Here is a 144179-nt window from a genome sequence, read left to right as displayed (position 1 = left end):
CTGCAGGCTACATAGACTTTTGTCACAAACGCTGGCTACGTTGTGATGAATGCATTATCTGCCTTGTCGATGCTCTATGTTGCAAACGGATCTCTTCCAGTGGCGTGTTTTCCATCTGGAAAAAGATGTCACCTTTGGAGGATGCAGATAACACAGTGGAGTGTAGCACTTCAGCGTGGTGGTAACTGATTCCATCAACCACAGTAGCTTTCTGGGAGGCTGTGTAAGGGCTGTGTCTATAACGGTGCCCAAGGAAAGCAGGGAACATATTTTATGCATAAATATACAATTCAATGCACAACACATACTATTTCTCCCCAACTAACTAACTAACTCTCTAGCCTTCTTTAACCCGAAGGTTTATGGCTGCAGCAACACAAGCCTTCAATCTGTCTCTATCCTGATCAAGATCAATCCAATCTCTTTCATGCTAACCGATATCCTTTAGGTCTATCTCAACATTATCCCTCCTTCTTCGTCTAAGCTCTCCCACAGGTCTCTTACCATCAGGTTTCCCAACAAGAATCCTGTAAACTCTTCTTTCCTCTCCCATTCGTGCCACTTGGCCTGCCCACCTAAGTCTTCTTGATTTAGTTATTTTAATAATACCTGTACATGAACTCCAATTATGCAATTCTAAATTATGTCTCCTCATCCCTTTTAGACCCATATGTTTTCCTAAGGATTTTATTCCTTTCACTGTTAATTTATGTTCCTCTTTTAATGTAAGGGACCGAGTTTGACATCCATATAATACTACAGGCAAAATTACTGTTTTGTATATTTTATGTTTTAGATTGTTAAATATTACTCCCTCTGTCCCATAATTATAGTCCGGTATGCCAAAATGGTAACTTTTTATTTATGTTCTTTTGGATACTTGATCGGCCAATTTGTACTGATCCTTGAGTAATAATGTTGTATGACTCATTCCCGTGTTTCATTTTCTTCTTCTGTATACACCAATGTCACAGTTTGCATATTGGACAATTATTATGGGACACGAAACAAAAGTGTACCGGACAATAATTATGGGACAGAGGGAGTATACGAGAAGATAAACACTTATGAAAAGAAATTTAACATACATGCATTTCCTGAATTAAGTCTGCTTGTTATTCCCCTCTTTACTATCATTTTCATTTGTTAGTATTACTCTGAAAGTTCCTACAGAGTAGAAAAGCCCAGGACAAATTCCAGAGGGCGCTACCCTATTCCTTCTGCAGCTAGAGTTGTTCGAAGCGTCTCACCTTTTGGATGAGGAGTTCTAGGCTTGCGTGTATTACACTTTTGTCCCTTATAAAAAGCAACTTGGGGTTAAAGCAATTTTCATGATGAAGTCATTGACTGTGTCCCACAGATCGAGAGAAGTTGTTACAGTGAAACAGTTTTTAAAATATTCCTACGTCGCTTCTGGGTAAGGAGATTAAGGTTTTGTTACATGTTTGTCACATATAGATAAAGCAACTGGAGGTTACTTAAAACGATTTTCATGATCAAGTCATCGACTGTGTCCCGTAAATCGAGAGAAGTTGTGTTACAGTGAAACAGTTTTTAAAATATTGCTACATCACTTCCTACCCTTAAACGCATAGTGTTACTATATGGTAACGCTCAACATTTGGACACTTTCGTGCTAGAAGCTTGTCTACATTGAGTGTCTAGGCAAAGCTTGTGCCAGGAGTCGCTCCAGACAGGGATGGAGGCGTCGATATCCATGCCACCGGCCATTTGGCTGAGTGCCAGAGGCGTCTGTAAAAGATGCAGAGTGATGATGGAAGGTAGCAACCTGTAACACACGAATCATTACATTTCTATTTTTTTTTCTGTTGGTTTTGCTTCACTGCTTCCTTCCTTTCGATGAATGGTAGAGTAGAATTACTTTCGGAACATCTCCAGCGAACTGCGCGAATCTGTCTAGCGAGCCTAGTGGGCGTGTAGAACGTGAGCAACGGGCTTAGCGATAGGTTCTGGGTTAAGATGACGTCAGCGGCTCGCTTGGTTAATTGGCTGCTTCGAGAGTTGTGACTCGTTCCGATGCTTCAAATGCATAAGAGCCAAACATGTTCCGGAAATAATCTTCCTCTACCAGATATCTTCCCTTATTCACTGAGACACACAAATTACTCGATATGGCTAACCTTGGGCACGGAAGGCGAAGTCTGGTTGAACCGTTACCCTCTTAATCGTCATTATTTTTAGCATTTCCTGTTTCCGCCAACAGAAGATGTCTGAGCGCTAATAAATTTTAGTGGTGATCTATCTTGATTGGAAGGAAAAAATTAAGACCCCCCTTTGTTTCGAAATTTTATCCTTTGTTTACATCACTATGTTCTAATAAACAACCTCTATTTCAGATAACAATAGCCACAATTACAGCGCTTGTGCGTATGTGTGAGTGTGTTTCTGTACACACACTCACACACACTTCTTACTTTGCCTCTAATTATGCGCCATCATTATAAATTTACCGAGTACAGTACAATAAGGTAAATGCCCCCTTTAAGGACAAAGCTTATGGCAACAAGACAATGGCAGTTCTCATGGAGGCCCGTACCAGCGTACAGCCTCAACGGTGCATCCTACGTTGAAAATTCAAGCACATTATATTGAAAACCTCATATTTCCAACAACTTTCTCCATTTTCCATTTTTCGCCATCTGCACTAATAACGCAGTTTGTCCTATGGTGTCAGACTTTTGAAACACCCTGTATATATACAGATTATCAAAAATTGAACTATTATTATTTCATGGGATTAGTCTGAAAGTATTTGAGATGGTACCGTTGAGTTCTGGCACCTCCAAAACATAAGGTTTGATCCCAAACATGATCAAATAGCTGAAAGGGTTATTTTTAGACTTTTCCCGACCATATTGGCCGCCATATCTAATATTATTTGATAAAGTCGGTCTTTTTAATTTCTTATTATCATAATACTGTTGTAAACTGCAAATTAGGTGAAAATTAGATGTCATGAGTGATAAATAACTACGATGAACTAACAGGTTTGAGGCCTAGAATCTTCGTCATGACGGCCATTTTGAAGACGCCATTACAGACAAACGAGGGCTTAAAAACTTGGGATCTGGGGTGTTTTAGGTTCAGGCATTAATGTAGTATCCGCTCCCAAAAGGGCACGTTCTGCGCCGGAAGTGAAATATTCTTCATTTTTTCCTGCATTCCTGCACTATGGGCGATATGTGAGTATAGAGTAATCACTATGTACTAAATAGTTACCTGAGTACGTTTAGCTGAGAGAATGTTAGATTCATGTACAATGGATCTATGATATTTGTATTTTTTAGAAAAATAATCAAGTTTTGAAAAAAATTTAAAGGTTAATTCAAAATATTCCAAAATTTCAAAAATTAATCAATTTGTATGGGTGAACGCATAGGGTTACCATAATTCGAAAAGGGAGAATGAAAATGTTCTAAAAATGATTTAAAATAGCTTATTAGTACATAACTGATATTAGACTAAAAATTAAAAAAAATGACAAAATAATTCATACGTTTAAGGGTTAACTTGAATATTGCTATAGATCTTTTCTACTGTTACGACGGTCGGTCCTGACTTACGTTACGCCTAACTTACGGCGATGACCAACCAGACGACAGCGATGGCGCCAAGAGTTACAGCGCAACGGTAGGAAGTACTACGTGCACATCGTTATACTGGTTGCGTTTCTTATCTTACTGGATTGGTCGCTTCCCCGCTCCCCACTTTCCTTGCCAGCATGAGGATTGGCAGCCGTAACAGTAAAATATACCTTTAGTTGTATTACTACTAGTTGTGCAAAATCCCAAAAGTCCCCGCGGTGCTCCCCCGCCCCCACCCCGCCCCTCCAAACATCAGATTCTCAGACTTTCAGTTACTAGCCTAGATATCCATAGCCATTCGTCACTATCTTTCTTAGCTTTGATCTTCATTAGATGAACTACAAAAAAGTTTAAGTTTCATTTTTCACTATTGATTTGCTTTAATTTTACTTAGCTTTTCTGCCACTTTTGGGTAATTTGGAAGATGGGAATGAGTGATGATATGATCAAATTGATGAATGGACACTCACAAATATTCATGCCCAGGCCGAGATTCGAACCCGGGAATTTTTCACAAATATCTGTGGTTTTGTCGTAACTTACTATTTTTTTTAAAAAATATGTAATTTTCCTTGTTCTTGTTTCTTAAGTTTTTACATTGTGTCTTTTGAATAAATTAAGCTACAGGAAATTGTTTGGAGTAAAAGTTGTAGCCTAATTTAGAAGCTTTAAAATGATATAACTTTCATGTAATTTTAGTGAAAGATATAGCATAAAATATGTCTCCAAATGGAGGATAGAACCAAAAAGTGTGTTTTCATCATAGTCTGGCGGCCAAGTCTAAAAAAAATCACTTCTTGATAAAAGCAAGAGAAGTGGTAGGATTACTAGTTACACCATTTTAGATATTTTCAATCGAGAAGTCAATTGCTGAGTACTGACAGCCGCCATCTTGACAAGAGTGAACTCTGTAGACTTCAGATACAGCAGTATAAAAACAACGAAAGGAAACTTTCTAGATTAGCACTAGATGTCACTGGTATCAGTAAACTTCAAGATGACATCTCCCAGCTGTGCAGGTACCTTTAAAAAATATATTGTTCATAAGGTTTATATGCATTAAAGTTTCCTGCAAAGCCTCTTATTTACATTGTGTAGCTAGCTCCTTGTGGCAAATACCTGGATAAGTATATCTAGATTATATCATCCAGTCGATGTGATTTAATGTATTGGGTTGTTGCATAAGTTCGTAGTTTTTTCAATGTGGGGATAGTATTTTTTATTTATACTTATTTGATCTGAACAAAAGAGAGAAGTTAATCAGTAATGTATTTTCCTTCATTGTCCATTGTTGCTTACCAACGCTGGGGCAGTTTTTCGATTCCACGCCTGAAGAAATCAGCTGATTTATGGTTAAAGACTTCGCCAAGCCAAGTTTGAAGAGCATTTTCGTTACGAGAGGAGTTATATTGAAGACCGGTGGATTGAGAACTGAAAAAGTGGAGGGTTAAAGATAGGGGAAGTAAGGAGGGCGTGGAATAACTTCCCAACCAAAATCCTGGATAGCAGCTTTTGTCATGTTAGTGGAATGTGGTCGTGCAGTATCATGTTGCAACAGAACTTCCTGGCGTACTCGCTGATTTGTGGTGTTTTCACTATAGCCTGTGCAGTATCCTAAACCTTACCCACGCAAATGTCGTACGATGGTTGAATGGTCACAGCTCATCACATTTGCTATTTCTTGGGTCGATTGGAGTGGATCATCGTGGATTAAAGCGTTTAAACCATCTTCATTAATATCCGATGGTCTTCCTGTACGGGGAGAATCACTGAAGTCAAAATTGCCCTCTTTGAAATGGAAAAGCCTTTTTCTTGCCGTGCTTTTCCCGATGGCATTCTCCCCGTACACAGCACAAACGTTTCGAGCAGCCTCCGCTGCCTCTGCTCCTCTGTTAAACTCATACAGAAGAATATGTCGGAAGTGTTCGTTTTATCCTACTTGACCCTTATTGTTCTTCCCACAAATAACAATCTTCCTTCAAATCTGCAAAATTCAATGCGTATATTCACAAGCACAAAGAAAACCTTTTCGCAGATGACTCAAATTTTCAGAGAAACTTCCAACTGGTGTTAAGTTCAAGTAGGTTCTGCGGTCATCCTGTGGAGCAGTAAATATAGGTTCACTTTGCTGCTTGTACTGCTTCACTACCTTAGTGATTATAGCGTTCGACATACGTATTGCATTGTTGTTGTCGTTATGCCTTTTCACGGTGTTAAGGGGAAAAACGAGTGTTACGGTGTGGGGTAAGATGACGAGTGAAAGACAACGCATTATCGGGGTTCATCTTACCACCTTCTTAAGCGAAGAAATGACGACAACGAAAAAGCTAAACAATAAAAGTTCCTAATGATTAAAATCGAATAGAAAGTCATAAGAAAAAGGTAATGGCGTGTCTAGTACGTAAAGTAGAATAAATTGAAAACATTATATAAATGCCTCGTTATCTTACCCAGCAGGTGGGGTAAGTTGACGAAAACGTAACCTTTGCTTACATTTATTGTAGTCCGGACACTTTATGAGTTTTCACATCGAAACTTGGTCATCTTTATGACAAGATACCATATTATGTGACTGCCAAAAATTATGCGTTTTGGTGAAATAAGAGTGCTTAAAATCAAGCTTTTCCTTAACGTCGCCAACTTACCCCTCATTCCCGTACATATCTAGCTACATATCCTTTTGATAATACGAGATATTTTATCATTTCGTACTTTTATGACAATCAGTTTTTGTCACCTACTTTTTTTTATCCTAGGTTTTCGTTATTTTATATTTTTTTTCTGTAACTTCGTATCCTCGTGAAGCTTCGGTAGAAAAACACCACGTTTCTAAACCTTTTGTGTTTCTCTGCTTTTGTTGACTTTGCCCCCTTTCGGTCGTACGAGCTCGGAACCAACGATGTGCTGTGATAAATCTTTCACTGTGTTTGAGCGACTTTTGTGCATTTGGCGACGGAAAGTCAACTTGGGAGGCCAATTACTGGAGGAACATGTTACGTACCGGATGAGGGTAGAACTATTCTTTTCACCCCACTCTAACGCAACACGTGTGCCCCAAGAAGCTGGACCAGGCAAAAAATGGACGCTTGACCACCAACGTCGTAACTTCAGATCCCCGCGCCTAAAAGTCAGTCCGTTGTATTCGAAGTTTCAAGCTGTCTTTATATAGTGGCAAAACGAACAAACAACTACAGTCTACCGCCAGTTTTCGAACCGACAACACCTCCGCGACAGTCGGAGTAAAGATTCGGGACTTTGTCTTTTTTCTACCGCGCCGTGTGTTTTAACCTGCGTGAGTGAGTGACAGTGACTAGTTGTACGAATACGCCGTGTTAATTTGTGACCTGTGCACTGGATTCGAGTTATTCGTTTTGTGACGAGGAACATTAATACCACAATGGCGGGCTAATCACGAGAGAAGGAGGGCCTGGGGTCTTCCTAGCCTGCATGAAGCCGACAACGCAGCAGATCATCGCTCAGCGTCGCGACGCCACACCACTAAAACGCCGCCACAAGCGCTACAAAAGCCACAAATGACGCCCACAGCCCGATTAGAAGCCACGAAATGATACCGCCGAAAGCCGCCAGTCGAAACAGCATTCCTAGAGTACTTCGACGCCGACACCGACGCCCGACGAGAATTCTACGGAGAGAGAGAGAGAGAAATTGGAAGATGAAGCGACACCAGCCCACACTTAGATCTACCGTCTAGAAGAGAAGATTGAGATAATGAAGCGACACCTACTGCGTCTTGAGACGACGCCGACGTCCCGCGTGAGATTAGCAGCGAGAATCCACGAGTACCCCCGGTAAAGGAACTTCGCCCGTTTATTTCGCCGTCCCCCCAGAAAGAGAGAGAGAGACGATGCGAAGCAATTAATCGCTCCATTACGAGGCCGACAAGATGATCGCCGTGATGTAGAAGCGTAAAATGAAGGTGTGTCCAAGAAGATTGCGAAGTGCCGCTACAAAGAAGTAGCGTGGGGAAGTGTTAGTGTCGCAAAGAGGACCGCGGGTTAACGTCCCGCCGCCGTTTAGAGGACTACGGTAAACGTCGCTGAAACGTCTAGAACGCCGAGATGGTATAGTATACTACTGTTCATTTTCTATATGTGTGAGTGATCATCTACCCAAGCCTCCCAAGATCGGTCGTCGGACGAAAAGATACCTGTATTTAAAATTAAAAGTCGCGAAGGTATTGATTATAATTATTTCTTGCCAACATAATCTAAATTTCAAAACAATTGCTAATTAGGAAGATCGATTCACAGCATACTGTTGTTTTTTCCACGCTCTGCGCCGAACTGTTGAGTAATATTTTTGTTTATGTCACCTTATATGCTTTACTCGGTAATATTTGATTAAAACTGCATAAATCATGTATCTATTGCAGAAATCATCCCTCAAGTTTGCTAAGTGAGGAAGTAAATTAACTGCGTGCTATTTTAAATATATATTCATACACAAGTGTCTTCATTTTTATTCTGTAAACATGTGTGCCTTGCAGTTGATATCTAAGCCTAATGTTATTGAAGTTCCAAGGCGCATTAGTGATAATTCTATAACAATTATTTAAATGTTTAAATAAATTGCAAGAATAAAAAGTTTACGTGTCATGCCCGTTGGCAGAATGTAATGAGCACGCGCAGATGAAAGTTTAGTATCTTAAATTCTAAGCACATTAACGTCTTCGGACGCAGTTTAATATTCCTATGAAGAACTAAATATTGCATGGTGTCTAAAAATGGCCAATGTACTTATCTTAATGTAATTATTCCCCTGCGGTATGAGAGAGTGTGTGAATGCTTGAATGATAGTGAGGGGTTGTGTAATCTGTCTATTTTTGTGTGTTACATAATATACATTTTTGTTATCTATGTTTGACTATGATTTGTGTTTAAACATATAGTATACTTATCCTCATAACTGGTGGTATTTATATTTTAGTTCAACGTTAAGTCAGCAAAGCATTTCTGCTGGCTAACATCAATTATTATTATTATTGATTATTATTATTATTATTATTCAACGTCACTTTATGCACGAGTCGGCTATTCGTCGGGGGTAAAAACCGATCCGGTCACACGTACCCTGGAATCAAAACCGTTAGCTGGGCCCGACACCTAGGAAGGGGACTTCGGTCTCCGGACTAAGTGTCAACCTTAGGTCATGTACTAAAGGTCCCGGTGAGAATTTGGCATCCCGATCAGGGACCGGTCTATCTTTTACCCTCGTCGAGGGAAGTACATTTTCATTTTTTTTAAATTGATAGATAGCGTGAGGATTTTTTCATTGCTTTGGAAAAACTTTTATTGGGTATTTTGTGTTTACGTGTATTCTTGTGGCGTTTTTATTATTTTTGTGACATTTAGTATTTTGAGTTTGGGTTATTCATTCTTGACGCGAATTTGATTAACGTAAAGGGCAATTAAGTAGGCGAATATCGGCAAGGGCGAATTTTCTAGGAATTATTTCATGCAAATTTAGTGGCGACTTTCTTTTGTGTGTGTGTGCGTAGGCTTCTTTGTAGGTAGCAGAAAGGGGACCCGTCGTGCCCTCCTCTCTGCATTTTTGATAGGTTATTGTTGGTATTGTTTTTCTGTAGTGCGTTATATATTTTGAAGTGCAGATTTATCTTCTGACGACCTCAGGTCATAGTGAGTGTTTTAAATATCTAATGAAATTGAGAAGTGAGAAAATTATTTATCGAAAGATGAGCGAAGCACGGAATTGTGTAGTTTGCGGGATTGAAATCCCATTAGGTGAAATGGACCCGTCGAACGAAGCGCAGCCGCGCTGTAGTACTTGTGTTATTTCGTCAGGAACTCCAGGACACGGGGGCTTAGTTGTAAATACTGAATCCACGCCACCTTCTGAAGATCCGAATCAGCTGACCGTTTCCCCCCCGGAAGATGTCGCTCCGATGGAAAAAACAGATGATGCATTGAAGAATGGCGCCGGCACCAACGACAGGATGTTCGAGATGATAAGACAGCTGATCCGGGCGGAGCATGCAGACACACAAAAGCGAATCGAACAGCTTGAGACCCGATTCCAGGAAGTGGTGCGTGTTTCGGTGGAACAAATGACTGAACGTTTTTCCACGCGCTTGCAAGACAGTGAGCAGAAACTCACCGCGGAAATCGCTCGCTTGGATTCCCGTGTTGATGACCAGGACCAGCAGTTGGCAACACTGTCGCGACGGACAGACCACACGGAAGAGGAACTGACACTTATGAGAAGATCTTCGGCCCAGCTTGAGGCGAGCTGTCACCAAAACTCTGAAGGTTTGAGAGAGCGCGTGACAAGAACAATAGGCGAGATTGATGACCATTCGCAAAGGATACAGGCCTTGGAAAAAAGAATGGACAGTTTGGACCTTTCTCACCCTCAGCGACGAGAAACGCCCACGGCTACGAGGACAAACCCAGGTACTTCGGCCACCAGCAATAATGAGCAGCCTTCACCCGAATTGACAAGTGTCAATGAGCCAGCAGTAAATGAGAGTTTCCCCGGTTTACCCACTCGACCAGCGACCACCAGCTGCGGTCATTATTCGGCACCCACAATTGCGAGGCGAGCTATTTTCCCTCTTGAATACAAGAACCATTTCAAAAGATTCAACGGGGCTGATCGAGTTTTACCGTCTGCATTTTTAGAACGGTTCGAAACTACCTCAGAGGAGCTGTCCTTGAGGAATAATGAAAAGATCCTGGTTTTGCGAGGTTTAATGGAAGATCGGGCCAAAAATTGGTTTGAAACGAATGAAGGGCATTTCACATCTTATGAAGCTTTCCGGGAGATGTTCCTAGGACACTTTCAGCGGCCGATCCAAGTAGAACGGATGCTAATGGAACTACGCAACGAAAGGTACAGCCGAAACGCGGGAGTTACGTACGCCCAATATTTCTGGAAAAAATATAATGAATTCAAGGCACTGCAGCCTCAAATGACGACTCCAGAAATAATCGCGGCGCTGATATATCATTTTCCTCAAAATGTCCGGCGTCACCTTAATGGCAGTTGTGTCTTCGACCCCGACTCGATGTCGCTGACGCTGGAGAACTTGTACCAGTGCTCAGAAGAAGAAGAACGCGACAGGTCAGAGCGCTGGAGTAAGCGTCCCAGAAGAGAAGATGATCGTCACGGCCGGGACCGACGACAGCGAGTTCAGATGGTTCGGCGAGGACAGCACCACGATCCACGCGCCAATGATCAGAACTTTCATCCCTTACCACCTTCGCCACAGAGAGAACAGCGGCAGTACCAGAGAGGCAGACGTGGAGGAGGAAATATGCGTCGACCGCCGCACGGCACAGTGCAGGGTAACCGCGACGATACTTTCCAAAGAGGTCACTTACGCGATGGTTATTACCGACCCCACAGTCGATCAAGGAGCCCGCAGTCAGACCGAGGGACAGTAGAGCGAAATCAGGTGCAAACAAGAGGTGACTCTCCAACACCTGGCGTCTCCGGACTTCAGCGTTCGGGAGACCGCTCTTAGAGATTTGAAGTTTATGTTAATGGACTAGTTATATTTTATATTTTACTCTTGTGTCATTATTGATTTTTATATGCGTATATTCCAATGTATTATCTTTTTACGTCCTTTAAGGATTGTTTTATTGTGTATTTACTCATAAAAGCATTTTTCAAGTATAGATTCGATTCACATACAGGGTGTTTCGAAAAAAGTATTCATATACAGAGTGTTTTAAAAAAATATGTAACCTTCAAAAATCTCCCCAGCCGAGAGCGATTTTCAAGCCTACAATTTTTTTTGAAGTTAGGGGGGGCGAGATATGACAATCAGTTTTTGTCACCTACTTTTTTTTATCCTAGGTTTTCGTTATTTTATATTTTTTTTCTGTAACTTCGTATCCTCGTGAAGCTTCGGTAGAAAAACACCACGTTTCTAAACCTTTTGTGTTTCTCTGCTTTTGTTGACTTTGCCCCCTTTCGGTCGTACGAGCTCGGAACCAACGATGTGCTGTGATAAATCTTTCACTGTGTTTGAGCGACTTTTGTGCATTTGGCGACGGAAAGTCAACTTGGGAGGCCAATTACTGGAGGAACATGTTACGTACCGGATGAGGGTAGAACTATTCTTTTCACCCCACTCTAACGCAACACGTGTGCCCCAAGAAGCTGGACCAGGCAAAAAATGGACGCTTGACCACCAACGTCGTAACTTCAGATCCCCGCGCCTAAAAGTCAGTCCGTTGTATTCGAAGTTTCAAGCTGTCTTTATATAGTGGCAAAACGAACAAACAACTACAGTCTACCGCCAGTTTTCGAACCGACAACACCTCCGCGACAGTCGGAGTAAAGATTCGGGACTTTGTCTTTTTTCTACCGCGCCGTGTGTTTTAACCTGCGTGAGTGAGTGACAGTGACTAGTTGTACGAATACGCCGTGTTAATTTGTGACCTGTGCACTGGATTCGAGTTATTCGTTTTGTGACGAGGAACATTAATACCACAATGGCGGGCTAATCACGAGAGAAGGAGGGCCTGGGGTCTTCCTAGCCTGCATGAAGCCGACAACGCAGCAGATCATCGCTCAGCGTCGCGACGCCACACCACTAAAACGCCGCCACAAGCGCTACAAAAGCCACAAATGACGCCCACAGCCCGATTAGAAGCCACGAAATGATACCGCCGAAAGCCGCCAGTCGAAACAGCATTCCTAGAGTACTTCGACGCCGACACCGACGCCCGACGAGAATTCTACGGAGAGAGAGAGAGAGAAATTGGAAGATGAAGCGACACCAGCCCACACTTAGATCTACCGTCTAGAAGAGAAGATTGAGATAATGAAGCGACACCTACTGCGTCTTGAGACGACGCCGACGTCCCGCGTGAGATTAGCAGCGAGAATCCACGAGTACCCCCGGTAAAGGAACTTCGCCCGTTTATTTCGCCGTCCCCCCAGAAAGAGAGAGAGAGACGATGCGAAGCAATTAATCGCTCCATTACGAGGCCGACAAGATGATCGCCGTGATGTAGAAGCGTAAAATGAAGGTGTGTCCAAGAAGATTGCGAAGTGCCGCTACAAAGAAGTAGCGTGGGGAAGTGTTAGTGTCGCAAAGAGGACCGCGGGTTAACGTCCCGCCGCCGTTTAGAGGACTACGGTAAACGTCGCTGAAACGTCTAGAACGCCGAGATGGTATAGTATACTACTGTTCATTTTCTATATGTGTGAGTGATCATCTACCCAAGCCTCCCAAGATCGGTCGTCGGACGAAAAGATACCTGTATTTAAAATTAAAAGTCGCGAAGGTATTGATTATAATTATTTCTTGCCAACATAATCTAAATTTCAAAACAATTGCTAATTAGGAAGATCGATTCACAGCATACTGTTGTTTTTTCCACGCTCTGCGCCGAACTGTTGAGTAATATTTTTGTTTATGTCACCTTATATGCTTTACTCGGTAATATTTGATTAAAACTGCATAAATCATGTATCTATTGCAGAAATCATCCCTCAAGTTTGCTAAGTGAGGAAGTAAATTAACTGCGTGCTATTTTAAATATATATTCATACACAAGTGTCTTCATTTTTATTCTGTAAACATGTGTGCCTTGCAGTTGATATCTAAGCCTAATGTTATTGAAGTTCCAAGGCGCATTAGTGATAATTCTATAACAATTATTTAAATGTTTAAATAAATTGCAAGAATAAAAAGTTTACGTGTCATGCCCGTTGGCAGAATGTAATGAGCACGCGCAGATGAAAGTTTAGTATCTTAAATTCTAAGCACATTAACGTCTTCGGACGCAGTTTAATATTCCTATGAAGAACTAAATATTGCATGGTGTCTAAAAATGGCCAATGTACTTATCTTAATGTAATTATTCCCCTGCGGTATGAGAGAGTGTGTGAATGCTTGAATGATAGTGAGGGGTTGTGTAATCTGTCTATTTTTGTGTGTTACATAATATACATTTTTGTTATCTATGTTTGACTATGATTTGTGTTTAAACATATAGTATACTTATCCTCATAACTGGTGGTATTTATATTTTAGTTCAACGTTAAGTCAGCAAAGCATTTCTGCTGGCTAACATCAATTATTATTATTATTGATTATTATTATTATTATTATTCAACGTCACTTTATGCACGAGTCGGCTATTCGTCGGGGGTAAAAACCGATCCGGTCACACGTACCCTGGAATCAAAACCGTTAGCTGGGCCCGACACCTAGGAAGGGGACTTCGGTCTCCGGACTAAGTGTCAACCTTAGGTCATGTACTAAAGGTCCCGGTGAGACTTTCATATTACATAAAAATCCATATGACTCTAGTCATATGAATCTGAGCCTAAAAACAATATTATTCTACACATCATGTATAATGTAGATAAAATAATCTGTAATAATCCAAAATGTGAGATGACTTAACTAAGACGCTGTAGAGGTAAGACAAAACTATACTGGGCATTAGTTTGTGATGTTAGAGGTGAACCTTGTATACTCTTTCCTACAATTGCAAACACTTTCTCACTGAGGAAAAAAATGCAATGATAGGAAGTATTATAGTATTTTGTTGCAAAAGAACTGCTTTTGCCACACGACTGCCATCTGTCTTTTGCATTCAATTTAGCTTTTCCACAGTTGATGACAAAAAGAGAAGAGAGAAATTTTGTTGTAAATAGGATTCTTGCCAGTTCGTTGGGAACAAATATAGTCAAAAATACCACTTTCCTTTCATGAAAGCCTTGAAAACTAATTTTAATATAGTTTACATTGTCTACGAAGTCTACAACTACAACCCAATCTAATCTACCCGTCGATTACATGTAGACAACGCATGTAGACGTAAACTTATAGTGTACGGTACGGCATATTACTAATTGACATCTAGTAATACATACGTACGGTCTTCCGAATAATAGAATGTATACTCTGTCCCAGCTATCTCTGGAGTATCCGTCCGCATGGCGGAGTGATTACCACATCGCAATTCGACGCCAAGGGTCCTGGGTTCGAATCCCGGCCTTGGCATGGATGTTTGTGAGTGTCCATTCATCAATTTTACCATGTCATCACTCACATCAGCATCTTCGCCAAAAGTGGCACAAAAGGCGAAGTAATGTGAAGCAAATCAATCTCTGGTGAAATCGAGCGAAAACAAGTATGCGGAAGTACTATCGCGAGACGGCTCCACCCATAAGCTCTGACTTTGGGGGGGGGCACTTTCTGCCCCCCCTCAATTTCACGTAGACGGACAGATTTTATACATACAAGGGCTGATTTTTTAGTAGTGGCAACTATTTATTTTCTACACACATAGCATACATACATGGTTTTAAGTTTTACAGGCATTCGATGTAATCCCCGATGTTGCCTACAATGTGTTGCCAGCGATGTGGAAGCTGTTGGCACTGCCTAATCTGTTGATAGTGTGAAGAGAGCGATCTACTGCTAGAATAATGTCTCGAACTGTTCGGAAGCGAATTCCACGAAGTAGTTCCTTTATGTTAGGGATTAGGTAGAAGTCGCGGTGGTAGAGCACTTCCCATCCACAGCGATTTAACAAATCAGCCACAGCTCCTGCTGTATGCGCCCGAGCATTGGCATGCAGAATGATGGGTGGGTTACGCATAAAGTGTAGCCGTTTTCTTCTCAGAGCTGTTCGCAGGTTGTTTAGCACTGTTTGGGACACTGTCGTGCTGTGCGACCTATTTTTAACCAGCTCCGCTGCTCCCGCTTCGTAAACATCGTGACTGCACTCCGCGACCGCCCGCTCACAACTGCTCTGTTCTTGATGTCACTGCGCATGCGCATGGAGTGGGAAGGGTGAGTTCATTTGCTCTGAGGGAGGGTATGTTGTAACTAACCTTTGGTATAAACGACATTGCCTGGCTCCGATGTACGGCGTCACTATAGCATAGTTGCCAGTACTAAAAAATCAGCCTTTGTATTTATACATGTTTATGCCAACCTTGCCCCCCTAAAATTTATCTTATGTTGGCGCCTCTGGCCTCCACCAATGAACACATGAGAGAAGCTGGATTGCGTGGAGGTAGGGGAACCGATTGCAGTACCAGCCTTCGCAGCAGCGTGTATAACGTCGCTCTACCCACTCGACCCCCCCTTTTTTGCCGCTGTGCACGACCTTGGCCCAGAGATAGTTGGTTGGGACAGAGCATAGAGACATGAATATCAGCAGCCATCCCGAGGGAAGAAATATATGAATTATGTAGACAGTTACAATGATTACTTCTACTTAGAATACTGCATGTAAATAAAATATCACAGGTTGGAAAAATATACAACTTAAGAATGTGTGTATCAAATGCTGCATTCAACATCTAAGCGAAATTTTCTCCAGTCGGAGTCTGAGATGACGTGGAGATAGCAGTACAATCACTCATCCTCATGGCGCGGTTACCTAGAGAAGTAGAAAAGCAGGAAGCATATAGGTAGCAGATAGAAGACACACATTCACACACATTATTGGATAATAGAACTTACAAATTTGTTACTGAAATCAATTTTTTTTAAAAAAAAAAATCAGTTTCTAACTCTACAGAATTATTATAGTATTTATTTTATTTCATGTATCCTTACAATTTCTTCATTTCCACTTATAAGAAAATATTTTTCTTCACTCCTCCTGCATGGTTTAAAATTATATTTTCAAAGGCTGAATATTTTAATATTTCATGGCAGAGCAGAATCATTCTGCAAATTTGCTACATAATATACTGGCTCCCCGATGGCGCTTTGGTAATGAAGGGGTCTCTGATTCGATACCTGGTGGAGGCACATAGTGGTTCGGATCCCACTATAAACTGTAGGTCCTGTCCCGAGTAGCTTTACTGTGCATAAAGTGGACCTAAAACACTAAATCAATTAATCAAGCTACATGATATACAATTAATTAATTACCACCTTTATATTGTAAGTTTTGTTTTACTAATTTGGTTATTCTTTTTTATTTCAGGTGAATATAAAGATCGATCTTTGCAAAATTTAGTGGTGTAACATAGAAAGGTGGAGTGCACAACAGCGAGCAGCAATAGTGGAATTTTATTTCGCTAGCAATTACTCGGTGATCACTGTCCTTCGAGAAAATCAATTCTGCGATATGTTGCATTCCATAGAAACACAGGCAGTGTAACTGATGCTAAATGTACTGGTAGGCGGAGATCTGTGCGCAATGAAGAAACAATTGAAAGGGTGAGAGTTGCAATCACAAACAGCCCAAAGAAATCTGCAAGAAGGTTGTCACAAGAAGTTGGTGTCAATAGAGAATCAGTGCGCAAAATCCAGAGAAACGATTTGCACTCGTTTCCGTACAAACTTCAGGTATCCCATCAGTTGAAACCGACTGATTTTCAAAAACGTTTAGCGCTTTGCAACACAATGATTGGACTTAACACTAATCCGAATTTTGGAGAGAGGCTCATAATGACCGATGAAGCTCATTTTCACTTATCCGGTTATGTGAATAAGCAGAATGTGAGAATATGGACTGGAGAAACCCCTAATGAAATCCATGAACGCCTACACATAGTGTAAAATTTACTGTATGGTGTGCATTATCGAGATCATGGATCATAGGCCCATATTTTTTTGAAAACGCAAATGGTGTTAGTGTAACTGTTAACGGTGACCGTTACAGACAAATGTTAAGAGCAATTTTTCCCCCCGAGTTGCAGCGTCGAAACCCCAATTTTGAGGACATGTTTTTTCAACAAGACGGACTAGTCGTGAAACAATGCAATTATTGCAGCAGAAATTTCCCAATCATGTGATTTCGAGGTTTGGTGACTTTCAATGACCTCCTAGTTCCCCAGACTTAACTGCTCAAGATTTTTTTTATGGGGGTATTTAAAGTCTAAAGTCTATGCCACGAAACCAAACAACTTGCTGGACTTGAAAAGAGCCATAAGAAATGAAATTGACTTGATATCAAGTGAAACACTTTCAAAAGTTATGGATCATGTGTTTGTTCGTATTCAGGAATGCATACGATTCAATGGAGGGTACCTCAAGTCTGTTATTTTCAAAAAATAAGCAGTGTTTGTTATTTTCCTGTAATTTCATATATCATACTACTTACTCCTTTACTTTTGTAGCTGCAAGTTTAACACACATAAAATTATACTTAAAATAAATGTGGTCATTAATTAATTGTCACCCTCTATTATACTATTTAAAGACCTATAAATCGTTAAAATCAATTCCATTTTTCGTTAAGATATTTTATTAAATTAATTTGATCTTTACTAATAAATAATAACTTACTTGCTCTGTGTTGAAAATCCACTCGAACTTACTTTGGCAAATCAACTATCAGCAAGACAGTTCGAGAAATTGCCACAAGAGTGCAGAAAATTGCGCCTGCCTTAAGAGCCCGCATCACCGCTGGTGACGATACCTAAAAAATAGGTTCTTGCGTCGACCTTCTGTTCTCGAACAGTCAAGTGTGTGGCATTTAAATTTTACTGAGTTAAAGATCAAATATGAAATTAGTTATGTCGTTAAGCCTTTTTTAAAATACATTATTTATTACGTAGTTTTCCTTATCTCAATTTCATAAAATTCACTTGCTCGCCATATATATGTAATAACTTAAATCAACATTTTAAAGAACAAGAAAGCTTCTACTGTTTTTCTACAGCAAAGAAATGAAACTGATCTTACATAATTTTCTTTAGAATGTCTGTAGTTTGTCGACGTACAGAGCAATGTATGTAAATTTTAACTTCGACTTTTCTAAGCTGGTCGCGCTAGCCGTTTCCCCCTCTGTACCCTCTGTACCGATCGCGCCCCTCATGAACCCCTCTCCTCGCCCGTTCCTTTTTTCTTTCACAATCGGCCAGTCTTCCTCAAGTGGCAAGAAAACCGCATGCTGAGAGCTAGGAAAAGAGAAAAGAAGGCAGGGAAAGGTTTTGGGGGAGAATCAATGGTTTGGGCGATGCTTGTAAACAGTTCTTCACTACGCGATATCCTCATACTAAATCACGATGGGGTTGTAGTGCAATGACAACAGTGAAGGACGGGGGATTTCCCCAGTATATTGTTCACAAATGGGAAGGGCTGATTGCACAGACTGAAGTACACCTTTACAAAAGGTTTGCCCGCGAAAGAAAAATTGTGCCAAATTATAACTTTTTTTTTTGTGAGAACACGAAAGTCCATTACCAAGGGATTTTTTTTTAGGGTGAAGGTGACTTTACCCAAAGTTTGTAGGTAAATATTGTGTAAATTCTATCTGGTGGTGGATTATCATCCAGTCATGCAAATGAATGACTTTTTAGCTGTCGATCATAAATAAGTTCAATGAACGTTCATTGTAAGTTTGAGATATTCCTGAGGGTCAATGGTAAAAAATACTTGATGATCTGTTATGGAAATAGTGCTATTTTTAAAAATTTTGAACGTCCGTTCAATTTAATTTCGAATTTGACTCCTTGCATGATTTGTAAGTAAGGGGATAAAATATATTTACTTAATACTTTACTGCGTTATTTTATCACCAATTACATATATATATTACAGTCAGAAATCACAACATAAGATAGTTCTGTGTCATCATATACAAAAATACTTTTAGGCATAGGTCTTATGTAAAATAAAATACATTAATTTGTTGTTTTTTCTTTTCCAAAGACATTATTTAGTGGATCTTCGGATCTCCGGGTGGGGACTACTTTGGGAGGTCCCTGGACTAAGGATAAGATCTACGTTAGGAATAAGGATATTAAATTAGGCACCTGGAATGTTCTGAGCCTTTACCGGCCTGGGGCATTTCAGTGTACAGTTAATGAGATAGTGAAGTATAAATTAGATGTAGTAGCTGTCCAGGAAGTTAGGTGGCCAGGAGAAGGGAATTGTAAAACTAAAAATTATACTTTTTTCTATGGTGGTACTGAAAATCATAATTTTGGAACAGGCTTTTTCATAAATAATAGAATTATCTCGGCTCTTAAAACAATAGAATTTATTAATGATAGGATATCATATGCAGTTTTACAGGGTAGGTGGTGTAAAATTATTTTAATAAACATACATGCACCAACGGAAGATAAAGATGATAATACTAAAGATGATTTTTATACAGAGTTAGAACAGGTCTTTGATAAATTTTCTCAGTATGATATGAAAATTCTGTTAGGTGACTGTAATGCACAGATTGGCAAAGAAGAGACATTTAAACCCACGATTGGTAAAGAAAGTCTTCATGAATTAAGTAATGATAATGGTATAAGATTGATTACTTTTGCAACCTCAAAGAATTTAATTGTGAAAAGTACCACTTTTAAACATAAAGATATCCATAAATATACCTGGTCTTCTCCAGATGGTAAAACTCATAATCAGATAGACCATATTCTCATTGATAAGAGAAGGCATACTAGTATAATTGACGTTCGTACACATAGAGGTGCTGACTGTGCCAGTGACCATTATTTAGTAATTGCTAAATTAAGAGAAAGACTCTCAGTGATAAATCATAAGCAACAAAATCTAAAAGTTCTAAAATTTGATACAGGAAAGTTTGCTGATGAAAGAATTAAGAAAGATTACCAAATTAAACTGTCAAATAGATTTGATGTTTTGCAGGATTTAAATGATGATGAAAATATAAATGAAACAGACGTAAATAAGAATTGGGAGCACATACGTAATGCAATAGAATCAGCAGCTAAAGAAAGTATAGGATACCATAAACCGAGAAAAAGTAAGCCATGGTTTGATAATGAATGTCATAATCTAATAGAAATAAGAAATCAGGCTAGACTTAGGTGGTTAAATAACTCGGATGATACAAATCTAAGCAATTATAATACAATAAAGCGAGAAGTTAACCGCACGTTTAGAAGTAAAAAAAGAGATTACTTGAAAAGCAAAATTAACGAAATTGAAACAAACAGCAAAAATAAAAATATCAGAGATTTATATAAAGGTGTAAATGAATTTAGAAAGGGGTGGCAACCTAAAGTAAACTTGATAAAAGATAAAGACGGTGATTTTCTAGCTGACCCAAGCGATATTCTAAATAGATGGAAGAACTACTTTAATGACCTTTTAAATGTCCATGTAGGAGATAAATCAGAAGTGAATGAAGTACACACAGCAGAACCTTTAGTTCCAGAACCTAACTTGACTGAAGTTAAAGATGCTATTAAAAGGCTTAAGAATAACAAAGCACCTGGCATTGATTTAATACCAGCTGAGTTAATTAAATATGGTGGAAATTCATTAATATGTCAAATTCATAAATTAATTTGTTTAATATGGAATAAAGAAGAAATCCCTCAACAGTGGAAAGAATCCATAATTGTTCCTGTGTTTAAAAAAGGTGATAAAATGAACTGCAATAATTACCGTGGAATTTCTCTACTCTCAACAACATACAAAATATTGTCTAACATTATTTTAACAAGACTAACCCCATATGCTAATGAAATTATAGGTGATTATCAATGTGGATTTAAACGTAACAGATCAACTACAGATCAAATTTTTCACATCAGACAGACACTTGAAAAAAAGTGGGAATATAATCAAAATGTCCATCAGCTATTCATTGATTTCAAAAAAGCATATGATTCGGTCAAAAGAGATAAATTATATAATATATTAGTAGAGTTTGGAATACCTAAGAAGCTTGTTAGTATGATAAAAATATGCACCGGTGAAACAGAAAGTAAAATTCGTGTGGGTAATAATATGTCTGACAAATTTATAATTCATGATGGGTTAAAACAAGGAGATGCATTATCTCCATTGCTCTTTAATTTTGCCTTAGAATATGCTGTTCGGAAGGTAAAAGAAACTAAAGAAGGACTAAAATTAAATGGTGTGACTCAGTTGTTAGCATATGCAGATGATGTAGACTTACTGGGGGATGATATAAATACGATTAAGAATAATGCTAAAATATTTTTCAAAACTGCTGAAGAGATAGGTTTGGAAGTTAACAAAGAGAAAACTAAATATATGCTTACAGGCCGAAACCAAGTGTTAGGTAATAATCAAAATCTAATTATTGATAACAACTCGTTTGAACCAGTTTCCAAATTCAAATACTTAGGAGTAATATTAACAAATGAAAATTATATTAAAGAGGAAATAAAAAGTAGGCTTAATACAGGAAATGCATGTTACTTCTCTCTTCATAAACTTTTGTCTTCTCGTTTAATATCTAAGAAACTAAAAGTTAAAATATACAAAACAGTAATTTTGCCTGTAGTATTATACGGGTGTGAAACTTGGTCCCTTACATTAAAAGAGGAACATAAATTGAGAGTATTTGAAAATAAGATTCTTAGGAAAATATTTGGACCTAAAAGAGATGAGGAGACAGGTGAGTGGAGAAGGTTACATAATTTAGAACTACATAATTTGTATTCATGTCCAGATATTATTAGAATAATTAAATCAAGAAGACTTAGGTGGGCAGGCCATGTGGCACGAATGGGAGAGGAAAGAGGAGTTTACAGGATTCTTGTTGGGAAACCAGATGGTAAGAGACCTGTAGGAAGGCCAAGACGAAGATGGAGGGACAACGTTGAGATGGACCTAAAGGAAATCGGTAGGGATGGAAAAGAGTATATAGATCTTGCTCAAGATAGGGACAGATGGAAGGCCTGTGTTGCTGCAGCCATGAACCTTCGGGTTTAAGAAGGCTAGAGAGTTAGTTAGTTAGTTTATTATTTAGTGGAATAATATGACAGACTTACTATTGATAATGACCATACAAAACACACCATAAAAATTTCATTCACTTTCAACTTTCTGGGGCCGGCCACCGTGGGGGAGTGGTTAGCATATCGCGCTACGACGCCAGGGGTCCCGGGTTCGAATTTCGGCTTGGCCGCGGATGTTTGTGAGTGTCCATTCATCAATTTCATCATATCATCACTCATCCCCATCTTCGCAAATTGGCCAAAAGTGGCACAAAAAGCGAAGTAAAATAAAGCAAATCAATCAACTTTCTGGATATACGACAAATGACACTATTTCTGTCTCAGATCCTCCGATTATGGGGAGCAAGCAGGGTTTCGGAGCTAGGTCGCGGTGGTACTAAAGGAGCCCTCCGGAGCGGAGTGATTCAGTTCTTTTTCACATGCATGCTCGGATCCGGAGAGATAGTTTGCAACTATGAATAATAGGAGTGAACAGTTAACAGAATCAAGCATATCTGGAAACTAGTAAGCTACGTGAAAACTGACATACGTGTATTTCAGGATAACTATGATAGATATGAACAAGAAACTGTATTAGTCTTATCTGCGGATGTTTGAAAAGTCCTGTAGTAAATTCACAAATTCGTCGTTCCGGTTCAATATGAGTAATATGCATTGGCTGTAAATAGTTTTAATTGTATCAAAAATGCTAAAAGTACACATTTTACTAACTACACGACTTTCCCAATGATTCCAAATGACTAACTTGGAGTGATATTCATGTGCATTAGCACTGGCCTCTGTGATGGAGTAGTTAGCACATCCGGGAGTTCGAATCCCGGCATGGATGCTCTTTGTGATTGTCCGTTCATCAGTTTCATCATATAATTCATCCTCAGGCGGAGCACAAAGCACGACGCCTTAATTTGCAAGACACGTTTTTATTACGTTAAGAAAAGAAAGAACATCAAAATCATCTCACCTAGGATAATCCACCAACTGCAGGAAACACAAAAGAATGTCTTCCGCCTGTTCTGCACATGTGTCGCAACAGGCTGAATAGCTATGCACTACTACAAAACATCGTCATTATTTCCCTAGTTTACAGCACCATACAGGAGAGATATCCTGCTACTCGATGTTATAAACTATTCCATATATGTTGGTCATAGGCGTGCGCACGGGAGGCGGGGGGGAATTGCCCCCTAATCACGGACGTTCGCAGATTTTTCCACAAAGGGACAAGAAAGGTATTTTTTTCATGGGGCATATTACCCCGATACTAGTGCTGTCCCCTCTAAAACACCACTTGAATTTGAAATTATCGCATTCCTGCGTCCCCATTACATAATAATTAATGTAAATTACTATGACTCAAATCTAATTATACTTGTGAAATATATACTTTTAGGTTGACCTTAGTTTTCGAGGTGTGATCATCCTTGCCCCCCTTCCAGACGTTCCATGCCCCTATATTATTATACTTTCACCTAGAAATTTAGTGGAGAGCAATATTGTCGCTGTTATTAAACAATATTATACTCTAAAAGGAAATGGCGCAACCACAATAGGACAGGGGGGCATTGCCTTATGCCTTTTTCCAACCTTGGACGGAAATCATTGAAGTAAAAGAAAGCAAGACTAGCAGAATCTCCTAGTAGCAGGACAAAAGGATACTCAAGACGGAATTAGTTTTCACGTCCATCTTGCATTATTTCTTCCAGACGGTCAGGATCACTTGCAGGGGGTTACAGAGGGAAAATTGTCCCCTCGACTTTAAATTTTATACAAATAAAAATACATTTCGTAAAATTTTCTTTCTCGCTTCGCTCGGGGTATCTGCTTTTCTTGCAGTCTTGTCAACTTCCAAGCCGTAGCTAGGAAGTAGCGGGAGTTGGCCCTGGGCGCCGAACAATCTGATTGAGAAAAATTGTAAAAGAGAATGCCATACCGTCCCATGAAATTTTTTGCGCCCTATTAAATCAATACTCTTTTCAACTTTCAAAAATTTGGATCGAAAAATTTTCTTGCTCGCTTCGCTCGCAGTTTCTTTTCTCCAATACATTGTAAATTACCAGAAAGAAAGTAAGAACGAATAAGTAATTCAGACAGTTGCTGCTATAACAGTTTGGTTTGGAGGAAAACGAGCGCTCACATTTCAGAGGCAGTCTATATACTTTTTGCTGTTGGTTTGTTAAGGGGCGGATGAATAGATTACGTAATGTATTTAAATAATATGTTAATACCTAGGTATATATATATATATATAATATACACTCTCGCGCGCGCGAACACACACACATATATATATCACATCAATGCAAAAAACTAAAACAGTGAGATAAAATGAGGTTTTTCTTTGCCGATCTGACTTAATTTTTTCAAGGTTTTTGCCCCCCCCCCTTATCAGAGGGTCTGCGCACGCCTTTGATGTTGGTACCTTCTTCTAATAATAAAAAGGTAAAAAGTAAAAGGTAAAGTGTTCCCCTGTGCATAGCACCGCGCCATGAAGGCGTATAGACGGTGTGGGGGTAACGCCCCACACTTTCTTGATCCGGTCGTGAGTGGGGTTGATGTGATCAGCCTTTACCCCCCAGGGTTTCCCCCAGGTACCCATGTTATTCGACGCTGGGTGGGCGCCGGGCCGCTTCCACCGTTAGAAAAGTTCCCGGATTTGAACCGGCCGGGGATCGAACCCGGGACCTTTAGTATGGTAGTCAGACGCGTTACCGACTGAGCCACCGCGGCCACCTCTAATAATAAAAACAAGTTAAAATAACAGTAATATGAAATTAATAATATTAAAATATTAATTAATATTGTTATCACATGAATGGGAAAAGATGGCATAAGAATAGGAATATAACAGCACGTATTCATTATCTGGCTCATGAATAGTTCAGATCGCTTCAATTTGTATAAAAACAACTGACCTGGCAAGGTGATTGTGAAACAGATAAGGAATTGAATATTGTTTGAATAACGAAAAAGGATGTTAGATCCATTTGACGAAATGAAAAGCTCTTAATTTAATATTTAATCATATTACTTAAGTAGTGGTGTGCATAAATCGTATTTGATACAGTCATCCAAAGTTGTTTGACCCCAATGTAATCCTTCCCTTAGAATATGTTTGACGGAAATACACGTCTCTCGATTATACGACAGATGCTAAACAAAACAAGCATATTTACATTATTTAATTTTAGTACTTCGTAAGTCTCTCGTAGAAGATTCGGACTCCCTGGACACCCCGCCTCCCCTAAATAGTCCTTGGCTCTCAGTTGTATTGCGATGTTCGTCAATGTGTGTTTTTCTCGTCTATGGTTTTTCTTCTTTCAGACACTCGGAAAAAGTTTTGTCTTGTAACAGGAAACCTGTTATGGTCAGACTCTTGGGCGGGGGGGGGGGGGAGAGTAGCGGACAGGGAACCTTGTGGTCTGCTTCTTTCGACAGAGCAACCCCTCCCTCCAGCAAAGGTCTCCCATGCAATGGATTTGCCTTCGAAGGGGGAAATGGAATCAATATTGGTGAGACTAGGAAGAATAAATGACATCTGTCCGCTGCTTTTTTCGAGCGACGCTGATACGGGCTCTTAAGAGCGACCGTTCTTGAAGAACAATGTAAGTCAGTAGAGGAAAAACTGACTAAAACAATTGAATGAACAAAAGAAACACAAAATATAGTACAAACACAACAATATCAGTTAAGGGTTAAAAGTAAGTAAGCAGATTCTGTTATCTCAATTAAGAGTTTAATATCTCTTGCATTTCTTATTTAAACGAATTTATTGGAATTTATGTATATGTATCTGTTGGAAATGGATAAATATATTATTTAGAGTTGTGAGTTCCAAAGTAGCTATTATCCCATAATGAGTTATGCGTTCAGAACACTTTCTTTCGAGTTTAGCGATTCAACCGCATAATGGACTTAATCTCTCCAATGTAAACCATCATTTTTTTCAGAGACAGAAATCAATTAGTCAAGTCTAGTCTTAGTCACGTGTATATTTCCAGTCTACATGACGTCATAAATGAGTTCCTCTAGTCTAGTCTTCCTAAACCCAAAGGTACCAGCCCCCGTGACGGAGAGGTTGACACATTGGGCTACGACACAAGGGGTACCGGGTTGGAATCCCGACCTGGGCATGAATGTTTATGAGTGTCCACTCATGAATTTCATCATATCATCACTCATTTCCATCTTCGCAAATTAGCCAAAAGTGGCACAAAAAGTGAAGTAAAATAAAGGAAATAAATCGATCAAAATCCGAAGGTTTATGGCTGCAGCAACACAATCATTCCATCTGTCCCTATCTTGGGCAAGAACAATCCAATCTTTCCAGATTTCCTTAAGGTCCATCTCAACGTTGATCCTCCTCTTCGTCTTGGCCTTCCTACAGGTCTCTTACCATTAGGTTTCGCAACAAGGATCCTGTAAACTCCTCTTTCTTCTCCCATTCTTGCCACTTCGCCTGCCCACATAAGTCATCTTGATTTGCTTATTCTAATAATATCTGGACATGAATACAAATTGTGCAGTTCTAAATTATTCTCCACTCACCTGTCTCCCCATTCCTTTAAGGCTCAAATGTTAGGATTAGATTTTCAATACTCTTTCCAAGTTTCACATCCATATAATTCTACAAGCACAATTACTCTATTGTGTAATTTAACTTTTAGTTTCTCAGATATTACACGAGAACAGGTCCATACCCAGGATTATTTTGAGGGAGGGGCCAGATCCGAAAATGTGTGTTTGTATACCATATATAATATGTGTATGTGTGTGTATGTGTGTGTGTGTGTGTGTGTGTGTGTGTGGGTACGCAGATATATTCTTCTTAGGACCGGCGTATCTTTAAACACCTTTCTTAATGGGACCAAAAAAAATGTTGGGACTTTTTGCCGGTCCCAATAAGGAAAAGGCATTTCGAGACTCCTGAGACCCCTTGCGACCTGTACGCGAAGTATTTCGAAGGTACCAAAAAGTTCATATTTGTTGGATTAGTGTTTATGTCGCTGTGTTACACTCTGCCACCTGCTGGTGAAACCTGGTACCTTCAAGGCTGTGTAAAACTGTGGTGTTTAATCGCATCCCTTGGTACCGTGAAGTGTGGGTGTGTAAAATCTTGGATCTATTTCGCATGTATTGGTACCGAACATCCCAGGGGGTTGAGAGGCGAGGAAAGGTACGTGCAAATGCCGACGGGGTTCCCCTCTCGCCTGGCCGTCTTGTTGCTTCCGAGCTGTCAATGTTGCCAACTTAAAACTTTGGAACCAAATCTGTTCTTCTATTATACTTTATTCCTATACTCGAACAATACTCTACAAATGTGACTTTTGTATGTCCCATAACAAATTATCAGTTGGTTTTAATATAACACTAGTAAATGCACTATAAATGCATTTCTAAAGCACATTTTCTTCCATTGCCAAGAAACAAATAGCAGAGCTTTCAGACTTTATTGGTAACATCTCGTTACTTGTTTCGGTCATGCTGAAGAAAAATTAATTGATAACGAAATAATACTATTTTTTTAAAAAAAAAAATAAGAATGGAGATTTCTGTTCAAAAGTGACAATCGACGGGGCAATAGGGGTGGGGGGGTTATATCGTAATGACAAGTGACACAAGTACCTTGGTGTATATGCAAGTCTTCTCATATCCGCCAACAACAGACCAAGACGACATGATGCATAACATTCATGGAACTTTCAGACCGAAGTGGAAGGCGACAAGTGACACGTATCGCTTTGAGACAATTGCAACACTAATGAATTCAACATTTCGAAACAAAGCAATGTGACAAGTTGCACGTCTCGCTTATTGCTTCCGTGTTGCACAGAATGGGCAGTTTTCTAAATATCGTGAATTATGTCGCATCGGTCTGGTGTTCGGGCTTTCGCATTTTAATGATTTCTGATAGACTAAAGTGGTCCGTGTGTCTTGTAACTTGTCACTTCGATGTGAACCTTAATTGTCACTTGCCGCCGTTTTGTGATACTTGTTCCCTGTAGCTTCGGTTTGAAGTCTCTCCGTAAGAAACCATTCAACGCATGGGCACGACCCCAGACGTGAGAAATACGGCAACGCTCATTGCGAGAAACACGTAAACGAACATGATGTTTGTCGTGTCGCATTGGTTCGAAAACGACGCACGGGTCCCGGGTTCGAATCCTGGCCTGGGCATAGATGTTTGTGAGTGTTTATTCATCAATTTCATCATGTCATCAGTCATCCCCATCTTCGCAAATTAGTCAAAAGTGGCATAAAAAGCGAAGTAAAATATAGCAAAATAGCATTGGTTCGAATGTTTCATTTATATTTTATCGAATATTTCATATATATAAACGCTCATATTTAGAATAACAGTGTGTACAAACTAAGGGGTTCATACCGAAGTAACAAGCAACACGCACCTCTTAAGAATATAAGCAAGCATTCAGTGCAGCTGCACTACCAGAAGACGCCACCAGATTAGAACGACGCGTTGCATCGCGACATGTGCACCTTGTCATGTCACTTCGAAACGTCACATATACTTTTGAGTGTTTGTTTCCAAGTTATATGCTTCCCTTCTCACTTTGGTCTGGAAGCTCCCTAAACTCGTACAGGATTCGAACACAGAATCCACAGTGTAGAGACGGAGACAAGTGTTCATACGTCTAAAAGCTAAGTGCTTGGTCTGAGTCCTTAACTTCAATGTAGTTCTTTTTCTAAGGACCGTGTTTGGCAACACTGTTGTTTTATGCGATCCACCTCTGCGGCCACTGCGCCGTGCATGAGTTTTTTTGCTACGTTGCCACACTTTTTGGCGTCTTCACTTCCCGCCCTCTCTGCTTAAAGTGCGACTTGAAAAGTTGATAAGCTCCTCACCTGACAACGTCGCGGGGGAACACAAGTACGCTCCCCTCTTGCAGAAAAGGATCAACGCGACTTGCTAAGCTGCCCGTTATCACGTCCATCTATCTCTCCATTGCGTATCAGCTTCACAAAGCAGGAAACCCATCATTTCGTATGTTGAAGTTGATACAATTCCATTTAAGTTACATTCTGTGTCCTGCTCTTCTTGTCGTGTTGTTTATGTGCGTGTATTCAAGAGAAAATATAAATAGATAACATACAAATTCTTACGCAGGGATATTCGAATTATTATATGCGTATCATCCTTAATGCACATTCTTACTTACATAAAACAACAGAGAGGACACTGAAATAAGGGCATCTTTGCTAATGTTCTACAACAAACAACTTTGGGGAAAGGGGAAAACCTCGAGTAGAAAACGTTGATTTTATTCCTTTATGATAAATAATGCCTGGAAACTACACATGTACTTACCATCTACGATCATAAAGAAAATATTAATTCCATTAATTTTAAAATGACAAGGTAAAAAAAAAACTATATAAATACTCTTCCCGTTTCTAAACGTGAATAATATGTAGATGTTTATTTGATTGAGATTAAAATAAATTATGTAATAAAATAAAGGGCCAACAAAAAATTCAGTTTTAGTAAAAGGAAGCGTGTTCATTTCCTTAGTGTGGCTTTATTGAGACAATATTTACGAAGTTACACAAACAAATGTACTTAGGGGAACAGCGAAGCCCTAGGCAGAGGTTATGCCATTAAAATGTGTGTGGGCGAGTGGTACAAAAGGTAAAGTTCTTTCTTGTGCATCTTACGGTGCTACCTTTCAAGCAGAAGATATGGCTCCACACATTCTCGATCACGGCCGTACTGCGGGTGATATTGTCAACAGCACGCTCCGTTGAAGGGATAGTAAAAAATGAAAGCTATGTAGTTAAACTTCCCCTTAAAACGGTATATGCGGTGGAGCCATATAGTGGTTCGGAACCCACTTTAAACTGTGGGTCCAGTCCCGATTAGCGTAACTGTGCATAACGTGGAATTAAAACACCAAATCAATCGATCAATCAATCAATGCGTATATGTTCTCATTCAGTAAATTCGACTCTATTCTAGCTGCCGGCCCTCATGGCGGAGTGGTTCGCACATCGCGCTACGTCACCAGGGGTACCGGGTTGGAATCCCGGCCTGAGCGTGGATGCTTGTGAGTGCCCATTCATCAATTTCATCATATCATCACTCATCCCCATTTTCGCAAATTAGCCAAAAGTGGCACAAAAAGCGAAGTAAAATAAAGCAAATCAATCGGTCAATCTATTGCAGCTGACCTTCATGGTGGAAAGGTTAGCACAGCGCATTACGACGCTACTTGGGTGTTCCTTTGTGGGCGTTCTTCATCAATTTCATCGTATCATTACTCATCCCATCGTTTCGTCTAGACAAAAGGGAAAGAAAAGCGACGCTAAATAATAATATTCAAATCAAATCAACTGTATTGTATTATTTTTTTTTTACCTTCCGGTCTGCATGAAGGAGTAGCTACGAAGCCAGAAGCCCTAATTTAGAATCCTGAGTAAGGCATAGATATACCATTGTGTTCGTTCTTTCATTTATTTCTGCATTCCACCATTAATGCTCATTAACGATTAACCGAAGAAAAGCAATTCAGATTAACGTTAAAGGCTATACGTTGCATTTTTCTGTCGATTCATTAATGTTTACCATTTCACTATCCTAGGGTATAATTTTAGTTAAGCAACGTAAGGAATATTTACATTCGAGGCAATCCAAGGCATGGGAAGGGATAATATATTCAAAATACCGTCTTTCGAAGCGTCACATATATTTTATGCAGTTGTGTTTGTACGTTGAGCATTTTATTGTTAGTTGATTTAGTTTATTTAACGTCGCATTTCTACCATTTCTGGCTAATTGCGAGGATGCAAATGAATGTTAGAAATGGATGAAGGGACAAACATATAACGCAAACCCCACAGAGGATTATACTGATTGTGAATCCAAGCGCTAGAACCTCCTCCTTCTGCACAATGCAGTCGAGGTTGTACTACGTGGAAGAGAGGTTGACATGTGGATGTATTGAACATTTTATTGTATTATAATTGTCAGATATACAATGTTACAAAGTAACACACTGTATCTAGGAAACTGTAATATATCAAGAGACAGCCACTCGGGATCACAGGATCATAAAATATTCTGACAGCACTAAACTTAACTCTCCTAAGCAACTAGCATGTTTAATTTTTACAATTAGAATTTTAAACAGTGGCGACGATTAGGGGGAGCGAGGGAGGCTGTTGTCCCCTTATTTATGCCACTTTTGCCCTCACACTATGCTAAATCTTATGCACCAAAGTAAACTGTCTTTGCCCCCCCCCCCCCCCCAGTTTTGGAACCCAATCGCCGCCACTGATTCTAATGACAATTCTACGTTGTTAGGTTAGGAGAGGAGATTTAGGGCTCTTAGCAACCAATTTTCGCTTCGTGTGCACGTCGCACTGCACCACGTTCTCCGCTCTCTTGTCACTGCTGTGTGCCGTATTCTATGACATTCTGATATTGTCCTCGGATTTCTTACAACTTTTCTTTCAATCCACGATTTTTATTGCATACAACAATGTGTACAATATTCACGATGACAACATGCCTACTGCTGCATTTGCAAACTGGAAGTAACAAAATGCAACTAATTTTTACTGCTGTAATCTAATTTTGTATTGGTATAATTGTTACTTTCCCTTGCTCGTCCCTACTCTTCGCGGCCTCTTGTCCGGACTTCGAGGCGCCAAGCATTCCTCTCATGCTTGTTTCCCTCTGAACTTCAAATGCTATGGAAGAATAAAGCTTTGAATTCAAAGCATTTAGAAGGAAAACGTTTAAGTAAATTTTGTATGTTATTCTAACGATATTAATATAAATAAATAAACTACATAAACATGTGTAGAATAAGTGAATTATTTTAGATCAACAAGTTACTTTTCCTGGATATTCAGGTAAAGAACTAAAGAGTTGTTGCAAGTCACTACCGTCAACATATTATTCGCCACTCAGTGTTCAGTTTTCTAGCCTATGGCTACACCGAACAACCGATTGGGAATTTTAGGTTTAAAATGAAAGCCTTAACCTCCAAAAGTATCATATTAATATGAATGATTAATCTTAGAAAATTAATAAAACTCTTCAACAAAGTTTTAAACTATATAATTGTAATTCTAAAACCCTACCGATTAAATTCTATTCTTACACCAATATCCATACTTTGAAACATATTTTTATAGAAAGAAATCACGGCTTTTCAACAACACTTTTAATGTCAGTTAAAATATAATGATATTTTTAATCACTTATTGACGCATAGTCGTAACGTAATTTCCTGAGAAATATGGTGTGAAAAGATTAATTCCCCCACTTCTAAAGGTTCGACACTGTGGAAGAGTGCGTTGAATGACCGTACACTCCGAGTTCGAGTCCCGTCAGCCTGGACGAGACTGTTTTGTGAGTGTCTCTTCATCCATTTAACATAATCATGATCCATCGTCGTGAATAGTCAAAAGTGGAAGAAAAGCGACGTAAAATAAATATGAAATACTGGCCTGGAAGACGACAAAGCTTCGTATTGTCCATAAACTCCACAAATGAATCTCGCTGTCCATCACCCCTCCCCCCACTTCCCTTTTAAACAGGGGATCATTTGGTGGGGTTATAACTGTACAAATATAAGACATAAAATAGAACAAAGTTGGTTTCAGCGGTGACCAGTTGCACAGCAGCAGCTCCCTCAATGCAGGGAAGGGGGAGGCTAGGGACCTGGAAATGTTTTCTATGCCTTCAAATATTGCATAATATACATACAGATACATATTTTTTTACGCTAACAAACCGGTCTAAATTGTCCGTTTTAACCCTACATTGAGTGAAGTAAATTTCCTCGGTCGGTTCACAATGAGAGCTTTCCTTCATATTGAGTATATATGTTCTAAAATTATACTTTCGCCAGAAGCAAAAGTTTAATGGTGTGTAAAGGGTGTGTCGAATTGTATTGTTCTCTTTGGCGTAGAATTCTAAACCTACGGCTCTATGAATGCACAAATTTTAAACAATATTCACTGTACAACTTCCCTAACTGAATGTAATGTATTCGCTATATGTTATACGTCTAATAATAATAATAATAATAATAAATGCATGTTAACTGAATCAAGTCTTTCTCGGTATTAAGTGCCTTCGATCCCCAATAAATCTTAAATATCGATCTTTATGTGTGAGACGAGAACAAAAAATGCAGCTTTTTGTGTTTTTCAAACTATGCTCACTTCGACATTCTGTAATTAAAAAACTTGTGGTCCAATCGTGACGAAATTTAAATACATAGCTCTACTGGTTAATTTTTAATTGGAGTTCAAACTCGAGTCTCCATAATGTTTAACCCGACTGTAGACAATCATTCGCTCTCAGGCCATATGACCTGAAAGCAGAGAAAACAGGAATGGTATAGTCTCCCTTCTTTCCGTACTTTCAAGCGGCAACCCTTGAATCAGCCAAGAACGGCGTCACCAACCCCCTCCCCTCCCTTTACGTCCCCTCGCACAGAAAGGCTATTCGAGACTGAACCTACAGTCTAAAGTGGAATCCGTACCACTGTACACGTGTCCCCACCGGTATCAAACCCACGACCCCTTGACGCTATCGTTTTCGAATACCACAGCAAAACGTCCTTTTCCTATATAAATTACAGTCAACGGGAAACATTATAGCAGGCAAAATATCCATAGTTTTTCCATTATTTACTTTCCCAGGCAGGGCTTTTTTTAAGAAGCTGTATTATTATTATTTTTATATATTATTTGAAGTAGGGTTACACTTAAGCCTACAGTATTTTTACACGGGAAATCACATTGAGGAACACAGAATTAATTAACATAATGATTAGCAATTTGTCTATTTTCACATTTGCCTTCGATTGTGCGCAGAACACAGGAATTCTGCATTTATCGCAAGTTACACAGGAAGAGCGAGAGAAACCTTGGAAGTGCTTCTACAGATAACATCTAAAGTGGTTTCCCCTCATCCCTTGTCTGCGAGGGCGAGGGACTTAGTGGGCATGGTTGCCACTGCCTCAGAAACAATGCAAGTCGTGTGGGAAGAGAGAGAACTAAGAACGCCCCCTCCCGTGTTCTCTCTGCATTGCTTCACGAAACGTATAACAGAAATATTCTCAATTTAAACTGTGTAAACCAACTTTATGCTTTAATGTTGAAAAAATAACGTTATTTAAAATCAGCGAAGTTAAGCATAAAAGATGAATATCTGGCAACCTTAGATACCGATAGAAGAGAAACAAGATCGCCTGCTTGACAGTAAGGTTGTCCTGTCTCCTGGTTGCAACGTTGCAAATGCAATCTGCAGAAAATGCAAGCTCTTCGAAAAAAAGTTTAGAAAACACCTTTTTTTATAATCAATCGGTCTACAAACCAAAGGCAATAGCAATTGAATAGAATGGTCATATTTCCATACAACAACTTTACTTTTTACTCTACATTTTTTTTGTCTGAGAGCGTACCGGTGGTGGTGGGGTGGGGGGATCTGTATACTCCCCTAATACATGAGCAATATTCAAAGAACTTAAATGCAGTATTCATTCATTCATTCATTCATTCAGTATAGGTTATATACGGGTGACTTACAAAGTACGAAATTACCTTGCATATAATTTTGTTGTGGATTTGTCAAATTTTACATTGTTATAACAATTTTCTTCTGCGATAAACAAGTGCTTAGCTTTCCTTAAGCTGACATTGAATATAAGTCAACTAAGGGGAAAACCGAAATCCTCAGCATTGTACCAACATGTGACACTGGCGACACCACACAAAATTAGATAAACTTCATAATACAACGACCTCGTACTCTAAACCAAACCAATGCAATGCTCAGGTTATAATACCAATAATATGGCTACCGTTCCAAGTATTTTTTTTTGTGAAAGTATTGTGGATTGTGTGGATTAGTACGAGGTGAAGGTAACTAATTTGTACCGTCTGGTTAACCACGACGCGGATATGAGAGGACGTGCAGAACGGTAGAAACGGGATGTTTCCTGCAAGTTATCTAAGGTTCTGGTCACATGATCGTCTGCAATAAGTGAGAAATAATTCCAAAGGGCGGAATCACAGCCTGATTTCCTGAAATTGCTGTTCTCTGCTTGCTTTCCTATACTCAATAACATGCAACTCACTATCACTACAATTCACGAATGTTGAAGAAAAGAAGATTTAAATAAGATAAGGCATTTTGCCACCCCAAACTCGTACACCACAAGGTCCTGGCTGAGAAGTTAACTTTAGGTCCAGCGCTGAGTAACTGAACGTAAAACTAAAATTATAGTCAAAATAAATTCATTAAATGAAGGGCTCGGGTGTAAAACATGGTAAGTGACATCTTACCATGTACATCTTACACGTACCATCTTACAAAAATGATCAAAATGTCACAAACAGTTCAATCTGTTCTTTATACTTGATATTTTGTGATTTTCTTGCCACCTGAAGTGAAATGAAGGAAGGTTTTTTCACCGTAACACTGGATTGCTCAATATCCCTCGAAACGATCTCCTCTCAGCGGATGATAGTGCATGAGAACAATTGGGAGTGGAGAGGTCCAAGGGCAAGGTGCAACGGGGGTATCTCCCCAACAATCTCTCTTTCAAACGATCGTTAACAGATCTGCAGCAATAGCAACGTATTCACAATTAAAGTGAAACAAGAAAGTACAATAAATATAAGAATGAAATGTAATTGATTTATATTAATAGAAAAACTAAACACAATGTTTCACATCCGTGGCGAAGTGGTTAGCATAGCGTACTACGACACCTTAGGTTCCGGGTTTGAATCCCGGCCTGGGCATGGGTATTTGTGAGTGTACCTTCATCGGTTTCATTGTATATCATACATTTCAATCTTCGCGATTAGCCAAAAGTGGCAGAAAAGCGAAGAAAAATAAACCAATTCAATCAATCAATCTTTCAGCTGTTCCATAATAAAACAATTTCAACAATTTTGAAACTAATTGACATCTTTAACCACTTAGTAAGGAAATCAGTTTGCTACTTGATGCAAATGTGATATTTATAAATGTAAAAAGATAATTGTTTAAATTTATTTAATAATGTTATTTTTAAATATTTAGTGATTTAGTAATTAGTAATGTTGTATTTAAAATACGTATACATATTAGTGCGCACGTACGTGTAGATTAAGATCTTTGTAAACCTCAACCAGTGATTTCACACCATGTACACGAAGCAAAAAGAAGAACAGTCAGTATTGATTGATTCATTTGGTTTTTTAAGTCCACTTTATGCACAGTAAGGCTAATCAGAACTGGACCTACAGTTTAAGGTGGGATCCGAACCACTATGTGTCTCCACCGGGCATCGAACCCGGTACCCCTTTATTACAAGGCGACGACGAAGAGTCAATATGATGATGTTACACCCATATTCTGCCTACCGTTTCAAAGATAAGGGCCTCCGTAATTGTTTCATGCCCAACGCTGTCGCTTTGTAATCAAAGGATTCCGAGATCGAACTTTCATGCCTGCTTGCGGTAGATTGATCAGAGGCTCGAATCCCACTTTAAACTGTAGGTCCTTCCCGATTAGCCTGCCATGCAAAACGTGGACTCAAAACAAAGTTAAACCACAGATGAATGTGGTTTGACCAAAGTTTTGCTATGACACGTAAGCTATATTAAACGATGAAACAACATTGACCCCCCACCCTTCACTCATCCGTTTTGATTTGTAGTTCGCATGTATTGACTCCAGTTATATCCTTCTTAAGTGGATGATAGACAGATATTACCAACGATGGCAAAAACGAAGTACGTAGTGACTAGCAGCTAATGCAAACGCAATTTTCCGTCCGCAGCTTTTCCGACCGGGGTATGAGACTTCCTGGCGCCATTCTTTACTCCGCTGACGCTTCCAGCAAGGCAGGTCAAGAAGCAAGTTGCACAGAATTAGTTATTGCTTGTGGCGTTCTGAAAGCCCACTGTGGAAAATAAAGGAACCCACCAAAGAGTGTTTTCTTTTTACTTTGTACAGTCAACGGCAAAGAAATGGTAGGCAAATTGTCCTTTGCTATTTTCATTACTTTTTATTCTACATCCTGTGTTGTTTTAAGGAATGACACTATGTTGGTTCGATGCAGGCGTTGTTCTCTGATTATTGACGTCATTATTTCAATTCAGTATCATCACATTGTGTAATACAGACCGAATGAAAATGGTGGTGGACAATTCGTCTATTGTTTCTTTCGCTGCTGAGTGTACAGCAGAACTGTTAAATACATTAAAAAATGATCAGAAAGTACTTTAACTTTAGATCAATTCGTCTTTTCTTTTGAAAAATTCAGCCTGAGGCTATCCAACTACTCTTCTTTAGCCAACATATTTAAAGACGCGAAAAGCATGAAGGTTGTACAAAATTATGTAACGAGATTGTTATTTTGAAGCAAGTATATAAAATATTTTGAGACTCTTTTTAATCAACGCAAAGCAATGTCCATTTTCTGCAACGACCAGTTTATTCGTCCAACAAACTTATGTAAGTTATTTAGATAACTAACCACTTCTACTCGTTCCTTTGGGCCGGCCCCAGAAGGCAGAGTGGTTAGCACATAGCGCTACGACGCCAGAGGTCCCGGGTTCGAATCCTGGCCTGGGCATGGAAGTTTGTGAGTGTGCATTCATCAATTTCATCATGTTATCACTCATCCTCATCTTCGCAAATTAGCCAAGAGTGGCACAAGAAGCGAAGTAAAGTAAAGCAATATAATCAATCAATCGTTCCTTTGGGGCAGGTAGGAGATTCAGTTCAGACGCGATAGAGTAATGTGCAACGGCTTCACCCCTAAATAAAACCGAGACGCAGTGCGATAATATTTTCTTCCGCCCTTCTTTTCCTTAGATGTTCGACTATGCATTATGGCAATTGCCAGTGAGTCACTGATAAATTATAAACATAAATGTGAAGGATAATGGCAGGTTGACGTGTGAATATACAAAATTATTGCTTAGGAGTATCAAAATGTAAAATCGTCGCGATTAAGAAAACAGGAAGAAAAGCCACGTAAAATATACAGTGCGTTCAATTTAAAATTGAACCCACCGGAAAAGCATCATGAGAGTAAGTATTAATTTCCTTGCCTCTTCGTTCCACACCAAGCTACTTGACTATTCAGCCGTCGTGTTACCATTACAAACAAAAAACATGCATTGCGTTAGGTATTCGTAAATGGGCGGACTGCGGTAGAATTTTAAATTGAACGAGCTGTAAATAACAGAGTATAAATAGTTGTTTATTAACTTTGGATATTCCTTTTATGTTGCTTACGAATTTAGAAACGGTACCTGAATACTTTCTTCCGAAAGAAGCACTGCACAGGCACACAGCCTCCACATGTGTGCATATGTATAAATGTGTGATTAGAAAATAAATATGAATGATAAGAAACGTGATACTTTTTAAAGATGGTGGAGTTATTGATTTACCGTTACTTGAAAATACCAGAATCTCAGGTATTGGCAACACCGAAATATCGATATATCGAAACGGTACCTTCGCTATTTTCCGGTACTTTCTGCATCTTCGATGTAACCGGTATTTCGAGATATTGAATCCCGGTATCTAAAACTCACCCTATACTCCTAATATTCTGAGACTGACACTTGCAAGGTATAAGTTTACTCTCCAGCACTTGAAATGAGAAGGGAAAGGAGGGGGGGGATTTCTCGCACCCATAAGCAAAGATGAAGACATGGGACTGGATCGCAATTCTGCCATTCATTGCAACAACTAGGGTGATGTTTTAGCCCCTTTTAGCCCTAAATGAGTATCACCTCACCTCACGTCACGAAGTCTACGGTGTGTCACTTCGCGAGGTTTTCTTTCTCCTGATAGGAGAGGTAGCTCCTTTTTTAGTTTTACCGTGCGACGGGGAAAACGAGCCAACATCTGGGCAAAGCATGTCAAGCTGTTGATCACGTGGCCTCGGGTTAGAATCTTGACCGTCCCCCAAACTTTACGTTGCAGAGAAACGAATGGCAAACGCGGTAGCAAGAGAACCAACAAAACGCACGCATTCATGCAATAAAAAGATTTTCATCTAAAACGTTGTTAAATGTTATACTTGACTGATCGAAATCAAATTATTTCAAGGATGGGGTCGACTTCTCACATGATCACTCTTTTGGTTTGCCTCTAATTGTGGTCATCCATTCTTAACTTACTTATTTCATTATTCCATTGATTTTGAAGTGGAGATGAGTGGAGTGTCAGGAAATTTCGTTAGAGAACTCAATTGCGGGGACAAGAAGTGCCAAAACTTGAGGGAGGAAACTACCCCCATGCCCCCATAATCACCGCCACTGTGTATAATCCTATTCTGTTTAATATTATTAATAATAATATGTTAATGTAATTTCCCTTGTTCACCAAGAAGTGATTCTACGACTGATGGCTACTGTCGCACGATATTAAGGGAGTAACCTCGGCTAGAATCTACGATGGTGTTGTTTTTTATATAATCCGCTTTGTGAGCTAATTACTTCATTTCCTTGTGGTTAACTTGCTGGTGTATTTAGTGCACCGTAAAGCAGGCAAAATTAAAAAAGATATCCTGTAATGGTTGCATAATCGGGGTATATTTAGTGCTGCTGAAACTAATGATTGATTTGGTTTATTTTTATTCGCTTTTCTGCCTCCTACGGTTAATTGCGAAGTTGAGGATGAGTGATGATATAGCCTAATGAAATTGATGAAGAGACTTGCACAAACACCCATGCCCTGGCCAGGACTCGAACCAGGGACCCTTGGCGTCGAAGCGCGCTGTGCTAGCCACTCCGCCACGGAGGCCGGTTGCTGAAACCATCGATAGACGGGATCCGTTATCTGTACTCGAAAATATGGCCTCTAAATATCGATATACTGAGAACCGACATTTTCGGTATCTTCGGTAACCAATATAAAGTACTCTCTTTAATGGTGACATTCATTTACCTATATCTTGTAAGGTTGAGTAGTAGAGGCACTAACGTTAGGACCTACGAGAATATTTTTGCGCGTCTGTATTTATTTTCTCTCATCTACCAACCACTTCGACTCATTGTTATCTTTGCGATAGAGACGGCCGAAAGACGCCCGCTCTAAATTGCAATTGATTTTGTAATGTTCAAAATGTTATAAAAATAAATTTAACTATATCCATGTCTATATGTCCCGTTTTTTTTATTTTAGAAATCTCGCAACCCTACTTACAGCGAAAGGGGGAAACTACGTTCAAAACGTAAATACGCTCATGTAAAACGCTAGTAACGACAGAGAAGTAGGGGAGAAAGGTTGTCAGCACTCATTTCACATGCATATACTACATGAGAAGCAGCAAATTGAACTTTCCTAAAGGATAAATGGAAAATCTGCTGCTACCAGGATTCTCTGGGTTCTACTCTAACTCCGCGCTATTAATTCGAGGAGACGATTTTCTTCACATATTGACTCGCATGCTAGTCTTTCATGAAAATCCGCGCTTTTAGTAGGTCATTCCCAGGCAGTGACATGAATAGATATTGATATTTTTTAACCTTAAAATTCAAGAAACTATTTTCTAATGAATCATTTCTTCCTTTGTTGTTTATATTAGTGCAGTTATATAATAATTATAATAATTGCAAAATTATAATCATTAATTAAAAGGGAACCAATTATTGCACCAGTGTTACACACATATTTTATCATTTTCTAAACCTCAAAGTAATATGTTAATATTGAATCTATGCTTTTTCTTGTTCACATCAAATCACCTCCAAATTAGCGGCGATTGAAGGTTGAGTGAGGCCCTACACATCGTTTTATATATTCTGATAGATAGTCTGGTCATTGTTAAGAGACTAAACAAAATGCATGACTACATTTAGAATATAATCGTTATATTTGCACCTTTAATCACTGCCACAGGCACTGTAGGAGCAATGCGTATAAAGTGTGTTTACAACATGCTCCGAAACGTTTGCCGGAATCATTTCAATGGGTGTGATTTCGCGCTAACAATTGTGGGGGAAGTTGTTGGCTGAATATCATCCAATGTACAGCGAGCTTGAACCATATGGGGAGTACTGTATTCTCAAACAATTGCCCCTATGCACACGCCACTGTTGCTTGTGTATATAAGTGTTCACTCACTTACAAGCGAAACCGAAACTCGAGCTCTCGGCGACACAAATCCAGACGCTTTGGCGCCTGAAATAGACGTTCGTTGGATCCTGCATTTCTACAGTCGTGGCCTTTGTCCCACTGCTTTGGTTGCGATGAAGTATTTTGACAGGTTTCCGTCGTTCGCTGCAGGATACATGCAAGGCTTAACAGAAGAATGTTAATGATATGCATATGATATATAATGGTGATTAATTATTATTCCGAAATTAATACATGATTTATCTTCTGCAGAGCGTAAGAATTTTTTCTTCCGATAAAATTAACAACAACGAAATAATAATAAAAATATTTAACCAGAAATCAACATTTTGATATATTACCAAAGCAATTACCGACTTTTTTTTTAATACTGTCCGATACTGTACGTAAATGCAGTCAGTACTCCTTCCCCCAAAATGATATGTTACTGTCTCTTTATATATCTCTGGCTCTAATGAATTATTTATTGCCACGTAATACAGATGAAACTGACATAGGAATTCGAACCCAGAATTTATTGTGCTAAGATAATGAGTCAACCGACATTTAACAATCGTTACATCCTTTAACTTTTCCAGGCAGTCATAGCCGAGATATATAAAACAACGTTTCGATTATAATTCTGTTGGTTAAAGTTGGATAATTTTTCGTAAGTAACGAAAACGCTTTGCTAGTTTCCGAATAGCACCTTTCAGTAAAAAGAAATTATAGATTGATCGAGTTCGTGTTTTAAGTCCACTTTACATACAGTATGGACCGGACTAGATCTACAGTTTAAACTGGAAACCTAACCATGTTATGCCTCAACTGGTTATTCGATCCCAGGAGCCTTTGATTACAAGGCGGCGACGTTACCACTACGCCAACAAGAAGTCCCAGTAACCAATATATATATATATATATATATATATATATATAAACACAGTAATAGGATGAGAAAGAGTGCCACAAGGGCGGATAAACTCTAATAATGGAGAGAGAGTGTATATAGCCTATATAAGTAAACAGAAGAGTAACAGTGTACAATTTACTTTCTTTTGGTCTATAAAACAACCGATATTAACACACCTTCAAAAAACAGCTTGTACATATGAAGCAAATTAAAATTGATATGTGAGGGCATAGTAGTGCGCACGGGGGTTGCCAGTGGTGCATGAACACCTCCAAATGCGTCCTCAAAAAATGAAGAATGTAAAAACAACCATTACAATAATGAAAATAATGTATCCCCTACTGTCTTGAAATTTGAATTTTAATGGTCGGACCTTTCTAAAGGATGAAGAGTGAAACGACTTGCAGCCAAATATATCCTCTTCCCTATATTTAAGCTGCTCTTCCCTATCCTCTTCTATACTCTGTTTCGTAAATAAGGAAAGTGTCGTGAGGCTAATGCTCTTTTCATTTTCGTCAGTTAATTTTTGAACACCCTGTGCACTTTCACTTTTCCATCCTTGATATTTTCCTTTCTGACACTGCGCAGCATATCGTGCAAGAAAATATCTTCTAAATGCAACTCAAATTTCGCAAATTCTTCTTCGCTCATTCTCGCTCAAGATTTATGGTACCACTTTTTACAAAACTACATTCTATTGCCCCAGCATTCAAGTGTTTTATTCCAGCCTATTTCGGCTGCTTCGTCCTGAGACGGCGAGATCGACGTTCGAACCATGTTTGTACCACTGACCTACTTGTCGCTAGCTCGCTAATCCCTTAATCCCGTACAGCTGCAACGAAAAAGTCTGCTCACCCGATCAAACAGTACAGTTCTTTGTCACTTTCTTACGTAGGGCACAAATATTTTACACACAAATAATCCTATCTCAACTTATTATTAATACGATTTCTTAAGTTGAATGTATTATCTCAACAAATAACCAGAGGCACCAAGTAAGGTTATACAAAATAGAATCTAAGTTGAAGTTTTATTGTGGACTGACGTCAAAAGCAAAAAAATAAATAAAACCGACCGTGGATTTTTATATTTAAATTTATATGTATAAATACACATACAGGGTGGCTCAATAAGTCACTTAACACCCCCGGTATAAGGCCACTGCGACATGGAACGTGAAAATGGCGATGACCAAACGTTGCCTGGCCAAGGGGGAACCACATTGACGTCTCACGCATGGTCGGCAGCCATATTTATGTCCGCCATCTTGAATTCAACTCCAGAAATTAAAATTGGAAGAGGGTCATGCGACATATCAAAATAGGCTAGAATTTCACCAGGAAAACAACTGTGACATTTGTTTTCACCTAACTTTAATTGTTGCAGAGTTAACAATACCACAAAGTTATGGCTCAATAAGTCACTTAACACCCCCAGTACAAGGCCACTGCGGCATGGAACGTGAAAATGGCAATGACCAATCGTTGACTGGCCAAAAAGGAACCACATTGACGTCACCCGCATGGTCGGCAACCATCCTGATGTCCGCCATCTTGAATTGAACTTCAGAAATTTAAATGGGAAGGAGGTCGTGCGACATATCAAAATTGGCTAGAATTTTACCAGTAGTTTTCATTTATTTCCCTTTAGTGCGTGTGCGGTATTTGTGTGGTATGGTGAAATGCATTTTGCAAGTCGCGTTTTTTTTTTAAAAGAAACTAAATTTACAGAATAATTTTTAATCAGATGTCTATATCTTAAAGATTACAAGTGCTATTAATACAGATCATGCAATTAGTGGAAGTGAAGTTTCATGATAAGAAAACTCTTAATAATAATAATGATAATGATAATGTCGATACTGCCCAAAACAAGGAATAGTCAACGAGACCAAATGTTATCAATCCCGCTCTGCCTGGACAACAAACGGGGCTTTGGCTTCTAGACTCACGGTCAGTCTGTCTGTTCCTCACTGCCCATGCGTATTTGTCATTGCCCTTGCATTAATTTCATCCTAATCTTCGCGATTGGCCAAATGAGACAGAAGGAAGAAATAAAATAAATCAAATCAATCAGAAGAAAAGCAGCAAATGGATGTGCCTTTCCCAAATTGAGGATTCATATGGCAAGTCTCGCATATAATATGAAGGTTAGGATGAATAATGAAACAGTTTGTTGGAACACACACAATTTCATGTCCAGGTTCTATCCAGGATGCGAAACTAGGACACCAAGTTTTTTTGCACGTTACGCTAACCATTCAGCCACAGAGCCGAACTAAGGGTCCCGGGTTCGAACCCCGGTCGGGCTTGGTTGTTTGTGAATGTTCATTCATCAATTTCATCATTTCATCACTCATCCCCATCTTCGTAAATTAGCCAAGAGGCAACAAAACGCGAAGTAAAATAAACTAAATCAAATCAAGATAAAAATAAAAAACAGAGCCGAACTGAAATACTTTGTATTTGGCGAGTGATTCCCGACACGTAAACGATACAACTGGGAAGATAAAAAGAGACTGTTGCATTGGCGCCTTCAAGTCTGGGCAGAGCATTCAACCATATCAGTATCAATCACTCAACTTGATTTTGTGGTTTCAGGGTGAATCGTAAGCAAGCCCATACTTCCGGTCATTCTGTCTGTTTCTGTCCTCCAACTTAGAGATATGCGTGTGTAACATAGTGTTAATGCGCAGGGACATGTGAAAAATGCTAACGTTGGGATAACCGTTAAAATAATAGAAATGATAATTGCATTATGGTGGATTAAGGGTGTTGTTTGTTAACTGACTGTCACAATTACAAGTATGGAAATTTAAATCTTTGTAGTTAAGTAAAACTCTTGGTAAAATATCTTCATACCAATGGCTAATAATGTATTTAAACGCGTCGTTTCTCAACGTATGGAGCGCGACCCACTGCAGGGTCCCGAGAAGGCGTTTGGTGTGTCGCGTAGTCGGGCTCGAAAATTTATTTTTTGTGTCTCAAACACTTATTACATTTTAATTACTAAGATACATTGTTTAACAATTTAAATTCAACTCTTGTTGTACGAAGTCTAAGCTCTTCATGTCTATTACTTGCGCTCTACCATCGCTTTTTGCCGGCATCTCTCAATTTCATCATGCGTGTTTAGTTAGACTAGAGTAAATTAGTCTTTTAAATTACATATTTACTGTTCTTGAAGGAAGTATACGTAATTTCATTACGGAAATGTAAAAGAGGGCTTCTTAAATTACTCGATGTTAGCAAAAGTATGATTTTAAACTGGGTGCACACCCCTTCAAGTAATTTTGCCGGCGTCCCGTGAAGTGTAATATCCTTCAAGGTGGGTCCCGAACTGAAAAAGGTTGAGAACCATTTATTAAAGGTAATATACCTAGATATTAGTATTTTCAGTTTGAGACATCACAGAGTGCGAAGGGGCGGTTTTTGAAGGACTGCTGAATTCGCCGCATTATTCCTGCAAGGGAAAGGGTGGGGATATCGTATTGTATCCATGTACATAAGAAGCACGGACTTGAAGTTTCCTATGGGATATATTAAATATTACGTGCAACCCCCTCTCCTCTACCGCCAATAAATCTTTGACACGCTGCTACCACGCGTCTGTACTCTAACTTTGCGCTTTTAGTCAGAGGAGACGCGTTTCTTCACACACTCACCTAATAATTCATGAAAATCCACGTTCTTAGAATGTCATTCCCAATCAGTGACATTGCGAATAGAAATGCGGGAATATAGCTCGCGTACTTTGAAACGGTGTTCATTGAAAATAACCCATAAAGCTTTCACGTTGAACGGTGCTGAAACTTGGTTCACGTCAAAATTTACGTCTTGTCGAATTGTATTACTCGCCCCATCTGTCGCCACATCGATGGCGACGCAATCGATCACGGTTAAGCTCTGGCAATTAGTAATATTTTATTATTACTGCAAGAACTGTGCGTTACTGCTAGGCCTACTAAGTGAATTTCCCTTCCATACACGTTACATTAAATCATTTTATGAACAAAAGAAATTAGAAACATTGGTAGGGAACATCCCTAGAGAACAGTGTAATTTATTTTCATTTTTCATTAAAATATTTATTTACAGTTAAAAATTTGATAACAAGATATTGTAGGAATGGCAGCATTCCCCTCTCCTCGTGATCCAGTCTCGATCAACCTATCTGTGAACAAAGTGAACTATATAGAAGAATGTTGTTCCCTAGTCATAGAGGATCACCGACCTCTACTCCGATGGAGGTACAAGGGCGGATACTTTATTAATGTTACTCGGCCATCCAATTTATAATAATATTTTGAGACGTTTCGGGCGAGAGTATCTCATTTCCCAGTTAATCCGCCCATGACTAAATTTAAACTGCATGGGCTATTTTACGCTTAATGGGGAGAGTTTCTTCTATTTTTGTGTCCCATTTTGGATATTTTACGTTGCTTTTCACCGTAGAAAGATGAAGTAATGGCATTAAAATCGCACAAACACAATGAATCGTCTATGCCTAACCAGCGTTGAACCCGCTTACCTCTGGCTCTGGAGGCTGTTAATCTCACCACTTAACCGTGGTTGGTTGGAACTTTAGTGAATGTACGTATGCCAATAAAATTGTTTATAATGATAGGTTTGATTAGATATATTTCATTCGCTTACTTTCAGTTAATCGCAAAGATTATTTGGATCGAGTGTCTTGAGCACGTACTGCAGGGTCCATGGTAAATATGAAGTTAAGGAAACCGTCCCGTAATATTTCCATTGTACCAGAAAATACAACAGGAAAAATAGGGAGACAGAAGGGTGTGTATTTTAGGGACAAAATATCATTGGATATACCCATAAAAACCATACGAAGATAAAATATATGGGTTTGAAATATCGTTTATTGATTGTAGTTCTCTTGAACTTGCTTTCTGTGAGGCGAGAGGTTGTATACAACTTATCCCCTTTGTTGTCGCAAAGTACGTTATTTTATATTCTACCGTTGCCCTCGGTCTCCTTAGCGATTTTCTTTCAATCCTCAAATGTTGTAATGCATATGGCATAGTTATAAACATAGTGATGGACAACTTGCCTGCTGCTTCAGCTGCTGCTTAAAATAAGAGAATGCAAGTAAAATTATGCTATTGCCAGTTTAGTTTGCGGAAGCAAACGTTATCTTTTTCCTTCCTTCATTCCTACCTTTCGCCGACCCTTCTACAGACTTCGAAGCGACATGCACTGACACAGCTTGCAGAAGCATTCTTCCCAAACTTGTTTCTGTCCGACTCAAGTGCTAGGGGGAATAAAGCATTGGATCGTATCGTTTCTCAACCTATGGGGCGCGACCCACAGCTGGGTCCCGAGAGGGTGTTTGGTGGGTCGCGAAGTCGAGCTTGAGAATTTACTTACTGTCTTACAAAACTATTACATTTAAAATACTAGTATATATTTGTTTCAATATTTTAAATTCAACCCGTGTTGTCCGTAGTCTAAGCTTTACATTTCTGTTATGCGCACCCTACCATTGCTTTTCACCGGCATCTCTCAATTTCAGCTTTTAAAATTATATATGTATGGCACTTTTCTAGAATAAAGTATGTGAAATTTGTTTAAGCAAGCGTAAAAGAGGGCTTCGTAAATTACTCGATGTTAGCAAAAACACGTACTATTATAAACTGGGTGCACACCCCTTCAAGTAATTCTGCCGGCACCCATACTTGTGGGTCCCGTGAAGAGTAATATTCTTCAGGGGGGTCCCGTACTGAAAAAGGTTGAGAACTACCTGATTAGAGGCCCTTGAAAAGTTTGATTCGATTCACTGATTGATTGAGTTTATTTTACTTCGCTTTTCTGCTACTTCTGGCTAATCGCGAAGAAAAGAATGAGTGATGAAATTGAAGAAGAGACTCTCTCAAAGAACCCCAATTCCCAGGTCGGGAATCGAACTAAGAACTCGTGGCGTGCTACCCACTTCGTTACGCAGGGCGGTGCCCTAAAGGAAAACTTGGAATTGGAAGTAAATTCCGCACAGAAATGCGTACAGAGTAAGTGAATGGTGGGCGGCGTTTTCTGAATACTGATGGAAATAATTAAAGAGTTGATTTAAGTCCCGAGAATGAAGAGAATTCGTTCAAACCTAATCGGGTTTGAACGGAATCCAAGCAAATATGAGCCTCCACCGGACATGAATTCGTGACCCTTGATAAAAAGGTGACAGCATTACCAGTGCACCATCAATATAAACGGCTTGAAAACACATTGCCCCTTTGCTCGTTTCAAGATGAGTCAGTTAGAGTCAGCGTCAGGGTGCAGGTGAAGTCCCTGGAGGTCTTGCAGTGCAAATTTAGAGAAAACCGAATGACATATAGTACAGACAGATGCCTTTTATCATTCTTCTGAAAATTTATACAAATGCTGTTTATACGGCCTTACTAAAAAAACCTTGCGAAAAACACTTCGTTATGTGTTGCCGAACAAAGTTCATACATTGCTGAAGACATTATTATAGTTCACAATCAAAATTATTTGGTTATACCATACAGTGTTGTAACGAGGCTAGAAAAAGCCATTTTACCTATCGTATATTAATTTTAAAATGTGACTTTTTGTCGGAGTTTTCTTTTTTAAGTTTGTCCATTTACTTATGCCAAATCACAGGAATGTAAAAGCTTTAATAACATAAATTGGGGGAGAAATTATCTCACACAAACTAATTTGGAAGCATTAGGTGACTGTAACATCTAGAAACAATAGATTTCGTGAATATAACTTGCCTGATAATTGCAGGACAAACCACATCGTTGGAAATTGATATTGCTGAAATTAATGTCGAATTATAGGGAACGATTGATTGATTTATTTGCTTTATTTTAATTCGCTTCTTGTGCCACTTTTTGCTAATTTGCGAAGATGGGGATGAGTGATGATATCATGAAATTGTAGAATGGACACTCACAAACATCCAGACCAAGGCCGGGATTGAACCCGGGGCCCCTGGTGTCGTAGCGCGATGTGCTAATCACTCCACCACGGGGGCCGACTTAACAAGAACGAAACAAGTTTCAAAATATTAAATTTCGTACGTAAATAAATCACCGAATGCATAGTCCGCGTATGCAAGGGCCGAGTGACGGAGCAACCAAAACATTAAAAATTGCTTCATGTTTGTCAACCCGGCGTTGGTCTACTTGTTAGCGTTGCTCTAACATTGAAATTTATGTGCTTATATATCTGTTGTAAAATTCGAAAGTGTTTTGTTTTGTCACGGGCCGGAGGGGGGTCATAACATGGTGGAGCAGTGGTGGCGATTAGGGGGGCGAGGGGGGTACTTGCCCCTCGTTCATCGTCACTTTCGTCCTTGCACTGTGCTAAACTTTATCTTCAAAGGGAAATATTGTCTTTGACCCCGCGGTTTTGGAACCCAATCGCCGCCACTGGGGTGGAGCATTTCCTATCGTCATTCGGTGCTGTGCCGTTATCCTGCAAACACATTGTCTATGTTAACTTGACGTTCACGTGTCGACCAACCTCGAAATTGTTTTTTTTTAATATTTTTTTTAGTGAATTGTATTGGTCTTCTTGTGCTTATGTGATTTTTTCTCATGATGGACAATACACACATATTGTAATGTCTCTCTTGCCCTCCGTGCGCACGCCTATAAGAAGGATTGTTACTGCTGTGACTTTCCATCCGAAGTATGATTTAGAACGGTCTTCTTATCCTGAACAGGTATTGAACGTTTGAAAGATCCTAGGTGATTACTTTGAAGATCTGCCTCTTAAAGGAGGAGTTCAACGATACATGGATTCAACACACACAGAAACGCTCAGGTCGTAAGACCTGACTCAACTTTTATTCATTTTTATTATTTTACTTCACTTTTCGTTCACTTTTGACTAATCGCGACGATGAGGATGAAGTTGATGAAGTGACACTCGCATCCATGCCCAGTCCAGAATTCGGAACATTGGACGCCGGGCGACAAGTAAATCGAGTTCACAACCGTTGACTTCGTAGTAACCATTCATCTACTCGTCATTATAAGAACACTGACGTCATCAAAGCTGCTACCCTCGAGATATAAATAACCATCAAGACTAAGTTTCGGTTGTGATAAATTGTAGACAGTTGTTGCTTCATTCTGCGTGCAACATTTCATCGTACCCTAACCTCTCGATTTCAATACACCGAGCTGTTTGACACGCTCTTCATTTCAACAGTTCACTCATTAGGTCCTTATTGATGTTGTCATTTATATAGGGTGACCGTACGTCCCGTTTTGACCGGGACAGTCCCGTTTGAGAGGCGTGTCCCGGTCGTCCCTTCGATATTATTTAAAACACTATTTGTCCTGTTTTATAAAAGTCTAGGTGTTAGGTTGAAAACCAAGTATAAAGTTGAGACATTTCATGCTAAAAAAGTTTGTATTGTTTTGCGTGTGTTCCGTTATTTGTAGAGCAGTGCATAAGCATGCCCAAGAAGCGTACATGCAGTTTCAATAGGGACTTGGTACAAGACACAAACCAGAAACTCAAATGGCTAATCTCGCGTCAGATGTGTGGGGTAAAGTTTTCAAGGAGATTTATAAACGGTTGATGAAAAAATATAGCTCCTCTCAAGAAGATTGATTGTTCTGATAAATACTTCTTGCACGCCTCAACTTTAGCGTAGGGCTAACATGAAAGGTTGATCAGAAGGAACCAGAAATACCGTGTAAGTCACACCGAGATTATAAAAACGACAGTTCATATTTCAAATAATAATAACGATAGTATAATTATAACAATAATTTTATAATTAGGCCTAACTGATTTTTCAGGAGGGGAGGAGGTAAACTGATCTCCTTGGGATGTCCCGTTTTTGGGCCAAAATATTATGGTCACCCTACTACTAGGGCGCCAAAATATCTAGCTCCTGGGTTCTCATTCCATTGTAATTATCATGCTCTTACCATGAAAAGGTCTCCCACGTATTATCCGCGGTCCCGGGTTCGAACTCTGGTCATAGCTCCAAAATTTGGGTGATGACTCAAAAGAATGAGAATATAGTTAGGAAAACTTAATAAGGACGATCTGGCTCCTATTGAGAAAGTCTGATAACAGCGGCGGTGGGACTCAATGCGCTCAACGAAGAACACGTTGATAGGCTTTTGTCTTTAAGAAGGCTGTTGGACTCCATGGCTATGCAGAGCACCTGCGTTATATTGAAAACTGAAAATCCATTACGTGAAGTCAAATTAAAAATTTTGTAATAGCAATTTTGAAGTAATAAGCATAATCTTGAGTTTCGGGTCATAGAAACAAATGTTTAGAGTGTGAGCGAGCAAATCAATTGTTACTAAATATATGGTAAAAAACAGACAATTTGGTCCAAATTGAACAAAGTATATTTTGTCCCAATCCTCCATCCCCGGTCACGTCCCTTGTCTTGTATGTATACGTGTCAGTTAGAAACCGAATTCATTGCCTGTGTGCTCACTGAAGGTCTGCTTGAGACGATTCCCGACACTTTGGCGCCAGCTGACAGCTGGGTCGCTCGGAACTTGCTTTTGTCGCGGGCACGATTCGAATGGAAACAGACAACTCTGCTAGTGATTGTTGCAGTCTAATTCTCGAATGAATATTTCACTTGCTCTCGTTGCCTTCACGAATTTTATTTAAAGCAGCCCAATAAATCAAAGAACGAAATAGCTATATTGGGAACCTTTCAACAACTCCCATATTCGCAGCCAAAATATTTTACAATAACAGGTGTAATTGTATTTTTGACTGTAAACACAAGAATCTAATAAAAATCTTCCCACATTTTTCATCACGTTTCAATAAGTCAAAAATTACACTGTTCAAACTTTCTTGTAATACTTTTCTAGATATCCAAGTTACAAGATGTGATTTCTCAACGATAACTTTGTTGCAACATTAATATACTTCTGTCATTGTAATCAGCATTTCTTAGCTACGGTATAGTAATCGTTCATGCAACTTCCCACTCTTTAAAATGATACACCTTTACGTGAGGTGAGATCCCGCCACCATAAGTTAGGATTTGAGGAACAGAAACGGATGACACGCTCACTCAACAAGAGGCCTTGCATCAGTGGTGCTTTCAAATCTGGGCCGAGTAACAATTACAAAAGTCAGATCAAGTTTACGCCGTAGTTTAAGCTGATGCACTCGTATCCGGACTGAGATTTTCTGTGGTTTCTACAAACGACTGCAAGCATAGAAGCTTCGTCGTTGGCCAGTATTTTTCAAATATTCCTAAATCAAGTAATTGTCCAAAATAGTGGACATTAAGTGAGATAGAAAGTGTGGCCCCTTACAGCTATATTCGTGCAACGATTTAATAAATTTTATTTTACCTTTACATGATTCACATTCATATCATCAATAAATATTCCACACCTTTCTGACAATTAATATTACAATGCAATTTCTGAAGTGCAATAATGAACGTGGTATGGTGTCTGACTATCACGGGGTGACCTACCTAGGATTTTATTATTAATTAATTCAATACTTCGAATCAATATTTAGCCATTTGCAGTTTCTTAAGACAGGTCTACTCATGAGAAACCGTTGAAGGGAAAAGTGAACTGTGCACCGTATCCGACGAAGAGAAAGAAAACTGTTCGTGTTAACTAACTCCTTTATTAGGAAGAATATTTTTTTATAGGGTAAATCTCTAACATGCCCACATGTACGTATTCGTTTAGGTCTCTGGTTTGAATGCTTATTTAGAAAAATAAATAACAGAAATAAAAGTTTCATCGATGTAATTAAATGTTACAAATATTACAAATGTTACAAATTTCACCCTGTCATCACTCATCCTCGTCGTCGCGATTAGCCAAAAGTGGTAGGAAAGCGACGCTAAATAACAAAATCAAATCTTTCCAAGACCGCGAACACACAACCAACATCCATACATTGAAGAAACTGAATAGCAGCAACATTTCCTTTAACGCGTGTGTATCTTTATTTTTTCCCTTTCACCCGAGTACTGCAGTGTTGCCAGTTTCCTTCAGTGCTTCACTGTCAAAAGGTTTAACAACGATAAATATTACATCTCTACTTTCGATGTGTGAGGTTCGTGATGATACAAATGCTCAGCACTGAATAAAGATGATGACCGTGCTGAACATTTTGGCAAAGCAGGAGAAGAATTCCATGGTAAACTGTTGATTGCTCCCTTACTGTTGAAAATTATGCAACAGCGCCAGTGGATTGTTCTTATCTTGGTGAAGCTACTTTTCTTGGGTGGATTTCGAAATCAAATCAAACTTGGGCGAATATACGAGTTATTCACTTCCTTGGCTGCTTATACGTTTTCGCCTTTCAAGTAAATGCAGGAAAGCACGCCTTGTGTGAGAAGCTAAGAGCATTAAAAACGTGTTCGTTCGTCCCTCCCACTCTCTGTAAGAAAGCAATAAGAATTACGTCCTTCGTTGTCTTCACCCAAATCCATTCAGTTAACTCTTTCAGGGGCAAGGATTTGCTCGCCACTGCACCGGTTGAGGGGCGGTGGTTAGTTGCAGTAACCACATATATTGGATTTTTGTGGGGCTACATGCAGATGTGGTTAGCTGTGCTGGCCACAGATATATTTCGTATACTTGCCGGTAGATCGCAGCACAAGAAAGTTATTGCATTCTGAAAAGTTTACCGTGAATAGACAGCGGTCTTGTGCTTGGCATGGTTGGCTGTTTTCGCGTGTTTGTGACATTTTTTAACATTGATGAATGGATCAGTTGTAAGAAAAGCTTTGTTGTACATTTAGTGTCCGTTTTTTCTATCTGCACTCACTATTGTTGATGGTAAGAAGTATATAATGCTTTGTTGCATGTTGTTTGTTGAAATGCTATATTTTGCATGTGGTTAGCAGCGATAACCACGGCACATACAAGGTACATTGCTTTGTGTTAGGCAGAAATGGCGTCCAATAATATTTATAAAACTACGATAGAACAGATTCTATTTGAAGACATTTCTTGGGACCCTGAAAGTGACCTGGATGATTGTACCGATTCAGATGACGATCCAACCTATAAACCAAATAACACTACGTGCATGACAGCAGGAGAAAGTGACAGTGATAGTGTGAGTGAGGAGTCCGAGCCTGTTGAGAATCAAACTGTTACCGTTCCTTCATCCCACATTTCAGTGCCGGTAGTTGTGTCACAAACTCCGACATGGACTCAGACTGCTTCCGTGCCTGACGTTCCTAACTTCATTGGAGATGGAGGAGTTTCGCAACATATACACGATCTGCAGAATCCTACGCCATATTCTTTGTTCTAGGAACTCTTTACGGACGATTTGGTAGATCACATTGCTTTCACACAAACCTTTATGCAACCCAACAAGGAAAACATTTTGTACCAACAAGTGGACAAGAAATTAGAGTAGAAAGGTTCTTCCCAGCTATTGAGAATATTGGTCGTCTGCTCCGGATTTGCATGATTCCTACAATTCATCCCTAATGACAGTCAAGCGCTTCAGTTTTTTATTGAGCCATTTACATGTAAATGACAACAATTTGATGCCCAAGATGGGGGAAGACAATTTTGATAAACTGTACCTTTGCTGAATTTGATAGAAGAATCATTTGCAAGGTCATACAAACCTCATCAAAAAGTTGCTGTAGATGAGTCTATGGTGAAATTCAAAGGGAGGAGCGTAATGAAACAGTACATGTGTAATAAACCCACAAAAAGAGGTTATTAAATTTGGATGCTGTGCGATGAGTCTTATTATAATTTGCGTTTCCAAGTGTATACAGGAAAAGTAGGCAATAAGCCTGAAAAGGAACTTAGTCTCAAAGGAGACTACGAGACTGACAGAAAGAGCAGAAAATGGTGGCACCGGCTGTTTTTTCACTTTGTTGATTGCTGTGTTGTGAATGTTTTTATCATTCATACAGAATTGGAATTGGAACAGTACAGTCACAAAGACTTCGAAGAGCAGTTTATCAGGGACTTCTGAGTAAACAGATAGTGTCATCAAGGAAATCTGACAGTCCACGATCGCAGAATACAGGAATTGTAGCCGTCAAAAAAACAAGCCATCGGTGGGTGCGGCAATCCGATTGACGGAGAATGCTCATCAGCCAAAGAAGTCTACATCAAGAAGATGTACTTACTGCAGGACAAGGAAAAAACCTGTGCAAACCATCTGGTCATGTAGTACATGCCAAGTACCCTTATGTATGAACCGCAAGACCTGCTTTCAAGATTTTCATTCCAAGGAAGAGTCTTTTGTGAGTTCATCAGCAAATATCAGCATATTTCATCATAAGAAAATTTATGTCAAGATTTAATTTCACATGCAAGAGTTTATTGTTCTGACATCTTCTGCTATATAATTTTGTGCATAATTGTCATGCAAATTACCTTCGAACTAAGTGAAATAATATTAAAATTCAGACTTTCATCTCCACCTGTGAAGTAATTACCATAATTTGTTTGAGCACTAACTAAATACTACAAATAAAATACATTTTCTTGTCTCTCTCTGTTTTGCTTGCATTTTGTGCATCTCTGTATATGTAATTGTGTGTGTGCAGTGGTTAGCATCAGTAACCACATTTAATGACGTCATATCTAGACAAACATTGATCACAGTTTGATGTTGTTTATAGAAATGATATTACAATTAGTATAAGAATTACCATTAGCATTATTTTCAAAATTGAAATGCAATTTCTATTTGTGCCCCTCAAAGGGGTAAAAAAAACGTGGTTACCACAGGAAACCACCACCCTTCAAAGAGTTAACCATGTCAAACACATTACAAGACCTGGGCTCGGTGGTTGACTGAGGACGGAATAGGCAGTAAAATGTTGCAAAATGAATGTTTGGCCCATCTTTCAGAGCTCAAAGACGAGGTTACGAAGTATCTTTGCGAAACTTTTCTTTGGCTTGTTCAAAGTATTTACGGGTGATTCTTTACTGCAAAGATTACTGTGGCTGTGTTTGCTTTATCGTTTTTATTTCCGTCATGTTATGATCGGAGCTTCGAAACAGTCGAATGGTAAGGGCCTAACATATAGGGCATCCCCGATTTAGTAGTAGTAACGTCGTCGGCCTGTAATCAAGGAGATCCGGGTTCGATACACGGGAGAGTGGTTCGGATAACTGTAGGTCAATCCTGATTAGCCTATCTTTGCATAAAGTATATTTAGAACTCAAGTTAGCGCAATCACATAACATTTCGGTTTCTTGAAGGCAATTGGGGAGCTACGTGGACTAGCAGGTTCCGGTCGAGAAAACCAGATAACAGCGGCAATGCGATTCGATGTACTGACCACGTGTCAACCAACGAGGAAGTCTATTAACAGGCCGTTGTTATTGAAGGAACCTTTTGCCACGGAGTTAGTTCATCGTAACTGTTACGAAGATAATTAATATATAAATTGAGCGGGTAAATATTAACAAAACAGGCTGTTATAGTAACCACTACATCGGCTTGTATTATGTTCACGCTAAACGGGGTTAAATTCTGTTACCGGGTGATAGACCAGTATTATGATGTGCAAGCTGCGAAGTTATGTAACAGTGGCGTATCTAGAAGTAGTTTTAGAGGGACATAGTCTTATTTTTGATCAACTTTCCTTTCAAAACACGTAAAACATAGGAAAATAATTCAGGATCTAGGAGTGGTAAAAATAACTCATAACTCCCTTATGCTCACATTTCTTTACTACATTTATGTACACGCCACTGAAAGCTGGTGAATACAGCCCACAAGTGTATTTGGCGGTAACAGAAGCGGGGTGTAAGGGATGATTCTCCTGTAAGCACCAAAATGCCAACCTCTCTCCACGTATTACATCCTGTACTCAGGAAGGGTGAGGGGGGGGGGGTTGGCACTAAGCCATCTTATGCTATATCCTAGGGCCGTACAAAAATGAGACCCTGAATGCGCAGAAGTTAAAAAGACCATCGACTATTACATTTTCTTAATGTTGTGATAATAGCAAATTAGAACATGTCAGATCCTTTTACCTGCTTATTTAATGAATGAAGGTGGAAGGAAGGAGTTTCTAGCGTTTAAATAAGTTCTTGCATGATGATCCTATTTTCAAAGGTCAAGTCATATAAACAATATGTACAATTTTTATGCTCGATTATAAACAATTTTTCCTCGTAAAAACGAATGTAAACATTTTAAATGCCAATAATTAAAAGTCAAGTAAAGTGGAGGGATACTAACGGTCCAAATTAACATCCTTGTTTCTTGGTTAATTCGCGTCCAGTGTGGCTACCGTAATGTAATGTTGGTTTCTGTTCCTTTAGTGTTTGTGCAGTATTAGTCTGGTATGGTGAAATGCATATTGAAAGTGGCAATTTTAAAAGAAACTGAAATTTACTGAATAATTTATAATCAGACGTGTGTATATTTTAAAGTTTACAAGTGTTATTAATAGAGAGCATGCAATTAGTGGAAGTGAAGTACCATGAAAACAAAACGGTTAATAATAATAATAATAATAATAATAATAATAATAATAATAACAATGATAATATCGACAGTGCCTAAAACAAGGGATAGTCCAGGAGCCCAAATTTTATAAATCCCACTCTGCCTGGACTACAGTCAGTCTGTATTGCGCACTGTCCATACGTATTTGTTATTGCCCGCGCATCAATTACAACCTAATTTTCGCGATTGGGTAAAAGAGACAGAAGGGAGAAGTAAAATAAATCAAATCAATCCGTAGGAAAAAAAAGCAAAATCCTCCCCTGTGCTTTGTACCACGCCATGAGGGCATATACGGGGTGTGGAGTTGGGCCCCACACTTTCTTGGTCACAGCCGAAGCCCTGGCCGCCCCCAGAGTTTCCTCCAGATACCAACTTTGTAAGACGCTGGGTGGGCGCCAAGGCCGCTTGAACAGGTGGAAAAAATCCCGGTTCTCCCTCGCCTGGTAGTCAGACGCCCTGCCGACCGAGTTACAGCGGCAGTATAAAACAGCAGCAAATGGCTGTACCTTTCTCAAATTGAGGATTCCTGTGGCAAGTCTCTCATATAATATGAAGGTTAGAATGAACGATGAAAAAGACTTTCGGAACAAACACAACTTCTATCCAGGATGCGAACCTAGGACACCGAGTTTTGTAGCGCGTCATGCTAACATTTCAGCCACAGAGCCGAACTGAAATACTTTGTAATTGGGAGAGTGATTTCCGACACTTACACGATACAACTGGGAAGATAAAAAAGGACTGTTGCATTGGCGCCTTGAAGTCTGCGCAGAGCATTCAACCATATCAGTTACAATACCTCAACTTGATTTCATGGTTTCAAGGTGAATAGTATGTTGTGTTTCTGCCGTACAACTTATAGATTTGCATCAATAACATAGTGTTAATGCGCAGGGATATGTGAAAAATGCCAACATTGAGATATCCGATAAAATAAAAGAAATGATAATTCAAGGATCGTGGATTAAGGGTGTTGCTTTGGTAACTGGCTGCCGCAATTATAACTATATATATACATAAAACTCTTATATTTAAATTACTAAGATATATTGCTTTAATAATTCAAATTTAACCCGTGATGTACGTACATAGTCTAAACTCTGCATGTCTATTATTAAAACAACGAAACTTGGTTCACATCAAAATAGAGGCCTAGCAATCTTTGTCGAATTGTATTCCTCGTCCCCATCTGTCTCCATATCGATGGCGGGCAATGGTTTCACGGTTAAGCTCTCGCAATTAGTAATATTTTATAATTACTGCAAGAATTGTGCGTTAGCTTTCCTTTCCTTTATGCTTACTTGTGAAATCTCGATTATTTATTTCAATTTCACTGGCTTTTATAGTTTTTATTCTTATTTTTAACATACGTATATTGTATTTTAACCTGTTCAAAAGATGTAACTTGTTTCTCTAATATCTAGACTTGAAACACGACCAATTTGTACTATTTTTATACCTTACTTAAACCTGTTCTTCCAACAAAAATTAATTGTGTTATTTAAGTCACGACTTTACAATCTTAAGGTCTGTAGGAATTGAACAGGAAAGGGTCTCAAATTACATTAGCTTTACCTTTTATCGGCTACAATTGAATTGTACCTATTCTGGCTCAAGAGGAAAAGACAGAAGAGGATAGGTGGCAGCCAAAATGTTGAATGAATGAGAATCTGACCAAAGAACCCTTGCAGAAATATTATACGTATAAGACATGATTGCATGCATGAAACCATTGTTTAACAAAATAACTGCAGTTAAGACTGTAAGAAGTTTTATATTATCCCTAGCTTATCCCTGGCGTACAATAAACGTAGACAGACTACTTACATAAGGGAGGCCTCAGAGGCCCACACATTTTCTTCTTCTTTAACATTAAAATTCAAGAAACATTTTTTTAAAATGAATCATTTCTTCCTTTGTTGTTCATATAGCTGCAGTTATATAATATTGCACGAGTGTCACACACAAATTTTATCATTCACTAAACCTGAAAATAACATGTTAATGTTGAATCAATGATTTTTTTGTTTACATATGAGCAGTTCTATAGTTGTTATAATAATTACATTAATTACCATAATTACCAACCAATTGTACACTGTTACAAGGTACACAAGTACCTTGGTGGAACATACATCTGTATTAGGGCTGATAGGCCCTCAACCTAAATTTTCCTCGTATGTACGTTACCTTCATCATTTTATGAACGAAGGCAATTGAGAAATATTGGTAGCGAACATTGTAATTGACTTTAGTTTATTTTCAATTTTTTTATACAAATATCAACAGTTCAAAATTTGATAAAAAGAGGTGGTGGGTTTGGAGTCTCTCCCTCCCCCCTGCCCATCACGGATAAGCTATTGCTAACAATAAATCATTTTAATTAAGAGCGCGGGGGAAGGGGCTGTAGTGAAACTAAGTAGCTTATACACAATACAGTAGGGATCCTGGCTCCCACGGGAGTCCCGTGGATGATCTAAGGTCAATTTTTTTTCGGCCATGTCCATGCATAAAACGGCTCTGGAGCTCACCCAGCCTCAAACAAACGGGTGCCTAGGGTTAAACTTGGGGGGGGGGGTTAAAGGCGGCAAGAACGTGTTGCTTGGGCTTGTTCACTTAGAAGCGAAACCGAAACTCGAGCTCTCTAACACACAAGTGGCGATGCAACTCCAGACGGTTTTGCGCCAGGGACAGATAACGGTTTAGCAACTGAGGTTCGGTTGGAAACTGCATTTCTACAGTCGTGGCTTTGTTCCACTGCTTTGGTTGCGATGAAGTATTTTAACAGTTGTCTGTATTTCGCTGCAGGGTTGTTGCAAGGGGTAATAAAAGAATGTTAATGCTAGTATTACCTCGTGTGATATAACATGGATTATTATCTCTCTTTGGATAAAATTAACAACGGCAAGATAGCAAAGTATTTAATCAGAAATCAACAAAATGAATACAGCATTTACTTTTCTTTACCTTTTGATGTATTACCAAAGGAATTAGCTGTCTTTGTTTTTAAATACTGCCGATACTGTGCGTAAATGCAGTCAGTAACCCTGCCCCCAAAATGGTATGTTTACTGTCTCTTCCAACGCTCTCTATTTCTAACTATTTACTTATTGGCCTCCTTAGGCAGATGAAACTGATATGCGAATTCGAACCCAGAATTTTTGGAGCTGTGATTATGAGTCGCAGTCATAGCTGCGATATATAAAAGAAAGTTTAGATTACAATTCTGTTGAAGTAGGAGAATTTTTCGTAAGTAACGAAAGCGCTTTGCTCATATCAGAATAGCACCTTTCAGTAAACAAAGGATTCATTGATTGACTTGGTGTTTTAAGTGTACTTTATGCACAGTGTGGGTAATCAGGACTAGACCTACAGTGTAAAGTGAAATCCGAACCACTAAGTGCCTCCACCGGCTATCGAAGCAGGGACCCCTTGATTACAATGCGACGACGTTACCACTACGCCAACAGGGAGGTCCCAGTAAACAAACAAACACAATACGAGTACAAAGAAGTGTAACAGTGTAAAATTTACTTCCTCTTGTTCTACCTACTAAACACCCGATATCATCACACCTTCAAACACCATCCCTAGTTTTGGTTATCGTCAATATTTCCTTGCACACATGAAGCAAATGAAAATTGATATGTCAAGGCATGGTGGTGCGTACGAGGGGTGCCAGTGGGGCCTGAGTGCCCTCTCATATGTCCTCAAAAAAAATATGTATAAACAACCATTACAATAATGAAAATAATGTCTCCTGCGCTGCCTCCAAATTTGAATGTTAACAGTTGGGTCGTTCTCGAGTTACAACTGGGGCCTCCCCGCTGTTCGATACCCAGTGGAGGCACATAGTGGTTCGGATCCCACTTTAAACTGCAGGTTCAGTCCCAATTAGCTTTACTGTGCAGAAAGTGGACTTAATAAAATACTTACCAAATTCAATCAATCAATCAGTAGAGTTAGAGCCGGTAGGTTGAAGAGACTTGCAGCCAAAGCTGGGAACCATCCGGAGAGATGACCTTTCGTTCGGGATTCACAAGAGATAAGAGGAAATACTTGAATGCTTGTCGAGTTTCAAACAAATGATGTTGACTAATACAATAAAATACAATGGTAACAATACCCACAATAGTTTCCAAAATGATCTACGTAATCTGTACGATGTTTCTAGACGAGAAACATTATACTTGAGAGGTTTCAAAGTAGACTTCGATTGATTTGATTTATTTAACATCGCATTTCCACTACTTTTGGGTAATTGCGAAGATGAGGGTGAATGGTAATACGATCAGATTGATGAAGTAGCAATCACAAACCTACATGGACGACACAATCCAGGCACCAGAGCCTCGTTAGTCTGCTAAATACAGTTCAAGGTCAGACTCCAAGACACACATTTTGGCGAAGTACAAAATAATTTTAACTATATTCTTCTTATTATTATTCAATTTGTTCGACATAGCATGCAGTTTTTCTTGCATAACAATTGTGTTACTGAATTCTAATTAGATTTTTTATGTGTAAATATATAGCGTACTACATACTGCACGAGAAATTGCTCTACTCGATTTATATAGGGCCTCCTTAATCTGTTTTTCGGGGGGGGGGGGGGTGCAAAACTGATATAGCAGTCACCGTTTTGCTGGTGTGTATTAACGCTTTTCGTATAGTAACGTTATCGGCCTGTAATGAAGATGTCTCTGATTCGATTTTCAGTGGCGGCACATATAAATAGTGTAAATACCGTCACAACTCACAATAATAGGAAAAGCTGTGCTAAGGTGATAATGCATACCCATAAACAATAAGGTCAAATATTTATCTTCATATACCTAATGGTTTCTGTGAAAGGGGGGAAATGAACTCATGACAATTAAGCTAACACTGTCCAGATAGGCAACTGAAACACCCCTTAACACTCCCATGCATGCATATGTGTGTGATGGGTAGGGAGAGGAGAGCGTATAGTTTAGAATTCCATTACTTACGTCTTTAAGTGACATTTCAAAAGCTGAATATCTGTTCCTCAGCATCATGAAACATGACCTTGAGACTCCGTATCGTATCGTTAACTAAATAAAGACCGAGAAACGGATGGAAATTGGAAATTATTGATTGTTTTGGTGTACTTCACTTTTCTTTTCTGCCACTTTTGACTAATCGCGAAGATGAGGATGAGCACTGGTTTTCTCCCTATATTTTAGTCGCAATTAGTCACCGTGCACAGTTTTTTTTAAAGTAAACGCTTCCTCCACAACTACATAAGTTTGAGTAGAATAAAAATAGTTACAAGGAACACAGACATTTGCTAGTAAAAAAAGCGTGATCTGCGCGCTTTACAAAAGTACTAGCAACATTTTTTCTTGGTAATTAACAAATCACACAACATTTTAACGTCTACGGCCACTAGGCCTAACTACATATAACAAAGCGTCACAGATTCAACTACAGTTTCTGCCTCGATCGATAATCTCATCACGGGAATTTAAACGTCATTTCTACAGCAAATCTTTTCTCAAAAACCACGACAGTGCAGTTATGCAACGTGCCTGTATAAATTCCAGCCACAGAAGCCACATGTGGAGATAAAGAGTGTCTGCCAAATGGCAACCGTTGCGGAGAAAGCGGTACGGGACGGATAAAGCCGCGTTTACACCGAATGTTACCTACAACTGTTATCAACATTTTGTTACCAACACGGTTAAGAACAGATATTGCCAACAAATGTTGGTTGCCATAACACTACTTTCACTTTATTTTTGTTAATAACTTTTGTTAACATTTTGGCTGCAAGATGCCGACTGTGGAGGAAGTTGATTACTCTCTGTGGCAACATGAGTCATTTTGACCCAACAGAGAAGACAGAAGATTCTGGATGAGACCTTCACTGCGGGCAGGAAGTAATTGTAACGGAAGTGTCCTTTGATCTTTACCGACTTCTAGTGGATAACATTTCTGTTTCCAACAAGGGAAATCTGTTGCTAACGTGAGATGTTGATAAGAAATTCAGAAGCGTTTTTTCGAAATATTACCAAAATTTGTTGGTGACGTGTGTGTGCAACCCCGGTGTAAACGCGGCTTTATAGCATGGATAAATCCTGGAAAGTTTCGATACAAAATTTGTTTTCCAATAGTTTTGTTATCCTGAATTGGTATTGAACTACAGCTAGGATCGTAGCAGTTAGTTAATATACTATTTTGTTCATCATTTGAAACTTTTCAGGTACTACAAATCGACATTAACAGTCGAAATAGACGATTACGTTACATTTACATGTAAATGTAATGTAATTGTTTGAGCAATGTTAATTTGTTCGAGCAATAAAATGTAAATAAGAATTTAAGAACTAAGAATATGATTTACATTTATTGATTATAAAGTACATTGATTGAGTTGGTGTTTTAAAGTCTCTTTTATGCACAGTAAAGCTAATCGGGACTCGAACTACAGTTTAAAGTGGTATCTGAACAACTATGTGCCTCCACCGGGTATCGAACCCGTCGAACATTTACTGCAGCTGCGCTACCAGCAGATGCCACCCGAAAACAACGACGCGACGGGAGACGTGCACGTTGTCATGTCGGTTCGAAAAGTTGCATTTGTTATTGAATGTTTTTCCAAGTGACAAATGTCGCTTCTCGCTTCGGTCGGGAAGCTCCGCAAGACTCGTACGGGATTCGAACACAGGATCCCTAGTCGTAGAACACGGAACCAAGTATTTATACTTCTCAAAGTTAACTGCTTGATCGCAATCCTTAACTACATTCAATTTCAATGTAGTTATTTTTTTAACAGTCGTGTTTGGCAACACTGATAAGTGAAGCGAAGTTTTTACTCTCGGCCTGCAGCCACGGCGAAACCCTGGATGTCTTCTTGCAACGTTGCTACACGTATTGGACGTCTTCTGTAATCGCTCGCCCCCTGTGTCTGTTGTCACGGTATCTTACGCTTGATCTCTCCATTGCGTAAGTTTCACAATATCCATGTGTCCTGCTCCTTACTTCGGTTTGTGTGCGTGTGTGTTCAAAGTTCAAATATATAACATATGTATAACATACAAAAACTTACGCAGAGATATTCGAATTATCATATGCGTATAATGCATTTTCATATACATAAAACAACCGAGAGAACAATGAAATGTACATTTGATGATGGTCCCCAACAGAAACTTTAAGGAAGGAGAAAAACCTCGAGTTGAAGACATCGATTTCATTCCTTTTTGATAAATAATGCCTGTAAACAACATGTACTTGCCTTCTATGATATTAATGAAAATATTAATTCCACTGTAGTAAACACTACTTGCTAGATGGCAAAATAAAATATAAACTACATATATACTCTTCCCGTTTCTAAACCTGATAATTTATAGCCGTGTATTAGAATGCACTTTATAATTAATAATGCAATGAAGTAAATGGTCGCACAGTATTTAGGTTTAATGGAAGATAGAGCATTCCTTCCCTCAGTGTGGTCTTTATAAAACAATATTTACAAAGTTACAGAAGCAAATGTACTTGAAGGGACTGCGAAGCGTTAGGTAGATTTTATGCCATCAAAATATATGTGGCGACTGCTACAAAAAAGTAAAGTTCCCCCTGTGTATGGCACCGTGTCGTGACACCATTCGAGCAAATGATATGGCTCCACACATTCTCGATCTCTGCCGTATTGAAGGAGACATGAATGATCAACACCACACTCTGACGTAATCTAGGGGTCCCGGGTTCGACACGCGGTGGAGGCACATGGTACAGTGATTCGGATCCCACTTAACTGTAGGTCCAGTCCCGATTAGCCTTACTGTGCATAAAGTGGACTTAAAATTCCAAATCAATCAATGAATCAAAAACCACGCTCTGGTGAAGCATTATAAAGGGAAGTCTCCTCAAAACGAACGTATTCAGTAGATTCGACTATATTGCAGCTGACCTTCGTGGAGGAAATGTTAGCACAGTGCGTTACGACGGTACGTGGTTTCGGTTCGAATCCCGGTCTGCTCATGGGCGTTTTTTTGACGGTGAATTTCATCATATTATTACTCGTCCACGTCGTTTGGATTAGCCAAAAATGAAAAAAGCGACGCTAAAAATAATCTAATAAAATGTATTCATTTTTTACCTTCCGGCCTCCATGAAGAAGTGGCTACGAAGCTAAAGCCCTACTTTTGAATCCTGGGTAAGGAATGAATATGTCATCGTGTTCGTTCTGATTCCACCATTAATGCGCATTAACGATTAACCTACGACGTAGAAATACGCTTAAAATAAACGTAAATATACGTTACTTTCTTCTGTTGCTTCATTAATGTAGATCATTTCTCTATCCTAGGGAAAAAATGTTAGTTTAGCAACGTAAAGAATATTCACTTTCGGGGCAATCCAAGGCATTGAGAGGCAGTGGTGAAGCAAGGGGTGCGAGAAATGCGCAACCGCACGGGGCCTCGCGCCTAAAGGTGTCTCGAGTCGCATTAGCTTCATACGGAAAATGTTATAAATAGAAGTGGGGGAAGAAAACATGTGGGCAATAATATTAAACTATTCTGTATTCATCTGGTTTTAAATTCTAGTTAAACGTTATAATTTGAATGAATACGTCAAATCAGGGGCATAACATACAGGCAGGCAGGAATAAGTAAAAAATGATCGTCGTTTTTCTCACGTGAAACAGTTAGCAACAATTCACGATAACTTGCTTAGACATTTGTTCCCATTTATTCTTTCATTAATAAAAAGCCCGTTGTCTTGTATTCTCTTCTTTCTCTTTATCTTTCACTCCCGATTATAATATGTTAACAACAAACGCCTCCAACTGCCACGAAGCAAGTGTGAGGCATTTAAATGCTCGCGTTGTTTTATTGCTTCCTAGAACAGGCCCGTACCCAGGATATTTTTGAGGAGGTTGGAGACAGATCCGAAAATGTGGAACAAAAGGGAAGATCAGAATTGCTGTTGGATTTGTTGAGTTAGGTTATTTTACGTTGATTCTCTGACACTTTGGCTTATCGCGATGATGAGGATGAGTAACGATATGATGAAATTTATCAAGGAACACTCACAAAGAACATCCAAGGCCAAACCTGGATTCGAACCCGGAACCCACGGCTTCGTAGCGCGCTGCGCTAACCACTCCGTCAAGGTGGTCGACCCTGGTCGGCGCAATTCTGTTGGGAGTACGGGATGTGACCACCAATGTTTCGGTAGTATTATTGTACGAGCTAGTGCTAGCTCGTAGATACATTGCTAAGTATACACCCAACGGTTAAAGCAATATGTCCATCTCCTTTGAATTTTCATTCAGTCTGTTTTCCACAGTGTCATGATAATGGGTTGAAATAGAAACGCAGATGTCAACATAAGCTTCACATCAAAAGAATCAATGACCCCTTAGAAGAACACAAGATGTAGGGTAAAGAGAGAATGAAAATGGTGGTGAATAATTTGCCTACTATTATCTTTCCTAGCTATAGAATTGTAGAGTTGCAATGTTATGGTCCAAAGTATCGGGAAAAAATCAACTCACCGATAAGCCCTCTGCCCCCTATCCGACAATCAGCATTCAGCAACACTATCGCTTACAGACTAATGCTGGTGCTTATTGTTTGCATTCAATTCTCAGAAGTTGAATAGTACTGTGTTCCGCAAACTAAAAATGTTTTCATTATTTTAGAAACGTTCTTGTACCAGCACCATTGAACAGCCATGATAATTCTATGGTTAGAAAATAATACATATATTAATTAAATTATACGTATTAGCAATCATTATTAAAATGAAGAACATGTCAAAATGTGAGTTACCCCCCCCAAAAAAATAAACATTTTCGAAACACGACTTAAGTTTGAAAGATATTGGGACAGGGATTAGGAGAAATGGACCGTCGCGACTAAATTGGAATGCCTTGTAAACACGCATCAATGATTATAAAACAAAAAATACATGGACAGTTTACTTTCCCTTGGTAGATAAGGTTTAGCATAGTGCTCTCGCAAAGGTGGAAAAAAAGGGGGAAGCGGCTGCTCGCCCCCACTTCCCCTTAATTTCCGCCACTGGATGCGGGCCTCGCCTTCTAATCTCGTCCAGGGCTTCGCATATTGCTACGCAACTGAGAGAGGATTACTAAATTCAAAATTCCACCTTTCGAAGCGTCATACATGGATTGTGCACTTATTAATATACTTATTGTTAGTTGATTTAGCTCATTTGACGTCGCATTTCTACCACTTCTGGCTAATTGCGAGGATGCAAATGAATGCCAGAAATGAATGAAGGGACAATCACAGATTTAAGGGTCTTAGCAATAGCAAACAAATTTCGCGACGTGTGACCGTCGCATTACATTACCTTCTCCCCTCTCTCTTGCCATTACTGTGTGCCGTGTTCCTTCAAATTCTGACATGTTTTTGTATGAAGTTCAGATGCTATGCAAGAATAAAGATTGGAATTGAAAGCGTTTTGGAGGAAAACTGAAGTAAATTTTGCATTTAATTCTAACGATGTTAATACAAATAAATAAACTATGTAAACATGTGTAGAATTAGTGACTTAGTTCAGATCGACAAGTTACTGTTCCTAGCCTCACCGATGGCGAAGTGGTAGCGTCGTCGCCTTGTAATCAAGGGGTCCCGGGTTCGATACCCGGTGGAGGTACAAGTGGTTCGAATCCCACTTTAAACTGTAGGTCCAGTCCCGATTAGCCTTACTGTGCATACAGTGGACTTAAAACACCAAATCAATCAATCAATCAAGTTACTGTTCCTGGATATTAAGGTAAAGAGATAATGGGTTGTTGCAAGTCTACTTTGTGAACAGATCGACTAATCGGGACTGAATGGGATCCGAAACAATATGTGCCTCCACTGGACATCGAATCCAGGAGCCCTTAATCAAGGTCCGTAGAATCATTCTTCCTCCCCGTCTGAGAAGGTCCCGTCATAACTGGGCTTTTCTAACAACCCCCTGCGGTCGAGAATTCTGTGACGTCATCGCGAAAGCACTTGCCTTCCTTCGCCAGTCTTTTCACATGGAAGCGCATTGGAGGCACGAATGTTTTGAATTAGTATACAGACCTATATGTATGCAATTGTTGTTGGAATTTTTGTATGCAACGTCGTATTTAGAGGGTGGGTTCTGGGGTCAAGCTCCCCCGGAAAACTTGCGAAGTAGCTACTTAAATTTAAAAAGCAAAATACTTGATTACAGTATGACCAGTGAGCCGGAACGCTCCGGAACTCTGTTGAAGGAACTCAGTTCCTGTTGCGACATAATACACGAAAGTCCATTCTTTGTTACACCTTGTAAACAATAGGTAAGGAGGAAGGAGAAAGATCTTGAACTAAATTTTACTCTTGTCGGTGGTTGGTCCGAAAATTTAGAAAAAAAAATACATTTCGGTAATAATAATAATTATATATTATTATTATCGCAAGTTAGCCAAAAATTGCCCAAAAAGCGAAGTAAAATAAAGCATTTCAATCAATATCAATAAATCAATAAAAATAACAATCTCGGGTCTCGTAGCAGTCAGACGCCCTACCGACTTAATCACCACAGCTCCCTGCCTCTATTCACAAATCATCCATAATTATTACATAATAATAATTATTATTCCTATTTTATGAAAGTCAACCCTTTACGCACTCTGCCATAGATCCGTCTATTCTTTGTCTTTTAACATAGTGTTATTAGCAGATATTGTAATACCAAGATATTTTTGTGTGATACATATTATACTATTATATGTGATACAATTGACCAACGTTCATGAACCCTTCCCGGAATATATTTCTAGATAAATGTCTGCGTCCATTTCATACCCCAGAAATAAAATAAAAGATATAATGAGTTAAATATTTTGTTGTAACTATTGGAAAATATTGACACCTCGTCGTTGTTTGAAATGAATTTGTCAAGGCAGAGGAGAAGCTTCCTTCCGAGGTGACGCCAGAAGTTTACGACCCCCACCCCTCGCGGAAAAGGGGCTGTTATGGACAGACCTCTTCAAGCGGGGTAGGAGAAAGTCTTCACGGACCTTGCCCTTAATAAAAACCTTGATTAGAAAGTGACATCGTTCTTAGTCCACCATTTATATATGTATAGAAAGATTTCAACACTGGGAAATATACAATATTACAGGATTGTAAAAAAACAATTATAAAATCACTGTAAAATTTAAGAACGATAAGTAGTTACGAGGATTTCCGAATAATTCGTTCCGAGTAATGTTTTGGTCCTATAAACTTAGAAGAATCAGGTCATTGACTTGAGGTTTTATTTCAAATCTACTTTATGTACAAATAGGTTAGTCATAGTGGACACCTACAGTTTAAAGTTGAATCATAACACTATATGCCTCCATCGAACACAGAACCCCTTGCTTACAAAAGGACATGTGAAAAATGCTAACGTTGGGATAACCGTTAAAATAAAATAAATGATATTTGCATGATGGTGGATTAAATGTGTTGCTTTAGCTGACTTTCGCAGTTATAACTATCGAAAATTATATATTTGTAGTTAGGTTCGCCTAAAATATATTGGTTGTTGGTTGATTTGGTGTTTTATGTTCACTTTATGCACAGTAAGGCTACCTAAAATATATTGGTAAAATGTTTTACATTTTCACACAAATGTCAAGTTAATGTACTTGAAGGTTATACAGGGTGTTGCAAAATACCTGTTACAACGCTTGGGAGGTGATTCTACAAGTAAAAACAAGGAAAAAATGTCATGTGAAAAAATGTCGAAATCGGCACCGTTTTCGAGTGACAGGCGTGCGAAAATCGCCTCACACCATGTGTAAAGTACAATAACTCAAGAAGGAAGAAATATAGCAATGTCGGAATAAAATAATACAAACAAAATCGTACCTGGTGAATACAATGGTGCATCAATTGAGGCCCAGTGTAAATTGCGCAAGGGGACTCTCAAAGAAAGTGGGGAATCCCCTGATGGAAAATACAAGAAATTTACTACTATCTTCTACATAATGTTGAGATCGGAATGTAGCCAGTAAAAAATGGCGACGTATGTCCACATGTCCCACTACTGCTGGGACACCGTCCCACACCCGGGAAATAGGAAAATAACTGCAAATCTCCTGTTGTACACGGTTCACATTGCGGTTCGAAGAAAATAAACCAATTTGTCGCATGTCTCACTACTGCTGGGACACCATCCCAAATGGAAAAAAATACTGGAAAATCATAAAAAAAAGTTTTCAATCCCTTAATGTTGACACACTACTTTGCAGTACGAAAAACAAAAGTTAAACAATGGCCACATGTCGTTAGGCTGTACATATACTACAAGAGAGCTCCCCAAAGAAAGTGGGTAATCCTCGAAGGAATGAAGACGGAGAATGGCGAGAAAACGCACACAATGGCATGTAACATTTCCAGGCACAGCACATCTGGAAGGGATTCCACTGAGAAGCGCACAACCTCCGCACATGCAGATCGACGGTATGAAGTACAGCGATATCCAGCATCTTCACTCGTACCTTTCACTAAAGGACACTATGTGGTGCTGATAGGGGCTCACACAAACACCGGTATACTCAGAGACGTTGTTGAAAATGTCCGCCATTGACTTCAAGACAAAGATGGCATCGGCGAAGCACTGATTGTCTGGTACGTGCAAATACCTCTGGCATGTCACCAATTGTCCCAGCAGCGGCACTAACACGAGCAACGAGATCCTCAGCACTTTCCACAGGGGTTTCATACACGAGCCTTTTCATTTCTCCCCACACAAAGAAATCCAGTGGTGTGAGGTCGGGGGAACGAGGTGGTCACGGTAAAGGTCCACCCCTGCCAATCCAACGATCGCCGAAAATATCGTTGAGTAAAGCTCTGGCTCCCAAGTCGAAATGTGCGGGGGCGCCGTCGTGTTGAAACCAGATACGTTGTCTACCTGCCAGTGGCACGTTTTCCAAAAGTTCAGGTAATACGTCATGTAGAAACACCCGATAATTCCCACCACACAAAGTAGATGGCAAAATGTACGGGCCTATCAAGTGGTCACCTACTACGCCACACCACACATTCACTGCGAACCTATGTTGATGATGGCGCACAATGATTGCATGCGGATTGTCCATATCCCAGACGTGGCTGTTGTGGCTATTGAACATGCCGTCCCTGGTGAACATTGCCTCATCGGTCCACAAAACTATTGTTGGGAACTCTGGAATGGAAAGAGTTTGTTGCACGTACCATTGGCAGAAATCCATGCGTAGGGGAAAGTCCGTGGGCAGTATGTGGTGCACCTTATGCAATTCCTCCTCCTTCCTCCTCTCGAAGAACGCGGAACACATTGCTATGGTGGGTTTGTTGAGTACGAGCAATGACACGTGTGCTGGTGTCAGGACGGTCTCGTATCGCGTCCAACACGTCCTCTTCAAATTGCACAGTGCGCACAGTGCGGGGTCTTCCACAATCCCACCTACGGGGTAGTAGAGATCCAGTTTCACGCAGTCGAGCATCAAGTCTTTGAAAGAGTGCATGTGCTGGTAATCGCCTATTGGGAAAACGTTCGTGATACAAACGACGTGCTTCACGGCTGTTTCGGTTTGCCTCTCCATAAACGAGATGCATATCAGCAAGCTCGTGGGTAGAGTACTCCACCATTGTCTTGTTCGAGAACTGCCCAGAAACAGGGGCACTTTCCCTCCGAGTGACGGATCACAACTACCGTGATTAGCACCCACGTAATGTCACACAGGTGTCCACGCAGTTGTTGCAAACCGAGAAAGAACACGGGAATACGTACTCTACGTACAGTATTCCTTAGCGCAATTCAACCATACACACACGCCAGACTAAACTCCACGCTGCGAGACGCAGAACAAGACAGGAAAAACAACGGTCGACTACAGTCTCTACGTAGTATCCACCAACACTAATACGTAACAGGTGACCTACACTCACAGCGCCTCTAGTGGAGCTTTCTGTACCAATTAGCTGAAATCAATCTGAGCGTAATTTGACGGCATAGCGTCATTTTCGAGTGAATTTCCTATTTCCCGAGTGTGGGACGGTGTCCCAGCAGTAGTGGGACATGTGGACATACGTCGTCATTTTTTACTGCCTACATTCCGATCTCAACATTATGTAGAAAATAGTAGTAAATTTCCTATATTTTCCATCGGGATTCCCCACTTTCTTTGAGAGTCACCTTGCGCAATTTACACTGGGCCTCAATTGCTGCACCATTGTATTCGTCAGGCACGATTTTGTTTGTATTCTTTTATTCCGACATTGATATCTTTCTTCCTTCTTGAGTTATTGTACTTTACGCATGGTGTGAGGCGATTTTCGCACGCCTGTCACTCGCAAACGGTGCCGATTTCGACATTTTTTCACATGACATTTTTTCCTCGTTTTTACTTGTCGAACCACCTCCCAAGCGTTGTAACAGGTATTTTGCAACACCCTGTATATAGTGTAAGTATGAGACATCACAGAGGGTGGAGGGATGGTTGTTGAAAGACTGCTGAATTCGCCGCATTATTCATACAAGGGGAGAGGGAAACTCTGGGTTCAAAACGTAAATATTCTCACCTAAAACGCTAGTAGCAACAAAGGAAGAGGGGAGAATTGTTTTCATCTCTTTGTCCTCAATATGTAGCATGCATGTACTAGTACATGAGAAGCAGCAACTTGAACTTTTCTAAAGGATAAATGAAAAATCTGCTGCTACCAAGGGCTCTGTGTACTGGGTTCTACTCGTAACGGTGTTTTCACATGTTGACTCTCATGCTAGTCATTCATGACAGTCTGTGCTCTTAGTAGGTCATTCCTAATCAGTGACATGAATAGATATTGATATTTTTTAACATTAAAATTCAAGAAACTATTTTCTAATGAATAATTTCTTCCTTTGTAGTTTATATTAGGTGCAGTTATGTAATAATTATAATAATTGCAAAATTATCGTCATTGAAAAAAAGAGAACCAATTACACGAGTTTTACACACATTTTATCATTCTCTAAACCTCAAAATAATATGTTAATATTGAATCAATGCTTTTTCTTGTTCACATCACATTACCATCACCTCCAAATTAGCCGCGATTGAAGGGTGTGTGAAGCCCTACACATCGTTTTATCTAGTCTGATAGATAGTATGGTCATTGTTAAGAGGTAAAAGAAAGGTAAAGTGCTTAGCACTACGCCATGAAGGCGTATAGGGGGTGTGGGGGTAACACCCCACTGTTAAGAGACTAAACAAAATGCATGACTACATTTAGAATATAATCGTTATATTTGCACCTTCAAGAGTGTTTATAACACGCTCCGAAACGTTTGTCGGAATCATTGCAATGGGTGTGATTTCGCGTACATAATTGTGGGGGACGTTGTTGGCTGAATATCATCCAATGGAAACAGCCGCTGAGGCTCTAATGGTGATCGAACGCCGGACCAAATCATTATATGTGATATCGTTACCACTACGTCATTGGGGACAATTACGATAGCAGACAACATTTACACCATTTCGCCATCTTTATTTGCAGTTGAAGTTAATTTTACAGCGAACTTGAAGCATATTAGGAGTACTCTATTCCCAACTAATTGCCCCCATGCACACGCCACTGTTGCTTGTGTATATAAGTGTTCACTCACTTACAAGCGAAACCGAAACTCGAGCTCTCAGCGAGACAACTCCCGACTGTTTGGCGCCTGAAATAGACGTTCGTTGGAACATGCATTTCTACAGTCGTGGCCTTTGTCCCACTGCTTTGGTTGCCATGAAGTATTTTGACAGGTTTCCGTCGTTCGCTGCAGGATACATGCAAGGCTTAACAGAAGAATGTTAATGATATGCATATGATATAAAATGGTGATTATGATTCGGAAATTAATACATGATTTCTCTTCTGCGGAGTGCAAGAATTTTCTCTTCCGATAAAATTAACAACACCGAAATAGTAAAAAAATATTTAACCAGAAATCAACCTCTTGATATATTACCAAAGCAATTACCAATCTTTGTTTTTTAATACTGCCGATACTGTGCGTAAATGCAGTCTGTAGCTACCCCCTGCCCCCAAAATGATATGTTTATTGTCTCTTTATATATATATATATATATGGTTCTAATTAATTACTTATTTGCCACATACGACAGATGAAATCGACATAGGAATTCGAAGCCGAATTTATTGTGCTAAGAAAATGAGTCGACCGACGTTTAACAATCATTACGTACTTTAACTTTTCCAGGCAGTCATAACCGAGATATATAAAACATCGTCTCGATTATAATTCTGTTGGTTAAAGTTGGATAATTTTTCGTAAGTAACGAAAACGCTTTGTTTCTTTTCCGAATAGAACCTTTCAATAAACAAATTGATAGAATGATCGAGTTCGTGTTTAAGTCCACTTTACTTACAGATTAGTTAATCGGGACTAGACCTACAGTTTAAACTGGAATCCGAACCGTTTTCTGACTAAACGTTTTATCGAACCCCCCGGGACCCCTTGATTACAAGGCGACGACGTTACCACTACGCCAAAAGGGAGTACCAGTAACTGTATATATATATATATTATGAGTACAAAGAAGAGTAACAGTGTAAAATTTATTTTCTTTGCTCTATTAGACACCCGATATTAACACACTTTCAAACAACATCTTGTACATATGAAGCAAATTAAAAGTGATATGTGAGGGCATAGGAGTGAGCACGGGGGTTGCCAGTGGTGCATGAACACCTCCAAATGCGTCCACAAAAAATTAAGAATGTAGAATCAACCATTATAATAATAATGAAAACTATGTCTCCCCTGCTGTCTCGAAATTTTAATGGTCAGATCTTTCTAAAGTTAAAGCCAGAAGAGTGAGACGACTTGCAGCCAAAGCTATCCTCTTCTCTAAATTTAAGCTGCTCTTGCCTATCGTCTTCTCTACTCTGCTTCATAAATAATAAAAGTGTCGCGAGGCTAACGCTCTCTTTATTCTCGTCAGTTAATTTTTGAACACCCTGTGCACTTTTACTTTTCCTTTTCTGACAGCGTGTAGCATATCTTGGAAGAAAAACATTCTTCTATGCAACTCAAATTTCGTAAATTCTTCTTCGCTCATTCTCGCGCAAGATTTATGGTACAACTTTTTACAAAAACTACATTCTATTGTCCCCTCATAACAAAGTTATTTGCAGCAGCATTCAAGTATTTTATTCCAGCCTATTTCGGCTGTTTCGTCCTGAGAAGGAGAGATCGACGTTCGAACCATGTTTGTACCACTGACCTACTTATCGCTAGCTCGCTAATCCCTTAATCCCTTATAGCTGCAACGGAAAAGTCTGCTCCCCCGATCAAACAGTACGGTTTTTTTTCCACTTTCTTATGTGAAACACAAATATTTTACACACAAATAATCCTATCAACTTATTATTAACAAGATTTCTTAAGACCCCTTGATTACAAGGCGACGACGCTACCACTGAACCATCGGGGAGACGGTATTGTGCCAGAATATTTTAAATAGCAGGTATTAATTGTATTTTTGACTGTAAACACGAGAATCTAATAAAAATGTTCCTACATTTTCATCACGTTTTAATGAAGTCAAAAATACAATGTTCAAACTTTCTTGTAATACTTTTCTAGATATCCAAGTTACAAGATGTTGTAATTTCTCAATGATAACTTTGTTGCAACATTAATATATTTCTGTCATTGTAGTCATCATTTCTCAGATAGGGTGTAGTAAACGTTCATGCAACTTCCAACTCTTTAAAATTATGCACTTTTTGCGTGAGGCCCGCCATCATAAATTAGGAGGGAGGAAAATAAACGGATGACACGCTCACTCAACAAGAGGCCTTGCATCAGTGGTGCTTTCAAATCTGGACCGAATAACAATTACAAGAGTCAGAACGAGTTTACGCCATAGATTGAGCTGGATGCACTCGTATCCGGACTGAGATTTTCTGTGTCTTCTACAGATGACTGCAGCCATAGCAGCTTCGTCGACGGTCAATATTTTCCAAATAATTGCCCTAAATCAAGAAATGTTCCAAAATATTGGGACATTAAGAGTGATATAATATGTGGCTCCTTACAACTACATCCATGCAAACCTGTAATGCACTTTACTTTACCCTTGCATGTTTCACATTCATATTATTTATTAGTATTTTTTGTATTAAGAACTCTACACCTTTCCAACGACATTAAAATTAAAAGTCTTAAAATACCACTATAAAATAGAGATTGTTCATTGTATGCTAGTAGGTTTGTGGCACTACGTCGCTATGTATTAGTAGCGACATGTTTTTTGCTGCCATTGGTTGAAAATGTTCCGTGTGTACGTCGATCCAAACTGTCTCTTTCAAGGTTAGTTGGTAAAACTACACACAATAATAAAACTAGACCGTATATAATGGAGACAGTTAGCTTCTTGTGCTTTTGTATTTGAGTCAGTATGTTCTGCCAAGACGACACCGTCTACTTTTTATAAGTAATTAATTGAAAGCATTTCTTGTGACTAAGAAATGTCTCCCTATGTTGCTAATATCGGACTCTTGAGATAACAGTGCAGAATAATGGTGTGTTCGTCTCTACCTCACTTTGGTGAAGCCACTTGTTTTATTGCGACATGTTATGAGAGTTTTTTAGTCGACATTCCAAAAAATGTAACACAGCATCAGATTAGGGTTGTGCTGTCACGGACACTTCTGGGTAGTAATGATTCCCTTGAAAGTTAATAGTGTTGCTACAACAAAGAAGTGTCCGTGACTGTACGATATGATTATTTACCATAATTTACTTCTCCCAACTCGGCCTCGAGAACGTTGGTTCTTTTCTCTTTCTTAATCGTGGTTGCGTATTGCAAGGGTGACGTGTTTGTGATATGGAGGTAGCAAGGTGGTAAAAAGGGTTATTTTTTATCCTGCGTTTGAGACTGGGTAACTACATGAAGACGTACGATATTTAAACTTCTTGACTGTATGCTTGCTTTTGGTGCAGGTGGAACTCGTTTGTTTGAGTTGGTGTTTTAAGTCCGCTATATGTACATTAAGGCTAATCGGGACTGGACCTACAGTTTAAAGTGGAATCCAAACCACGAAGTGCCTCCACCAGGTATCGAACCTGGGACCCCTTGATTACAAGGCGACGAAGGAACCACTACTCCATTTTTTTAAAGGAATACCCCTAACCAGAAGTATCCCCCTTTTTTCATTATAATCTCAAGATTTTCATTTCTCGGTTATTCTCAATTTTCAGTTTTTCTCATTTGGACAAACACAAATACCCGTGCCTTACCCGGGACTTGAACCCGGAACCCCTGGCGTCGTAGCGCGCTGTGCTAACCACTCCGCCAAGGAGGTCGACAGGGCCATCGGGGAGGCCTTAGGTGGAACTCGTACCCCTCCTACTTGACTGCGAGAAGAACTACCGAAGTAAGAAAGGACCGGGCGTCCGGTAAAAAAGGCGCGAAAACGAAATGCTTGTGCTAGGACGCAAAGAAACACCAGCAAACTTCATGGGTGACGTGGAAGTAGAGGTCAGGTAATCAAGGCTCCGTTACTTTGTAACCCCATATTTTTGTACCATCAAAACCTCATTTGCCAAATTTTGTACTATTTTTGTACTACTCAAGAATGCTAAAAATAATTTTTGTGCCACTCAATTTACCGTCGAAAAAAAATAATCAAATTTGGGGTTACAGAGTAACGTCTCAACCTCATCATCGGTTTCGGCAATGTTTTCCACATCAAAATATTGTACTATTTATGTACCATTTTGTACCACTATTTAAAAATTTTGTACCCATCAGAAACAGCCAGAAAAAAGGCGGGAAAACTTTTACATTGCAACCATATATTTTTGTACCGTCTCGAGTTGCTTCGAAGAATATTATGCTATTTTTGTACTAATTTCTTTTAAATTAAACTTTATTAACACTACTTTGCAATAAGTGGATATCCGATTTTTATACCGTTCTTAGAAAACCCTCAAAATTTTGAAATTTGTATTTATTTCTTAGAGGCAGTAATTCACGGAAAAATATTGGACAAAATTTTATCGAATACGTGAGGTTTTTGTCTGCGTAATGTTTGAATAAAATGTCTAGAATGACTACTTTCCAATAAGCCTCTCCATTATTTTTGTACCGTTACGGAAAACCCGAAAATAATTTTCAATTTTTGGATTTTTCATATCAATGTACTAATTCATATGAATAAATGGACAAAATATTATTACAATGGTGAGTTTAGAGCTCCCCAATTCATCAATACAATTTTATAGACATGTACCTTATATCAAGTCCCTTTTCAAGTCTTCGCAAAGTCACGAAAAACCCGGGAAACATTTTATAAATTTCACATTCCACTCAAAGACACGCATTTTACAACAAAATATGGACCAAATATTAACGAATATCTGAGGTTTATATCTGTTTATCGTTTTAAAAAATGCCCTAATTTCTATTAGGCACCTTTCTGATTTTTGTACCTTCACTGAAAACCCGGGAAATATTTTTGAATTCTTACTTCTTCGCTGAGACACGAAGTTTACAAGAAACTATAGACCAAGTAATATCAAGTGTGTGAGGTTTGCATATAAGTAATGTCTAAATTATATCTCCTATATTGTTACTTTCTATTGAGCCCGTTATCGATTTTTGTACCGTCACGGAAAACCCGGAAAATATTTTTGAATTCTTACTTCTTCGCTGAGACACGAAGTTTACAACAAACTATAGACCAAGTAATATCAAGTGAGTGAGGTTAGTATGTAAGTAATCTTTAAATTATATCTCCTATATCGTTACTTTCTATTAAACCCGTTATTGATTTTTGTACCGTCACGGAAAACCCGGGAAATATTTTTGAATTCTTACTTCTTCGCTGGGACACGAAGTTTACAAGACACTATAGACCAAGTAATATCAAGTGTGTGAGGTTTGTATATAGGTAATGTTTAAATTATATCTCCTATATTGTTACTTTCTATTAAGCCCGTTATCGATTTTTGTACTGTCACGGAAAACTCGGGAAATATTTTTGAATTCTTACTTCTTCGCTGAGACAGGACGTTTAAAAGAAACTATAGACCAAGTAATTTCAAGTGTGTGAGGTTTGTATATAAGTAATGTTTAAATTATATCTCCTATATTGTTACTTTCTATTAAGCCCCTTATCGATTTTTGTACCGTCACGGAAAACCCGGGAAATATTTTTGAATTCTTACTTCTTCGCTGAGACACGAAGTTTACAAGACACTATAGACCTAGTAATTTCAAGTGTGTGAGGTTTGTATATAAGTAATGCTCAAATTAAATCTCCCATATTGTTACTTTCTTTTAAGCCCGTTATCGATTTTTGTACCGTCACGGAAAACCAGGAAAATATTTTTGAATTCTTACTTCTTCGCTGAGACACGAAGTTTACAAGAAACTATAGACAAAGTAATATCAAGTGTGTGAGGTTTGTATATAGTAATGTTTAAATTATATCTCCTATATTGTTACATTCTATTAAGCCAGTTATCGATTTTTGTACCGTCACGGAAAACTCGGGAAATATTTTTGAATTCTTACTTCTTTGATGAGACACGAAGTATACATGAAACTATAGACCAAGTAATATCAAGTGTGTGAGGTTTGTATATAAGTAATGTTTTAATTATATCTCCTATATTGTTACTTTCTATTAAGCCCGTTATCGATTTTTGTACCGTCACGGAAAACCCGGAAAATATTTTTGAATTCTTACTTCTTCGCTGAGACACGAAGCTTACAAGAAACTATAGACGTAGTAATTTCAAGTGTGTGAGGTTTGTATATAAGTAATGTTTAAATATATCTCCTACATTGTTAATGTCTATTAAGCCCGTTATCGATTTTTGTACCGTCACGGAGAACCCGGAAAAATTTTTGAATTCCTACTTCTTCGCTGAGACACGAAGTTTACAAGAAACTATATACCAAATAATATCAAGCGTGTGAGGTTTGTATATAACTAATGTTTAAATTATATCTCCTATATTGTTACTTTCTATTACGCCCGCTATCGACTTTTGTACCGTCATGAAAAACCCGGGAAAAAGTTTTGATTTCTTATTTCTTCGCTGAGACACGAAGTTTACAACAAACTATAGACCAAATAATATCAAGTGTGTGAGGTTTGTATATAGTAATGTTTACATTATATCTCCTATATTGTTACTTTCTATTAAGCACGTTATCGATTTTTGTACCGCCACGGAAAAACCGGGAAATATTTTTGAATTCTTACTTCTTCGCTGAGACTCGAAGTTTACAAGAAACTATAGACCGAGTAATATCAAGTGTGTCAGGTTTATATATAAGTAATGTTTAAATTATATCTCCTATATTGTGACTTTTTATTAAGCCCGTTATCGATTTTTGTACCGTCACGGATAACCCGGGAAATATTTTTGAATTCTTACTTCTTCGCTGAGACACGAAGTTTACAAGAAACTATATACCAAATAATATCAAGCGTGTGAGGTCTGTATATAACTAATGTTTAAATTATATCTCCTATATTGTTACTTTCTATTACGCCCGCTATCGACTTTTGTACCGTCATAAAAAACCCGGGAAAAAGTTTTCATTTCTTACTTCTTCGCTGAGACACGAAGTTTACAACAAACTATACACCAACTAATATTAAGTGTATGAGGTTTGTATATAACTAATGCTTAAATTACATCTCCTATATTGTTACTTTCTATTAAGCCCGTTATCGATTTTTGTACAATCACGAGAAACCCGGGAAATATTTTTGAATTCTTACTTCTTCGCTGAGACACGAAGTATAGAACAAACTATAGACCAAGTATTATCAAGAGTGTGAGGTTTGTATATAACTACTGTTTATATTACATCTGCTACATTCTTACTTTCTATTAAGCCCGTTATCGAGTTTTGTACCGTCACGCAAAACCCGGGAAATATTTTTGAATTCTTACTTCTTTGCTGAGATAGGAAGTTTACAAGAAACTATATACCAAATAATATCAAGTGTGTGAGGTTTGTATATAAGTAATGTTTAAATTATATCTCCTATATTGTTACTTTCTATTAAGCCCTAATCGACTTTTGTATCGTCACGGAAAACCCGGGAAATATTTCTGAAATCTTACTTCTTCTCTGAGACACGAAGTTTACAAGAAACTATACACCAAATAATATCAAGTGTGTGAGGTTTGCATATAAGTAATGTTTAGATTATATATCCGATATTCTTACTTTCTATTAAGCCCCTTATCGATTTTTGTACCGTCACGGAAAACCCGGAAAATATTTTTGAATTAATACTTCTTCGCTGAGACGCGAAGTTTACAAGAAACTATAGACAAAGTAATATCAAGTGTATGAGGTTTGTATATAGTAATGTTTAAATTATATCTCCTATATTGTTAGATTCTATTAAGCCCGTTATCGAATTTTGTACCGTCACGGAAAACTCGGGAAATATTTTTGAATTCTTACTTCTTCGCTGAGACACGAAGTTTACATGAAACTATAGACGAAGTAATATCAAGTGTGTGAGGTTTGTATATAAGTAATGTTTAAATTATATCTCCTATATTGTTACTTTCTATTAAGCCCGTTATCGATTTTTGTACCGTCACGGAAAACCCGGGAAATATTTTTGAATTCTTACTTCTTCGCTGAGACACGAAGCTTACAAGAAACTATAGACCAAGTAATTTCAAGGGTGTGAGGTTTGTATATAAGTAAAGTTTAAATTATATCTCCTATATTGTTACTGTCTATTAAGCCCGTTATCGATTTTTGTACCGTCACGGAAAACCCGGGAAATATTTTTGAATTCTTACTTCTTCGCTGAGACACGAAGTTTACAAGAAACTATAGAACAAGTAATATCAAGTTTATAAAGTTTGTATATAAGTAATGATTAAATTATATCTCCTACATTGTTACTTTATCTTAAGCACGTTTTTTATATCTGTACCGTCACGGAAAAACCGGGAAATATTTTTGAATTCTTACCTTTTCTCTGAGACACAAAATTCACAGGATACCATCAACCAAATATTATGGAGTATGTGAGCTTTGTATCTACGTAATTTTCAATAAAATTTTCTTAGTGATTACTTTATATTAAGCCTGTTTTTTTTTAATTTCTGCACCGCTACGCAAAACAAGGGAAAATTTTTGAATTTTTACTTCTTCGTTCCGACACGAAATTCACAAGAAACCATTGACCAAATATTATCGAATTTGTGAGGTTTGAATCTAAGTAATCTTTAAATAAATTATTCTTTCTGATTACTTCCATTAAGCCCGTTTTTCAATTTTGTAACGCTAAGAAAAACCGGGAAATATTTTTGAATTCTTACTTCTTCGTTGAGACAAGAATTTCACAAGAAACTATTGAACAAATATATCGAGTGTGTTATGCTTGTATCTAAGTAATCTTTACATAATATCTTCTATATGATTACTTTCTATCAAGCTTATTTTTGATTTTTGCATCGTCACGAAAAACCCTGAAAATATATTTGAATTTTTACTTCCTCCCTGATATACGAAATTCGGAACAAACTATGGACCAAATACTATCAAATGTGTGAGGTTTCTATCTAAGTAATCTTTAAATGAAATATTCTATCTGATTTCTATCTTTTAAGCCCGTATTTTTTGTATCGCCACGGAAAACCCGGTAAATATTTCAGAATTATTACTTCTTCGTGTAGACACGTAATTCAACGACAAACTATCGACCAGATATTACTGAGTGTGTGAGGTTTGTATCTTGGTAATCCTTGAAAAGGATTTTCTATGTGATTACTTTGTGTTAAGCCCATTTTGGATTTTGTCCGTCACGGAAGACCAGGGAAATAAACATTAATTCTTAGTTATTCGCTGAGACACGAAGTTCACAAGAAACTATAGACCAAGAATTATCAAGTGTGTGAGGCTTGTATATAACTAATGCTTAAATTACATCTCCTATATTGTTACTTTCTATTAAGCCCGTTATCGATTTTTGTACAATCACGGGAAACCCGGGAAATATTTTTGAATTCTTATTTCTTCGCTGTGACACGAAGTTTACAACAAACTATAGACCAAGTATTATCAAGAGTGTGAGGTTAGTATATAACTAATATTTAAATTACATCTCCTATATTGTTACTTTCTATTAAGCCCGTTATAGATTTTTGTACCGTCACGGAAAACCCGGGAAATATTTTTGAATTCTTACTTCTTCGCTGAGACACGAAGTTTACAACAAACTATAGACCAAGTAATATCAAGTGTGTGAGGTTTATATATAAGTAATGTTTAAATTATATCTCCTATATTGTTACATTCTATTAAGCCCGTTATCGATTTTTGTGTCGTCACGGAAAACCCGGGAAATATTTTTGAATTCTTACTTCTTCGCTGAGACAGGAAATTTAAAAGAAACTATAGACCAAGTAATTCCAAGTGTGTGAGGTTTGTAAATATGTAATCTTTAAATTATATCTCCTATATCGTTACTTTCTATTAAGTCCGTTATCGATTTTTGTACCGTCACGGAAAACCCGGGAAATATTTTTGAATTCTTACTTCTTCGCTGAGAATCGAAGTTTACAAGAAACTATAGACGTAGTAATTTCAAGTGTGTGAGGTTTGTATAAGAGTAATGCTTAAACTATATCTCCCATATTGTTACTTTCTATTAAGCCCGTTATCGATTTTTGTACCGTCACGGATAACCCGGGAAATATTTTTGAATTATTACTGCTTCGCTGAGACACGAAGTTTACAAGAAACTATAGACGTAGTAATTTCAAGCGTGTGAGGTTTGTATATAAGTAATGTTTAAATTATATCTCCTATATTGTTACTTTCTATTGCGCCCGCTATCGACTTTTGTACAGTCATGAAAAACCCGGGAAAAAGTTTCGATTTCTTACTTCTTCGCTGAGACACGAAGTTTACAACAAACTATAGACCAACTAATATCAAGTGTGTGAGGTTTGTGTATAGTAATGTAAAAATTATATCTCCTATATTGTTACTTTATATTAAGCCAGTTTTTCATTTCTGTACCGTCACGGAAAACCCGGGAAATATTTTTGAATTCTTACGTTTTCGCTGAGACACGAAATTCACAGGATACCATCAACCAAATATTATGGAGTAGGTGAGCTTTGTATCTAAGTAATCTTTCAATACAATTTTCTTAGTGATTACTTTATATTAAGCCTGTTTTTTTTAATTTCTGCACCGCTACGCAAAACAAGGGAAAATTTTTGAATTTTTACTTCTTCGTTACGACACGAAATTCACAAGAAACCATCGACCAAATATTATAGAGTTTGTGAACTTTGAATCTAAGTAATCTTTAAATAAAATATTCTATCTGATTACCTCCATTAAGTCCGTTTTTTAATTTTGTACCGCTAAGAAAACCCGGGAAATAATTTGAATTCTTACTTCTTCGTTGAGACAAGAATTTCACAAGAAACTATTGAACAAATATATCGAGTGTGTTAGGCTTGTATCTAAGTAATCTTTACATAATATCTTCTATATGATTATTTTCTATCAAGCTTATTTTTGATTTTTGCATCGTCTCGAAAAACCCTGAAAATATTTTTGAATTTTTACTTCCTCGCTGATATACGAGATTCGGAAAAAAATTTGGACCAAATACTATCGAATGTGTGAGGTTTCTATCTAAGTAATGTTTAAATGAAATATTCTATCTGATTTCTATCTTTTAAGCCCGTATGTTTTGTATCGCCACGGAAAACCCGGTAAATATTTCAGAATTATTACTTCTTCGTGTAGACACGTAATTCAACAACAAACTATCGACCAGATATTACTGAGTGTGTGAGGTTTGTATCTTGGTAATCCTTAAAAAGGATTTTCTATGTGATTACTTTGTGTTAAGCCCATTTTGGATTTTGTCCGTCACGGAAGACCAGGGAAATAAACATTAATTCTTAGTTATTCGCTGAGACACGAAGTTCACAAGAAACTATAGACCAAGTATTATCAAGTGTGTGAGGCTTGTATATAACTAATGCTTAAATTACATCTCCTATATTGTTACTTTCTATTAAGCCCGTTATCGATTTTTGTACAATCAGGGGAAACCCGGGAAATATTTTTGAATTCTTACTTCTTCGCTGTGACACGAAGTTTACAACAAACTATAGACCAAGTATTATCAAGAGTGCAAGGTTTGTATATAACTAATGTTTAAATTACATCTCCTATATTGTTACTTTCTATTAAGCCCGTTATCGATTTTTGTACCGTCACGCAAAACCCGGGAAATATTTTTGAATTCTTACTTCTTTGCTGAGACAGGAAGTTTACAAGAAACTATATACCAAATAATATCAAGTGTGTGAGGTTTGTATATAGTAATGTTTAGATTATATATCCAATATTGTTACTTTCTATTAAGCCCGTTATCGATTTTTGTACCGTCACGGAAAACCCGGAAAATATTTTTGAATTCTTACTTCTTCGCTGAGACACGAAGTTTACATGAAACAATAGACCAAGTAATATCAAGTGTGTGAGGTTTGTATATAGTAATGCTTAAATTATATCTCCTATATTGTTACATTCTATTAAGCCCGATATCGATTTTTGTACCGTCACGGAAAACTCGGGAAATATTTTTGAATTCTTACTTCTTCGCTGAGACACGAAGTTTATTTAAAGATTTTTGTGATTTTTACATGAAACTATAGACCAAGTAATATCAAGTGTATGAGGTCTGTATTTAAGTAATGTTTAAATTATATCTCCTATATTATTACATTCTTTTAAGCCCATTATCGACTTTAGTACCGTCACGGAAAACCCGGGAAAAAGTTTTGATTTCTTACTTCTTCGCTGAGAAACGAAGCTTATAAGAAACTATAGACCAAGTAATTTCAAGTGTGTGAGGTTTGCATATAAGTAATGTTTAAATATATCTCCTATATTGTTACTGTCTATTAAGCCCATTATCGATTTTTGTACCGTCACGGAAAACCCGGAAAATATTTTTGAATTCCTACTTCTTCGCTGAGACACGAAGTTTACAAGAAACTATATACCAAATAATATCAAGCGTGTGAGGTTTGTATATAACTAATGTTTAAATTATATCTCCTATATTGTTACTTTCTATTACGCCCGCTATCGACTTTTGTACCGTCATGAAAAACCAGGGAAAAAGTTTTGATTTCTTACTTCTTCGCTGAGACACGAAGTTTACAACAAACTATAGACGAAGTAATATCAAGTGTGTGAGGTTTGTATATAAGTAATGTTTAAATTATATCTCCTATATTGTTACTTTCTATTAAGCCCGTTATCGATTTTTGTACCGTCACGGAAAACCCGGGAAATATTTTTGAATTCTTACTTCTTCGCTGAGACACGAACCTTACAAGAAACTATAGACCAAGTAATTTCAAGGGTGTGAGGTTTGTATATAAGTAATGTTTAAATTATATTTACATTATATATAATGTTTAAATTCACAGGATACCATCAACCAATTATTATGGAGTATGTGAGCTTTGTATCAAAGTAATCTTTCAATAAAATTTTCTTAGTGATTTCCTTATATTAAGCCTGTTTTCTTAATTTCTGCACCGCTACGCAAAACATGGGAAAATTTTTGAATTTTTACTTCTTCGTTCCGACACGAAATTCACAACAAACCATCCACCAAATATTATCGAGTTTGTGAGGTTTGAATCTAAGTAATCTTTAAATAAAATATTCTATCTGATTACTTCCATTAAGTCCGTTTTTTAATTTTGTACCGCTAAGAAAACCCGGGAAATAATTTGAATTCTTACTTCTTCGTTGAGACAAGAATTTCACAAGAAACTATTGAACAAATATATCGAGTGTGTTAGGCTTGTATCTAAGTAATCTTTACATAATATCTTCTGTATGATTATCTTCTATCAAGGTTATTTTTGATTTTTGCATCGTCTCGAAAAACCCTGAAAATATTTTTGAATTTTTACTTCCTCGCTGATATACGAGATTCGGAACAAACTATGGACCAAATACTATCGAATGTGTGAGGTTTCTGTTTAAGTAATCTTTAAATCAAATATTCTATCTAATTTCTATCTTTTAAGCCCGTATGTTTTGCATCGCCACGGAAAACCCGGTAAATATTTCAGAATTATTACTTCTTCGTGTAGACACGTAATTCAACAACAAACTATCGACCAGATATTACTGAGTGTGTGAGGTTTGTATCTTGGTAATCTTTATATAGGATTTTCTATGTGATTACTTTGTGCTAAGCCTATTTTGGATTTTTGTCCGTCACGGAAGACCCGGGAAATAAACTTTAAATCTTAGTTATTCGCTGAGACACGAAGTTTACAACAAACTATAGACCAAGTATTATCAAGTGTGTAAGGTTTGTATATAACTAATGCTTAAATTACATCTCCTATATTGTTACTTTCTATTAAGCCCGTTATCGATTTTTGTACAATCAGGGGAAACCCGGGTAATATTTTTGAATTCTTACTTCTTCGCTGTGACACGAAGTTTACAACAAACTATAGACCAAGTATTATCAAGAGTGCAAGGTTTGTATATAACTAATGTTTAAATTACATCTCCTATATTGTTACTGTCTATTAAGCCCGTTATCGATTTTTGTACCGTCACGGAAAACCCGGAAAATATTTTTGAATTCCTACTTCTTCGCTGAGACACGAAGTTTACAAGAAACTATATACCAAATAATATCAAGCGTGTGAGGTTTGTATATAGCTAATGTTTAAATTATATCTCCTATATTGTTACTTTCTATTACGCCCGCTATCGACTTTTGTACCGTCATGAAAAACCAGGAAAAAAGTTTTGATTTCTTACTTCTTCGCTGAGACACGAAGTTTACAACAAACTATCGACCAACTAATATCAAGTGTGTGAGGTTTGTATATAGTAATGTTTAAATTATATCTCCTATATGGTTACTTTCTGTTAAGCACGTTATCGATTTTTGTACCGGCACGGAAAACCCGGGAAATATTTTTGAATTCTTACTTCTTCGCTGAGACACGAAGTTTACATGAAACAATAGACCAAGTAATATCAAGTGTGTGAGGTTTGTATATAGTAATGTTTAAATTATATCTCCTATATTGTTACATTCTATTAAGCCCGTTATCGATTTTTGTACCGTCACGGAAAACTCGGGAAATATTTTTGAATTCTTACTTCTTCGCTGAGACACGAAGTTTACAACAAACTATAGACGAAGTAATATCAAGTGTGTGAGGTTTGTATATAAGTAATGTTTAAATTATATCTCCTATATTGTTACTTTCTATTAAGCCCGTTATCGATTTTTGTACCGTCACGGAAAACCCGGGAAATATTTTTGAATTCTTACTTCTTCGCTGAGACACTAACCTTACAAGAGACTATAGACCAAGTAATTTCAAGGGTGTGAGGTTTGTATATAAGTAATGTTTAAATTATATTTACATTATATATAATGTTTAAATTTACAGGATACCTTCAACCAAATATTATGGAGTATGTGAGCTTTGTATCAAAGTAATCTTTCAATAAAATTTTCTTAGTGATTACCTTATATTAAGCCTGTTTTCTTAATTTCTGCACCGCTACGCAAAACATGGGAAAATTTTTGAATTTTTACTTCTTCGTTCCGACACGAAATTCACAACAAACCATCCACCAAATATTATCGAGTTTGTGAGGTTTGAATCTAAGTAATCTTTAAATAAAATATTCTATCTGATTACTTCCATTAAGCCCGTTTTTTAATTTTGTACCCCTAAGAAAAACCGGGAAATATTTTTGAATTCTTACTTCTTCGTTGAGACAAGAATTTCACAAGAAACTATTGAACAAATATATCGAGTGTGTTAGGCTTGTATCTAAGTAATCTTTACATAATATCTTCTATATGATTACTTTCTATCAAGCTTATTTTTGATTTTTGCATCGTCACGAAAAACCCTGAAAATATATTTTAATTTTTACTTCCTTCCTGATATACGAAATTCGGAACAAACTATGGACCAAATACTATCGAATCTGTGAGGTTTCTATCTAAGTAATCTTTAAAAAAAAATATTCTATCTGATTTCTATCTTTTAATCCCGTATTTTTTGTATCGCCACGGAAAACCCGGTAAATATTTCAGAATTATTACTTCTTCGTGTAGACACGTAATTCAACAACAAACTATCGACCAGATATTACTGAGTGTGTGAGGTTTGTATCTTGGTAATCTTTAAATAGGATTTTCTATGTGATTACTTTGTGTTAAGCCCATTTTGGATTTTTGTCCGTCACGGCAGACGCGGGAAATAAACATTAATTCTTAGTTATTCACTGAGATACGAAGTTCACAAGAAACTATAGACCAAGAATTATCAAGTGTGTGAGGTTTGTGTATAACTAATGCTTAAATTACATCTCCTATATTGTTACTTTCTATTAAGCCCGTTATCGATTTTTGTACAATCACGGCAAACCCGGGAAATATTTTTGAATTCTTACTTCCTCGCTGTGACACGAAGTTTAGAACAAACTATAGACCAAGTATTATCAAGAGTGCAAGGTTATATAAGTAATGTTTAAATTACATCTCCTATATTGTTACTTTCTATTAAGCCCGTTATAGATTTTTGTACCGTCACGCAAAACCCTTGAAATATTTTTAAATTCTTTCTTCTTTGCTAAGACAGGAAGTTTACAAGAAACTATATACCAAATAATATCAAGTGTGTGAGGTTTGTATATAAGTAATGTTTTAATTATATCTCCTATATTGTTACATTCTATTAAGCCCGTTATTGATTTTTGTATCGTCACGGAAAACCCGGGAAATATTTTTGAATTCTTACTTCTTCGCTGAGACAGGAAATTTAAAAGAAACTATAGACCAAGTAATTTCAAGTGTGTGAGGTTTGTATATAAGTAATGCTTAAATTATATCTCCCATATTGTGACTTTCTATTAAGCCCGTTAACGATTTTTGTACCGTCACGAAAAACCAAGGAAATATTTTTGAATTCTTTCTTCTTCGCTGAGACACGAAGTTTACAAGAAACTATAGACCTAGTAATTTCAAGTGTGTGAGGTTTGTATATAAGTAATGCTTAAATTATATCTCCCATATTGTGACTTTCTATTAAGCCCGTTAACGATTTTTGTACCGTCACGGAAAACCCGGGAAATATTTTTGAATTCTTTCTTCTTCGCAGAGACACGAAGTTTACAAGAAACTATAGACAAATAATATCAAGCGTGTGACTTTTGTATATAAGTAATGTTTAAATTATATCTCCTAAATTGTTACTTTCTATCACGTCCGCTATCTTCTTTTGTACCGTCATGAAAAACCCGGGAAAACGTTTTGAATTCTTACTTCTTCGCTGAGACACGAAGTTTACAACAAACTATAGACCAAGTAATATCAAGTGTGTGAGGTTTGAGTATAAGTAATGTTTAAATTATATCTCCTATATTGTTACTTTCTATTAAGCCCGTTATCGATTTTTGTACCGTCACGGAAAACCCGGGAAATATTTTTGAATTCATACTTCCTCGCTGAGACACGATGTTTACATGAAACTATAGACCAACTAATATCAAGTGTGTGAGGTTTGTATATAAGTAATGTTTAAATTATATCTCCTATATTGTTACTTTCAATTAAGCCCGTTATCGATTTTTGTACCGTCACTCAAAACCCGGAAAAACCTTTTGAATTCTTACTTCTTCGCTGAGACACGAAGTTTACAACAAACTATAGACCAAGAAATATCATGTGTGTGAGGTTTGAGTATAAGTAATGTTTAAATTATATCTCCTATATTGTTACTTTCTATTAAGCCCGTTATCGATTTTTGTACCGTCACGGAAAACCCGGGAAATATTTTTGAATTCTTACTTCCTCGCTGAGACACGATGTTTACATGAAACTATAGACCAAGTAATATCAAGTGTGTGAGGTTTGAGTATAAGTAATGTTTAAATTATATCTCCTATGTTGTTACTTTCTATTAAGCCCGTTATCGATTTTTGTACCGTCACGGAAAACCCGGGAAATATTTTTGAATTCATACTTCCTCGCTGAGACACGATGTTTACATGAAACTAGAGACCACCTAATATCAAGTGTGTGAGGTTTGTATATAAGTAATTTTTAAATTATATCTCCTATATTGTTACTTTCTATTAAGCCCGTTATCGATTTTTGTACCGTCACGCAAAACCCGGGAAAACGTTTTGAATTCTTACTTCTTCGCTGAGACACGAAGTTTACAACAAACTATAGACCAAGAAATATCAAGTGTGTGAGGTTTGAGTATAAGTAATGTTTAAATTATATCTCCTATATTGTTACTTTCTATTAAGCCCGTTATCGATTTTTGTACCGTCACGGAAAACCCGGGAAATATTTTTGAATTCTTACTTCCTCGCTGAGAAACGATGTTTACATGAAACTATAGACCAACTAATATCAAGTGTGTGAGGTTTGTATATAAGTAATGTTTAGATTATATATCCAATATTGTTACTTTCTATTAAGCCCGTTATCGATTTTTGTACCGTCACGGAAAACCAAGGAAATATTTTTGAATTCTTACTTCTTCGCTGAGACACGAAATTTACAAGAAACTATAGACCAACTAATATCAAGTGTGTGAGGTTTGTATATAAGTAATGTTTAAATTATATCTCCTATATTGTTACTTTCTATTAAGCCCGTTATCGATTTTTGTACCGTCACGGAAAACCCGGGAAATATTTTTGAATTCTTACTTCTTCGCAGAGACATGAAGTTTACAAGACACTATAGACCAAGTAATATCAAGCGTGTGAGGTTTGTATATAGGTAATGTTTAAATTATATCTCCTATATTGTTACTTTATATAAAGCCCGTTATCGATTTTTGTACCGGCACTGAAAACCCGGGAAATATTTTTGAATTCTTACCTCTTACACGAAGTTTACAACAAACTATAGACCAACTTATATCAAGTGTGTGAGGTTTGTATATAAGTAATGTTTAAATTATATCTCCTATATTGTTACTTTCTATTAAGCCCGTTATCAATTTTTGTACCGCCACGGAAAACCCGGGAAATATTTTTGAATTCTTACTTCTTCGCAGAGACATGAAGTTTACAAGACACTATAGACCAAGTAATATCAAGCGTGTGAGGTTTGTATATAGGTAATGTTTAAATTATATCTCCTATATTGTTACTTTATATAAAGCCCGTTATCGATTTTTGTACCGGCACTGAAAACCCGGTAAATATTTCAGAATTATTACTTCTTCGTGTAGACACGTAATTCAACAACAAACTATCGACCAGATATTACTGAGTGTGTGAGGTTTGTATCTTGGTAATCTTTAAATAGGATTTTCTATGTGATTACTTTGTGTTAAGCCCATTTTGGATTTTTGTCCGTCACGGCAGACGCGGGAAATAAACATTAATTCTTAGTTATTCACTGAGATACGAAGTTCACAAGAAAATATAGACCAAGAATTATCAAGTGTGTGAGGTTTGTGTATAACTAATGCTTAAATTACATCTCCTATATTGTTACTTTCTATTAAGCCCGTTATCGATTTTTGTACAATCACGGCAAACCCGGGAAATATTTTTGAATTCTTACTTCCTCGCTGTGACACGAAGTTTAGAACAAACTATAGACCAAGTATTATCAAGAGTGCAAGGTTATATAAGTAATGTTTAAATTACATCTCCTATATTGTTACTTTCTATTAAGCCCGTTATAGATTTTTGTACCGTCACGCAAAACCCTTGAAATATTTTTAAATTCTTTCTTCTTTGCTAAGACAGGAAGTTTACAAGAAACTATATACCAAATAATATCAAGTGTGTGAGGTTTGTATATAAGTAATGTTTTAATTATATCTCCTATATTGTTACATTCTATTAAGCCCGTTATTGATTTTTGTATCGTCACGGAAAACCCGGGAAATATTTTTGAATTCTTACTTCTTCGCTGAGACACGAAGTTTACATGAAACAATAGACCAAGTAATATCAAGTGTGTGAGGTTTGTATATAGTAATGCTTAAATTATATCTCCTATATTGTTACATTCTATTAAGCCCGATATCGATTTTTGTACCGTCACGGAAAACTCGGGAAATATTTTTGAATTCTTACTTCTTCGCTGAGACACGAAGTTTATTTAAAGATTTTTGTGATTTTTACATGAAACTATAGACCAAGTAATATCAAGTGTATGAGGTCTGTATTTAAGTAATGTTTAAATTATATCTCCTATATTATTACATTCTTTTAAGCCCATTATCGACTTTAGTACCGTCACGGAAAACCCGGGAAAAAGTTTTGATTTCTTACTTCTTCGCTGAGAAACGAAGCTTATAAGAAACTATAGACCAAGTAATTTCAAGTGTGTGAGGTTTGCATATAAGTAATGTTTAAATATATCTCCTATATTGTTACTGTCTATTAAGCCCATTATCGATTTTTGTACCGTCACGGAAAACCCGGAAAATATTTTTGAATTCCTACTTCTTCGCTGAGACACGAAGTTTACAAGAAACTATATACCAAATAATATCAAGCGTGTGAGGTTTGTATATAACTAATGTTTAAATTATATCTCCTATATTGTTACTTTCTATTACGCCCGCTATCGACTTTTGTACCGTCATGAAAAACCAGGGAAAAAGTTTTGATTTCTTACTTCTTCGCTGAGACACGAAGTTTACAACAAACTATAGACGAAGTAATATCAAGTGTGTGAGGTTTGTATATAAGTAATGTTTAAATTATATCTCCTATATTGTTACTTTCTATTAAGCCCGTTATCGATTTTTGTACCGTCACGGAAAACCCGGGAAATATTTTTGAATTCTTACTTCTTCGCTGAGACACGAACCTTACAAGAAACTATAGACCAAGTAATTTCAAGGGTGTGAGGTTTGTATATAAGTAATGTTTAAATTATATTTACATTATATATAATGTTTAAATTCACAGGATACCATCAACCAATTATTATGGAGTATGTGAGCTTTGTATCAAAGTAATCTTTCAATAAAATTTTCTTAGTGATTTCCTTATATTAAGCCTGTTTTCTTAATTTCTGCACCGCTACGCAAAACATGGGAAAATTTTTGAATTTTTACTTCTTCGTTCCGACACGAAATTCACAACAAACCATCCACCAAATATTATCGAGTTTGTGAGGTTTGAATCTAAGTAATCTTTAAATAAAATATTCTATCTGATTACTTCCATTAAGTCCGTTTTTTAATTTTGTACCGCTAAGAAAACCCGGGAAATAATTTGAATTCTTACTTCTTCGTTGAGACAAGAATTTCACAAGAAACTATTGAACAAATATATCGAGTGTGTTAGGCTTGTATCTAAGTAATCTTTACATAATATCTTCTGTATGATTATCTTCTATCAAGGTTATTTTTGATTTTTGCATCGTCTCGAAAAACCCTGAAAATATTTTTGAATTTTTACTTCCTCGCTGATATACGAGATTCGGAACAAACTATGGACCAAATACTATCGAATGTGTGAGGTTTCTGTCTAAGTAATCTTTAAATCAAATATTCTATCTAATTTCTATCTTTTAAGCCCGTATGTTTTGCATCGCCACGGAAAACCCGGTAAATATTTCAGAATTATTACTTCTTCGTGTAGACACGTAATTCAACAACAAACTATCGACCAGATATTACTGAGTGTGTGAGGTTTGTATCTTGGTAATCTTTATATAGGATTTTCTATGTGATTACTTTGTGCTAAGCCTATTTTGGATTTTTGTCCGTCACGGAAGACCCGGGAAATAAACTTTAAATCTTAGTTATTCGCTGAGACACGAAGTTTACAACAAACTATAGACCAAGTATTATCAAGTGTGTAAGGTTTGTATATAACTAATGCTTAAATTACATCTCCTATATTGTTACTTTCTATTAAGCCCGTTATCGATTTTTGTACAATCAGGGGAAACCCGGGTAATATTTTTGAATTCTTACTTCTTCGCTGTGACACGAAGTTTACAACAAACTATAGACCAAGTATTATCAAGAGTGCAAGGTTTGTATATAACTAATGTTTAAATTACATCTCCTATATTGTTACTGTCTATTAAGCCCGTTATCGATTTTTGTACCGTCACGGAAAACCCGGAAAATATTTTTGAATTCCTACTTCTTCGCTGAGACACGAAGTTTACAAGAAACTATATACCAAATAATATCAAGCGTGTGAGGTTTGTATATAGCTAATGTTTAAATTATATCTCCTATATTGTTACTTTCTATTACGCCCGCTATCGACTTTTGTACCGTCATGAAAAACCAGGAAAAAAGTTTTGATTTCTTACTTCTTCGCTGAGACACGAAGTTTACAACAAACTATCGACCAACTAATATCAAGTGTGTGAGGTTTGTATATAGTAATGTTTAAATTATATCTCCTATATGGTTACTTTCTGTTAAGCACGTTATCGATTTTTGTACCGGCACGGAAAACCCGGGAAATATTTTTGAATTCTTACTTCTTCGCTGAGACACGAAGTTTACATGAAACAATAGACCAAGTAATATCAAGTGTGTGAGGTTTGTATATAGTAATGTTTAAATTATATCTCCTATATTGTTACATTCTATTAAGCCCGTTATCGATTTTTGTACCGTCACGGAAAACTCGGGAAATATTTTTGAATTCTTACTTCTTCGCTGAGACACGAAGTTTACAACAAACTATAGACGAAGTAATATCAAGTGTGTGAGGTTTGTATATAAGTAATGTTTAAATTATATCTCCTATATTGTTACTTTCTATTAAGCCCGTTATCGATTTTTGTACCGTCACGGAAAACCCGGGAAATATTTTTGAATTCTTACTTCTTCGCTGAGACACTAACCTTACAAGAGACTATAGACCAAGTAATTTCAAGGGTGTGAGGTTTGTATATAAGTAATGTTTAAATTATATTTACATTATATATAATGTTTAAATTTACAGGATACCTTCAACCAAATATTATGGAGTATGTGAGCTTTGTATCAAAGTAATCTTTCAATAAAATTTTCTTAGTGATTACCTTATATTAAGCCTGTTTTCTTAATTTCTGCACCGCTACGCAAAACATGGGAAAATTTTTGAATTTTTACTTCTTCGTTCCGACACGAAATTCACAACAAACCATCCACCAAATATTATCGAGTTTGTGAGGTTTGAATCTAAGTAATCTTTAAATAAAATATTCTATCTGATTACTTCCATTAAGCCCGTTTTTTAATTTTGTACCCCTAAGAAAAACCGGGAAATATTTTTGAATTCTTACTTCTTCGTTGAGACAAGAATTTCACAAGAAACTATTGAACAAATATATCGAGTGTGTTAGGCTTGTATCTAAGTAATCTTTACATAATATCTTCTATATGATTACTTTCTATCAAGCTTATTTTTGATTTTTGCATCGTCACGAAAAACCCTGAAAATATATTTTAATTTTTACTTCCTTCCTGATATACGAAATTCGGAACAAACTATGGACCAAATACTATCGAATCTGTGAGGTTTCTATCTAAGTAATCTTTTAAAAAAAATATTCTATCTGATTTCTATCTTTTAATCCCGTATTTTTTGTATCGCCACGGAAAACCCGGTAAATATTTCAGAATTATTACTTCTTCGTGTAGACACGTAATTCAACAACAAACTATCGACCAGATATTACTGAGTGTGTGAGGTTTGTATCTTGGTAATCTTTAAATAGGATTTTCTATGTGATTACTTTGTGTTAAGCCCATTTTGGATTTTTGTCCGTCACGGCAGACGCGGGAAATAAACATTAATTCTTAGTTATTCACTGAGATACGAAGTTCACAAGAAACTATAGACCAAGAATTATCAAGTGTGTGAGGTTTGTGTATAACTAATGCTTAAATTACATCTCCTATATTGTTACTTTCTATTAAGCCCGTTATCGATTTTTGTACAATCACGGCAAACCCGGGAAATATTTTTGAATTCTTACTTCCTCGCTGTGACACGAAGTTTAGAACAAACTATAGACCAAGTATTATCAAGAGTGCAAGGTTATATAAGTAATGTTTAAATTACATCTCCTATATTGTTACTTTCTATTAAGCCCGTTATAGATTTTTGTACCGTCACGCAAAACCCTTGAAATATTTTTAAATTCTTTCTTCTTTGCTAAGACAGGAAGTTTACAAGAAACTATATACCAAATAATATCAAGTGTGTGAGGTTTGTATATAAGTAATGTTTTAATTATATCTCCTATATTGTTACATTCTATTAAGCCCGTTATTGATTTTTGTATCGTCACGGAAAACCCGGGAAATATTTTTGAATTCTTACTTCTTCGCTGAGACAGGAAATTTAAAAGAAACTATAGACCAAGTAATTTCAAGTGTGTGAGGTTTGTATATAAGTAATGCTTAAATTATATCTCCCATATTGTGACTTTCTATTAAGCCCGTTAACGATTTTTGTACCGTCACGAAAAACCAAGGAAATATTTTTGAATTCTTTCTTCTTCGCTGAGACACGAAGTTTACAAGAAACTATAGACCTAGTAATTTCAAGTGTGTGAGGTTTGTATATAAGTAATGCTTAAATTATATCTCCCATATTGTGACTTTCTATTAAGCCCGTTAACGATTTTTGTACCGTCACGGAAAACCCGGGAAATATTTTTGAATTCTTTCTTCTTCGCAGAGACACGAAGTTTACAAGAAACTATAGACAAATAATATCAAGCGTGTGACTTTTGTATATAAGTAATGTTTAAATTATATCTCCTAAATTGTTACTTTCTATCACGTCCGCTATCTTCTTTTGTACCGTCATGAAAAACCCGGGAAAACGTTTTGAATTCTTACTTCTTCGCTGAGACACGAAGTTTACAACAAACTATAGACCAAGTAATATCAAGTGTGTGAGGTTTGAGTATAAGTAATGTTTAAATTATATCTCCTATATTGTTACTTTCTATTAAGCCCGTTATCGATTTTTGTACCGTCACGGAAAACCCGGGAAATATTTTTGAATTCATACTTCCTCGCTGAGACACGATGTTTACATGAAACTATAGACCAACTAATATCAAGTGTGTGAGGTTTGTATATAAGTAATGTTTAAATTATATCTCCTATATTGTTACTTTCAATTAAGCCCGTTATCGATTTTTGTACCGTCACTCAAAACCCGGAAAAACCTTTTGAATTCTTACTTCTTCGCTGAGACACGAAGTTTACAACAAACTATAGACCAAGAAATATCATGTGTGTGAGGTTTGAGTATAAGTAATGTTTAAATTATATCTCCTATATTGTTACTTTCTATTAAGCCCGTTATCGATTTTTGTACCGTCACGGAAAACCCGGGAAATATTTTTGAATTCTTACTTCCTCGCTGAGACACGATGTTTACATGAAACTATAGACCAAGTAATATCAAGTGTGTGAGGTTTGAGTATAAGTAATGTTTAAATTATATCTCCTATGTTGTTACTTTCTATTAAGCCCGTTATCGATTTTTGTACCGTCACGGAAAACCCGGGAAATATTTTTGAATTCATACTTCCTCGCTGAGACACGATGTTTACATGAAACTAGAGACCACCTAATATCAAGTGTGTGAGGTTTGTATATAAGTAATTTTTAAATTATATCTCCTATATTGTTACTTTCTATTAAGCCCGTTATCGATTTTTGTACCGTCACGGAAAACCCGGGAAAACGTTTTGAATTCTTACTTCTTCGCTGAGACACGAAGTTTACAACAAACTATAGACCAAGAAATATCAAGTGTGTGAGGTTTGAGTATAAGTAATGTTTAAATTATATCTCCTATATTGTTACTTTCTATTAAGCCCGTTATCGATTTTTGTACCGTCACGGAAAACCCGGGAAATATTTTTGAATTCTTACTTCCTCGCTGAGAAACGATGTTTACATGAAACTATAGACCAACTAATATCAAGTGTGTGAGGTTTGTATATAAGTAATGTTTAGATTATATATCCAATATTGTTACTTTCTATTAAGCCCGTTATCGATTTTTGTACCGTCACGGAAAACCAAGGAAATATTTTTGAATTCTTACTTCTTCGCTGAGACACGAAATTTACAAGAAACTATAGACCAACTAATATCAAGTGTGTGAGGTTTGTATATAAGTAATGTTTAAATTATATCTCCTATATTGTTACTTTCTATTAAGCCCGTTATCGATTTTTGTACCGTCACGGAAAACCCGGGAAATATTTTTGAATTCTTACTTCTTCGCAGAGACATGAAGTTTACAAGACACTATAGACCAAGTAATATCAAGCGTGTGAGGTTTGTATATAGGTAATGTTTAAATTATATCTCCTATATTGTTACTTTATATAAAGCCCGTTATCGATTTTTGTACCGGCACTGAAAACCCGGGAAATATTTTTGAATTCTTACCTCTTACACGAAGTTTACAACAAACTATAGACCAACTTATATCAAGTGTGTGAGGTTTGTATATAAGTAATGTTTAAATTATATCTCCTATATTGTTACTTTCTATTAAGCCCGTTATCAATTTTTGTACCGCCACGGAAAACCCGGGAAATATTTTTGAATTCTTACTTCTTCGCAGAGACATGAAGTTTACAAGACACTATAGACCAAGTAATATCAAGCGTGTGAGGTTTGTATATAGGTAATGTTTAAATTATATCTCCTATATTGTTACTTTATATAAAGCCCGTTATCGATTTTTGTACCGGCACTGAAAACCCGGTAAATATTTCAGAATTATTACTTCTTCGTGTAGACACGTAATTCAACAACAAACTATCGACCAGATATTACTGAGTGTGTGAGGTTTGTATCTTGGTAATCTTTAAATAGGATTTTCTATGTGATTACTTTGTGTTAAGCCCATTTTGGATTTTTGTCCGTCACGGCAGACGCGGGAAATAAACATTAATTCTTAGTTATTCACTGAGATACGAAGTTCACAAGAAAATATAGACCAAGAATTATCAAGTGTGTGAGGTTTGTGTATAACTAATGCTTAAATTACATCTCCTATATTGTTACTTTCTATTAAGCCCGTTATCGATTTTTGTACAATCACGGCAAACCCGGGAAATATTTTTGAATTCTTACTTCCTCGCTGTGACACGAAGTTTAGAACAAACTATAGACCAAGTATTATCAAGAGTGCAAGGTTATATAAGTAATGTTTAAATTACATCTCCTATATTGTTACTTTCTATTAAGCCCGTTATAGATTTTTGTACCGTCACGCAAAACCCTTGAAATATTTTTAAATTCTTTCTTCTTTGCTAAGACAGGAAGTTTACAAGAAACTATATACCAAATAATATCAAGTGTGTGAGGTTTGTATATAAGTAATGTTTTAATTATATCTCCTATATTGTTACATTCTATTAAGCCCGTTATTGATTTTTGTATCGTCACGGAAAACCCGGGAAATATTTTTGAATTCTTACTTCTTCGCTGAGACAGGAAATTTAAAAGAAACTATAGACCAAGTAATTTCAAGTGTGTGAGGTTTGTATATAAGTAATGCTTAAATTATATCTCCCATATTGTGACTTTCTATTAAGCCCGTTAACGATTTTTGTACCGTCACGAAAAACCAAGGAAATATTTTTGAATTCTTTCTTCTTCGCTGAGACACGAAGTTTACAAGAAACTATAGACCTAGTAATTTCAAGTGTGTGAGGTTTGTATATAAGTAATGCTTAAATTATATCTCCCATATTGTGACTTTCTATTAAGCCCGTTAACGATTTTTGTACCGTCACGGAAAACCCGGGAAATATTTTTGAATTCTTTCTTCTTCGCAGAGACACGAAGTTTACAAGAAACTATAGACAAATAATATCAAGCGTGTGACTTTTGTATATAAGTAATGTTTAAATTATATCTCCTAAATTGTTACTTTCTATCACGTCCGCTATCTTCTTTTGTACCGTCATGAAAAACCCGGGAAAACGTTTTGAATTCTTACTTCTTCGCTGAGACACGAAGTTTACAACAAACTATAGACCAAGTAATATCAAGTGTGTGAGGTTTGAGTATAAGTAATGTTTAAATTATATCTCCTATATTGTTACTTTCTATTAAGCCCGTTATCGATTTTTGTACCGTCACGGAAAACCCGGGAAATATTTTTGAATTCATACTTCCTCGCTGAGACACGATGTTTACATGAAACTATAGACCAACTAATATCAAGTGTGTGAGGTTTGTATATAAGTAATGTTTAAATTATATCTCCTATATTGTTACTTTCAATTAAGCCCGTTATCGATTTTTGTACCGTCACTCAAAACCCGGAAAAACCTTTTGAATTCTTACTTCTTCGCTGAGACACGAAGTTTACAACAAACTATAGACCAAGAAATATCATGTGTGTGAGGTTTGAGTATAAGTAATGTTTAAATTATATCTCCTATATTGTTACTTTCTATTAAGCCCGTTATCGATTTTTGTACCGTCACGGAAAACCCGGGAAATATTTTTGAATTCTTACTTCCTCGCTGAGACACGATGTTTACATGAAACTATAGACCAAGTAATATCAAGTGTGTGAGGTTTGAGTATAAGTAATGTTTAAATTATATCTCCTATGTTGTTACTTTCTATTAAGCCCGTTATCGATTTTTGTACCGTCACGGAAAACCCGGGAAATATTTTTGAATTCATACTTCCTCGCTGAGACACGATGTTTACATGAAACTAGAGACCACCTAATATCAAGTGTGTGAGGTTTGTATATAAGTAATTTTTAAATTATATCTCCTATATTGTTACTTTCTATTAAGCCCGTTATCGATTTTTGTACCGTCACGCAAAACCCGGGAAAACGTTTTGAATTCTTACTTCTTCGCTGAGACACGAAGTTTACAACAAACTATAGACCAAGAAATATCAAGTGTGTGAGGTTTGAGTATAAGTAATGTTTAAATTATATCTCCTATATTGTTACTTTCTATTAAGCCCGTTATCGATTTTTGTACCGTCACGGAAAACCCGGGAAATATTTTTGAATTCTTACTTCCTCGCTGAGAAACGATGTTTACATGAAACTATAGACCAACTAATATCAAGTGTGTGAGGTTTGTATATAAGTAATGTTTAGATTATATATCCAATATTGTTACTTTCTATTAAGCCCGTTATCGATTTTTGTACCGTCACGGAAAACCAAGGAAATATTTTTGAATTCTTACTTCTTCGCTGAGACACGAAATTTACAAGAAACTATAGACCAACTAATATCAAGTGTGTGAGGTTTGTATATAAGTAATGTTTAAATTATATCTCCTATATTGTTACTTTATATAAAGCCCGTTATCGATTTTTGTACCGGCACTGAAAACCCGGGAAATATTTTTGAATTCTTACCTCTTACACGAAGTTTACAACAAACTATAGACCAACTTATATCAAGTGTGTGAGGTTTGTATATAAGTAATGTTTAAATTATATCTCCTATATTGTTACTTTCTATTAAGCCCGTTATCAATTTTTGTACCGCCACGGAAAACTCGGGAAATATTTTTGTAATCTTATTTCTTCACTGAGACATGGAGTTCACAAGAAACTAAAGACAAAATATTATCGAGTGTGTGAGCTTTTTATCTAAGTAATCTTTAAATAAAATCTTCTCTGTGATTATTTTCTATTAACCCTGTTTCTTTTATTTTTGCACCACCACGCAAAACAAGGGAATTTTTTTTGAATTCTTACTTCTTCGCTGAGACACGAAGTTCACAAGAAACTATTGTTAAAATATTATCGAGTGTGTGAGGCTTCTATCTAAGTAATGTTTAAGTAAAATATTATATCTCACTACCTTTTATAAAACCTGTTTTTCATTTTTGTACCGTCACGAAAAACGCTGAAAATATTTTTGAATTCTTACTTGCTCGCTGATATACGAAATTCGGAACAAACTATGGACCAAATATTATCGATTGTGTGAGGTTTGTTAATAAGTAATCTTTATATTATTACTTCCTATTAAGTCCCTTAATGACTTTTGTACCGTCACGAAAAATCCGTGAATTTTTTTTTAATTCTTACTTCTTCGCTGAGACTCGAAATTAACAGGAAACTATCGACCAGATATTACCGTGCGTGTGAGGTTTATATCTAGGTAAACTTTAAATAACGTTTTCTATGGGATTACTTACTATTAAGCCCATTTTGGATTTTTGTACCGTCACGGAAAACCCGGGAAATATATTTTATTTCTTACTTATTCGCTGAGACATGAAAATGAGAACAAACAATGGACCAACTATTTACGATTCTGTGAGGTTTGTATCTAATAATCCTTAAATAAATTATTCTATCTGATTACTATCTATTTAGCCTGTTTTTTTTATTTTTGTTACGCCACGGAAAACCCGGGAAATATTTTTGAATTCTTACTTCCTCGCTGAGACACGGAATTCACAAGAAAGCATCGACCAAATATTATCGAGTGTGTCAAGCTTGTATTTAAATAATCTTTAAATAAAATCTTCTAGCCGATTAGTTTTTATAAAGCCGTGTTTTTCATTTTTGTACCGCCACGAAATACCCTGAATTTTTTTTTTGAATTCTTACTTATTCGCTGAGACACGAAGTTCACAATAACCTATAGACCAGGCATTATCAAATGTGTAAGATTTGTATCTATATAATGCTTATAGAAAATCTTCTATGTGATTATTTTCTATTAAGCCCGTTTTTTTATTTTTGTACTGTTAGGGAAAACCCGGGAAATATTTTTGAATTCTTGCTTCCTCGCTGAGACACGAAGTTCACAAGAAACTACAGACCAAGTAATATCAAGTGTGTAAGGTTTGTATATAAATAATGTTTGAATTATATCTCCTATATGGTTAAATTTACTAAGCCCATTTTCTTTTTTGTACAGCCACGGAAAACTCGGGAAACATTTTTCAAATCATACTTCTTCGCTGAGCCACGAAGTTCACAAGAAACTTAAGACCAAATATTATCGAACGTGTCCTGTTTGTATCAAAGTAATCTTTATATAAAATCGTATATATTCATTTATTTCCAATTAAGATCGTTTTTGAAATTTTTACCGTCACGAGAAATAATTTTTGAGTTCTTCGCTGAGATCCGAAATTCAAAAGAATATATCGCTCAAATTGTATGGAGTGTGTGAGATCTGTTACTAAGAAATTTTTAAATAAAATCTTCCATGTGATTAATTTGTATTAAGCATATTTTTTATTTTTGTACCGCCAAGGATTACCCGGGAAATATTTTGGAATTCTTATTTCTTCGCTGAGACACGAACTTCCCAAGAGACCAACGACCAATTGTTATCCAGAGTGAGAGTTCCAAATCTAAGTAATTTTTAATAAAATCTTTTATGTGATTACTTTTTATTAAGCCCGTTTTATATTTTTGTACAGTCACGGAAAACCCTGGAAATATTTTTGAATTCTTACTTAATCGCTAATATACGAAATTCGGAACAAACTATGGACCAAATGTTATCTAAAATGTGTGAGGTTTGTATATAAGTAATCTTTATATAAAAACATCTATATAATTACTTCCTATTATGCCCGTTTACGATTCTTGTACCTTCACGAAAAATCCGGGAAGTTTTTTTAATTTCTTACTTCTTCGCTGAGACTCGAAATACACAGGAAACTATCAACAAGATATTATCGAGTGTGTGAGGATTGATTCTAAGTAATCTTTTAATAAAATTTTATATGTGATTACTTTCTATTAAGACCATTTTGGACTTTTGTACCGCCACGGGAAACTCCGGAAATTTTTTGAATTCGTACTTCTTCGCAGAGACTCGAAGTTCACAGGAAACTATTGACAAAATATTATCGAGTGTGTGAGGTTTCTATCTAAGTAATCCTTAAATAAAAAATTTGGTATGATTTCTATCTATTAAGCCCGTTTTTGATTTTTGTACCGGTACGGAAAACTTGGGAAATATTTTTGAATTCTTACTTCTTCTCTCAGACACGAAATTCACAAGAAACTACTGACCAGGCATTATCAAATTTCTGAGATTTGTATCAAAGTAATCCTTATAGAAAATCTTTTATGCGATTAACTTCTTTTAAGCCCGTTTGTGAGTTTTGTACCGTCACGGAAAACACGGGAAAGATTTTTGAATTCTCACATCTTCGCTGGGACAAGAAGTTCCAAGAAACTATAGACCAAGTAATATCAAGTATTTTTAGGTTTGTATATAAGTAATGTTTAAATTATATCTCCTATACTGTCACTTTCTATTAAGCTCATTTTCAATTTTTGTACCGTCACGGAAAACCCGGGAAATATTTATGAATTCTTACTTCTTCGCTGAGACACGAAGTTTACAAGAAACTGTAGACCAAGTAATATCAAGTGTGTGAGATTTGTATATAAGTAATGTTTATATTATATCTCCTATACTGTCACTTTCTATTAAGCTCATTTTCAATTTTTGTACAGTCACGGAAAACCAGGGAAATATTTTTGAATTCTTACTTCTTCACTGAGGCACGGATTTCACAAGAAACTATACACCAAATATTATCGAATGTGTGAAATTTGTATCTATCTAATCTTTTTATAAATTCATTTATATAATTACTTTCTATAAAGGCCGCTTTTTTATTTTTGTACCGTCAAGGAATTCTTACATTTTTCGCTGAGACACGAAATTCACAAGAAACCATCGACCAAATATTATCGAGTGTGTAATTCTTGTATCTAATTAATTTTTAAATAAAATCTTCTCTTTAATTATCTTCTATTAAGCCTCCTTTTTATTTTTGTACCGTCACGGAAAACCCTGGAAATATTTTTGAATTTTTACTTCTTCGCTGAGACACGAAATGCACAAGAAACTATACACCAAATATTATGGAATGTGTGAGGTTTGTATCTAAGTATTCTTTATATAAAGTCATCTATATAATTATTTTCAATTAAGCCAGTTTTTTTGTTTTTGTACCATCACAGTAGTAATAAATACCATAGGATGAGGACAAAAAATCGTACAAATGAAGATTTCATATGATTAACTGACCGATTTGGCTATACTTAAAACTATGTCAAGATGCCCATATGAGTCAATTGCCACAAGTGTGATACACTGTCAAATCGAAAGAATCCTGAATTCTAGTGTACAAATGAAGAACTCTTAACAGACTAATTTGGCTTCACTTAAAACTATATCAAGTTGTCCATAAGAGCCTATTGCCTACAGTGTGCTACTGTGTCAAAATCCCAAGAATCCCGAATTCTAGTGTACAAATGAAGAACCCTCAACAGACTGATTTGGCCATGTGTACAAAAGCTGCATCAGTCAGTCTGTTGTCTATAAGCCTGCTAAAAATATAGCCCTTTTGCTTACACAGTAGTACACTGCAATATATGCTTAAATAATAAAATACAAGATAAACTTTTGTAATACCCTGTAGTTGCTAACATGGGCAAAACTTTTGTGATATGCTGTAGCTCAGAACTGCCGCCGGAAAAAAATCAATACTCGGTCTGTAACCGGACATGAGTTGGCACTTCAATTGGAAAAACCCACATTAGAAAAAAACGCACGGTAATGTTTTGACTCCGTCACCTAGACAACAGACTGAGTATTTGGAAAAACCCCACGGTAATGTTTTGACTCCGTCACCCGGACAAAGCAGTAGAATTCTATGCTCTGAACAATATCAGCCCAGGTCGGACTTTGAAAATATTCACCGCAGATTCGGAACTCCAACTTCTGACTGTAATACAGCTGATATCAGCTGATGGCTCCCGGGTTCTATACCCGGTGGAGTGTAGGCCTCCCCGATGGCGCAGCGATAGTGTCGCCGCCTTGTAATCAAGGGGCTCCAAAGTTTGATACTTGGTGAAATGAAGGCCTCCCCCGATAGCGCAGCGAAAGTTTCGCCGCCTTGTAATCAAGGGGGTCCCGGGTTGCAGGCCTCCCCGATGGCGCAGAGATAGTGTCGCCGCCTTGTAATCAAGGGGCTCCCAAGTTTGATACTTGGTGGAGAAGTGGTAGCGTTGCTGCCTTGTAATACCTTGTTGCCTGTTGCACAGAAAACATATCCCAAACTGCTTGGCCTTTTGATGTTGAGGAATTGTGCCGATTCTATTGGCTTACATAACTTTGGTTGTGCGACAGATGTCGAGTTCTAGAATTGTATAGGCCTCCCCCGATCGCGCAGCGATAGTGTCGCTCCCTTGTAATGAAGGGGGTCCCGGGTTTGATACCCGGTGGAGTGTATAGGTCTCCCCCGATGGCGCAGCGATAGTGTCGCCGCCTTGTAATCAAGGGTGTCCCGGGTTTGATACCCGGTAGAAGCACAAGTGGTTCGGATCCCAACAACAACTCTAGAATTGTGTCTTTAAAAACATATGAGCAAATGCTGGACTCTGGAATATTTATGAATAGCTGTATGCTGTTAAGCATTTGCTAGTACTTAAATTGTCTATTGGAGTGGGCAAATCCAAACTGATTGGAGTTTTGGATAATTCTATTTGGTAGAATATAATTGTACTCAATTTTGGGCTGTACGACACGTTTGTCAAGTCTGTTGTTGTCTGCTGTTGTCTGGGTATAAGAGCACCCGCTCAGCCACCAACTGCTGCTATAATTGTTTTGGCATACTATCCATAGTTCTGTTTTTGGCCGCCCAAGAAATCTTATATAATAAACCTACAACAAAAAAAAATGCAAAATCAGAAATATTGTAATCAGTGTAATAAGAATATATCTAGTTCTAATTGGGCTAGGCACCGGCATAATTGTGATCCTAAGAAATGTAGAAAGCCTACTATAATGTGCTCAAAATGTCATAAAATATTTAGCAAAGCATATTACAATAGGCATAAGTATACTTGTTATGTACAGCCTTCTACTTCATCACAGCCATCTACATTCTCATCTGGTCTAAAAAGAAAGCTTGATACATCCGATAATACTAGACCAGCAAAGCAGCTACGCAATGCACTCATCCATAGTAGTTTTAACGGTCAACTTAGTGATTTCTGTTCTGTATCAGAGCCAAAATGTATTATTAGAAATTTTTTGAACAGTAAAAATCCTGATGTGCAGGCTATTCTAAATGCACAAAATGGCTCTTATAAGCTATCTCTGAAATTGTATACTCAATATAAGAAATCAAACGGCACAAAATTTACACAGCCCCATATAACAGAAACTGTATCTGTATACTCAAATATAAACTCGGACGAAATACTATGCAGTTTGATAGACCAATTGCTTATCAAACACTCTGAGTTTTCTGCTAAGGAATCGGGTTGGAGCCTTTGTGGATCTCCACACAAGCTCTATGTTAATATTTCCGAATTCAGAGCGATACAAGGTTCTAGATATCTGCCATTACCTGACAATATCAAAAAAAAAAAAAAAAGCGGTGGTTATCCTAAAAAAATGATGATCAGAAAAGCTTTTAGTGGTGTATTTTGACGGCTTTGTTTCCAGTTTTAAACCATCCAGAGCGAATAAGTCATTATACACCGCGTGAACATGATTTTGATGACGCTATGGAGGGCTTAGAATATCCAATGTCTGTTCAGAATATTGATAAATTTGAAGAAAAAAAACCCAGAGATATCAACGGTATGCCGTTATCTATTAATGTGTTTATTAATTCTACTGCTCATGGCAATTGCTTGATAGAACCTGTCCGAATCAGTACACTTGATGATGATTCTGCTGTCCCGATAGATCTGCTCTTATTTGAAGAGGACGGTACATACCATTACGCTCTGATACGCGATCTTGAAGCTTTAGTCAGAAAACGACTAGACAAATCTAATACAATATACAAGTTGTGTCGAAGATGTTTTGACTGTATTTGATGATCAAAAAATAGTAAATGGCGTTCGTAAACGGAATACCGAAATTGCTAAAAACAAGTTGGTTGAACATTTAAAATACTGTGGCAACCATAATCCTGTTCATATGGTTATGCCTAAACCAAATAAAAATGCCGAATTCAAAAAATTCGAAGCCTTGTTGGGGCACCCAGCGTATATAGTCTGTGATTTTGAATCGAATCTCAAATCCTTTGCATTCTGCAGCCCAGATTCTGATGAATCTTCAAGTACATCGTATCAGCTACATGAACCTTCTAGTTTTTATTATGTGGTTGTACAAAATGGTGTTGTTAGTAATAAATATTTATACATGGGACCAGATGCCATCAAAGAATTTGCACATAAAATAGAAATGAGTGCCGTTGCATAGCCTCTAATGTGTTGTTAAAATCAAAACCTATGATGCCTTTAACAGAGGATCAGATCGAAGATTTCAACAATGCAGAAAAATGCCCGGTATGGAATTCTGAATTTTCGGACATAAATATCAAAGTGTCTCACCATTCCCATACAGATGGTAAATTCAAAATGGATCTATGTAGTAGCTGTAATATTAAGATCCAGAGACCGAAATTTGTTCCGATATTTTGTCACGGGGCATCCAATTATGATTTCCATCATCTGATAAGATACGAGGAGTTTGACAAGCAGAATTTAAATATTTTAGCAGAAAATGACGAAAAATATATTGCTATTAGCAAAATAATTAGTGTTGATGGTAGGCCTATACACTTAAGATTTCTAGATTCATATAGATTTCTGTCGGCTAGCCTTGCCACTCTGGCCAGTCAATTATCTGATGCCCAATTCAAAATCACATGTGCTATGTTTCCAAATTTGGACCTGAAATTGCTTAGGCGTAAGGGTGTATATCCATACGACTATGTTTCCGATTTTTCCAAATTTGACGAGCGTGCTCTGCCACCGCAACAAGAGTTCTATAGCAAGCTCAGAGCATCAGTAATTAGTAATTATGATTATCGCCATGCCCAGTTGATGTGGGCCAACTTAAATTGCCAGAATCTTGGTGATTATCATAAATACTATTTGACACTCGATGTGACGCTCTTAGCCGATGTTATTGAGGCATTTAGAGCATCCTCAATCCAAAATTATTACCTTGACCCGGTCTATTTTACAGTGCTCCAGGCCTAGCATGGTCTGCGATGTTTCTGAACACTAAAATAAAATTGGATCTGATCCAGGACCAGGACATGTATCTGTTTATTGAACAATGTATACGAGGGCGCATGGTACAATGTTCTCAAAGATATGCCAGAGCCAACAACAAGTGTGTTCCCAATTATGATTCTGCGCGACCATCAAACTATATACTTTATGTGGATGCCAACAGCCTATATGGTTATGCTATGATGGATAAACTGCCATACGCAGGGCTTGAGTGGGTCGAAGATTTCAACATTGAGGATCTTCAAGACTTTGATGACAGTTACTATGGCCTGTTCTTAGAGGTTGATCTGACAATTCCTGATAATTTGTACAGCCATTTTTCTGATCTGCCGCCAATTCCTGAGGTCGAGTGTCCACCTGGCTCTAAACAGAAGAAGCTAATGATGACTCTAAAACCAAAACAGGGTTATGGCATATACTACAAGAACCACCAGTTCCTGATGCGTCATGGTGTTAAAGTAAGCAAGGTTGGCAAAGTCTTAAGGTTCAGGCACTCAAAATGGTTGAAGCCATATATTGATACAGATACCGAGCTTCGAACATGTGCGATAACACAATTTGATAAGACCTTGTTCAAATTGATGGTCAATTCGGTGTATGGTAAGACCATAGAAAATGTCAGAAAGCATACTGATGTCAAGTTGGTTACCGACCCCAGCCAAAGCAAAAAGTTGGTAGCAAAGCCTAATTTCAACTACAGAAAAATTTATGATGACATTCTGGCACTCTTCAACATGAAAAAAAACTAAGATCAAGTTTGATAAGCCTATTTATGTAGGGGCTGTAATATTAGAATTGGCCAAATTACACATGCTGGAGCTATATTACGATGTGCTGAAGCCTTTTTATGGTGATCGTATAAGACTGATATATATGGACACAGATAGCTTTATTCTTGATATTCAGACAGATGATGTCTATCAAGATATAGCACAGTCTGCATTGCTTGAATATTTCGATACTAGCGAATTGCCTGGCCATCTGAATATTCAACCCCACAACAAAAAGGTGCCTGGCAAGTTAAAAGACGAGACACTTGGCGATGTTATTGTAGCATTTGCTGGGTTAATGGCCAAGATGTACAGCTTTGAAACATCCAGTGGTGCTGTCACCAAAAAAGCCAAGGGCATTGGTAGAGTAACTGAGGACAAAGAGCTCAGATTTAAAGATTATTTAGATTGTCTCAAATCATATAGCACAATCAGAACATCAGAATGTAGAATCCAGAGTGTGGATCACTTGTTGACCACAAATATTGTAAGAAAAGTGGCTCTGGACCCACATGACGATAAGAGATGCGTTTTATCATGTGGTATACATACTCTACCATGGGGTCATTGTGACTTGATAAGTGGCAAGCAATGCCCAATCACGGAGCATGGTTTACAATAAATAAACATGCCGATGAACTTATTTGGGTTCAAAAAACAGGCTATTATGGACCTGCCAACACCAGCACCCTCTCCTGATATACAGTCTATGCTATCTAAACTAAGTGGTTTGTTAATTACACTGATCGGCATGAAAATCCTCCCACGAGGATGAAAGGGTGTACCTTATAGATTTCGAGTCGCTGATCACGAATATCGCATAGAAAAAGTTCCAGCACGTAGGTTTTTTTTTAGGGGGCATTTTCCATAAAAATTTACCAAAAATTGTATTTTCTTAATGAAATGTGTGATTTTTATGCTTGGGATGCATAATTGTGTATTTTTACCTCAATCCAAGAATTGTTACTATATCCTAGGAACATTCTTTCCCCTGCCCCACAACCCCCCTCACCCGAAATAGGAAAAAGTACCAAATACACCCCACCCCCCAAAAAAACAGTGAATTCGGCCACAACACACATTTTTTTTGAGAATTCCAGATAAATGTCAAAACAAAAATGTGAATAATATTGCATTTTAACATTACTGCTGGAAGAAATATTTTCACGGTGTCCTACGTATTACTTGGTCTACAGTTTCTTGTAAACTTCGTGTCTCAGCGAAGAAGTAAGAATTCATAAATATTTCCCGGGTTTTCCGTGACGGTACAAAAATTGAAAATGAGCTTAATAGAAAGTGACAGTATAGGAGATATAATTTAAACATTACTTATATACAAACCTAAAAATACTTGATATTACTTGGTCTATAGTTTCTTGGAACTTCTTGTCCCAGCGAAGATGTGAGAATTCAAAAATCTTTCCCGTGTTTTCCGTGACGGTACAAAACTCACAAACGGGCTTAAAAGAAGTTAATCGCATAAAAGATTTTCTATAAGGATTACTTTGATACAAATCTCAGAAATTTGATAATGCCTGGTCAGTAGTTTCTTGTGAATTTCGTGTCTGAGAGAAGAAGTAAGAATTCAAAAATATTTCCCAAGTTTTCCGTACCGGTACAAAAATCAAAAACGGGCTTAATAGATAGAAATCATACCAAATTTTTTATTTAAGGATTACTTAGATAGAAACCTCACACACTCGATAATATTTTGTCAATAGTTTCCTGTGAACTTCGAGTCTCTGCGAAGAAGTACGAATTCAAAAATATTTCCGGAGTTTCCCGTGGCGGTACAAAAGTCCAAAATGGTCTTAATAGAAAGTAATCACATATAAAATTTTATTAAAAGATTACTTAGAATCAATCCTCACACACTCGATAATATCTTGTTGATAGTTTCCTGTGTATTTCGAGTCTCAGCGAAGAAGTAAGAAATTAAAAAAACTTCCCGGATTTTTCGTGAAGGTACAAGAATCATAAACGGGCATAATAGGAAGTAATTATATAGATGTTTTTATATAAAGATTACTTATATACAAACCTCACACATTTTAGATAACATTTGGTCCATAGTTTGTTCCGAATTTCGTATATTAGCGATTAAGTAAGAATTCAAAAATATTTCCAGGGTTTTCCGTGACTGTACAAAAATATAAAACGGGCTTAATAAAAAGTAATCACATAAAAGATTTTATTAAAAATTACTTAGATTTGGAACTCTCACTCTGGATAACAATTGGTCGTTGGTCTCTTGGGAAGTTCGTGTCTCAGCGAAGAAATAAGAATTCCAAAATATTTCCCGGGTAATCCTTGGCGGTACAAAAATAAAAAATATGCTTAATACAAATTAATCACATGGAAGATTTTATTTAAAAATTTCTTAGTAACAGATCTCACACACTCCATACAATTTGAGCGATATATTCTTTTGAATTTCGGATCTCAGCGAAGAACTCAAAAATTATTTCTCGTGACGGTAAAAATTTCAAAAACGATCTTAATTGGAAATAAATGAATATATACGATTTTATATAAAGATTACTTTGATACAAACAGGACACGTTCGATAATATTTGGTCTTAAGTTTCTTGTGAACTTCGTGGCTCAGCGAAGAAGTATGATTTGAAAAATGTTTCCCGAGTTTTCCGTGGCTGTACAAAAAAGAAAATGGGCTTAGTAAATTTAACCATATAGGAGATATAATTCAAACATTATTTATATACAAACCTTACACACTTGATATTACTTGGTCTGTAGTTTCTTGTGAACTTCGTGTCTCAGCGAGGAAGCAAGAATTCAAAAATATTTCCCGGGTTTTCCCTAACAGTACAAAAATAAAAAAACGGGCTTAATAGAAAATAATCACATAGAAGATTTTCTATAAGCATTATATAGATACAAATCTTACACATTTGATAATGCCTGGTCTATAGGTTATTGTGAACTTCGTGTCTCAGCGAATAAGTAAGAATTCAAAAAAAAAATTCAGGGTATTTCGTGGCGGTACAAAAATGAAAAACACGGCTTTATAAAAACTAATCGGCTAGAAGATTTTATTTAAAGATTATTTAAATACAAGCTTGACACACTCGATAATATTTGGTCGATGCTTTCTTGTGAATTCCGTGTCTCAGCGAGGAAGTAAGAATTCAAAAATATTTCCCGGGTTTTCCGTGGCGTTACAAAAATAAAAAAAACAGGCTAAATAGATAGTAATCAGATAGAATAATTTATTTAAGGATTATTAGATACAAACCTCACAGAATCGTAAATAGTTGGTCCATTGTTTGTTCTCATTTTCATGTCTCAGCGAATAAGTAAGAAATAAAATATATTTCCCGGGTTTTCCGTGACGGTACAAAAATCCAAAATGGGCTTAATAGTAAGTAATCCCATAGAAAACGTTATTTAAAGTTTACCTAGATATAAACCTCACACGCACGGTAATATCTGGTCGATAGTTTCCTGTTAATTTCGAGTCTCAGCGAAGAAGTAAGAATTAAAAAAAAATTCACGGATTTTTCGTGACGGTACAAAAGTCATTAAGGGACTTAATAGGAAGTAATAGTATAAAGATTACTTATTAACAAACCTCACACAATCGATAATATTTGGTCCATAGTTTGTTCCGAATTTCGTATATCAGCGAGCAAGTAAGAATTCAAAAATATTTTCAGCGTTTTTCGTGACGGTACAAAAATGAAAAACAGGTTTTATAAAAGGTAGTGAGATATAATATTTTACTTAAACATTACTTAGATAGAAGCCTCACACACTCGATAATATTTTAACAATAGTTTCTTGTGAACTTCGTGTCTCAGCGAAGAAGTAAGAATTCAAAAAAAATTCCCTTGTTTTGCGTGGTGGTGCAAAAATAAAAGAAACAGGGTTAATAGAAAATAATCACAGAGAAGATTTTATTTAAAGATTACTTAGATAAAAAGCTCACACACTCGATAATATTTTGTCTTTAGTTTCTTGTGAACTCCATGTCTCAGTGAAGAAATAAGATTACAAAAATATTTCCCGAGTTTTCCGTGGCGGTACAAAAATTATTAACGGGCTTAATAGAAAGTAACAATATAGGAGATATAATTTAAACATTACTTATATACAAACCTCACACACTTGATATAAGTTGGTCTATAGGTTGTTGTAAACTTCGTGTCTAGCGAAGAGGTAAGAATTCAAAAATATTTCCCGGGTTTTCAGTGCCGGTACAAAAATCGATAACGGGCTTAATATAAAGTAACAATATAGGAGATATAATTTAAACATTACCTATATACAAACCTCACACGCTTGATATTACTTGGTCTATAGTGTCTTGTAAACTTCATGTCTCTGCGAAGAAGTAAGAATTCAAAAATATTTCCCGGGTTTTCCGTGACGGTACAAAAATCGATAACGGGCTTAATAGAAAGTAACAATATAGGAGATATAATTTAAACATTACTTATATACAAACCTCACACACTTGATATTAGTTGGTCTATAGTTTCTTGTAAATTTCGTGTCTCAGCGAAGAAGTAAGAATTCAAAAATATATCCTTGGTTTTCCGTGACGGTACAAAAATCGATAACGGGCTTAATAGAAAGTAACAATATTGGATATATAATCTAAACATTACTTATATACAAACCTCACACACTTGATATTAGTTGGTCTATAGTTTCATGTAAACATCGTGTCTCAGCGAGGAAGTAAGAATTCAAAAATATTTCCCGGGTTTTCCGGGACGGTAAAAAAATCGATAACGGGCTTAATAGAAAGTAACAATATAGGAGATATAATTTAAACATTACCTATACTCAAACCTCACACACTTGATATTTCTTGGTCTATAGTTTGTTGTAAACTTCGTGTCTCAGCGAAGAAGTAAGAATTCAAAACGTTTTTCCGGGTTTTGCGTGACGGTACAAAAATCGATAACGGGCTTAATAGAAAGTAACAATATAGGAGATATAATTTAAACATTACTTATGTACAAACCTCACACACTTGATATTAGTTGGTTTATAGTTTCATTTAAACATCGTGTCTCAGCGAGGAAGTATGAATTCAAAAATATTTCCCGGGTTTTCCATGACGGTACAAAAATCGATAACGGGCTTAATAGAAAGTAACAATATAGGAGATATAATTTAAACATTACTTATACTCAAACCTCACACACTTGATATTACTTGGTCTATAGTTTGTTGTAAACTTCGTGTCTCAGCGAAGAAGTAAGAATTCAAAACGTTTTCCCGGGTTTTCATGACGGTACAAAAGAAGATAGCGGACGTGATAGAAAGTAACAATTTAGGAGATATAATTTAAACATTACTTATATACAAACCTCACACGCTTGATATTATTTGTCTATAGTTTCTTGTAAACTTCGTGTCTCTGCGAAGAAGAAAGAATTCAAAAATATTTCCTGGGTTTTCCGTGACGGTACAAAAATCGTTAACGGGCTTAATAGAAAGTCACAATATGGGAGATATAATTTAAGCATTACTTATATGCAAAACTCACACACTTGAAATTACTAGGTCTATAGTTTCTTGTAAACTTCGTGTCTCAGCAAAGAAGTAAGAATTCAAAAATATTTCCCGGGTTTTCCGTGACGATACAAAAATCAATAACGGGCTTAATAGAATGTAACAATATAGGAGATGTAATTTAAACATTACTTATATACAAACCTTGCACTCTTGATAATAATTGGTCTATAGTTTGTTGTAAACTTTGTGTCACAGCGAAGAAGTAAGAATTCAAAAATATTTCCCGGGTTTCCCGTGATTGTACAAAAATCGATAACGGGCTTAATAGAAAGTAACAATACAGGAGATGTAATTTAAGCATTAGTTATATACAAACCTCACACACTTGATATTACTTGGTCTATAGTTTCTTGTAAATTTCGTGTCTCAGCGAAGAAGTAAGAATTCAAAAATATTTCCTTGGTTTTCCGTGACGGTACAAAAATCGATAACGGGCTTAATAGAAAGTAACAATATTGGATATATAATCTAAACATTACTTATATACAAACCTCACACACTTGATATAAGTTGGTCTATAGGTTGTTGTAAACTTCGTGTCTAGCGAAGAGGTAAGAATTCAAAAATATTTCCCGGGTTTTCAGTGCCGGTACAAAAATCGATAACGGGCTTAATATAAAGTAACAATATAGGAGATATAATTTAAACATTACCTATATACAAACCTCACACGCTTGATATTACTTGGTCTATAGTGTCTTGTAAACTTCATGTCTCTGCGAAGAAGTAAGAATTCAAAAATATTTCCCGGGTTTTCCGTGACGGTACAAAAATCGATAACGGGCTTAATAGAAAGTAACAATTTAGGAGATATAATTTAAACATTACTTATATACAAACCTCACACACTTGATATTAGTTGGTCTATAGTTTCTTGTAAATTTCGTGTCTCAGCGAAGAAGTAAGAATTCAAAAATATTTCCTTGGTTTTCCGTGACGGTACAAAAATCGATAACGGGCTTAATAGAAAGTAACAATATTGGATATATAATCTAAACATTACTTATATACAAACCTCACACACTTGATATTAGTTGGTCTATAGTTTCATGTAAACATCGTGTCTCAGCGAGGAAGTAAGAATTCAAAAATATTTCCCGGGTTTTCCGGGACGGTAAAAAAATCGATAACGGGCTTAATAGAAAGTAACAATATAGGAGATATAATTTAAACATTACTTATACTCAAACCTCACACACTTGATATTTCTTGGTCTATAGTTTGTTGTAAACTTCGTGTCTCAGCGAAGAAGTAAGAATTCAAAACGTTTTTCCGGGTTTTGCGTGACGGTACAAAAATCGATAACGGACTTAATTGAAAGTAACAATATTGGAGATATAATTTAAACATTACTTATATACAAACCTCACACACTTGATATTACTTGGTCTATAGTTTGTTGTAAACTTCGTGTCTCAGCGAAGAAGTAAGAATTCAAAACGTTTTCCCGGGTTTTTCATGACGGTACAAAAGAAGATAGCGGACGTGATAGAAAGTAACAATTTAGGAGATATAATTTAAACATTACTTATATACAAAAGTCACACGCTTGATATTACTTGTCTATAGTTTCTTGTAAACTTCGTGTCTCTGCGAAGAAGAAAGAATTCAAAAATATTTCCCGAGTTTTCCGTGACGGTACAAAAATCGTTAACGGGCTTAATAGAAAGTCACAATATGGGAGATATAATTTAAGCATTACTTATATACAAACCTCACACACTTGAAATTACTAGGTCTATAGTTTCTTGTAAACTTAGTGTCTCAGCGAAGAATAAAGAATTCAAAAATATTTCCCGGGTTTTACGTGACGGTACAAAAATCATTAACGGGCTTAATAGAAAGTCACAATATGGGAGATATAATTTAAGCATTACTTATATACAAACCTCACACACTTGAAATTACTTGGTCTATAGTTTCTTTTAAATTTCCTGTCTCAGCGAAGAAGTAAGAATTCAAAAATATTTCCCGGGTTTTCCGTGACGATACAAAAATCAATAACGGGCTTAATAGAATGTAACAATATAGGAGATATAATTAAAACATTACTTATATACAAACCTCACACACTTGATATTATTTGGTATATAGTTTCTTGTAAACTTCCTGTCTCAGCAAAGAAGTAAGAATTTAAAAATATTTCCCGGGTTTTGCGTGACGGTACAAAAATCTATAACGAGCTTAATAGAAAGTAACAATATAGGAGATGTAATTTAAACATTACTTATATAACCTTGCACTCTTGATAATACTTCGTCTATAGTTTGTTGTAAACTTCGTGTCACAGCGAAGAAGTAAGAATTCAAAAATATTTCCCGGGTTTCCCGTGATTGTACAAAAATCGATAACGGGCTTAATAGAAAGTAACAATATAGGAGATGTAATTTAAGCATTAGTTATACACAAACCTCACACACTTGATAATTCTTGGTCTATAGTTTCTTGTGAACTTCGTGTCTCAGTGAATAACTAAGAATTAATGTTTATTTCCCGGGTCTGCCGTGACGGACAAAAATCCAAAATGGGCTTAACACAAAGTAATCACATAGAAAATCCTATTTAAAGATTACCAAGATACAAACCTCACACACTCAGTAATATCTGGTCGATAGTTTGTTGTTGAATTACGTGTCTACACGAAGAAGTAATAATTCTGAAATATTTACCGGGTTTTCCGTGGCGATACAAAAAATACGGGCTTAAAAGATAGAAATCAGATAGAATATTTTTTTTAAAGATTACTTAGATAGAAACCTCACACATTCGATAGTATTTGGTCCATAGTGTGTTCCGAATTTCTATATCAAGAAGGAAGTAAAAATTCAAAAATATTTTCAGGGTTTTTCGTGACGATGCAAAAATAAAAAATAAGCTTGATAGAAAGTAATCATATTGAAGATATTATGTAAAGATTACTTAGATACAAGCATAACACACTCGATATATTTGTTCAATATTTTCTTGTGAAATTCTTGTCTCAACGAAGAAGTAAGAATTCAAAAATATTTCCCGGCTTTTCTTAGCGGTACAAAATTAAAAAACGGGCTTAATGGAAGTAATCAGATAGAATATTTTATTTAAAGATTACTTAGATTCAAACCTCACAAACTCGATAATATTTGGTCGATGGTTTCTTGTGAATTTCGTGTCGGAACGAAGAAGTAAAAATTGAAAAATTTTCCCTTGTTTTGCGTAGCGGTGCAGAAATTAAGAAAACAGGCTTAATATAAAGTAATCACTAAGAAAATTTTATTGAAAGATTACTTTGATACAAAGCTCACATACTCCATAATATTTGGTTGATGGTATCCTGTGAATTTAAACATTATATATAATGTAAATATAATTTAAGCATTACTTATATACAAACCTCACACACTTGAAATTACTAGGTCTATAGTATCTTGTAAACTTCGTGTCTCAGCGAAGAAGTAAGAATTCAAAAATATTTCCCGGGTTTTCCGTGACGGTACAAAAATCGATAAGGGGCTTAATAGAAAGTAACAATATAGGAGATATAATTTAAACATTACTTATATACAAACCTCACACACTTGATATTACTTGGTCTATAGTTTGTTGTAAACTTCGTGTCTCAGCGAAGAGTAAGAATTCAAAAATATTTCCCGGGTTTTCCGTGACGGTACAAAAATCGATAACGGGCTTAATAGAAAGTAACAATATAGGAGATATAATTTAAACATTACTTATACACAAACCTCACACAATTGATATTTCTTGGTCTATAGTTTGTTGTAAACTTCGTGTCTCAGCGAAGAAGTAAGAATTCAAAACGTTCTCCCGGGTTTTGCGTGACGGTACAAAAATCGGTAACGGGCTTAATAGAAAGTAACAATATAGGAGATATAATTTAAACATTACTTATATACAAACCTCACACACTTGATATTAGTTGGTCTATAGTTTCATGTAAACATCGTGTCTCAGCGAGGAAGTATGAATTCAAAAATATTTCCCGGGTTTTCCGTGACGGTACAAAAATCGATAACGGGCTTAATAGAAAGTAACAATATAGGAGATATAATTTAAACATTACTTATACTCAAACCTCACACACTTGATATTTCTTGGTCTATAGTTTGTTGTAAACTTCGTGTCTCAGCGAAGAAGTAAGAATTCAAAACGTTTTCCCGGGTTTTGCGTGACGGTACAAAAATCGATAACGGGCTTAGTAGAAAGTAACAATATAGGAGATATAATTTAAACATTACTTATATACAAACCTCACACACTTGATATTAGTTGGTTTATAGTTTCATTTAAACATCGTGTCTCAGCGAGGAAGTATGAATTCAAAAATATTTCCCGGGTTTTCCATGACGGTACAAAAATCGATAACGGGCTTAATAGAAAGTAACAATATAGGAGATATAATTTAAACATTACTTATACTCAAACCTCACACACTTGATATTACTTGGTCTATAGTTTGTTGTAAACTTCGTGTCTCAGCGAAGAAGTAAGAATTCAAAACGTTTTCCCGGGTTTTTCATGACGGTACAAAAGAAGATAGCGGACGTGATAGAAAGTAACAATTTAGGAGATATAATTTAAACATTACTTATATACAAACCTCACACGCTTGATATTATTTGTCTATAGTTTCTTGTAAACTTCGTGTCTCTGCGAAGAAGAAAGAATTCAAAAATATTTCCTGGGTTTTCCGTGACGGTACAAAAATCGTTAACGGGCTTAATAGAAAGTCACAATATGGGAGATATAATTTAAGCATTACTTATATGCAAAACTCACACACTTGAAATTACTAGGTCTATAGTTTCTTGTAAATTTCGTGTCTCAGCGAAGAAGTAAGAATTCAAAAATATTTCCCGGGTTTTCCGTGACGGTACAAAAATCGTTAACGGGCTTAATAGAAAGTCACAATATGGGAGATATAATTTAAGCATTACTTATATACAAACCTCACACACTTGAAATTACTTGGTCTATAATTTCTTTTAAATTTCCTGTCTCAGCGAAGAAGTAAGAATTCAAAAATATTTCCCGGGTTTTCCGTGACGATACAAAAATCAATAACGGGCTTAATAGAATGTAACAATATAGGAGATGTAATTTAAACATTACTTATATACAAACCTTGCACTCTTGATAATAATTGGTCTATAGTTTGTTGTAAACTTCGTGTCACAGCGAAGAAGTAAGAATTCAAAAATATTTCCCGGGTTTCCCGTGATTGTACAAAAATCGATAATGGGCTTAATAGAAAGTAACAATATAGGAGATATAATTTAAACATTACTTATATACAAACCTCACACACTTGATATTAGTTGGTCTATAGTTTCTTGTAAATTTCGTGTCTCAGCGAAGAAGTAAGAATTCAAAAATATTTCCTTGGTTTTCCGTGACGGTACAAAAATCGATAACGGGCTTAATAGAAAGTAACAATATTGGATATATAATCTAAACATTACTTATATACAAACCTCACACACTTGATATAAGTTGGTCTATAGTTTCATGTAAACATCGTTTCTCAGCGAGGAAGTAAGAATTCAAAAATATTTCCCGGGTTTTCCGTGACGGTACAAAAATCGATAACGGGCTTAATAGAAAGTAACAATATAGGAGATATAATTTAAACATTACTTATACTCAAACCTCACACACTTGATATTTCTTGGTCTATAGTTTGTTGTAAACTTCGTGTCTCAGCGAAGAAGTAAGAATTCAAAACGTTTTCCCGGGTTTTGCGTGACGGTACAAAAATCGATAACGGGCTTAATAGAAAGTAACAATATAGGAGATATAATTTAAACATTACTTATATACAAACCTCACACACTTGATATTAGTTGGTCTATAGTTTCATGTAAACATCGTGTCTCAGCGAGGAAGTATGAATTCAAAAATATTTCCCGGGTTTTCCGTGACGGTACAAAAATCGATAACGGGCTTAATAGAAAGTAACAATATAGGAGATATAATTTAAACATTACTTATACTCAAACCTCACACACTTGATATTTCTTGGTCTATAGTTTGTTGTAAACTTCGTGTCTCAGCGAAGAAGTAAGAATTCAAAACGTTTTCCCGGGTTTTGCGCGACGGTACAAAAATCGATAACGGGCTTAGTAGAAAGTAACAATATAGGAGATATAATTTAAACATTACTTATATACAAACCTCACACACTTGATATTAGTTGGTTTATAGTTTCATTTAAACATCGTGTCTCAGCGAGGAAGTATGAATTCAAAAATATTTCCCGGGTTTTCCATGACGGTACAAAAATCGATAACGGGCTTAATAGAAAGTAACAATATAGGAGATATAATTTAAACATTACTTATACTCAAACCTCACACACTTGATATTACTTGGTCTATAGTTTGTTGTAAACTTCGTGTCTCAGCGAAGAAGTAAGAATTCAAAACGTTTTCCCGGGTTTTTCATGACGGTACAAAAGAAGATAGCGGACGTGATAGAAAGTAACAATTTAGGAGATATAATTTAAACATTACTTATATACAAACCTCACACGCTTGATATTATTTGTCTATAGTTTCTTGTAAACTTCGTGTCTCTGCGAAGAAGAAAGAATTCAAAAATGTTTCCTGGGTTTTCCGTGACGGTACAAAAATCGTTAACGGGCTTAATAGAAAGTCACAATATGGGAGATATAATTTAAGCATTACTTATCTGCAAACCTCACACACTTGAAATTACTAGGTCTATAGTTTCTTGTAAACTTCGTGTCTCAGCGAAGAAGTAAGAATTCAAAAATATTTCCCGGGTTTTCCGTGACGGTACAAAAATCGTTAACGGGCTTAATAGAAAGTCACAATATGGGAGATATAATTTTAGCATTACTTATATACAAACCTCACACACTTGAAATTACTTGGTCTATAGTTTCTTTTAAATTTCCTGTCTCAGCGAAGAAGTAAGAATTCAAAAATATTTCCCGGGTTTTCCGTGACGATACAAAAATCAATAACGGGCTTAATAGAATGTAACAATATAGGAGATATAATTAAAACATTACTTATATAAAAACCTCACACACTTGATATTATTTGGTATATAGTTTCTTGTAAACTTCCTGTCTCAGCAAAGAAGTAAGAATTTAAAAATATTTCCCGGGTTTTGCGTGACGGTACAAAAATCTATAACGGGCTTAATAGAAAGTAACAATATAGGAGATGTAATTTAAACATTACTTATATACAAACCTTGCACTCTTGATAATAATTGGTCTATAGTTTGTTGTAAACTTCGTGTCTCAGTGAATAACTAAGAATTAAAGTTTATTTCCCGGGTCTGCCGTGACGGACAAAAATCCAAAATGGGCTTAACACAAAGTAATCACATAGAAAATCCTATATAAAGATTACCAAGATATAAACCTCACACACTCAGTAATATCTGGTCGATAGTTTGTTGTTGAATTACGTGTCTACACGAAGAAGTAATAATTCTGAAATATTTACCGGGTTTTCCGTGGCGATACAAAAAATACGGGATTAAAAGATAGAAATCAGATAGAATATTTTTTTTAAAGATTACTTAGATAGAAACCTCACACATTCGATAGTATTTGGTCCATAGTTTGTTCCGAATTTCGTATATCAGGAAGGAAGTAAATATTCAAAAATATTTTCAGGGTTTTTCGTGACGGTACAAAAATCGATAACGGGCTTAATAGAAAGTAACAATATAGGAGATATAATTTAAACATTACTTATGTACAAACCTCACACACTTGATATTAGTTGGTTTATAGTTTCATTTAAACATCGTGTCTCAGCGAGGAAGTATGAATTCAAAAATATTTCCCGGGTTTTCCATGACGGTACAAAAATCGATAACGGGCTTAATAGAAAGTAACAATATAGGAGATATAATTTAAACATTACTTATACTCAAACCTCACACACTTGATATTACTTGGTCTATAGTTTGTTGTAAACTTCGTGTCTCAGCGAAGAAGTAAGAATTCAAAACGTTTTCCCGGGTTTTCATGACGGTACAAAAGAAGATAGCGGACGTGATAGAAAGTAACAATTTAGGAGATATAATTTAAACATTACTTATATACAAACCTCACACGCTTGATATTATTTGTCTATAGTTTCTTGTAAACTTCGTGTCTCTGCGAAGAAGAAAGAATTCAAAAATATTTCCTGGGTTTTCCGTGACGGTACAAAAATCGTTAACGGGCTTAATAGAAAGTCACAATATGGGAGATATAATTTAAGCATTACTTATATGCAAAACTCACACACTTGAAATTACTAGGTCTATAGTTTCTTGTAAACTTCGTGTCTCAGCAAAGAAGTAAGAATTCAAAAATATTTCCCGGGTTTTCCGTGACGATACAAAAATCAATAACGGGCTTAATAGAATGTAACAATATAGGAGATGTAATTTAAACATTACTTATATACAAACCTTGCACTCTTGATAATAATTGGTCTATAGTTTGTTGTAAACTTCGTGTCACAGCGAAGAAGTAAGAATTCAAAAATATTTCCCGGGTTTCCCGTGATTGTACAAAAATCGATAACGGGCTTAATAGAAAGTAACAATACAGGAGATGTAATTTAAGCATTAGTTATATACAAACCTCACACACTTGATATTACTTGGTCTATAGTTTCTTGTAAATTTCGTGTCTCAGCGAAGAAGTAAGAATTCAAAAATATTTCCTTGGTTTTCCGTGACGGTACAAAAATCGATAACGGGCTTAATAGAAAGTAACAATATTGGATATATAATCTAAACATTACTTATATACAAACCTCACACACTTGATATAAGTTGGTCTATAGTTTCATGTAAACATCGTTTCTCAGCGAGGAAGTAAGAATTCAAAAATATTTCCCGGGTTTTCCGTGACGGTACAAAAATCGATAACGGGCTTAATAGAAAGTAACAATATAGGAGATATAATTTAAACATTACTTATACTCAAACCTCACACACTTGATATTTCTTGGTCTATAGTTTGTTGTAAACTTCGTGTCTCAGCGAAGAAGTAAGAATTCAAAACGTTTTCCCGGGTTTTGCGTGACGGTTCAAAAATCGATAACGGGCTTAATAGAAAGTAACAATATAGGAGATATAATTTAAACATTACTTATATACAAACCTCACACACTTGATATTAGTTGGTCTATAGTTTGATGTAAACATCGTGTCTCAGCGAGGAAGTATGAATTCAAAAATATTTCCCGGGTTTTCCGTGACGGTACAAAAATCGATAACGGGCTTAATAGAAAGTAACAATATAGGAGATATAATTTAAACATTACTTATACTCAAACCTCACACACTTGATATTTCTTGGTCTATAGTTTGTTGTAAACTTCGTGTCTCAGCGAAGAAGTAAGAATTCAAAACGTTTTCCCGGGTTTTGCGTGACGGTACAAAAATCGATAACGGGCTTAGTAGAAAGTAACAATATAGGAGATATAATTTAAACATTACTTATATACAAACCTCACACACTTGATATTAGTTGGTTTATAGTTTCATTTAAACATCGTGTCTCAGCGAGGAAGTATGAATTCAAAAATATTTCCCGGGTTTTCCATGACGGTACAAAAATCGATAACGGGCTTAATAGAAAGTAACAATATAGGAGATATAATTTAAACATTACTTATACTCAAACCTCACACACTTGATATTACTTGGTCTATAGTTTGTTGTAAACTTCGTGTCTCAGCGAAGAAGTAAGAATTCAAAACGTTTTCCCGGGTTTTTCATGACGGTACAAAAGAAGATAGCGGACGTGATAGAAAGTAACAATTTAGGAGATATAATTTAAACATTACTTATATACAAACCTCACACGCTTGATATTATTTGTCTATAGTTTCTTGTAAACTTCGTGTCTCTGCGAAGAAGAAAGAATTCAAAAATGTTTCCTGGGTTTTCCGTGACGGTACAAAAATCGTTAACGGGCTTAATAGAAAGTCACAATATGGGAGATATAATTTAAGCATTACTTAGATGCAAACCTCACACACTTGAAATTACTAGGTCTATAGTTTCTTGTAAACTTCGTGTCTCAGCGAAGAAGTAAGAATTCAAAAATATTTCCCGGGTTTTCCGTGACGGTACAAAAATTGTTAACGGGCTTAATAGAAAGTCACAATATGGGAGATATAATTTAAGCATTACTTATATACAAACCTCACACACTTGAAATTACTTGGTCTATAGTTTCTTTTAAATTTCCTGTCTCAGCGAAGAAGTAAGAATTCAAAAATATTTCCCGGGTTTTCCGTGACGATACAAAAATCAATAACGGGCTTAATAGAATGTAACAATATAGGAGATATAATTAAAACATTACTTATATAAAAACCTCACACACTTGATATAAGTTGGTCTATAGGTTGTTGTAAACTTCGTGTCTAGCGAAGAGGTAAGAATTCAAAAATATTTCCCGGGTTTTCAGTGCCGGAACAAAAATCGAAAACGGGCTTAATATAAAGTAACAATATAGGAGATATAATTTAAACATTACCTATATACAAACTTCACACGCTTGATATTACTTGGTCTATAGTGTCTTGTAAACTTCATGTCTCTGCGAAGAAGTAAGAATTCAAAAATATTTCCCGGGTTTTCCGTGACGGTACAAAAATCGATAACGGGCTTAATAGAAAGTAACAATATAGGAGATATAATTTAAACATTACTTATATACAAACCTCACACACTTGATATAAGTTGGTCTATAGGTTGTTGTAAACTTCGTGTCTAGCGAAGAGGTAAGAATTCAAAAATATTTCCCGGGTTTTCAGTGCCGGTACAAAAATCGATAACGGGCTTAATATAAAGTAACAATATAGGAGATATAATTTAAACATTACCTATATACAAACCTCACACGCTTGATATTACTTGGTCTATAGTGTCTTGTAAACTTCATGTCTCTGCGAAGAAGTAAGAATTCAAAAATATTTCCCGGGTTTTCCGTGACGGTACAAAAATCGATAACGGGCTTAATAGAAAGTAACAATATAGGAGATATAATTTAAACATTACTTATATACAAACCTCACACACTTGATATTAGTTGGTCTATAGTTTCTTGTAAATTTCGTGTCTCAGCGAAGAAGTAAGAATTCAAAAATATTTCCTTGGTTTTCCGTGACGGTACAAAAATCGATAACGGACTTAATAGAAAGTAACAATATAGGAGATATAATTTAAACATTACTTATATACAAACCTCACACACTTGATATTAGTTGGTATATAGTTTCATGTAAACATCGTGTCTCAGCGAGGAAGTATGAATTCAAAATTATTTCCCGGGTTTTCCGTGACGGTACAAAAATCGATAACGGGCTTAATAGAAAGTAACAATATAGGAAATATAATTTAAACATTACTTATACTCAAACCTCACACACTTGATATTACTTGGTCTATAGTTTGTTGTAAACTTCGTGTCTCAGCGAAGAAGTAAGAATTCAAAACGTTTTCCCGGGTTTTTCATGACGGTACAAAAGAAGGTAGCGGACGTGATAGAAAGTAACAATTTAGGAGATATAATTTAAACATTACTTATATACAAAAGTCACACGCTTCATATTACTTGTCTATAGTTTCTTGTAAACTTCGTGTCTCTGCGAAGAAGAAAGAATTCAAAAATATTTCCCGAGTTTTCCGTGACGGTACAAAAATCGTTAACGGGCTTAATAGAAAGTCACAATATGGGAGATATAATTTAAGCATTACTTATATACAAACCTCACACACTTGAAATTACTAGGTCTATAGTTTCTTGTAAACTTAGTGTCTCAGCGAAGAATAAAGAATTCAAAAATATTTCCCGGGTTTTACGTGACGGTACAAAAATCATTAACGGGTTTAATAGAAAGTCACAATATGGGAGATATAATTTAAGCATTACTTATATACAAACCTCACACACTTGAAATTACTTGGTCTATAGTTTCTTTTAAATTTCCTGTCTCAGCGAAGTAAGAATTCAAAAATATTTCCCGGGTTTTCCGTGACGATACAAAAATCAATAACGGGCTTAATAAAATGTAAAAATATAGGAGATATAATTAAAACATTACTTATATACAAACCTCACACACTTGATATTATTTGGTATATAGTTTCTTGTAAACTTCCTGTCTCAGCAAAGAAGTAAGAATTTAAAAATATTTCCCGGGTTTTGCGTGACGGTACAAAAATCTATAACGAGCTTAATAGAAAGTAACGATATAGGAGATGTAATTTAAACATTACTTATATAACCTTGCACTCTTGATAATACTTGGTCTATAGTTTGTTGTAAACTTCGTGTCACAGCGAAGAAGTAAGAATTCAAAAATATTTCCCGGGTTTCCCGTGATTGTACAAAAATCGATAACGGGCTTAATAGAAAGTAACAATATAGGAGATGTAATTTAAGCATTAGTTATACACAAACCTCACACACTTGATAATTCTTGGTCTATAGTTTCTTGTGAACTTCGTGTCTCAGTGAATAACTAAGAATTAATGTTTATTTCCCGCGTCTGCCGTGACGGACAAAAATCCAAAATGGGCTTAACACAAAGTAATCACATAGAAAATCCTATTTAAAGATTACCAAGATACAAACCTCACACACTCAGTAATATCTGGTCGATAGTTTGTTGTTGAATTACGTGTCTACACGAAGAAGTAATAATTCTGAAATATTTACCGGGTTTTCCGTGGCGATACAAAAAATACGGGCTTAAAAGATAGAAATCAGATAGAATATTTTTTTTAAAGATTACTTAGATAGAAACCTCACACATTCGATAGTATTTGGTCCATAGTGTGTTCCGAATTTCTATATCAAGAAGGAAGTAAAAATTCAAAAATATTTTCAGGGTTTTTCGTGACGATGCAAAAATCAAAAATAAGCTTGATAGAAAGTAATCATATTGAAGATATTATGTAAAGATTACTTAGATACAAGCATAACACACTCGATATATTTGTTCAATAGTTTCTTGTGAAATTCTTGTCTCAACGAAGAAGTAAGAATTCAAAAATATTTCCCGGCTTTTCTTAGCGGTACAAAATTAAAAAACGGGCTTAATGGAAGTAATCAGATAGAATATTTTATTTAAAGATTACTTAGATTCAAACCTCACAAACTCGATAATATTTGGTCGATGGTTTCTTGTGAATTTCGTGTCGGAACGAAGAAGTAAAAATTGAAAAATTTTCCCTTGTTTTGCGTAGCGGTGCAGAAATTAAGAAAACAGGCTTAATATAAAGTAATCACTAAGAAAATTTTATTGAAAGATTACTTTGATACAAAGCTCACATACTCCATAATATTTGGTTGATGGTATCCTGTGAATTTAAACATTATATATAATGTAAATATAATTTAAGCATTACTTATATACAAACCTCACACACTTGAAATTACTAGGTCTATAGTATCTTGTAAACTTCGTGTCTCAGCGAAGAAGTAAGAATTCAAAAATATTTCCCGGGTTTTCCGTGACGGTACAAAAATCGATAAGGGGCTTAATAGAAAGTAACAATATAGGAGATATAATTTAAACATTACTTATATACAAACCTCACACACTTGAAATTACTTGGTCTATAGTTTCTTTTAAACTTCCTGACTCAGCGAAGAAGTAAGAATTCAAAAATATTTCCCGAGTTTTCCGTGACAGTACAAAAATCGATAACGGGCTTAATAGAACGTAACAATATAGGAGATATAATTTAAACATTACCTATATCCAAACCTCACACACTTGATATTACTTGGTCTATAGTGTCTTGTAAACTTCGTGTCCCAGCGAAGAAGTAAGGATTCAAAAATATTTCCCGGGTTTTCCGTGACGGTACAAAAATCGATAACGGGTTTAATAGAAAGTAACGATATAGGAGGTATAAATTAAGATTACTTACATACTAACCTCACTCACTTGATATTACTTGGTCTATAGTTTGTTGTAAACTTCGTGTCTCAGCGAAGAAGTACGAATTCAAAAATATTTTCCGGGTTTTCCGTGACGGTACAAAAATCGATAACGGGCTTAATAGAAAGTAACAATATAGGAGATATAATTTAAACATTACTTATATACAAACCTCACACACTTGATATTACTTGGTCTATAGTTTGTTGTAAACTTCGTGTCTCAGCGAAGAGTAAGAATTCAAAAATATTTTCCGGGTTTTCCGTGACGGTACAAAAATCGATAATGGGCTTAATAGAAAGTAACAATATAGGAGATATAATTTAAACATTACTTATATACAAACCTCACACACTTGATATTAGTTGGTCTATAGTTTCTTGTAAATTTCGTGTCTCAGCGAAGAAGTAAGAATTCAAAAATATTTCCTTGGTTTTCCGTGACGGTACAAAAATCGATAACGGGCTTAATAGAAAGTAACAATATTGGATATATAATCTAAACATTACTTATATACAAACCTCACACACTTGATATTAGTTGCTCTATAGTTTCATGTAAACATCGTTTCTCAGCGAGGAAGTAAGAATTCAAAAATATTTCCCGGGTTTTCCGTGACGGTACAAAAATCGATAACGGGCTTAATAGAAAGTAACAATATAGGAGATATAATTTAAACATTACTTATACACAAACCTCACACAATTGATATTTCTTGGTCTATAGTTTGTTGTAAACTTCGTGTCTCAGCGAAGAAGTAAGAATTCAAAACGTTTTCCCGGGTTTTGCGTGACGGTACAAAAATCGATAACGGGCTTAATAGAAAGTAACAATATAGGAGATATAATTTAAACATTACTTATATACAAACCTCACACACTTGATATTAGTTGGTCTATAGTTTCATGTAAACATCGTGTCTCAGCGAGGAAGTATGAATTCAAAAATATTTCCCGGGTTTTCCGTGACGGTACAAAAATCGATAACGGGCTTAATAGAAAGTAACAATATAGGAGATATAATTTAAACATTACTTATACTCAAACCTCACACACTTGATATTTCTTGGTCTATAGTTTGTTGTAAACTTCGTGTCTCAGCGAAGAAGTAAGAATTCAAAACGTTTTCCCGGGTTTTGCGTGACGGTACAAAAATTGATAACGGGCTTAGTAGAAAGTAACAATATAGGAGATATAATTTAAACATTACTTATATACAAACCTCACACACTTGATATTAGTTGGTTTATAGTTTCATTTAAACATCGTGTCTCAGCGAGGAAGTATGAATTCAAAAATATTTCCCGGGTTTTCCATGACGGTACAAAAATCGATAACGGGCTTAATAGAAAGTAACAATATAGGAGATATAATTTAAACATTACTTATACTCAAACCTCACACACTTGATATTACTTGGTCTATAGTTTGTTGTAAACTTCGTGTCTCAGCGAAGAAGTAAGAATTCAAAACGTTTTCCCGGGTTTTTCATGACGGTACAAAAGAAGATAGCGGACGTGATAGAAAGTAACAATTTAGGAGATATAATTTAAACATTACTTATATACAAACCTCACACGCTTGATATTATTTGTCTATAGTTTCTTGTAAACTTCGTGTCTCTGCGAAGAAGAAAGAATTCAAAAATATTTCCTGGGTTTTCCGTGACGGTACAAAAATCGTTAACGGGCTTAATAGAAAGTCACAATATGGGAGATATAATTTAAGCATTACTTATATGCAAAACTCACACACTTGAAATTACTAGGTCTATAGTTTCTTGTAAACTTCGTGTCTCAGCGAAGAAGTAAGAATTCAAAAATATTTCCCGGGTTTTCCGTGACGGTACAAAAATCGTTAACGGGCTTAATAGAAAGTCACAATATGGGAGATATAATTTAAGCATTACTTATATACAAACCTCACACACTTGAAATTACTTGGTCTATAATTTCTTTTAAATTTCCTGTCTCAGCGAAGAAGTAAGAATTCAAAAATATTTCCCGGGTTTTCCGTGACGATACAAAAATCAATAACGGGCTTAATAGAATGTAACAATATAGGAGATGTAATTTAAACATTACTTATATACAAACCTTGCACTCTTGATAATAATTGGTCTATAGTTTGTTGTAAACTTCGTGTCACAGCGAAGAAGTAAGAATTCAAAAATATTTCCCGGGTTTCCCGTGATTGTACAAAAATCGATAACGGGCTTAATAGAAAGTAACAATATAGGAGATGTAATTTAAGCATTAGTTATATACAAACCTCACACACTTGATATTACTTGGTCTATAGTTTGTTGTAAACTTCGTGTCTCAGCGAAGAGTAAGAATTCAAAAATATTTTCCGGGTTTTCCGTGACGGTACAAAAATCGATAATGGGCTTAATAGAAAGTAACAATATAGGAGATATAATTTAAACATTACTTATATACAAACCTCACACACTTGATATTAGTTGGTCTATAGTTTCTTGTAAATTTCGTGTCTCAGCGAAGAAGTAAGAATTCAAAAATATTTCCTTGGTTTTCCGTGACGGTACAAAAATCGATAACGGGCTTAATAGAAAGTAACAATATTGGATATATAATCTAAACATTACTTATATACAAACCTCACACACTTGATATAAGTTGGTCTATAGTTTCATGTAAACATCGTTTCTCAGCGAGGAAGTAAGAATTCAAAAATATTTCCCGGGTTTTCCGTGACGGTACAAAAATCGATAATGGGCTTAATAGAAAGTAACAATATAGGAGATATAATTTAAACATTACTTATACTCAAACCTCACACACTTGATATTTCTTGGTCTATAGTTTGTTGTAAACTTCGTGTCTCAGCGAAGCAGTAAGAATTCAAAACGTTTTCCCGGGTTTTGCGTGACGGTACAAAAATCGATAACGGGCTTAATAGAAAGTAACAATATAGGAGATATAATTTAAACATTACTTATATACAAACCTCACACACTTGATATTAGTTGGTCTATAGTTTCATGTAAACATCGTGTCTCAGCGAGGAAGTATGAATTCAAAAATATTTCCCGGGTTTTCCGTGACGGTACAAAAATCGATAACGGGCTTAATAGAAAGTAACAATATAGGAGATATAATTTAAACATTACCTATACTCAAACCTCAAACACTTGTTATTTCTTGGTCTATAGTTTGTTGTAAACTTCGTGTCTCAGCGAAGAAGTAAGAATTCAAAACGTTTTCCCGGGTTTTGCGTGACGGTACAAAAATCGATAACGGGCTTAGTAGAAAGTAACAATATAGGAGATATAATTTAAACATTACTTATATACAAACCTCACACACTTGATATTAGTTGGTTTATAGTTTCATTTAAACATCGTGTCTCAGCGAGGAAGTATGAATTCAAAAATATTTCCCGGGTTTTCCATGACGGTACAAAAATCGATAACGGGCTTAATAGAAAGTAACAATATAGGATATATAATTTAAACATTACTTATACTCAAACCTCACACACTTGATATTACTTGGTCTATAGTTTGTTGTAAACTTCGTGTCTCAGCGAAGAAGTAAGAATTCAAAACGTTTTCCCGGGTTTTTCATGACGGTACAAAAGAAGATAGCGGACGTGATAGAAAGTAACAATTTAGGAGATATAATTTAAACATTACTAATATACAAACCTCACACGCTTGATATTATTTGTCTATAGTTTCTTGTAAACTTCGTGTCTCTGCGAAGAAGAAAGAATTCAAAAATGTTTCCTGGGTTTTCCGTGACGGTACAAAAATCGTTAACGGGCTTAATAGAAAGTCACAATATGGGAGATATAATTTAAGCATTACTTATATGCAAACCTCACACACTTGAAATTACTAGGTCTATAGTTTCTTGTAACCTTCGTGTCTCAGCGAAGAAGTAAGAATTCAAAAATATTTCCCGGGTTTTCCGTGACGGTACAAAAATCGTTAACGGGCTTAATAGAAAGTCACAATATGGGAGATATAATTTAAGCATTACTTATATACAAACCTCACACACTTGAAATTATTTGGTCTATAGTTTCTTTTAAATTTCCTGTCTCAGCGAAGAAGTAAGAATTCAAAAATATTTCCCGGGTTTTCCGTGACGATACAAAAATCAATAACGGGCTTAATAGAATGTAACAATATAGGAGATATAATTAAAACATTACTTATATAAAAACCTCACACACTTGATATTATTTGGTATATAGTTTCTTGTAAACTTCCTGTCTCAGCAAAGAAGTAAGAATTTAAAAATATTTCCCGGGTTTTGCGTGACGGTACAAAAATCTATAACGGGCTTAATAGAAAGTAACAATATGGGAGATGTAATTTAAACATTACTTATATACAACCCTTGCACTCTTGATAATAATTGGTCTATAGTTTGTTGTAAACTTCGTGTCACAGCGAAGAAGTAAGAATTCAAAAATATTTCCCGGGTTTCCCGTGATTGTACAAAAATCGATAACGGGCTTAATAGAAAGTAACAATATAGGAGATGTAATTTAAGCATTAGTTATATACAAACCTCACACACTTGATAATACTTGGTCTATAGTTTCTTGTGAACTTCGTGTCTCAGTGAATAACTAAGAATTAAAGTTTATTTCCCGGATCTGCCGTGACGGACAAAATCCAAAATGGGCTTAACACAAAGTAATCACATAGAAAATCCTATATAAAGATTACCAAGATACAAACCTCACACACTCAGTAATATCTGGTCGATAGTTTGTTGTTGAATTACGTGTCTACACGAAGAAGTAATAATTCTGAAATATTTACCGGGTTTTCCGTGGCGATACAAAAAATACGGGATTAAAAGATAGAAATCAGATAGAATATTTTTTTTAAAGATTACTTAGATAGAAACCTCACACATTCGATAGTATTTGGTCCATAGTTTGTTCCGAATTTCGTATATCAGGAAGGAAGTAAATATTCAAAAATATTTTCAGGGTTTTTCGTGACGATGCAAAAATCAAAAATAAGCTTGATAGAAAGTAATCATATAGAAGATATTATGTAAAGATTACTTAGATACAAGCCTAACACACTCGATATATTTGTTCAATAGTTTCTTGTGAAATTCTTGTCTCAACGAAGAAGTAAGAATTCAAAAATATTTCCCGGTTTTTCTTAGCGGTACAAAATTAAAAAACGGGCTTAATGGAAGTAATCAGATAGAATATTTTATTTAAAGATTACTTAGATTCAAACCTCACAAATTCGATAATATTTGGTCGATGGTTTCTTGTGAATTTCGTGTCGGAACGAAGAAGTAAAAATTCAAAAATTTTCCCATGTTTTGCGTAGCGGTGCAGAAATTAAGAAAACAGGCTTAATATAAGGTAATCACTAAGAAAATTTTATTGAAAGATTACTTTGATACAAAGCTCACATACTCCATAATATTTGGTTGAAGGTATCCTGTGAATTTAAACATTATATATAATGTAAATATAATTTAAACATTACTTATATACAAACCACACACCCTTGAAATTACTTGGTCTATAGTCTCTTGTAAGGTTAGTGTCTTAGCGAAGAAGTAAGAATTCAAAAATATTTCCCGGGTTTTCCGTGACGGTACAAAAATCGATAACGGGCTTAATAGAAAGTAACAATATAGGAGATATAATTTAAACATTACTTATATACAAACCTCACACACTTGATATTACTTCGTCTATAGTTTCATGTAAACTTCGTGTCTCAGCGAAGAAGTAAGAATTCAAAAATATTTCCCGAGTTTTCCGTGACGGTACAAAAATCGATAACGGGCTTAATAGAATGTAACAATATAGGAGATATAATTTAAACATTACTATATACAAACCTCACACACTTGATATTACTTGGTCTATTGCTTCATGTAAACTTCGTGTCTCAGCGAAGAAGTAAGAATTCAAAAATATTTCCCGGGTTTCCGTGCCGGTACAAAAATCGATAACGTGCTTAACAGAAAGTAACCATATAGGAGATATAATTTAAACATTACTATATACAAACCTCACACACTTGATAATTCTTGGTCTATAGTTTGTTGTAAACTTCGTGTCTCAGCGAATAACTAAGATTTAAAGTTTATTTCCCGGGTCTTCCGTGACGGACAAAAATCCAAAATAGGCTTAGCACAAAGTAATCACATAGAAAATCCTATATAAAGATTACCAAGATACAAACCTCACACACTCAGTAATATCTGGTCGATAGTTTGTTGTTGAATTACGTGTCTACACGAAGAAGTAATAATTCTGAAATATTTAGCGGGTTTTCCGTGGCGATACAAAACATACGGGCTTAAAAGATAGAAATTAGATAGAATATTTGATTTAAAGATTACTTAGATAGAAACCTCACACATTCGATAGTATTTGGTCCATAGTTTGTTCCGAATCTCGTATATCAGCGAGGAAGTAAAAATTGAAAAATATTTTCAGGGTTTTTCGTGACGATGCAAAAATCAAAAATAAGCTTGATAGAAAATAATCATATAGAAGATATTATGTAAAGATTACTTAGATACAAGCCTAACACACTCGATATATTTGTTCAATAGTTTCTTGTGAAATTCTTGTCTCAACGAAGAAGTAAGAATTCAAATTATTTCCCGGGTTTTCTTAGCGGTACAAAATTAAAAAACGGACTTAATGGAAGTAATCAGATAGAATATTTTATTTAAAGATTACTTAGATTCAAAGTTCACAAACTCGATAATATTTGGTCGATGGTTTCTTGTGAATTTCGTGTCGGAACGAAGAAGTAAAAATTCAAAAATTTTCCCTTGTTTTGCGTAGCGGTGCAGAAATTAAAAAAACAGGCTTAATATAAAGTAATCACTAAGAAAAATTTTTTGAAAGATTACTTAGATACAAAGCTCACATACTCCATAATATTTGGTTGATGGTATCCTGTGAATTTCGTGTCTCAGCGAAAACGTAAGAATTCAAAAATATTTCCCGGGTTTTCCGTGACGGTACAGAAATGAGAAACGGGCTTAATAAAAAGTAACAATATAGGAGATATAATTTTTACATTACTATACACAAACCTCACACACTTGATATTAGTTGGTCTATAGTTTGTTGTAAACTTCGTGTCTCAGCGAAGAAGTAAGAAATCAAAACTTTTTCCCGGGTTTTTCATGACTGTAAAAAAGTCGATAGCGGGCGTAATAGAAAGTAACAAAATAGGAGATATAATTTAAACATTACTTATATACAAACCTCACACGCTTGATATTACTTGTTCTATAGTTTCTTGTAAACTTCGTGTCTCAGCGAAGCAGTAATAATTCAAAAATATTTCCCGGGTTATCCGTGACGGTACAAAAATCGATAACGGGCTTAATAGAAAGTAACAATATGGGAGATATAATTTAAGCATTACTCTTATACAAACCTCACACACTTGAAATTACTACGTCTATAGTTTCTTGTAAAATTCGTTTCTCAGCGAAGAAGTAAGAATTCAAAAATATTTCCCGGGTTTTCCGTGACGGTACAAAAATCGATAACGGGCTTAATAGAAAGTAACGATATAGGAGATATAATTTAAAGATTACATATTTACAAACCTCACACACTTGGAATTACTTGGTCTATACTTTCTTTTAAATTTCCTGTCTCAGCGAAGAAGTAAGAATTCAAAAATATTTCCCGGGTTTTCCGTGACGGCACAAAAATCTATAACGGGCTTAATAGAAAGTAACAATATAGGAGATGTAATTTAAATATTAGTTATATACTAACCTCACACTCTTGATAATACATGGTCTATAGTTTGTTGTAAACTTCGTGTCACAGCGAAGAAATAAGAATTCAAAAATATTTCCCGGGTTTCCCGTGATTGTACAAAAATCGATAACGGGCTTAATAGAAAGTAACAATATAGGAGATGTAATTTAAGCATTAGTTATATACAAGCCTCACACACTTGATAATACTTGGTCTATAGTTTCTTGTGAACTTCGTGTCTCAGCGAATAACTAAGAATTAATGTTTATTTCCCTGGTCTTCCGTGACGGACAAAATCCAAAATGGGCTTAACACAAAGTAATCACATAGAAAATCCTTTTTAAGGATTACCAAGATACAAACCTCACACACTCAGTAATATCTGGTCGATAGTTTGTTGTTGAATTACGTGTCTACACGAAGAAGTAATAATTCTGAAATATTTACCGGGTTTTCCGTGGCGATACAAAAAATACGGGCTTAAAAGATAGAAATCAGATAGAATATTTCATTTAAAGATTACTTAGATAGAAACCTCACACATTCGATAGTATTTGGTCCATAGTTTGTTCCGAATTTCGTATATCAGGGAAGAAGTAAAAATTCAAAAATATTTTCAGGGTTTTTCGTGACGATGCAAAAATCAAAAATAAGCTTGATAGAAAGTAATCATATAGAAGATATTATGTAAAGATTACTTAGATACAAGCCTAACACACTCGATATATTTGTTCAATAGTTTCTTGTGAAATTCTTGTCTCAACGAAGAAGTAAGAATTCAAAAATATTTCCCGGTTTTTCTTAGCGTTACAAAATTAAAAAACGGGCTTAATGGAAGTAATCAGAAAGAATATTTTATTTAAAGATTACTTAGATTCAAACCTCACAAATTCGATAATATTTGGTCGATGGTTTCTTGTGAATTTCGTGTCGGAACGAAGAAGTAAAAATTCAAAAATTTTCCCTTGTTTTGCGTAGCGGTGCAGAAATTAAAAAAAACAGGCTTAATATAAAGTAATCACTAAGAAAATTTTATTGAAAATTACGTAGATACAAAGCTCACATACTCCATAATATTTGGTTGATGGTATCCTGTGAATTTTGTGTCTCAGCGAAAAGGTAAGAATTCAAAAATATTTCCCGGGTTTTCCGTGACGGTACAGAAATAAAAAACGTGCTTAAGATAAAGTAACAATGTAGGAGATATAATTTAATCATTACTTATATACAAACCTTATAAACTTGATATTACTTGTTCTATAGTTTCTTATAAACTTCGTGTCTCAGCGAAGAAGTAAGAATTCAAAAATATTTCCCGGGTTTTCCGTGACGGTACAAAAATCGATAACGGGCTTAATAGACAGTAACAATATAGGAGATATAATTTAAACTTTACTTATATACAAACCTCACACCCTTGAAATTACTTGGTCTATAGTTTCTTGTAAGCTTCGTGTCTCAGCGAAGAAGTAAGAATTCAAAAATATTTCCCGGGTTTTCCGTGACGGTACAAAAATCGATAACGGGCTTAATAGAAAGTAACAATATAGGAGATATAATTTAAACATTACTTATATACAAACCTCACACACTTGATATTACTTCGTCTATAGTTTCATGTAAACTTCGTGTCTCAGCGAAGAAGTAAGAATTTAAAAATATTTTCCGGGTTTTCCGTGACGGTACAAAATTCGATAACGGGCTTAATAGAATGTAACAATATAGGAGATATAATTTAAACATTACTATATACAAACCTCACACACTTGATATTACTTTGTCTATAGTTTCTTGTAAACTTCGCGTCTCAGCGAAGAAGTATTAATTCAAAAATATTTTCCGGGTTTTCCGTGACGGTACAAAAATCGATAAGGGGCTTAATAGAAAGTAAGAATATCGGATATATAATCTAAACATTACTTATATGCAAACCTCACACACTTGATATTATTTGGTGTATAGTTTCTTGTAAACTTCGTGTCTCAGCGAAGAAGTAAGATTTCAGAAATATTTCCCGGGTTTTCCGTGACGATACAAAAGTCGATTAGGGCTTAATAGAAAGTAACAATATAGGAGATATAATTTAAACATTACTTATATACAAACCTCACACACTTGATATTATTTGGTATATAGTTTCTTGTAAACTTCCTGTCTCAGCAAAGAAGTAAGAATTCAAAAATATTTCCCGGGTTTTGCGTGACGGTACAAAACTCGATAACGGGCTTAATAGAAAGTAAGAATATAGGAGATGTAATATAAACAGTAGTTATATACAAACCTCACACTCTTGATAATACTTGGTCTATAGTTTGTTGTATACTTCGTGTCTCAGCGAAGAAGTAAGAATTCAAAAATATTTCCCGGGTTTCCCGTGATTGTACAAAAATCGATAACGGGCTTAATAGAAAGTAACAATATAGGAGATGTAATTTAAGCATTAGTTATATACAAACCTCATACACTTGATATTAGTTGGTGCATAGTTTGTTGTAAACTTCGTGTCTCAGCGAAGAAGTAAGATTTCAGAAATATTTCCCGGGTTTTCCGTGACGATACAAAAGTCGATTAGGGCTTAATAGAAAGTAACAATATAGGAGATATAATTTAAACATTACTTATATACAAACCTCACACACTTGATATTATTTGGTATATAGTTTCTTGTAAACTTCCTGTCTCAGCAAAGAAGTAAGAATTCAAAAATATTTCCCGGGTTTTGCGTGACGGTACAAAACTCGATAACGGGCTTAATAGAAAGTAAGAATATAGGAGATGTAATATAAACAGTAGTTATATACAAACCTCACACTCTTGATAATACTTGGTCTATAGTTTGTTGTATACTTCGTGTCTCAGCGAAGAAGTAAGAATTCAAAAATATTTCCCGGGTTTCCCGTGATTGTACAAAAATCGATAACGTGCTTAATAGAAAGTAACAATATAGGAGATATAATTTAAACATTACTATATACAAACCTCACACACTTGATATTAGTTGGTGCATAGTTTGTTGTAAACTTCGTGTCTCAGCGAAGAAGTAAGAAATCAAAACTTTTTCCCGGGTTTTTCATGACGGTACAAAAGTCGATGGCGGTCGTAATAGAAAGTAACAATATAGGAGATATAATTTAAACATTAGTTATATACAAACCTCACACGCTTGATATTATTTGGTATATAGTTTCTTGTAAACTTCCTGTCTCAGCGAAGAAGTAAGAATTCAAAAATATTTCCCGGGTTTCCCGTGATTGTACAAAAATCGATAACGGGCTTAATAGAAAGTAACAATATAGGAGATGTAATTTAAGCATTAGTTATATACAAACCTCATACACTTGATATTAGTTGGTGCATAGTTTGTTGTAAACTTCGTGTCTCAGCGAAGAAGTAAGATTTCAGAAATATTTCCCGGGTTTTCCGTGACGATACAAAAGTCGATTAGGGCTTAATAGAAAGTAACAATATAGGAGATATAATTTAAACATTACTTATATACAAACCTCACACACTTGATATTATTTGGTATATAGTTTCTTGTAAACTTCCTGTCTCAGCAAAGAAGTAAGAATTCAAAAATATTTCCCGGGTTTTGCGTGACGGTACAAAACTCGATAACGGGCTTAATAGAAAGTAAGAATATAGGAGATGTAATATAAACAGTAGTTATATACAAACCTCACACTCTTGATAATACTTGGTCTATAGTTTGTTGTATAATTCGTGTCTCAGCGAAGAAGTAAGAATTCAAAAATATTTCCCGGGTTTCCCGTGATTGTACAAAAATCGATAACGTGCTTAATAGAAAGTAACAATATAGGAGATATAATTTAAACATTACTATATACAAACCTCACACTCTTGATAATACTTGGTCTATAGTTTGTTGTAAACTTCGTGTCTCAGCGAAGAAGTAAGAAATCAAAACTTTTTCCCGGGTTTTTCATGACGGTACAAAAGTCGATGGCGGTCGTAATAGAAAGTAACAATATAGGAGATATAATTTAAACATTAGTTATATACAAACCTCACACGCTTGATATTATTTGGTATATAGTTTCTTGTAAACTTCGTGTCTCAGCGAAGAAGTAGGAATTCAAAAATATTTTCCGGGTTCTCCGTGACGGTACAAAAATCGATAACGGGCTTAATAGACAGTAACAATGTAGGAGATATATTTAAACATTACTTATATACAAACCTCACACACTTGAAATTACTACGTCTATAGTTTCTTGTAAGCTTCGTGTCTCAGCGAAGAAGTAAGAATTCAAAAATATTTTCCGGGTTTTCCGTGACGGTACAAAAATCGATAACGGGCTTAATAGAAAGTAACAATATAGGAGATATAATTTAAACATTACTTATATACAAACCTCACACACTTGATATTACTTGGTCTATAGTTTCATGTATACTTCGTGTCTCAGCGAAGAAGTAAGAATTCAAAAATATTTCCCGAGTTTTCCGTGACGGTACAAAAATCGATAACTGGCTTAATAGAATGTAACAATATAGGAGATATAATTTAAACATTACTATATACAAACCTCAGACACTTGATATTACTTTGTCTATAGTTTCTTGTAAACTTCGTGTCTCAGCGACGAAGTAAGAATTCAAAAATATTTCCCGGGTTTTCCGTGACGGTACAAAAATCGATAACGGGCTTAATAGAAAGTAACAATATGGGAGATATAATTTAAGCATTACTCTTATACAAACCTCACACACTTGAAATTACTACGTCTATAGTTTCTTGTAAAATTCGTTTCTCAGCGAAGAAGTAAGAATTCAAAAATATTTCCCGGGTTTTCCGTGACGGTACAAAAATCGATAACGGGCTTAATAGAAAGTAACGATATAGGAGATATAATTTAAAGATTACATATTTACAAACCTCACACACTTGGAATTACTTGGTCTATAGTTTCTTTTAAATTTCCTGTCTCAGCGAAGAAGTAAGAATTCAAAAATATTTCCCGGGTTTTCCGTGACGGCACAAAAATCTATAACGGGCTTAATAGAAAGTAACAATATAGGAGATGTAATTTAAATATTAGTTATATACTAACCTCACACTCTTGATAATACATGGTCTATAGTTTGTTGTAAACTTCGTGTCACAGCGAAGAAATAAGAATTCAAAAATATTTCCCGGGTTTCCCGTGATTGTACAAAAATCGATAACGGGCTTAATAGAAAGTAACAATATAGGAGATGTAATTTAAGCATTA

The sequence above is a fragment of the Lepisma saccharinum genome, chromosome 19, assembly GCF_977018435.1.
Source record: "Lepisma saccharinum chromosome 19, izLepSacc3.1, whole genome shotgun sequence".
NCBI classification, from domain to species: domain Eukaryota; kingdom Metazoa; phylum Arthropoda; class Insecta; order Zygentoma; family Lepismatidae; genus Lepisma; species Lepisma saccharinum.
The sequence above is the reverse complement of the archived record's forward strand: the minus strand, read 5'-3'. Positions refer to the sequence as shown.